This window comes from Thalia democratica, chromosome 8 (genome assembly GCF_965202585.1).
Source record: "Thalia democratica chromosome 8, ktThaDemo2.hap1.1, whole genome shotgun sequence".
Lineage (NCBI taxonomy): Eukaryota > Metazoa > Chordata > Thaliacea > Salpida > Salpidae > Thalia > Thalia democratica.
The window spans coordinates 27,730,087-27,874,265 of record NC_139172.1 but is presented as its reverse complement, the minus strand read 5'-3'; the positions used below and the strand labels follow the sequence as shown (position 1 = coordinate 27,874,265).

General features: G+C 26.2%; 5 protein-coding genes and 1 long non-coding RNA gene across 6 annotated transcripts; all 6 read right to left on the bottom strand.

Moving 5' to 3' along the window:
* Nucleotides 1–4,509: 4,509 nt before the first annotated feature.
* LOC145842126 (phosphatidylcholine transfer protein-like) lies at nt 4,510–9,867 on the bottom strand. Its single transcript, XM_082949513.1, has 10 exons — nt 9,734–9,867; nt 8,828–8,936; nt 8,561–8,609; nt 7,984–8,107; nt 7,703–7,846; nt 7,151–7,268; nt 6,791–6,876; nt 6,260–6,431; nt 5,744–5,811; nt 4,510–5,239 (listed from the first exon to the last, which is right to left on the bottom strand). Exons 1-10 carry the CDS (start codon nt 9,746–9,748, stop codon nt 5,147–5,149), a joined length of 978 nt encoding a protein of 325 aa, XP_082805639.1. The 5' UTR covers nt 9,749–9,867; the 3' UTR covers nt 4,510–5,146.
* A 6,950-nt stretch (nt 9,868–16,817) lies between these two features.
* Nucleotides 16,818–33,160, bottom strand: LOC145842169 (cullin-3-like). Its single transcript, XM_082949568.1, has 18 exons — nt 33,057–33,160; nt 30,436–30,633; nt 29,221–29,399; nt 28,744–28,839; nt 28,348–28,462; nt 27,992–28,124; nt 27,462–27,557; nt 26,958–27,100; nt 25,900–26,076; nt 25,255–25,425; nt 24,029–24,136; nt 23,391–23,512; nt 22,895–22,992; nt 22,518–22,639; nt 21,981–22,118; nt 21,766–21,861; nt 21,384–21,476; nt 16,818–17,606 (listed from the first exon to the last, which is right to left on the bottom strand). Exons 1-18 carry the CDS (start codon nt 33,126–33,128, stop codon nt 17,475–17,477), a joined length of 2,289 nt encoding a protein of 762 aa, XP_082805694.1. The 5' UTR covers nt 33,129–33,160; the 3' UTR covers nt 16,818–17,474.
* Nucleotides 33,161–55,090: 21,930 nt separating this feature from the next.
* LOC145843357 (uncharacterized) lies at nt 55,091–56,257 on the bottom strand. Its single transcript, XR_014370229.1, has 3 exons — nt 56,161–56,257; nt 55,689–55,832; nt 55,091–55,245 (listed from the first exon to the last, which is right to left on the bottom strand). It is a non-coding gene; the product is annotated as an uncharacterized LOC145843357 (long non-coding RNA).
* Nucleotides 56,258–56,395: 138 nt separating this feature from the next.
* Nucleotides 56,396–57,262, bottom strand: LOC145843097 (uncharacterized). The gene is made up of 4 exons (XM_082950560.1): nt 57,160–57,262; nt 57,004–57,103; nt 56,577–56,700; nt 56,396–56,410 (listed from the first exon to the last, which is right to left on the bottom strand). The coding sequence occupies exons 1-4, from the start codon at nt 57,242–57,244 to the stop codon at nt 56,396–56,398; spliced, it is 324 nt and encodes a 107-aa protein (XP_082806686.1). The 5' UTR covers nt 57,245–57,262.
* A 7,471-nt stretch (nt 57,263–64,733) lies between these two features.
* Nucleotides 64,734–67,239, bottom strand: LOC145842690 (uncharacterized). Its single transcript, XM_082950167.1, has 6 exons — nt 67,122–67,239; nt 66,966–67,065; nt 66,243–66,362; nt 65,856–65,952; nt 65,404–65,547; nt 64,734–64,938 (listed from the first exon to the last, which is right to left on the bottom strand). Exons 1-6 carry the CDS (start codon nt 67,204–67,206, stop codon nt 64,867–64,869), a joined length of 618 nt encoding a protein of 205 aa, XP_082806293.1. The 5' UTR covers nt 67,207–67,239; the 3' UTR covers nt 64,734–64,866.
* An 11,928-nt stretch (nt 67,240–79,167) lies between these two features.
* Nucleotides 79,168–87,265, bottom strand: LOC145842366 (zinc metalloproteinase nas-15-like). The gene is made up of 16 exons (XM_082949794.1): nt 87,145–87,265; nt 86,710–86,847; nt 86,391–86,489; nt 85,811–86,026; nt 84,807–84,976; nt 83,302–83,437; nt 82,769–82,926; nt 82,186–82,252; nt 81,746–81,925; nt 81,432–81,563; nt 81,123–81,236; nt 80,762–80,950; nt 80,459–80,590; nt 80,114–80,302; nt 79,712–79,843; nt 79,168–79,539 (listed from the first exon to the last, which is right to left on the bottom strand). The coding sequence occupies exons 1-16, from the start codon at nt 87,170–87,172 to the stop codon at nt 79,406–79,408; spliced, it is 2,214 nt and encodes a 737-aa protein (XP_082805920.1). The 5' UTR covers nt 87,173–87,265; the 3' UTR covers nt 79,168–79,405.
* Between the last annotated feature and the right edge of the window lie 56,914 nt (nt 87,266–144,179).

Below are 144,179 nucleotides of genomic sequence, written 5' to 3'. Positions count from 1 at the left end.
GTGACGTCATAATGCTACGTGTGATGTAACAACTACACGTCATAAATAAACAATAACAAAAAAATTGTGATCGTTTTTTATAAAACAAAGTTTATAACTAGTATCTAAAGTTTAAAAAACTTAAATCTTTACTAATAATAAATAACTAAAAACACTCTTTTTAACCGTTTAAGAAGTTTAAAATACTTTTCGAATAAATAGACTGGTTACCAAATCTGACTTAAGTAGTAATTAGTAACTTTAACGTTTTGCTATGTTTTTGAAACGAAAGTAAAATCTTAGATGTTACTAAAACTTATTGAAAATATTCTTGTTTTTTATAACAGGCTTAGTATGATAACAATCGTTTTCTCGTGTAACAAACAGATTAAAATAACGATTTTCCTTCATATAAAATTATATACAAAGTCAAACTACATAATTAACCTATATTCTGTATAAAAACTGTTCTCGCTCTGCTTGAGACTACAAAGACAAAACATACACGCAAATTTAAATTTAGAAAAACAAAATATTATGCAAAAAAAAGTTTTTATTTTACAATAAAGTTATACAAACAATGCAAGGAAACGACCATCGGCGTTGAAGGCCATAATAAAAAATGAATAAACTTTTGTTTTTGATCATAATATCAAAACGTTTGTTTTTGTTGAACAAATTTTAACAATTTGTTCAATGTAAATACTTCGGTCATATTTATTTACAAAGCTTTTAACTTTAAGAGTATTTTTGACTTGAATTTAAAATAAACAGCTGTAAAGTACTTGCTTAGAAACACTTTTTGCAGAAACACGTTGAAAAATATTATTCAGTTGTTCTAAGTATAACTTTGATTTATCAAATATCATAATTTATAAAAATTGCAAAACTTTGCTTATACTTCTAAATTCTTAGTTATTTTATGGGCTGATATCTTATTGAACAAAACTAATATGTTACAAAAAACGGTCTATTTTCTTGTGCAAACTACTAAAGGGAATAGAAAATCTAAAACTATTTTCTAAATACAAATTTTATATTTACATTTGGTATATAATCAATGAGTTTGGATGTTTTTGTTTTAGTTGAAGATAACTTGCCAAACCTTTTAGTGATCAGATATAATAATTTTTTTTTTTAATTTTTCTAAAATCCTGTTATCATTCCGTTATTAAGCTGACGCGAATAGCTTAAGAACTTTAGTATATCTAGGATTGACAAAAATTGTCATTTTTTTAATTTTAAATGTTTATTTGTATAAAAAATTGACCGGCAAACTGCTTTTAAATATTAAATGAATTGCAAAAGATAAAACTTTGGCCCGTGAGCCTATAAATCTGGCCTATTAAGCAAAAATTTGTAATTTAAACTATATAATCAAGGAGTTAAAATGAAAAGCAAAAAAAGTCTCAGGCAAAATTTACGGAAGATTTAAAATATACACTATATATGGCAAAAAAAATCACATATAAATTGAGTTTTGTAGAAATGAACTGGATTATTGAGTAATTTTCGTGAAATTAATGCTCCGACAATCCGCAAAGAACCAGTTTTTCAACATCTAGCACGCCTTCTAAAAAGGGTCCACCCTTATTCGGATGGCTTCAGATTTCCTTTACTAATTTTGAGTAGCTTGAAAATCATGCAAATCATTTTGCACATTTGCTAAATCAGCAAAAAAAATTGAAGCTTTTTTTTCAATTTATTTTTTTATTTATACCCTTATCCCTAACCCACCTTACCCAAACATAAAAAAATAAATCAAAAAAAAAATTATTAAGGTTAAAAAGAATATGAAAAAACAGTTTTTTTTTTTGCTGACTCATCAAATATGGATTGTTACTTTTATGCTGATGACTTGCATGATTTTCAAGCTGTTTAAAAAAAGTAGTGGAAATTTGAAGCCACCCCCTTATTCTATTAAAATAAATTACACAAAATTAGTCGTGGAAGAAATAAAATTAAAAACAATTTGTTTTGCTTAGATTTTAGAATCATATTTTTCAAAACGTTATAAAATGGTTCTATGACGCAGTTTCTATTAAAAAGAAAGAATAAAAATGCCAGCGTCCCAACTTTTAACTTTACAACTTTTAAAATGGTTCAAATCAGGCTGTTAGTTTTGTTGTTGATAATTACTTTCAAAGTATACTTCTCATCCGGCGAAGATCACAACCAAAGGGTCGACAGAAGCAGCAACAACATTTGCATGAACAAAATTCAGCTGCCGGACAACTCGGACGAGGAAAACTTCGAAAGCTTCTACTGCGCCGACGTCGGCTTCTGCTGCGAGCTGCAAGAGTGGCGGCCCGTCCAACAGTACTGCCACATCTGCACCGACAACACCTACTGCTGCCCGCAGATCTACTGCTGCCACGAGGGAGACCCCGAAGACTTGACGAGGGTCACCACCGCGGATCCCAAAAAGGACTCGCTCGGGGACACCAACCGCATCGGCAGCTACTACGTGTACCTGGTCCTGGGCATCGGCGTCGTCCTGGTCATCATAATCTGCATCAACGAGTGGGTGATCGCGAAGAAGCGGCAGAGGAGGAGGATCCACGCGGAGAACGTCGTGGTGGAAACTTTCGAGAGCGAGGGGGAGGTGCCGAGGCTCGAAAGGATGCACCCGCTACCCGGCTTTCTGTCAACTAACCCCAATGGAGACTATTTGGCGGGAGATTTCGGGAACGGTGTGGCGGGAAACTTTGGAAACAGTTCTGCGGGAAATTTTCAGGAAAGGAGGGCCCTGACGCCCCCGCCGCCGTACAGCCCGTGAAAAAGTCTTTTTTTTCGGAGATTATTTTGTTTGTGATCGCAGAAATGTCGTAAGAGTGTTTCTGAACTTTCTAAGATAAAAAATATTATAAAAGTGGAGAAAAACCAACGTAGCTAAATAAAATATTGAGTTATTTTTTCGTGTAAATTTCATATAAGAAAAAAAAGTGCTTGCTAATTACTAATCTGGAAAAAGCTTAGTGAGCCATAACTACTTTGTATTTTTTAATTTTGTTCTAATATTTTTAGTTAAATAAAACTTATTATTAGCTTAGATTAAATCTTTATACAATATTTCAGTATCAAAAATTCTTATCGAAAATTTGAAATAAAAAACTAAAAATAAACAGTATTAAGGTACATTTTTTAATTTAGATATGTAAGTTTGTTGTTGTACATTAAGTCAAAATCTTAAGTATTAAAAACAAGGTTTTGTATTAAAATCTAAACTCTATACTGTTAAATTTTGTTTTGTCTGCTATTAAAGAACATTTAAATAGTTCAAAATAAGTATAGAGAGCCGTAAAAGACGGAGTCGAAAACAAATTCTAAACTCAATATTTCAGACAGCTTGTACCTGATAATTTATTTTTGTTAATATTTTAGAGCTTTAAACCAAGCTATCTAAATAAGGGTACAGTAGTATTTTAGGAGGCGCGAGCCAATTTTCTTGGAAAATTTGCTCGCGGGTATTATTGTATAAAAAATCTTTTGTTTTGCGCAGTTATTTTATAACTATTGTTGTAATGTATACCAAACTATTTTTTTAAACAAGATGTGTTAAAAAATAAGCAATAGTATAGCACTTGTAAATGGTAGTTATTAGATTAAAGCCTAATTGTTGCTTTTACCACAAAGAACTTCTTTTAATTTCAAAAGTTTGTTTTAGTTTACAAGTAACTCGCGGTCTTTTAACTATTTTTGATGTAAATATTTAGTTAGTGTATTACCTAATATAGCATCTACTTTGACTAATTTAAGCAAGCCTTTTAATTTTCTACTAAACACTAATTAACCTAAGAAAATTTACTTTTTAGTACAATAAAACTTTATAAAAGTTTAATTATCGTAGTTGAAAATATTCGTCTTTAAACGATGTTTTTATTTAACTAAGTTTTATCCATACGTTAGGCAAAGCATATATTTAAAATTTTCGTAAAAAAAATACTTTTTAACAAAACCTTCTTAAAAAGAATCTTGTAAAACATATAAAACTTACTTTAAAAGTTTACTAACTTAACCCTTTTTTTTGCTAAAGCCAGTCTTATATGTACTAAATATTTTTTTACTACCATTTCTTATTTAAAGTACATAATCAAAACTTTTTCATACTACTAGTAGTACTTTCTATTTAGTACAGATTGAAATTTTGTACAACTAAGTAAAATTGAATAGTTTTTACAAAAAATATTGATTTCAATAAAATTTTCAAAAAACGTAGCTGTCACTTAATTTAAATAATTTATTTCGATGTACCTCTGCATACGCAACACGAATTAAATTTTGATTTTATTTAAATGAAGAAAAACAACACTATGATAAATTCACAAAATTTTTCATGTTATTTAACATTTATTTTAAATATCTATACCAGTATCTTGCGCAAATAAAAGTTTTGTTCTGCTTAAAAATAAAATTATTTTTACCTGAAAACAAACTAAATAGTTAAAAAAAAACAATTCAAGAAACTCAAATAGTTACGTGTGATTTCAGTTTACTATATTTTTTCTATAAAATCAAATAAAGGCAGTTATACAAGTAAGGTTTAGTTTAGCAACTCGTCTGTAAGGTTTTTTCAACGATCAGTTTATAAATAACAATTTTATTTTCAACTTAGTTTGTTTTCAGCAACTATGCGTGCTTAACTTTATAACAGATTCAGAAAATGTTTCTGAACAATAAATACCAGATCACAAAAGTGAGCTCATACTTTAAAAGTTTATTTTGACTAGCTAGTAACCAGAAACGAGGTAAAATACAGTAAAAATAAAACAAATGAAACTGCACGTACAAAAACGTTTACAAAATTATTTAAGTAGGAACAAAAATTTAAATACTAATTACAAATTCAAAATATTTAGCTGCTCAAGAAACATGTAAACAGCTTGAAAAGTCAAAAACATCTTGAAAATACAAAAGTAAATTATTGAATTACTTCAAATAAAAAATATTCATTGCACGTCATGATTGGCAGCAGAGAGAAAAAAGTTCAAATCAGTTTAAGTTGCACTGTGAACAGAGTTTAAGAATTAAAACAACAAATAAACAAACATAAACACAATGATAAAATAGAATTTTAAAAAGTTTACGCTAAAGTTTATAATTATATTGGATAAACGGTCTAATATATGTACATTTTTTACATTATTTTAAGTTTTTTATTTTATAACTAGAATTTTTGCGTGGTTGGGTGCTTCTTTCTGTAGGCCGGTAATCCGTTGCATGCTCTTTGCAAATCTTTTAAGAACGCTGGAACCCCTGTCTGTTGATTAAATAGAAAAATCTAAGTTTTATATTTAACTTTTTTTTACTAATTAGAAGTTTCTTCGTCTGAATTTTATAGCCTTTCTAATTAGTGATAAATAAAATTACAAGGTAAACAACTAACTTTAGAAAAACTTACTTTTAAAATTATTTTACCATAAACACTTTATTGACTTTCTGTTTTTTTATAAAACAAGTAAAGTGCTTTTAAAATGTAGGTGATATAATATAAAATTGTGTAATATCTATATCAGTTGTTTAGTTAGCTAGAAACAGTTTTGTTTCATATAAAGATATTTTAATTGGTATGTGTGAATAATCCTACTAGAAATAGCATTGCTCTACTTAAGAAAAATTAATTGTACACATTAAAAGCTTATACCTGTTGTTTCATATAATATAAGTGTATGATAAATTTTAAGTGATTATAGTAAAAGTTTGTATAGAAAAAGATTTTTATGTACCTGTGTTCTTAGGTTTAGTCATTTATTAAAAAACTCACTTTAGCTGCCCAGTTAACCAGCCAGGACGGTATAGACCCCTTCGGATTGTCGTAGTACTGGATAAAAGCTGTAAAAAATTATATTTTCAAAAACATTTCACAATTTTTATTTTTAAACCAAAAAAAAAAAAAACTAACTACGAAGTTAAAAACATGTTGCAAAATTATCAAACCTATGCAAAACTGTAAGCGAACTATTTTTATCTGTTTTCACTTAAAACTTATTATAGTAAACGTGAATCACAAAAACTACAAAAATGTACAAATTAGATCTTTTTTCTTTATTTACATTAATTACTTATATTAAATGCAATTAAAACCTGAAACATATCTACCTTGAGCTCCGTGGTAAAACAGCATTATTTTTAAATAAATTTAAAAAAAACTTTGAAAAGAAAATTATTACTACTAGGCACTAATTTATTTTATAAGAATAATTAACATTTATTTTTCTTCTAACACCTTAATAACCTTTGTAAAATGTAGTTGTTATTTTTTTCAAAAAAAAAATTCTACCTTTAGTTCCGTGGTCGCCGACCTTCTTCATGGCCAGGGACTGGTGGTAGTCGTCCACCCTGATGGCGCTCTTCTTCTCGGGGACGTTGTGGCTGAGGACGGAGTGCATGACGATCACGATGAGGTCCTCGTCGTTGTGTGGAATGTGGCGCGTCTCTCGAGCGTACACGTACTAAAAAGTGGTTTGGTAGGATTAAGCTTAAGTTGTGAGATTTTTTCATACCAAGAATCTATTTAAAACTATTTAAAATCTATAAGGTTATTCCAGTTTATGTTGCATCGTTTTAAACTTATTATATTTGTTTTAAAAAAGTATATTTTTTGCATAGCCTTTGTTTTTTTCAACTTTTTTTTATTTAAATTGCTTGTTTAGAGTTTTAGAAGTAATAAACGTTTTAAACTGTAAGCTTTTATGCTTTTTAAAAAAAATCGCTTTTTTTTAGCTAAATTAGTTAATTCAAACTGTAAACAATTTGTAGTATTTAATTTACTTGAAAATATCTATTGGCAACAAAAACAAAACAAACTCACATCTCTGTTAGCCAGGGGAAAGGGAAAGTCTACGTTGAAGTAAATAACATCCGGGCCCTTTTCGTTTTTCTGTACTACACTCAACTCTGTTTAAATTGAAACCTTGCGTAACAAACTTTGATAAAACTTTTGAACCAAACTTTAAATACAAGTGTAGTAAACTAAGTAGATTTACTGTAAGTTTGAACAACAAACTATGTTAAGAGCTTTGAGCCAAGTTAAAAGTATTAAAATGTGTATTATGATTATGCACTATGTTGCATGTATATATATATATTATTATTCAATTCTAAGCTTTCAACAAAAATCGCTCACAAAAAATAGTTTTGGTAATAAACAATTAACTTTAATCAGTAAAACCTGTAACATATTCGTCCCAGTAGACTCTGTACTTGTTGTCAAGAAAAACTTCTGAAATTTGATTTGGGGGCGCATCGGGTAGGTAAGCGTACAATTTGTATTCGAACAACCCTGCATTCTGTTAAATTCATAATACTAAGTCTAATTTTAAAACCGTTTATATAGTTTATCTGTCTCTATAGAATACATTTTAATATACAGTGTTAAGATTGAATGGTCTTCTTTAGGTTCAAGTTGTTTCAAACGAAAGTGCCAAAGTTTTTTAACCAAGTGAAAATAACTTGCTTATAACTAGGAAGGCTTTTTTATAAATACATAAAGTATAATGCTATTTAAATTTATAAACTACATATTATAAATTTCCATAAAACTTGTTTGGTTTTGTGTTTTTAAGTACAAAAGTTAACTTTTTTTCAATTTTTCAAACTTCAAATTTTATACTTTATGTATTAAATGTTTATATGCTTATTACCATTTTCTAATTAATAATGTTGTAGTTTATCGGTATAAAATAAGTCATTCGGTATTTGTTTATAGTAAAATAAATCAAACCCCACGAGGAGTTCTGAATATTGTGACGTTTTGTGAAGAGGCCAGAAACTCGTAATTTTTTCCCGGTTCCTTCCAGTGGTCTAATTGGTCGACCATGTTTTGAAAACTGTCGTCCCCGTACAATTCCATCGGTATCTTTAATTCCTGAAAAAATTATATAAACAATAAGCTTTATGTTTGAAAACATTATTTTTAGATTGTTTTGTAAGCCAAAAAAACACATTAATTTTTATTAGTTTTGAGTTTACTTTCTAATTTTCAAAATGTTGTTTAAACTAAACCTTTTGTTTAACTTTTTCCTTCTTTTCATTTGAAGCAAAACCGACAACTGCTTTTCCTGATGCCACGGCTTCGTTTAACTTTTTGTCGTGGTAGTCAAAATACTCGTCTATAGATAAGTCATTACTGTTTTGTTTAAAAATTTTTAATATATTGTAAAGGTTTTATTCAATAACAAAGTTTTTGGCATAACTTAAAACGTCACATAAAAAACACAAAAAACACAAAACTCTATTTGTTTAATATTTTAATGAAACTTTTTTAAATCTTTTCAAGTAAATAAAGTAACAAAGTATGTTTTGTCTGAATAAATTAGTATGTTTTAGAACTTAAATTTTGTATGTGTTCCATGTGATAGTTTTGAGAATTAACTTACAGGAAAAAGAAAAGCTTAAGTACGAAAAATGCTGTTTGCGGTAGAAGCACACAACATAAAAAAAATGACTAATTTTAAACGAGCTACATACTTTTTCTCACAGATGCATTTTTAAACTAAATATTATAATTTTTTCCAATTAAAAGTTTTCAAATTTAGTACAATACAAAGCATTTAAATAAACTTTAAATAAAACAGCTAACCGATCTTTAATTTCAGATGAAAAAGCTATACTTTGTTGGCTTAGGAAATCTGCAAAAAATCATTTTTAATTTAATTTAACTATAAATGTCAAACATATTTTTTTAAGTAAACACATAAATAAATTTGCTTTAAAATATTTTCATTTATAATGAATAATAGAGTAAATAAAAAATTGTAAACTGACTTTTATCGCTTTAACTTACTTTACTTTTAAAAAGCATTTATAAAGCATATAAACTTTACAAAACTAAAAAGCAAAAACCAACTGGATGGACAGTACACCATGACCCAAGTCAATGCGAACAGGAGTGAAAGAACACACATGATTACTATACTGAGCTTCATGATTGTAAATATTCCCATATACCGTAAGACCTGTTGTTTTTCTCCTTTAGTTTTAACGACAATGTAAATATATTTTACTAAAAACCAAGCTAAAAAAATCATTAGTCAATTTTTCGTTTAAGATGTTTCTCTACTTTTGTGTTTCACTGTTCTCAGCAATATATGTTGGTCTAATTGTAAGCTACTAACTCTAGCTACCAAAATGTCAATTAACAACAAAATAAACCACATGTCTGCTGCATTTTTAATTTGCATGTTAACACTTGTAATCATAGTTTGTATTGAATGTAAAAAAGGTTATACATTATTGTTTATTTGCTTTTATGTAACTTTTAAAAAAATACGTTGCAAACTTATACAAACTTTAACTGCAAACCAACAAATTTAAATAGAATATGCAAATTAGATAGATTACCGAAAAATTTGTATAAATGATATAATTTTGTATATATACAAAATTACCTTATACCTAAAATTACAATACTAATGAGCTGGCTATTTGCAAAAAAATCATAAGTCTAGTTAATGTTTAGCCTAATTTTTCACTGATAAAACAACAAATTACATATTCTCTCTCCCTTTGATTGAAAACAAATAGTCTAGCACTAAAGTTAGCATTAAAACGGTGTCAGCATGAAAATTTACTGATACTTTAAAGCTAAAAAGTGTTCAAATAAATAGTAAATGCTTAAAATAAATTTCAAGCTAAACTCAGACTCTATTTGTTAATTCTATACTAGTTTATTTTTAAAAAAGTACAAAAAACTTGATATGCAATAAAACAAATGTTAAAATTATGCAACAAAGCACAACGAACATACACGAACCTGTAGTTTTAGCATCAGACTTAATTGTTTATATTTTATCGTCCTATAATTTTTTCGAATACACTTTATCTTCTAGACAACTGAAAAACAACTTTTCGAAAACACTGCTTTCAATGCAATAACAAGCACGTGAGATGTGACCGCTTTGAGGCAAGTGAACGAGAGCGCATTTGTTGAGAAGGAAGAAAAAAGATTTGTTTATCGCAACGCATGCACTATGCTCACATTGCCTTATTCACAACAACGATTGTTTTAAATTCCACGATTAAGTTGTAGTAAACCCTAAATTCAAAGCTTTTTAAAATACTTCCATGTACTTTTTTTTTTTAATAAACTATTTTGGACTTGGTTTTTTTTACATGTTTGTTTAGACTTGTTGCTTACAAGAGTATAACTTTGCAATTGCAGTTTTGGTTTTTGTTAATCACCGATGGAATTTTTTTAACTTACAAGCGTTGTTTTTAATTAACGAAAAATATTTGCAACATTTTTAGTTCTTATCGACAGGAAAAATATTTGTTGTTTTTTTACTTGCTACTGTTCTAATGTTTTACTTTACGTTAATAACGCATTAACTTAAAAAGTTTTAGAAAGGTACAGAATTTGCCGTTCTTAGCCTTTTTATATAAAAATTTAGTTAATAAATTAAAAATAAATAAACAATATCTAACTAAACTGATTAAAAAATTTATATTGCTGACTAATCAAACAGTTTGATAAATTATCAAAAAACTAGCTTTTTAAAGTAACTACTCATTAGCACAATGTTAACCACAATACCAGGTGATTGAACTTTAAGCCAAGTTCAGTTTGCTGATTATGTCTCTTGTTTGTAAATAATTACAAATAATTTTATGTGTCTGCACAAACATACAAGTTAATGGTTAAAAATGTTAAAACTTAGTTAAACTTAAGTTAATTTAAATTAATTCAATCAAACTTTTTTTAAGTTTGGTTCTTATGAACTTTATTGATGGAACTTTATGCTCTTAAAATTAACTTTAAATTTTATTATACATTTATAAAAGTTTTGTTTTTTTTTAAGTACAAGTTTTGTAGCAAATTTAATAATTTTTAGTATTATAATTAATTAAAAACTAAGTAAAAATTTAATTAAAAATTTTGGTACGTTTCTATTATTCGAGTTTTTTGGTACCTCGAAATCTAACTGGTACCTCATAATGTTTTGTGTATTCTATGTGCATAAAAATTGATTACAACAATAATTTTTAACTAAAACTCTACAAACTTTTAATTATCTTACCTTAAATAATTCTACTACCAAAGATGTAAAACAAAAAGTTATGAAAAACATATAACACATTCTGCTTATAACAAAAATTTAATAACATAAGTTTTAATTTTACACCATGATTCAAACCAAAGGTTAGATTTTTATCTTAAACTTAAGCTTAAAATACATTAGTTTTAGTTATAAAATATTTATAGCTTAAGTTTATTTGTTTAAGTTGTTTGAAACACTATGAGTATCATCTTAAATAATTTAAGTTTTATACAATAAGTTTAACACGTTTATCACCTTAAAACACTAAAACTACCATTGTAATTTATCCCTACTCGGATTTTTTTTTTTTACTAGTTACAATTCTACAAGAAGACCTTTTCATTGCTTTGATAGTTTTAATGCTTAAAAATTGACCCCTGAATTGACCTTTAAAACTTTTAGAATATGTGTGTTTTTGTTCTAGTTTCTAGATAGCTTTAGATTGACCAACATGGCTCTTTTTGCAATAAAATTTAGATGCATACAACTATTAAGATTTTCTACAGACTATAATGAAAAAATAAATTAGAAGAATTATTATGATTCTAGTTTTAGTACCTAAGAAAAAAAAATTATACAAAATAGTTAAGAATTGAATTACTTTAAATTAGCAATTTTTTTTTTGTATTTATTTTGTTAAATTTAGCCCATACGAACCATAAGGTTTCATTTAAAGCTGAAATAAGCTTTCATTTAAAGTCACTGCATATTGTTCAAAAACAGTCTTGGTTATTTTTCATTATTTTAAATTTTTTGAAATTTTAATTTCTTTTGTTTTTAAGCTTTAATTTTAATTTGATTATTTTTTTTTAGTTTTCCATTGCATAATTTAAACTCTGAATATCAGAAAGCTTAATATTATTATCTAAATAATTTTCATTTGTTCTAATGGATCATTTAAGGCATTGCTTTACTAATAGTCTGCAAAAAGTAATAATAAACAGATTTAATTAGTAAACTTAAGTGAATATTCATTTGTTATTTAAAATATCTAGTTATCAATTTTGTTTTTGCGGTACTCAAAATAGATTAAGTAAACTATAAATGCTTACCCAATGCTGCATATATTTTTGAATAGATTAAAGTTTTTAAACTTTCAATTTTAACGGTTTAAAGCTTTAACTTGCGATTTTTAATTATACTTCTTGTTGTTACATAGCATTTTTCATATTTTAGTTAATATTATAGCTAACATCTATTAAAATTGTGCTCCTAAATTTAATTATGGTAGCATAAAATAAAAAAAAATTAAACTTTTAATAATACACGTTTTTAAGTTTTTACGTTTCTACAATAGTCCGCCGTTAATTTTTTTATACTTTTCGTAATAGTTTAAGAATACATCAGTATAGTTCATTACAGTATGTAAAGAAAAAAATATTTTATTTTGTATTTTAATAAATTATTCTAAATGTTTTACACACTAACTAATGTAATGTTACTTAACTATGTATCATTTAAAGATTACAAGTTTAGCATTAGTAAAATAACTTAATAAAACCTAGTTAAAATATTAAAGAAAAAACTTAACTTTAAGGTACAAGCCAACAATGAAAAGCGGTTTAGATTTGATTTTTATAATAACTGTCATTAAATTCTAGTTTTATTAAGTCAGACAAAACTTAAATACAGTTTGAAATCGCTAATAGAACAAAAAATTTTAGTACTTGTAAAATATCTTTAACTTTTTTATAATAATTTTCTACTGTCGCACTTACATACATAATGTATAATTTTAAAATTTGTAGAAATTTTTGTTATTCAAGTTACACTTAAACATCTTTTTATTAAAGTTTAACACCTTGAATGCATTTTTAATTAATTCCGGTTTTTCTTGAAATAATTTGCATTCTTAATAGTCGCATTATCTCTTTCTTCTGAGATTTTGTATAATTTCTTAGTTATTAAGTATCTGAATATCATTTTTTTAATGTTTTTGATTTGTTTTTTATAGTAGCGGTTTTACAGCATTTTACTACATAGATGCTAAATGTAAAACACTTGTATTGTTATATTAGTTATGTCAGTTATTTGTAGAATTATGGTACAAAAGCATAACAACTACTTAAAACTTTTTTTCAAATCAAAAGTTTATGAAAAGTTTAGGTAAGTTATTTATAAACTTTTATTTTCATAACAAAATAAAATTTTATTTACTAAAGTAAAGCTGTAACAAAAACAGTTTAACTAAAGTTTTTTTTTGTTATGGTTACTATGTATCTCTTTCATGGTTCATAAAAACTTTTTATAATAACAAAATTTTTGTTTGAACAACATATTTGACTCAAATTTTATAAATTTGTTTTAAGTATTCTTTAGTGAACAAAATTCAAGAAAACAAAAACTGAAGTATTACCTTTTAGTAGGAAAAACAAAAAAGTTAATTATTTAAAATAATTCGAAACTCCAAGTATTAAAATTACTTTAATTAATCTTTTTTTTTCTGAAATACAAGTGTTACACTTAACTTTTATTTTCTCTAATTTAGTTAAATCCTTGTTGGATTTTCCTTAAAGTTGTAAATTAAAAACAGTTTAGTTTAGCGATTAGATGTTTTGCTCAAACATACTTACACACTTTTACAGTATAAACATAATGAAGTTTTTAATACTCATTATCGTAACGTTTTATAAATTGTATGATATATAGAGAAAAGAAAAAATAAAACTTAAAGCTAATAAATATTTTAGTTGTAAAGTTACTGAAAGTTAATCAATAATTTTACGTTTACCCTGAATAAAATGATGCAAAAAGTTAGAGAAAAACTTAAGTTGTGGTGTTTGAAAATAAAGTAGTGACATTTAACAATCTATGGCTCAAAACTCAGGGTTACGAAAAAATCTAGAATCCTTGAAAAACCCGGAGTTTGAAAAATTTTGAAAAAAAACCTAGAATTTTGAACAAATGTCACAAAAAAAAACTAGAAAAACTTCGAACTTTAGTCAGTATGTATTAAAAACAAAACTTCAGTACGAAATAAAAAATCTATCATAACGATAAAAAACTAATGTACCATTGAAATAGTTTTCATTTAAAAACATATTTAAAGTAGCTTTACAGTAACTTTTCAATTTTGTATACTATTGAATTTAATTTTTTCAATTTAAAATTAATTTCATATTAGAAATGGGCTAAAAAATTGTATTTTAAAAACCTAGAAGAATTTCAGAAAACCTGGAAGAAAGTTTATAAAACCTTTGGCAATCCTGAAAACTGCAAAACTAATAAATGACATTACATTCCATTGTTTTAAAATAACCCAAACTGATTTTAAAATTTTGCAGTAAAGGTTTTTTCTTTTAATAGAGGCTGTTTTTAAATAAACTACTCACTACAAACATACACTCTTAGGTTTAAAGACTAAAAGTTATTAAACAACTATGTTAACTAAAATTATAGACGGTTTATATGTAAACGTTTTTCCCTTTCATACATGGAAAGAATACCTAATTTCTAACTACAATTTTACTTTTGAAAATATTTTATCAAATTTAATACCTTCTGTCAGTACCTTATTTTTATGTAATTTAAGTTTTGTATTATCTTTACTGTGAATTTTTATTTTAAATGAGAAAGTTCTAACCACATTATTACTTTTTTAATAACCAGTTTTTACAAATTACTTCTTGATTTGTTGAAGGGTTAGTGCATGTGTTAACAACAGGTTGAAAACTACTAAAGTTATGTGATCAAAACTTACAACATTTCACATTTTGTAAACAAATACAATTTTGACTATAAAAAATTATACTTAAACCTAATTTACATATTGTAATTCATGGTCACTAAAACAGATTAGCCATTAAAATAAGATTAATACATCGATAAAACTAGTTATGAACTTAAACAGTAATATAAAACATAATTTTCGGTGAAATAAATTAAAGGTTTGAGGTATCTTGTAATAAATTTTAATTTTAATGTTTTATTTTACCTGTTTAAAATATTCTATTACTTCAGAAAAAACTATATGAGATTTATGAAAGGATCAAAAATAGATAATAAAAAATGATGTAAGTGTTGAAAAAATTTATAATACAATAGTTTGTTAGGTACTAGCTATTGGAATGCTTTTTATTAGCAGATGTTAAAGTTAAAAATATATGTTGTTTTATTGATTATATTAGTTACTTGTAAAATTTAACTCAAATAAAAAATTGAAGCAGTAGTTCTTAAACTTCTCATTAAAAACAAAAAGTCCATATAAGACTTAAGTAAAGAAAAACTTACATCACTTACAGTAAAATTGAAACAAAAAGATAAATATTTTTATTTAAAATTGTTAACACATTTTTCTCATGGTTTGTAAGTTCTAAGGAAAACGAGAAGTTATATTATTTAGAGTTTCAAATAGCTATATAAACCTTTTTAAAGATTAAAACTATTTACATACATCTTATCTATATAAAAAAAATTTACTGATGTTGCTTGCGTAGCATTATATCTAGTTGTTAACTTGAATATTTTTAATTAAAAAATAATGTTAAGAGTATTTTTTAAAACAAATACTTTTTGTATATTAACAGACTTAAGATATCTAAAATACTAAAGTTTATTTTAATATACATGTTCTAATTTTTACACATCAGATAAACTAGTAGAGTATTTTTTTCTTTGTGAATAATCAAAGGCTGTTTATTTAGATGTCAAGAAGAAAATAACAATTAGTGTGATCTGGAGGAGTTGAGACCGTTTTTGTAAAAAACATCTAAAGTTTATTTATTTTAATTAAAAATGGTATACTCAGGTATTTTATCTTTAAATTTAGTATAAATATTGAACTAATACCACTCAAATTATTTCAAAACTTATGAATTTATTTTGAGTTTAAAAATTATTTTATATGCGTTTTAGTTTTTATTTTATGTTTAAATTAAACTCAACTTCATTCTGAAGTAACTAACAGTATTTATAGCACGAACGCAATGGAGCTAAAAAATTTAATTTTTCTTCAATTGAATATAAGAATAGATGTTTCTGGAATATATTAATGATAGGGAGTAAACAAATAGTTTTATATTAAGCTTGGTTAAAATAAGCTCACACAAGTCGAATAAATTCCTTAGAAACCTTGTATACTAAAAATATAGTACAAAAGTAATTTTAAAATTTGAGCTTCTAGTAATTACCAAGAAAATGGTAAATAAAGAGGTTTTTATTTTAGTCAAAATGAGTGATAAAATCTAGAAAACATGACAAAACTAAGAGGTCATATTTTAATAAGTACTATAAATTAGAAGAAAATAAAAAGCAATTAATAGTGTTAGAATAAGAACATGGTAGTATAAAAAATCTCAATAAATTATTTGTTATAAGATAATACCTTAAAATTACTAAAAATTTTGCAAAAGAAGATAATAACAGTCTGTAGGTAATTAAGTTACACACGTTTTAATTTTTTTCAAATATTTAATTCTTTAAGATATGGCCTCTTTAAAATTTTAATTATCCGAATTTGAATAGTCATGCTCCTCAAGTTCTAAACTGTACCCGTTTTACTCAGTTACCAGATTAGAATCATAGATTAATTACAGAAAATAATTGATTTTTTCTTCGAAATTATGATCATTTGAAGATAAAATTTGACGTAACATTTTCAGGAATCTAGATAATTAGAATACTTATCTCAATGTTTCTTGGTTGAGAGGCTTAATAGCTCCTTACTTTTACAACTTACTTCTAAACAATTTCGGTTTGTTTTTTAACACAATTTTGATTCATGTCAAATTTCATCTTTGGTAGTACTTAAGCAAAATCCAAATTTATTTGAATTATCAATTATCAAGGTAAAAAAAAAACTATCAGCAATGAAATTTATTCTATAAATCAGCAATTACTAAAAGCAAATACAAAGATAACTGTTGCTGAAGCAGCTGTAAATAAATAGCCGTTTAACTTAATCTTACTTATTATGAACCGTTTTGTATTAAGCAATTAAATTTTTTTTTTCAAGTAAATTGTCTTTTTTTTCATTTTACTTCAATCTGGGAGTCTAATATAGTTCAATAAAAAATAGTGAACACAAATTTTCAAAAACGAAAGAGACAAAAAAATATAAAAAGTCATTAAGTAAATTATAAAAACAGCTTACTGTTCTAAATGACATAACCACGTTACAAATATTATTTTCTTTAATAAGAAAAATGGAACAAATACAAAAATCTTTTTTTTTTTATTTTTAATGGGCAGAAGAGTTTCATGTATTAAAACTTTATAAAAAAAAACTTATAGCAAAATCATATTTCAAAGAACCATTCCAAAAATTTTTACTCCAAATCAAAACGCCTCATAAGTCGATGATGATTCTCAAAATCTACATGAAAAATACATTTGTCGGGCGCGCGCAGGTACACAACTAAAAACACTTTCAATATAAAAACAAGCGATGGACGCGCGCGAGCCGCAGAGAAAAAGATAAATAAGTTTTAGTTTTAACGTTGTATTGGTTGTATTTATTCAGGCGAGATAGATGTACTTGTTGCGCTGGTTGGTGTCCCTGGCCATGTAGTCCCTCTCTATCAGGCACTCGATCCGTCTCTTGATGGTGTTCGGGTTGGGTCGGAACCTGCCGCTTAACTGCTCCACCACCTAAAGAACATTTAAGTTGATGCAACATAATGCTTAATTACCTTAATTTTCTTTTATTTTGTAAACTCAAGAGGCTTTAGTTTTTGCTAGTTAAAAAAGGAAATGATTAAATGAAGTTAAATTTTAATCTACAACGAAGCAGGGTCTTTTTACCCACAATAATTACTTGAAATTAAAATTGAACACCACAATTTTTTAAAGTCGCAATATATTTTAATAATTTTTAAAATAAATGCACTACGTTACAGATGCATCTTTTTTAAAGATTAGCTAGTTTGAATATCATAATATATCTTATAAAGATCCTCATCAAATAAATAAACGTCTACTTAGTGAAGGAACAGGTCAAATATGCACGAAAGGACACTTTTGAACGAGAGTAAAAAAAATTAAAAAAAAACAAAAAAAAAGTTACTGACCGAGGGTAAGGAGTAACAGTGATAGTAAAATTAATGATTAAAAAAATTACTCATCATAAAAACTACTATTAAAAAAACAATAAAAACAAATCAATATAAATAAATTATTGAAAACAAAATTATTGGCCGAGGGTAAGGGTAACAGTGATAGTAAAAATATAAAAAGAAAAGCAAAAAATAACTAATAGAAATTATTAATAATAATAAAAAAAAAAACAAATAATAACAAAATTAATTTAAGTAAACAATTAGAAAAAAAATTCACCAACCGAGGGTAAGGGTAACAGTGTTAGTAAAAATAAAAATAATTTAACTTTAAATCAGGGTTTCCCAAAGTGGGCGATATCGCCCCCCTGGGGGCGATTTTAGTAAGTCGGGGGGCGATAATTAGTAAGGGGGCGAAAGGGTGGGCGATAACTAGTAAGGGGGCGAAAAGGGGGCGATTTCAAAATTTTGGGCTGTCATAAAATTTTTACTTTTTATACTGCTATGTTACTAATTTTAGCTTGCTATTAAATATTTGACCCTGAGGTAAAACTTAAATAAAAAAGTTTGTTTTGTTTAGGTAAAATATAGAGAAAAAAATCAAGTACTTATGACTCGTACTTTCAAGTAAATTACATATTTTCATTTATATGTTTTCTTATTTGACAATTACTTAGATCATAGACGATCGGAATCCCTCTCACCATTTTATAACCTGACATACATGTTATTTGGAATCATAAATGGTTTGTAAAAATCTACTTTACCTATTATCAACTATCACCTTATGATATTTTCACATGTTTTTTGAAAAGTCATTAAGTTAGACTAAGAAACAAAACTATACAGTGTTGCCAATTTACCTAGAAACCTGGAATTTGACAATTTAGGCAAGAAAAAAAACCTAAAAAATTTTGAATTTTTAAAAATTTCAACATATTAAGTAGTAACATTTTGATTTGACACAAAAAAGCTATCATAAAAATATGGATCCTTTCGAGGCAGATCTTTTTGAAGTAAACGACTTACAGGAAACCTTCTCAAACTTACAAACTGACCTTGAGTTTAAAGTAAATTTTTCCAAAGAACGATATGAAAGCTTTTGGACTCAACAAAAATAAGAAAAAAGTATCCAATCATTTGAGAGGAATTGAGATTGTTGTTTATAGTTTATCCTTCTAGCTATGTTGTTGAGAAATCTTTAAATTCATTATCAACATCTTGAGCAAAAGATATAATCTAGATATTTGTAAAGGAGGCTTTATTTTACTGATTAAGAATCAAATTAGAAAAACTTGCAAGCAGTCATGAACCTCATCCTTCACATTATAATAGACTTCAGTAGCAGACATTATTTTATGAAAGTTTATTTTATATTATTTAGTCTTTTAAAATACTTCTTATTTAACCTGGTTTGTATTGTATTTAAGTAGTCTTTTTATAACAACTTTTTTTAAGGTTATTTATTCTACATCAGGTTTGCATAATTCCAATTAAATATCAATTACGGTAGACTTCCTCTTAAGTTCGCACATTTTACCCAAAAAAAAGTGCAAATTTATGTTTGCTTGAATTTAACTTAAATAAAGTCTATCACTAACTAAGTATTAATAAAAAAACATACATAATATTTAATATCTTATATAGATCTACTTTTTTTTAATGAATGTTTGTTTTATGTTTTAGTTGATTTCATGTTTATTCATGATGTTATTGCATATAAAATATTTAAATTAATCATTTTGTAAAAAAAATGAAAATAATTTTTGAGTTTGCACTTTTTGATTTTGTTCAAAGTGCGATTTCAAGCGGAAGTCTACTGTATTTATTAAATGGTTCATGTTTTAAATCTGTTAATAGTTTTATTTTGACCTAGTCAATTTTGTGGTTTATATTTGTCGTTTTACATTACACTAAAAGTTTTTATAGCGTAGTGATTAAAGTATTTGTTTGAAAAAAATTTATTTGAAAATTTTTTGTTATTATTTGTTTAATCTGTATAAATAAAAAAAATCTTGATAATCATTAAAGTTTTTATTTAATTTTTTTTTTGGTTTTAATAGAGTATAAATTTGAAGTCTCTATTTGAAATGACTTCAAATTTTTCATTCAAAAGATTCTTAAACTCAATTTTATTTTCTAACTATTATATTATTGATTTATTAATGATATAACTATTGATTTATTATTGTTAAAAAATCTATACATTAAGCAGTTTTAAACTATTAATTCAACAGTTTTTTGTTTTATCTGAATTTTTAATATATTAGCAATTAGAATGTGTTGTTTATTTTAATAGTTCAACACTAGCTTTTAGTTTTTCACTATTTTCTTCTGGTAAATTATTATAGGCTAATAACTAACGGATTAAATAAGTTACTTAGTATTAACTTCTAAATGTCCGAAATTCGTTATTTAAGAGATTATTATAATGTCAGGTTAAGATTTTCTGTTTCAGTTAAAATTTCAGGTGGGTAACGTACGGTTAAAATCCAGTTAAATTTTGACTCGTTAAATAACTTGAAAACAACTGTGCAAAATAAACAAAATTTAGTTTTTTGTTACTTAATATTTTGAAATACACTTTCAACTTGGATTTCAGTTCACAATAGTATTTTCTAGATCACAATAATACTAAATCATTTTACTACAATTTTGCTCGAGTTTTTTGATTTTCTTATGTGTTATTTTATTAAATTATGCAGCCCGCAATTACATTTTTTTAACGAGTTGAAACTAGAAATTTTTTTTAGTAAATATAAATTGCTGACTACAAAATTTGTCCACCTTTACCCTAAAAGTTTCATTAGTTTCAAAACAATTAATATTTAATCAGGATTGAATACAGATTACACAAGGCTTTTTAATGATTAAGTATTTTAATACACTTTACCGGGCTTATAAAAAAACAACTGTAACTTATTTTCTCAAGCCCTATAAACTACTTTGAACACAGCCCAAAAGTGCGTGCATAAGAAATACAAGACTAAATTACATTTCAAACACAAATTTCTTGGCTCAAAAGTTTGTACTCAAGAGAAAAACTACTTTGTAAAATCGTGGGGGGCGATTATTTTTCAAACTTTTAAAAAGGGGGCGATTTAGTAAATGAGTTTGGGAAACCCTGCTTTAAATTAATAATAAAACAAAATACATACGAAACAAATTTGAAAAAAAATTCAACCGTACAAAAATGACCCTAAAGTGTATTTACTGACTTTTTAAACTAAGAAGACTTAAATAAAAGCGGCAAGTATATTATTTTCAGATACAGCCAATTTTTAAATACTTGAAACTTTAGTAATGGTGCATTTAAAAACTTGCATAATGTAATAAGTATAAAAACACATAATACAAAAAAAAGATAAACAACCTCGACAATAAGGTTGTTGTGGATCATTTCTTTTCTACTCTTCATTATTCTAACTAATGCAGCTTCTATTTCATGACGCCTGTCTTCGTTTACCTGTTTCATAAATTTCTAAGAAAATATACTTACATTATTTAGTGTCACAATATGCAAGGTTTGCTTTTCAAGATAAACAAATTTTTGTATACACTTATAAAAAATCTGTATGTGACTTTATTCTAATGAAAGTGGTAAAAACTAAAATTTAAGTCGAATAAATTGTGTTTGTCAGCATGGTATATGTGATAGTCATAAGTTTTTAGAGAAGTGTTGATAAAATGTAAATGTAAGAAGATTGATTTACTTTAAAATCTGACAAAACGAAAATAGTTTATACCAAGTTTACCTTTTTAGCGGTTAAACTCCTTTGGGCAGGATCTTCCTTTTGTGCCACCGTTTGAATCTTGACTCTATGGAGCTTAGACGAGAAGTTATCGTTTACCTGAATTTAAAACTCATTAAATCAGCTATTTTTGAAATATTAAATAATAAATTTGAGTTTAACATAAGAAAACCACATATTTAATACATTTTATATTGAATTAATTTTAAAAAACTAACTTGGAAGAGATCACTTGAGCTTATTTCTTTGCCTTTAGGCGTTTTTAGAAGCACTCTCTGACTAGACTTTCCGCATGCAAGCGACTGTAAAGCCCTCGTAACATCTTTTTGAGGAACTTTGGTTTCTTCCAATATTTCCTGTACATTTAATTCATTACATATTTCCTGTGTGTATAAACAATATTGAAAAAAATAATTAAAATCCGACCAATTAATGTCGAAATTAGGTTAAGGCAATAATTTTATTTTCAAGTGTACTAGATACAAACCATTTGAGTTTGTTCTATGTTTACACAATTATCCTATTGATGACATGGTAGTCAGAAATTAATAAAAAGCTCTAATAAGCTATAACAATTAAACCATATATTTCAATGGAAAAACGCGCTAAACTTTTTCAAACATTATCACAACTTTACAGTAAAAATTAAGTTATAGGATAAAACTATTCAGACTGGATTACAAGTTATGTCACGGGATTTTTGGTTAGAATTTATTCAGTTTTACAGTGAACATTCCATTGAATTTGAAACGAACCTGCATGGTCCAGGTGGTCTTGGTGTTGAAAACCATGAGGATCGTCATCTGGAAAGTGTTCACCTGGAGCATGTGCCTCCTCACAGCTGGCGACGAAGAGGAAGGCCCGTCCGCTCCTTCGCCTATGATACATGTTTGATGTGAATTAGGTTTACTGAACTTGTTAAGATCTTAAAACTAAAGATCGTTTGTTGTAAATTTTTTTAACTCGGCAAAACTAATGAAACAAGAAACAGGTTCCTGGTGTATTCAAAACTATCACATAAAAATGTATCAAAACTTTGTTTAAACTTAGTTTATTTAAAAACCACACAACTTAATTGAATTGAAAGGAACATTAAAAAGCAGGTGTTATGCTGTCAGTGGTGTAAACTAACCGATTGTTTTTGGCGGGTAGAAGTAAGCGTTAAGATCGGCCTGACCCCTGTTGTGTTGCAAGTTAAGCTGCCTACCGCTGTGTTTTTCAATGTAAAACCTGTTTGAAAACACAAATTCGAATTTATTAATTTTTAAACTATAATATTTAAGTAAATGGTTACATTATGAATAACAATCTTTTTTCTGCAAAATCTTGTTTTTAACATTTATATAGACTCTTAAATATTACCACCAAAACTAAACATTATTAACCATCTACAAAAATTGCTTATTTAATTATTTTTTTACTCAGTTTATATCACCTTTTTCCAAATAAAAACTAATTTTGTTTTATAAATATGTAAGATTAAAAACTGTTTGGAATTATAAAAAATCTCTTTTTCAGCAAACAAACAGACGTTTTGAGTACGTTAGAGACGTGTTAGTAAACTCCATGCTGTTATCAACAAATAATGAGTAACAAAAACAAACATGTTAACAACTTTACAAACGTACGTTTTGAATATGTTGAAGGCGTGCGTGGGAAGAGAGGGGAGGTTGCAGATGGGGTTGGTGGACTGCGAGGGCCAAGTACCGGTTGTGAGAACTTGCACTGTGATGTCCAGCGGCGTCTCCACCTATTCCATATTTTATTATGAAAGAGATACTAGTCAAAATTCAAAGTTACATTGTGTTTTTTATGGAATTAGTGTATTTGGTTGGTTAGTCAATTATTCTAAAGATTGTGTTATCTTTATAAATTTCGCATATTTAGTAGCCTCTTAGAACTAACAATTTAAGCTAATAAGCTTGAAAGTTATCATCACTAAAATCTTAGCAAGCAAGCACCAACAATCTACTTAATATCATCAGATTACTCAGTTAAAAGAGGTAATACAGTATTGTAATTAAAATGTTACTTCAAAAGCTTTTTTTTATTTATGATATTATTTCAAATTTTATTAAATATAACTTTTTGTGCTTCAACTTTTATCATAGGTAAAACTTAATTCAAAAAATTTTTAGCAATGAATTACTATTTTAACAATTTTATATTTATGTTGCTACTTATCAAACACTTCAAGCTAAATGGTATTTAGAATTTTTGAATACATTTTTAGACCACAAAACTAAAGCATCATTTGGCAACTCACGTTTTTGTCAAGAACGTATTTTTTGTACTCTTCGTTGGTGGATGCTGAAATTTGCATGTCTTTGAACATTCCTTCCAGCTTCGATGTGAACTGACATCCGCATTCGTTCTAATGTTTGTTACAAATTGTTAAAAATGTTTTATTAATTGTAGTCGAACTTTATAAAACAGTTTGTGTTTATTATTTACCAAGTTGCATAACTCAATTGATCGATAAGTTTTGAAACAGACTAATATTTCTATGTTTTTAGTGTGTTGTGCATATTTTTATTCAAGTACTTCAGTGCTTTGAGGTTTTGTTAGTAATACGTGCATCCTGGTTAGAAGTGTTTACACACTATAACTTAATTTTTTTCATAAAATGGTTTCAGTGGTTTAATAACTTGTTATGCATAAAAACGAGTTTGGTTAAATTTTTTAATTAAGTAAACATAAAACTAGTTTTCTCAACTGTTAAAGTTTAGCTTTATGATAGCTCAACACTTATTTTAGAACAAAAATACAACGCTTTTTACAAAAAATATTGTCATTTCTAATAAAGAACTTTTCAATTACCTGTTTATTTTGCTAAGAAGCATTTCACAAAAGTCTAACAATACAAAGAAAAACAAGTCATTCACAACTTATTAAGACTTGCATTTATAAAATATACATTTATTCATTACATACTTTAAAATTTAATTCAAAACGTTTCAAGAATCTTAAATTTAGTTATAAACTTATAAAAACATTTAAAAAATCACAAAAGAATTTGAATTTCTCTTATGCTTTTGAGTATATATTTGCATAAAATAACTACTTTACATAAAATCAACTTCAACTTTTAATTTTAATTTTCATTTACTTTATTACAATTTCAAAAAATTCAAATTAATTCTGTGTAAAGCAGTTAGTTGCTTAATATTTGTATTAAGACTAAGTTTAAGTAAAAAGTTTATTACATACTTAAGCATTTAAATATTCAGATTTTTTTTTTAATTTTCATTTCTTTACTTTATGAAAGTACAACTTTAAATATTAAATCAATTAAATGTTAACTTAACAACCTCAAATAAAAAAACAATAAACAAGTTTATTTAGAACTATATTGTTTTAAATACAATTTTTCACAAATTAAAACTAACTAAACTTTCCTATAATTAAGGCCAAATAGCTAAACCAAACACATAATTACCCATTTAAATAAAATTAATTTCAAGAAAATTACAATAAAAACTCATAAATTACTTTCAGTTTGGCGATCATGCTTTTCTCGAGGTCGTCCGAAACGCTCTTGTTGTTCAACAGCCTCCTGGCGAGGTGCTGCTTGTAGTACCTCTCGAATATGTCCTTGTCCTGCAAGAACCTGAACAAGGCCATGCACTTCTCCAGCACTTGCTCGATTTCACTGTCGCTGTACTGTTGTTATGATTGTGGTTTTAATTGCTTTTGTGAATAAATAAGAAAAAGATTGAATTTTTTTTTTTAAGAATAGTTAAGTATAAAATTTGTGTAAAAAAATAAAAAATTTTGGACTCTTATTCAAATCGAGATAAAACTGCATCAGGAAAACAAAATGCTAGAATATTTTGATTGGTATGCTAATACTATAGCTGATTAACTAATTTTGTTACTAAAACTAATTTAACTAAATAACAAATATATTAGTTTTTAATGTACAATAAAATTTTATTATAATAATTGAATTTTAATCATTTTCAGTAAAGATTTTATTTTTCAAAATTTAACTTATTTCAGGTATATAATCAATTACTTTTATTAGTTAGTGTAAGAAATATTAATTATAAATACTGTACCATTTAAAGTTTTAAAACTCAAATAAGCTTTTAAGCTTACAATTATTCACAATAAGTACCCGTTAGATCAACCAACCATTTTAGATCCTTTCTTCAATTTGTCGTCGATGAAAAGGGAAAGGAATTCTGGTGATTTCTGGTCGAGGTTAACAAAGTACTCAAAATCAGAACACATCATCTTCTTGAAGAGCTGGTCTTTTTGGAAGGATTTTTCCAAAAAGTCGTCCATTCTGTCTTTCAGCGCCAACAAGTTCTGCAATTTTATAATACATAGTCAACTGCTTTTTATATGATAGCGGTTCTTATCGACATTACATAAATTAGCCATATTTTATTTTTATATATTCTTATTATAGTTTTACAAATTTAACTTTTAAAGTATCATCATAGCTCTCAACTTTATAGTTTAACAGTTTGTTGTGTTTAACACTTACAGCCTTAAACCACTTAAGCCTGAACTGAAAGTTATCTTTACTTGCTCAATATTTGATTATGTAAAATTTTTAAGTAATGGTGTTTAAAGAAAGCATTTAGAATTGAAAAACGTGACTTTAAGTTTTATCTTTTATTATAGGTAACATTTAAAAACTTTCAGTAACAAATTAGTCACCATTATAAATATTCAAATAAAAAAAACATTCAATCTATCAGCTTGATCATAATTCTGCTGCATCAATTGAAAAATTATCAAACTTTCAGCTGGTTAAAAACTACATAGTTTCAATATAAACTATGCAAGTTTTGTTATACAAGCAATATTCTGTTTTCAAACTATAAGCAATTTTTTAGTTCATATAGTAAATAGAAGATTAATACTTTTATCTTTAGTACTTTAAGAATATGAATCATTTTTAAAAGCAACATTGACTTTTAAGAAGACTTGAATTTAAGCAACTTTTTTACCAGGTCTTTGAACTAATTTGGCAAGTACTAAAACATATAAGAGCTCAACAATCATAAATATATACTAGTAAAAAAAAATTTTAAATATATATTTTTTCACGAAGAAATAGTCGGATTGAAGTTAGTGCTTAACAACAAAATGCAACTCTAACTTTGAATAGTTTAAAGTAGTAACCGATTATATTATTCTAACTAATCATTTTACGCAACATTATTTCACAACAAACTTACATTTATGTATTCTACTGGGGATTTCTGATTCTTGTCTTCCACCAGCGCCTTGCCCTGTTCCCTCAGGTACGCAGACACGCACTTCTTCAGCGTCTCAAGACCCTCCGCTACCCTCATGAATAGCTTGTACATGCACAAAAGATCTGCAATTGAAAGTTTTGCAGTTTAATAAGAACGTACATACACAAAGTTCATGTATAAAAACATTTAGTTTATCTAGATTCAAGATGGACTATGTTTTACTGGTATAAACGTAGAACTTGGTTTATTAATGAGAATTGGTAAAATTGATTTTTTTTTTATCAAAGGCTTTGTTAGAATAAACCTAAAAATCTTAAGTTCGATAGTTTTATTGTGATTTTGATTTTTTTGTTTTGAATCAAAATAAATAAATACAACTAATGTATCGTTAAGGGTAATAAATAAAATTTTAAAACTGATACTGTTATTAAACAGAATATGAAAAAACAAAACTTAAGATAGATTTAAAAAAAAAGTACAAACCTTCTTTTTTATCATTTTTTAACATATGAACTGCTCCGCTATTTTCCATGTTTACAATTGTATTCATGTGCTTTTCAATTAGTTCTTCTTCCAATACTGTAGTAAATATTTACATGTTATAAAAACCAACTTAATTTAAAAATTTTCGAAATTTTTAGATATAAAAAAATAGACTTGAGTAAGAAAGGAGAGACAAACAAAATGATACTTTAGATTTGAAACAGTTCTTTGAGACTTCTTACAACAATCCGTTAAAATGATACAATAAGTAAGAATTTAAAATATTAGCTTTTATTGTTTTAAATGAAAATCAGCTTTTTAATTAGGAGATAACTTAAAAACATAGTAATTAATAACCAAAACATTAGTTATAGTGTTTTACGATATATCATACAAAATTTATACTTATCATTCTGTTTTCCTAGCTAAAGCTTAGTGTACAAACTATTTTTCTATAGGACATAACAATTTGATCAAAAACTACAAATAAATTATGCTTTGATTTTTAATAAATTTTTAAATCAACCAACCTCTGACAATTTCAGGTTCAGACATTGGATCGAGGTAGTGACGAGCTCTTTCTACTTCTTCTTCTATCCTGGCATCAACTTTGTTGATGTACACAGATGTTGAATTATCTGCCAGAAACTTCTGCGATTCCATCTGTTTAATTGAAGAGTTGGCTAACTACAAAAGGCAGTAAAAATGATTATGTTAATTATTTTGATATTTTTTTACTTAAGTTTTTAACGTTTGATATATATAATAAACTCAAACTGTATGTAAGTATTTGTACATAACTAAAAATTCAAGTTTAAAACCTCAACAAATCATGTATTTATTGTAACAAAATAAACATACAGAATATATTTGTATCAAAACAAACCCTGTAGAAATCGGCAGATTGTTGGAGAAAAGGCACTTCGAAATGCTCCTCGTAAACTTCTCTTCCCTGCAAGCTTACCGTAGTGAGCATAGTGCATGCAGATTTTATCGATCCTCTGTAAGCATACATTTTATAAAACTATATATTTCAACTTATGTGTTTAACATCTTATTTGTACTTAAGAAAAGAATAATATCTAAAGGGTAAAACTATGTATCATACTTTCCTATAACTAATTAAGGTAAAATACTGCAATAGAAACTTTGATGATTTATGAAACTAATTTTATGCTTAAACAAAAAAAAAATGAAAACAAAATTTTAAATAGTTGGGATATTACAATTATTTTTATATAAAAAATAACAATTAGCAGAATTTTTTTCAATAAACACTAACCTGTCCACTACTTCGCCTCTCCTTTCCTTTGCGACCAAATCGAGTAGTATTTCCTGCAAGTGTTGGCAAATTTCCCGTGGCAAGATAACTTCGTCTCTGTAAAATTTACATAATTATTTTAATTATAAAGTAATGAATAATTTTCGCAGAATAAACAAGATAATAGAAAGCCTTTAAATTATAACAAAGTAATACTTTGTTATGCTGCTTAAAATGTTGTTTGTTGCATAGCACTGATGTTTAAAGCTTTTCAATCGACTACAACATTGAAATCAATTAAGATCAAATTTAAAATTATAATAATTTTTATAAACATATATATTAAAGACCTTGTTGTTACTTGATTGTTAGAAAGTCAGTTACAAATAAAAAAGGTTCACATTTAAATTCATCAACATATTCTAGCTTCAATTTCAGCAAATGTTGCAAAAACTTTACCTCAACATTCTTTAAAAATTCAAAACAACTCAAATTAACCTGAATATTTTAAGTCCGAGGTGGTACACGTTGTCGGTGTTGCACTGGGACACGTAGACGCGGTCCATGTACATCAGTATGTCCCTGATCATGACCATGCTCGTCTGGTGGTCCTCCCATGCCGAGTTCAAAGTGGACAGGAAGTTGTTGTTCAGCGAATTCAACACGTCGGGACGAACCTGGAATGGTTGGATTTAACTTTAGTAAAGTTTATTTTTCATTCAATTTTTATAAAAGTTTATTTTATACTTTACTTGAACTAAACCTTTCTTTTGCAACTATAAATTATTAAACATGTGAATATCTCGAAAGAAAAGAAAAAAGACAAAGCAACAATACGCAGATGAACAAGATAAAGAAATTTTAAAGCTGTAAAATTGACTTGTTTATTGTTTTACAAACCTTGTGCACAAATATACAAACCGTTTAATTATGCACTGGTATAACAACCAAGCATCAAGTAAAAATTTCTTGTTGGAATTACGTGACCTTTTTAAAGAATAGCATAAGCTAAACTTCAATAAAACAAATGATTGATCTTTTTCCTATGAATTCTAACATTTAAAATATTGAAATAGAAACGAGTAACTAGCTTAAACGTAAGGTATATCGATTTTGATCAAAGTTAAGCTTATAACAACTTGAAAAGGAAAACTTTATTAAACTTTATCATTTCATTTAACTAACAAAAAACGCAAAACAATAGTATTTATAAGTTGAACTTTAATAAATGTAGTCTATTTTTATATCTGACAACTATATATGCGTGATAACGAACTTGATAGTCATCTATAACTATTATTAAAGTTACACGTATCATGTTCGAACTTACGTGTAATGCATCGTCATAGTGCTTGCTTGAACTTTTAAAACAAACTTGCAGTTAACATATACAAAGCAAAGAATTTTTTTTAGAGGATTAAATGTAAATCGTTTATCTTAAGATTTTAAATGTGCAGTTTATTTTTAACCTTATATTAAAAGTAGTCAAGTCATAACTTATACCTATCAAATATCAACGACTAAGCTTGTTTAAAATATAGAAAACAAAACTTTTAGTTTTAAAAATTGATATTTAACATGAACCACAATGAATTTAAACCAAACTTTTAAGAGTTTTTAACCTACTTTGTTTAAAAAGTTAGTTGACATTCCATTTCTAATTTTAAAAATTTAACTTTTTTTTTATTGCTCCTGCTACAAAATAAAACGAACCTTATTGCGCATGTGCTCGATCACGACGTCCTTCAAGCCCTGGTACAGCTTGTCCCCGTGCTTGTGCAGCACCATGGTGTACGCGTTCCTGTACAGCTCCTCGAACGACAACCCGCCGTTGTTCTTCTTCTGTATTTCCTGAATGGCCTTCTTCAGCAGCGCCCAGATGTTCGACACGTACTTGTCGTCCATCGTCATCTGTTGTGTGGCGTAACAGTGATAAGTTTTGTGCTTTTTTACGAATGAAAGTTGCAGTGGTTTGACGTGAATGATACGTTTTATTTACACAGCCTTAAATTTTAAACGAAATGACAAAAATTCGATGAAAATATATTCTTAATATATATACAATAACTTTCTTATCTTTATCTTTTAATAGGATCAAATTAGTTTGAAACAAGCTTCAACTAAAGCGGCTCGATAGCTAACAAAAAAAAATGAAACTTATTTTCCTTTGTAACTGCAAACTATTCGAAGAATTTAAACTGCTTTATTGCAAATTTGACAGGTTTTATACTGATTATTAACTAATATAATTTATATTCATAACTTTATAGGTTATGTCAACTAATGATGTCTAACAAAATATCTCAACTTGGTTAACTGATAAATAAATAGTTTATAGTTTTATAGTTTTATAAATATAGTTGTTTTGAAAACACTAGCAAAACAATACTTATACTCCTATACTTCGGTTTCATATAACTACAAAAGTTAGACTTAGAGTAAGAGAGTAAGAACACCACTTATCTAAAACTAAAGTAAAGCCTTACTTTTAGCTTAAGTTTTTATAATTTCTAATGAAAAACTCACTTTCAAATTCAACTGCATTTTGACAACAAAATAGCGACTAGTATAAAGTCACCAAACACAAATATAGTCTACCATATAACTAAAACTCCATTTGTTTATGCTCATTGAATAAACTACAAAAAATTAAATTTTTCTTGCAAATGGCAAAAGTTACTGCAAAAAATTGTTCAATTATTTACAAGTAAAATATCTATAATTATATATGACGTAATAACTAAAAATAGCTGGTATTTTAGTTTAAAAACTTCGTCTAAATCATTTAAAGTTTGTGTTTGATTTGAATGTTCTCACCAGATTTCGAATGTTTTAGACGGATTAAAAAAAATAATCAAATAATTTAGACGTAATTATAGCAACTAACTTGGTATTTCATTCTAGGTATCGAAAATCTTTTCATCTTTTTATTTTACTGATAAATTTTAAAACTAAACAAAGTTTAAAAAAATATTTAGCAACTTGTATTTAAGTACATACAAAAATTAGTTTTACAACGTTACAGTAGACTTGTAACTAAAAACGAGTTTTAACTTAAGCATTCTTTTTATAATAACAAAGAACACTGTTTCTAAAGTTAATGAATAAGATAATAAGTTATTATAACTACTTAAAGATTTAAACTAGATTAATTAACTAATTGTTTTACATAAACTTTTAAAATCACTTTATTTTGTTACTGAAATTGAGATTAAAATTATTCAGTTAATGTTTAGCGATTAATCAAGTAATTACTAACACAACATAGTTGACAAGCAGCATTATGTACATTTTATAACTTATAAATACATGTTTGTAAATACACATTTGAAGTTGTCTACTACTTTTTATAATGTTTATTATTTCATTATAGAATAAAAAGTATATGTAGTAAGTAGTCAGCTGTTTTTCAATTTGATAGTTTGTATTAACTTATTAAAAATATTCTGTTCAGATAAGTATGATTTATAATGTTTATACAGATAATCGAAATTTATCTCAGAAATTTTTGGTGTATAGAACAAATACAGTTTTTTTAATGGCTTTATATAAGGTGCTTATTATCATTGTAAATACACACTTATGTAGCTTTAAGTTTAGGTTGTACTGTAAAAATTGGAAGTAGAAAACATGTTTTTTTTTTCTCTTTCGTGAAAACAATAAATTAAATTTAAAATAATTTAAGTTAAAAGTCAGTTCAAAACTAATGGATTATCAGATATTTTAGAAAAACTTTGTTGATAACTTTTATTTAAACTAACTCATTTTGAAAGAATTAATGAATAAAGTGAAGCATAAAATTTAAATAAACTATGTAACTTTTTGTTAAGAAAACAGTCAAAAAATAAACCAATTAAATCATAATGACACAAGAGCTTGCAACAACTAATACTCTACTTAAATTATAAAAGCTTATATTTAATCTTGGATAATAAAAGCTTAAGTTTATAATTGAAATGTTGTACAGGATTTGTTTACTAAATTAAGTTTTAAACTAGAGTAAAAGATACTATAAATTGAAATATATCATTTTACCAAGTACAGTTAGTAACAATGCCATATTATAGAGATTATATAACTTTTAAACACTTTTGAAACTTTAAACATGATGAAAAAATTGAGTATTTTTTTAGCTTGTAGCTTTAGTCAAACTGTCAACAAATCACGAATTTATAATATATTTAATTTACAATAAAGCAAAGTAAAACATCTATTGTATGTGAACATTTTAAATAGATGGTATTACTTAGTTTTATTTTTAAGTTAAATCAAAATTTATAAGATTATCACCCTGAAATAGATTGTAACTCATATGTAAAACTTTTTAAACTTACAGGAAATGCTCTGATTCGCATTTTTGTGTCTTTTTTTGTAGCCGTATTTCTCCCATGCATCATATTGCTCATATTGCTGTAGCTTTATATACAAAATTTTACACCTAAAATAAATCAATATAATAAAATGAATTGTAATTGCATTGCCAACATCAAGTTTATTTAAACTGCACAGTGATGTAAAAATACTATTTTTTGAGTATAATAAAAAGTGTAGCAGAGTATTTTTTATTGCATTTACTACTGTCTTAAACATAAATAAACTCTTTTTTTAATAATTTCTTTTTTTACTGTTTAAAGTTAATATATCACCTTGATGATGTTGAGTAATAACAAAATAAAATTATTGGTACTTTTTTTGTTTAATTTTGTAGCTTAAACTTATGTGCATATTGAATCAGTGATTATAACATTTTACCTTATTTAACATTCAAGTTTTTTTCTAGACCATTTTCTTTTAAAAGTACTCACCTTAAAAAGTAACAAATAAAACACTATTTTTGCATTAGAGGATAGTTTGGTGAAAGAAACTAGAAATATTCAAGTTAATTGATATTTTAAGTTGAACCTTGTTATAACTTAAATACTTTTCTCCAAGAGTATTAAGTAGTGCAAAAACAATATTTATCAGTTTTATTACCCGCATTTATTTTTCTATACTTAGAAAATACTTCTTTAAAATAAAACGACCTTTAAGAAGTTATAAAATTATTTTTGCCAAACAAATCAATATACTAGATTTTTGAGAAATTATTATGAATAAAAAAACTTATTAAAATTTAAAAACTTTTTATAAATTTGTACTTTATAAAAATACAGTAAAAAACAACATCAATACAAATATTGAAATTTAAAAGAATAACTCTGTTTAACAAAGAGCAGAGTTAATGCTCATCATTACTTAATACTTTAGTTCTATAAACAGTATTATCTTAAATATTTTCTTATTTAAACCAAATGTAATCATAGAAATTGATTAGGAACATAAATTTATATATACAATACACTTAATATAAAAAATTAAAAAGACTTAAGCATAAAATAAATAAAGATTATTTTTATTTTGACTAAAAACATCAAAAAAACAAATTTGATATATAGTGGATGTGTCTATCCTACTTGATTATAAACTAAAAATAAAACAATACAAACTCTGTTTTGAAATAAGATAATTACATGAAAATTATCTAGCAACATTCAAGTATACCATTGTAACAGTTTTAGATATAACTGGTGTAGTTTAATTTAATTTATATTTGTAACACTAACATTTTCAATTTAGGATGAAATTTTTTTTAAATAAATGCTGTTAAAATCAGTCTGTATAAAACAATTAATTCTATTTTATTTACAAAATATTTAACTTTTGTTTCTACAGGGTTGCCACTTTTTGAGTCACAAAAACTATCCTGTGTGACCAAAAGCAGTTTTGTGTTGCAAATCCTTCAAAAACTATTTATTTTAAAAATAGATACAAACCAAGTTATTCAACAAGTTGATTATAAAATAACCAAACAAAAAAATAATTGAAACCAAATCCACTAAAGCTCATTTAAAATCTAGAAAAAACAGGCATGAGATTTAAAAAAATCTTACAACTATCCTGAGTCATCCCAAGTTTTTTTTTTTTTTCAAATTAGCAGAAGTTATCCTAGGATTTTCAAAAAATTCAAACTGTGAGTTATCCCGAGTATACCGAGTGTGTGGCTACCCTGTATTTAACTACAAACTAAAAGATGAAACACTTATTGGTTAAAATTAAAACAAATTGAATACTAAAGTTAGTATCAAGTGGTGTTTGGCAGGGAGTAATGTTTTTTTTTGTAAGAAATTTTGTCTTTACAACATGTTTAAAATAAATAAACTTATTTATTAGCTTTTTATTTCTTAGTAAAACAGTTGTCAATAATAAACAAACTAGACAAATTTTTCTTTATTACTTATTAAGCTTATCTAGCCAATAACACTGTGTTATAAGATTAACTTCCTATTACAAACATAAAACTTTTAAGGATTTCAAACACATACTTTTTATTTTAGTTTTATTATAACTAAAAATATAATAGAACATTTTATTTCTAGGTACCTTTGTTAAATAACTATATAAAACTAATTAGGATCGAAACTATTTGAAACAAAAATTTATTACCAAAAGAATTTAACTTTATAATCAGAATACTTATTAAAACTGCATACAGAACAAACATGGTTGAACTTTACAATAATAAGTCTCATTTGGTTTTAATACTAAACAAACTTTTACTTGAGATACAATTTTTTTATAAAAGTTAGTCTGACTTTTTACAACAGTATTCAAGCTAATAATTACTTTTACTGTTTCAAGAAAATAAGTAACTTTTAATATTTAGTGATCAAAATTAGAGTTTAATAGTTTTCATATGGAAGAATAAAATTAAAAAATCAAAATACTGTTTCATTTAAAATCAACTATTACAATTTGGAGAAAATGTTTTTTTAATTTTTTCAGTCTTATCTTTAATAGATAACAAACAACATGTAGTAAAACGTTTTTTTAATTTTATTCATTTTTCAGAAGTATACAATTTTCTTTTTTCATAAATTATATTTCTTTTATTGAAAATATTTATCCTACAAATTGTTTTGTAATGTTGCAAATAACATTTTCTAAAATTTTAAGCAAAAACATATAACTTTAATGGCTTTATATGAGGGATTATAATTAAGAACATTATTATAATAAAAAAACTTTTGGTAAAATTATAATTTAATAATTTTATCTTTTAATAAAAACAAAGTTATAATTTCAATTAAGTCATTAATTTTTTACATGATGGCAACTTTTTAGGCAAAATAACTAGTTAAGTCACTAGGAACTAGAATATCAATATACCAAAACAAATTATATGCTCTCTCGAAGGACACAACTTACTGCTGCAATCATTTTAATAAGCATTTGACTATCAATATACGCTTTAAGCTATAAAACATAGTTTTGTAAAATTCAAAATAAAACCTTGGAAGTTGAAAACATTGAAGATTTATAAAAGTGTACCAGCTGAGTTTGGATTAAGGCCATAGGGGGGGGGGGGGGGGTAGGCCATGTTTTTTACAAGTTGATCTTATCTTATAGACTTTTTACTAAGCTTCAAGTTGCTTTTTACCGTTTTTAAAAATTCGAATTAGTTTTTGAGATATGACCGGCCAAAGTCGGGCCGCATAACAGGTTCCTTATGGGGAAGGAAAAACTAAAACGGCAAAAAAAGACTAATGCATTCAAAATCTATCTCCTCCTTCATTTTTTAAGCAATCTTCTTCAAACTTTCACAGTCTATTCTTTATACAATAACAAAAAAACGTTATTTGTGACTTTAAAAAATTTCAAGTAAAAATACCCTTTTTTTGAAAAAAAAAAAAATTTTTGATAAAAAATCACTTTTTTTTTTTTTTGTCATAAAATTTTTATTTTTTTTAATTATTAAAATTCACAAATAACGTTTTTTTCTCATAATGTAAGGAACATTTCCTGAAAATTTGAAGAAGATTGCTTGAAAAATGAAGGAGAAGATAGATTTTAAAGCCCGTTTTTAAAAACTCAAGAAAAACGGCTTTAAAGTTACCCTTTATAAAGACAACCCTTTATATAACCGGTCATAAAAAAAAAGTTACTTAATATTTTTAAAATCTAAAAAAAGCATCTGAAAGATTATCAAATTTACTATAATATAAGTCTATATGTTTTTTTTTGTCAAAAAATGGCTTCTACCCCCCCCTATGGCCTTAAATATTTTATTTTAACATTCTTACAACACTACTCAATTTCAAAATACCTTATAAAAACTTCTATCTTATTGATAACATTTTAAGCTTGTTCATTAATATTTTTACTTACGTTTAATTAGAGTTTAGTAGCTACTGTTTTCTTGTAACAATAATTTCAATTTTTAATCTAAGTATCTTTAACATCATCATCATCATCATAAACTTTTTTTTTATGTTAATAAATTATTCCAATTAGTTAATAGCAGAGAAAGGTAGAAAATTATGTCTAATAATAGAAACCAATACTTTAAAATTTACATGAATTAAACCATAGAACTTAATTTATTGACAAATTAAGAAAGTATTGCCAACAGAGTGAATTCAATTTCAAGGAAAAATCTAACTTGAGTTTATCAGAACGATTTTTTAAACTAGTCTGAATTAAAGTAATTGATAGCATGAATTAATCCAAAAACCCACTTACAAGCAATAAAACTAGCCTTAGGCTAGTCACTTTAAAAATATAAACTAACCTGGGTCAACCTTAGTATTTAAATTAACTATAAACAAGTTGGTCAATCAAGCATAACTTTCTTTTTTCTTGGACTTATAAATTATCAAACTTAGTTTTAAAATCAATAGAACGTGACTAAATATGTGCTCATACTTTAGTTTTTAAAAATGATATTTTTTTTTAATTTGAAAAGATGTAAGAATTTATAAAAAGAAACTAAAAGTTTTTAAGAGAATATGTAGGTATACTTGGAGTAAGCAAATGGTACGTCTTTGGGCTTCAACTTTGTTAGGTAAAGTTTAAGCTGCAACACAGTTGAAAACGGAGTCTAGCAGCAATTGAATAAAGAAAAATAATTTTAGGGAACATAAATAAAACAAGGTTTCTTTTATGCTTATGTATTTCAGAATTCTCAAATGCATCAAGTTTGAAACTTTTTAGTTTAAAAATGACTAGAAATTTTGCAATAATATAATTCTTGTCAATAAGTAACTTACAAAAACTACTCTAAAATGCCTGAAGTACTTAATTATATTAATTGTTTTACCATTTTCCTTAACTATGGTAAATTGTTTATCAAAGTTAAGATTAGTTGTTTAAAAACTAAAAAAATTTCACTATTGTTTTTTTATAATCATAAATATCCTTGAAACCATTGCTTACAAAAAGTTTTGATTCCTAAATTCAAAATTTAATTATTGTAAAAAAAAATATATTTTTGTGTGTTCTTATCATATGTGTTCTAGCATTAAAAAGATTGTTAGAGGTTTCTTGAGGTATTTGACTCTAGTATTCACAAAATATTCGTAAAAACCAACTTTAAATTAAAAAAAAAAGCAATTTTACAAACAAAAAAATCATAATAAATAATGAGAACAATACTCTATCGAAAAAAAATGATTAAAAATATAGAAATGAGTATTTGATGTATATATGTGTAGTTGTTGCAAGCCTTAGTTTTATCATAAAATTAATATTGTTTTTTAATATTGTTTTGAACAGAAAATAAGAAAAAATTGGCCTCATTTAAACTTACATAATTTTTTAAATATTTTAAGCAGAAAAAATAAGACCAGTTTTGAAGAGAAGAAACCATTTTTTTCAAAATTGTAAATCTCTTAGTTTAATTTTCTAACCACTAAAACAGTAAATTACCACTTACCAGGCCACTTTGTGTTGTAAATTTAAAAATACATAGACATACCAAAATTAAGTAGTAATATGAAGACATAGTTATTACATAAGAGTGGGAAACAAGTTTACTTATAAAACAAACCATTGTATAAAAATTAAAATAACAAATAGTACAGCACAAAAACAACAAAAACCTAGTCAAGTTTAGAAAAAAAAAAGTTTGAGTCTCTCAAAGTAATATTAAATTTGCCAGTGTAAGAAGGAATTTTTCAAAAACTTTCAAGTAGCTTGAGTGTGTGGTAAACTGCTATAAAAACATCAGCTTTTCAGAGATAAAGCTCTTCAAGGTCAACTTTTATCTTGTCACAATGACATTAGAATATAATTGGGGTTCATTCCTAAATATTCAAATGTTTTAGTGGGGTATCATAAATACTCAGGTCAACTTAAAAATAATATAAACTGTGTTCAGGTCATTTTTAGACATATACAAATTTTTATAGATATTCAATTGAGTTACTTAGAAATAATTGTTGAATTGAGTTTTTAGAATTTTCTTTTCCGAAAAAGTGAACTGTTGTAACAGGATATCAAATTGCACTGGATAACTGTTTAAATTTTATGAAAAGTTTTGAGATAAAACCCTTGTTCATCCAAGCGTTTTAGAGAAAGCTCTCAAGGTCAAGTGTTATACTGATGCAACTTAAGATAAGTAAAAATTAAGAGCAGATAAGAAAGTCCTGATGTAATGTTGAACAAAGTTAAGAACATTGTTATATAAACCAGCCACAGAGAGTGGTGGGGCATTCTAGCCACAGCCTGCTGCAGTAAACCTGTCATTTGAGAAAAGACACTTAAATTGTTTTGTTGATTTGTGTAAAGTTTTTATTTAACAATGTTTTCTTCTCATAAATATTTTTATAACTTTATTTTCAAGCAGTTAGTTCTCATTTTAATTTAAACATTCTCAAAGTATAGTTACTGTTTACATTAAATTGTTGTGTAAAGTTTTCACCACATTTAAAGCATTTTCTAAATTTGATGTTCTTTACATATTTGTTAATGCTTGCAATTGTCCTTAAATACAACATATTCATTCACTTTCATACCTAGTTTTAGGAGAAGCCTCAAGTATTATAAGCTTTTAGTATAAGTAAGTTTACATTTAATTATTGTTGTTAGTTTGGTTGTAAATTACATTAGAACCCTACACTGTAAAAATATGCTAACTACATTCTAAAACAAAGTATATGTTTAAGTCTCTAATAAATTGGTTTGAGTTAATCAAAAGTATACATATTTGAAAAAATATGAACATTTACAACTATGGTCGATAAATTGGTGTGGAGAAAGTAAACCAGGCATGTAAAAAACACAATAAAGAAAATAATGAAATATTTAATGTAAAGCATTATTAAACTAAGCTAGAAGAAAAACTAAAGAAAATAAAGTAAAGCTTTGTGTTTATAAAACTTGAGAATGCATGTACTAATAAATATTTTAAGTTTTATTAAGTTTAAAAACAACTTAGACAGTCATAACATATGTAAATATATTATTCTTTGCTAATCGGCTTTGAAAAGAAAACAACAACAACTTGTGCTATAAAGTAACTTTTATTTAAGAGGGAAAAGATAAAAATTAAGATGTTGTATGTCACTAATAATTTTAGTTGTCTAATATATTGATGTCTCTTTTAGCGTTTTTTAGACTTTTGCAAGCAAGTAAATATCATTTAAATAGTTATAAATTAAATCCATAACATGTTACTTTGGAAGCTCATATGTATTAGTTGAAACTAAAGATATAAACTTTTTAAAGTTAAAAATACAGTAATTACCTAGGATGATGTTGCACCAGTATCAAACTGAAATTATATTGTATTTGATGTGTTTTCTAACCAGAATTCTAGGCAACAAAACAATGTTTTAAGCCTACTAAGTTTAATCTGAAAAGATACTTTGTTTTAAATAAAATATATAAATACATAATAAAATTAAATTTATTTATTATAAACTAAAATACTCAATTAATTTTAATTTACAATATCGTAATCAATATAAACTGTTGCATTAATGTAATTGCTTTATATTGTAAAATAATAGCAATAAAACATTTAAGTTTTATTAGTTTTTTATGATAAAAAAGTTTAATTTTATTTATGTATTTATGGATTATAAATTTTTAGTTTGAAGTTATGGCTAAAAAAGACATCAAATATGATATAATTTCAGCTTGATATTGGTGCAACATCATCCTAGGTAATTACTAAAAATACATCATTTAGGACATAAATAAATTTAAACAGATAAAAATTTAGATATCAAATTAAACAACATATCTGCAAATTTTATCAAGAGTTGTATGAAATAAAAGTTAAAAAGTACTAGCCTATATTTTTAAAATTCAACTAAACATACTTTTCAAATAAGTTCAAGAAGTTGTAAATTGAAAGTAGAGGAGTTGAAACCTTAAAAAAAAGTAATTTAGGATTTAACATTGAACAATATGTATGAAATTTTTAATGGTTGTGTAAAAAAACTGTACTAAAGTTACATACACAGTAGTTTAAAAAATTTGAGCTCAAGAATAGAGAGCTCTAAGATATAAAATCATTATAACATTGTTTTACATCTTGATTTATATTCCTGATCACTACTGTAAATAAGGTAACTTTATTGATCTAAGAAAAATCCCCTAGAAAGACCAATAAAAAACACCATTAAAAATGTGTAATTTAAAAGTTGTTTAAAAAAGTTAGTTCTTAACTGTAAACAATTATATCAGGAGTAAAAGAACTGGTGCTGAGGTATAGTTTAGCTCAGTGTAAATTTTATGTAAAATACATTGTTAAGGTTTTTAAATATTTGAAAAAAGATTAAAAATTCATTTCATATTGCTTCAAGAAATAGTGATTTACAAAGATTTGTGTTAAAGAAAAAAAGTAGTTTATGAAGTAGGAAAAATTGTTTTTGAATGGAATTTTGATAGTGAATTTTGGTATCCTGAAGTAATATAGATCAATTAAGTCATGAATAAAAATAGAGATTTATACAACGTTTTCGCCCATTGTAAATATGTAAATTTATAAAAACAATCAAATAAACTAATTAACTATTTGTTAATAATCTATATTTTATATAAGTTTGCTAAAGCTTTATCATCTTTTAATTTAGCTTATTATGATAACATTTAATTTGTTTAATTTGACTATTTTTTTAACTGTAAAAGAAGTTATAAAATTTATAATTTAGTAAAAACTTTTAAAAATAACGCAACTTGTAAGCAGAGAAAATACAAAAAATTAAACATAAAACCTTAATTACAAGTTAATGGCAAAATTGAATAGTATTTAAAAACAGGTTTAACATAATTTAAAATATAAAAAATTTCGAAATTTGAATATACGTTTTTTTTAAGGTCATGCTCAAGTAGTTATGTAGGGATTTGCTCTTAAAAATATTCTAATTATGTTTCAAAGTTAAGTGAAAACATAAATTCCTCAACACATAAATGTTAACAAAAAATTAAAGTTAACTCTAAGCTGAATAAAATCAAAATAAAGAACAACTCTGCTTGGAAAATCAGTTTAAAAAAATCAAAAACAAATCCAAAGTAGTTTGTTTATGGCTTACAGGCGTGCTGTGCTGTTTTAATTTATAACTTTTGACAAAATTAATTTAAGCTTAAACGTAAGTTAAAACAAACAAATGTTAAAATCCAAACTCATTTCTAGCCTTTTTTGGCCAGTGTTGAATATAATTATGTTCTTGTTTTTATTAAAGTTTTCACATTAAAAAATTTATTTAATGTGTTTCACCGACTAAATATACTTAATCTAAACCAAGCTTTAATAATTTAGATAAGTTTTTTTTACGGAGTGAAGCTGTGTGTGTACTTTAATTTGCATATAATTTGTTTACTGTGCACAGAAAAAATTACAAGAAGAAAAAATATTTTTCAACGTTTGGTCTTTTTCTGTATTAAAGTGCACAATAAAATCTATAACTAATGTCAAGTTTTTTATGACAATCGAACAAACCATAAAAATCACTGTGTTATGAATATTAAGTACTGATCTTTAAAATCTAGTGTGCACAGATTTTAACAGGCTTAAGACTACTACTGAGCTAGACAAAAAATATGTTTTTATAATACTTTTTTGCATTACACTAGCTTGTAATTGGTACTTAAACTTGTGTTATTGAAGGGTTATTTCAAAAAAGTTAACTAGTTCTATGCACGCATTTTAATAAAAAAACTATCAATTAGTGTAAACTACGTCTTAAATCTTAATCAAACGCGCCTAACTTTTAAACAAAATGTACGATAACAAATTTTGAAGACTTTAGAGAGAGTTACTTCGATAGCAAAGCTAAAACGTTTTAGCTTTCTATTTAGATCTGGGAATATATTCCTATACATACCCACTTCATACGCCGTGCCTGGTTAACGTATGATAATCAATAACTATTTTACATTATGTTCAATTCATTTAGCTGAATTATCAAAACCATAAGAAAAAAATAATTTATTAAACTCTATCTTTGAAAAAAATTGATAATATTTTTGTTATTATTAATTTATTTAATAACAAAAAAGACGCTCAAAGTATTTGATTACCTTTCGGTTATGATGTAACACACCTCTTGGATACCTTGTTTTACGTCTTGGTCCAGGACGTCTTGTTAACATTGTAGTGTTAAAAAAAATCGCATATTATCTAAAAATACATAGCTTTGATATTATCATTAAACATTTATTTAACCAACAGGCAAAAAACTATTGTGCTTTTTCCTTAAAAGAACAATGGTATCATTTTTTAAAGTTTTTATAAGAGTTACTTTTATTCAGATATAATTCTAAAAGCTTATTATTTTTCTTTTTATAATTTTAATCTACTCGAGTTTTATATTTGTTTTTCGCTATTTTTTTAGTTCAAGTTTTGATTTTTTTAAAACACTAGTATCACGTTCACGATAAAACATTAACAACTACATAAATGTTAATGAGAATAATTAAAATAATATACTCTATTTTAATGTTTTATATGTAAAAACTTATGATTTAGTAGTACAATAAAAGATACTTTGTTTTATTTATTTGTCAATTAATAAGCACTTAAATGGTAAACACTAGTAATTGAAAAGTATCACAAAGTTATATAACTGTAATAAAGATGAGGTATTTAAAGGATAATTAAATTTAAATTTAAGTTTAGCAAATTAAAACCTATTCTGATAACGGCTTAATAAAAAAAAACCACCTTCAGATAAGTCAAATCATTATTAAGAACTTAAATAATCTTTATAGATTTGATATATTTTCACTGTTTGCACTTTTCACAAAGCTCGTTGTAAAAATACAGTTCTATATTAGGTGATAAATAAAGTATTAATTTTATATTATATTTCATGAACTGTTATAACTAAGTAAAATTATTAAATTAGTGAAACTACGTTTTCTTAGAACGTAGTTTCAGTTAATAAAATAGATTTAAGGTTAAGTAATTAAAAAAATAGAGGAGTTGCAAAGTGCGTTGATTTATATTAGCAATTTTTATAAAGGTTCATTACAACTGATACTATAATGAACCTCTTGTTTATAAAATACATATGATAGACAAGTATTGATGAATCAAGAATTTTGGCTAAAAATGGTTTGTAAGCACTAAGTATTAGCAAATCGAAAACTCTAGAACTCCAAAAAATCCATATTTCTGTTCTTAATATATTTTTATGTTTATAACAAAAATTTACCATTCAAGATTAGAGGATGCAACAGTATCTAAGATTAAATTTCCAAAACGAATCAGTATTTTTTTCATTTTGTTAAATTCTAACAACTTTATTCACTTAGTTTTTAAATTTTATTTTTTTATAAAGCAGCTTACCAGATATTAAAATTCACTTACATCCGGGTATTATAAATTTAAGTCAGAAAACAGAATATAACTAACTAATCATGTCATACAACTAAAACTTTACATAATTCTTAAGTAATCAAAATAAATACAACCTTTAAGTAGTATAAAAAGTTTATTGAAATTAATTTAAAGAAACAAAATATTAAGACGGTATCTGCATAAACCAAAATAGTATTTAAAAAATTATAAATTAAGCATTCAAACACGATAAAAAGAATAATCGTTATCATAACTTTCAGTAATACGATGAAAATTTTTTAATGAATTTTAAACGTTGAATTAAAACACACAAGTTAAAGCCAATTACAAATTTTACAGTTTATATAAATTTGGAATGAAAACTTTCAATGAAAGAAAAAAAATCGAACCTCGGAATTTTATCAAATGTGGCATTGTGAACTTCGCATTTGTGCATTAATTTTTGCTCCATTCTTTGATAAATCTCGCACTGGTGTCCGCCATCTTTGATCTTCCAAAAGAAGGCGTGAACAAGGCAGCAGGTGTTCGTGCTCATGCAGCTCATGTAGGTACATTTCCCACTCCCACATACCTTCTCTGCTCTGCGCTTCATCGGAAATTTAAAAGGAGAACGAGTTAAATTAGTTTTGCGAATTGAAGCTGGTTTTTTAAAAGGGGAACTTGTGGTTTCAGGCCAGTATTTGGCCAAGCTCATTTCCACCTGGCCGTTATTTCTACTGAACTGCACGCCTTCCAAGACCAGATCGTCTCTGATGTGCTGGAAAAATTTCATAACTAACGGCAACTCACAGTCCATTAGTGGTAGTGTTTTACCTTTCCGATACATTTTTAAAATTTCGCCTATTGCTCTTACTTCATCTAAAAAGTCGGACAAATCAAAGCATTGATCGTGCTCAAATGAAATTCTTGGCTTTGTTGCCGGCACTGGATACAGCCGGTTGGTTTTGTCATAACTTTGAAGCTCGTTTTCAGCTGTCAAACTGTGAGATTCATCTTCGTTGCTAGGTTGCACTTTATGCTCTACATTGGTGCTCTCAGACAAGTTTTCTGCGTTGGGGCCTAAAAATTTTAGTGGCATTTACTTAAAAATTGTATTGCATTTATTTTTTTAAGTTGACTAACTCAAAGATAAGTCATTTAACAAAAAACAAAATAATATTGAATTTATTTGTACTTAGCTAAAACTTATTGTTAAAACTTAAGTTTCCTATCAGACCTGGTTATATTTTGTTACTATTGCAAAAAAACTTTTGGAGTGTAAACAATTGAAAAAATAAAATAAAGTTAGTAAATTACACAAAATTGATATTGTTTTTGATTTATACTTATTACTGTGTAGTATATTAATTTAATATTTATAACTACTATAATACTTTATCTAACCTGGCATTGTTCATATGGAATAAAAACTTCACAATTATAATGTAAGTTTCGAATGGTTTTTTACAATAACGTAAAAGTTACTTGTATAGGTTCTTATACCGTTATAGCTTATAAAAGTTATAATTAAGAAACACGTTTTTTAATACTATTAACATAAATATCTGTATAGTTATCAAAGTTTTATTTACTTAGTGTGAAAAATTGGGTTTTTTACTATTTATGAAAAAATATCATCGACTGAAAACTACATGAAAACAGATTGTTAATAAAATTTGATAATAAAATTAAAGTTTTTAAAAAAAAATCTTAATAAGTTTAAACTTTTTGTTTTGAGGGCAACAGTTAGCTGATCGTTGCTTTGGTACAAATAGAAATAAAAATAATTTAAGATATAACTTTAAAGTATATGTTTATTATTATTTTTCGTCAAAGATACACTTTGAAATTACAAGATTTTTCTCAGACTTAGTTTTTTGAAGTTTACTAAAATCTGCAAAAATAAAACAAGATATTTTTGGGTGTTGAACGATAAATAAGACAAGAAATTTTTAAAGCCGGTTTAATTTTTAAAGTAGGTACCGTTTGAATATTATAAACGAAGTAGAGTTTGTCTAGAAGTTTCATATAACTTATAGCTTCTACTAAAAGTTTCTGTTTAAGTCAAAAGTTAAATTTTAGTTAAATTTGTTGTTTCAAGTTTTTTATTGCTTAATATGTAAAGTATTTCAACTAAGTATGTGAACAAAACAATGTATTAGCTTGTAAAACTTGTTTTTTTAGTTTTGAGTGTATTAATTGTATAGGTTAATCTTTAAAAACTAAATCAAAACTATTGCAAAGTTTTAGGTGAAGTCTTTACTATAAAAACAAGTCATAAAACTTCTCACATACATATCCAATACTAATAAAGTCAAAAAAAATAGTTTTACAAAAAAGTTAAAACTATCAATAATTTTTTCATATGATAAGATGTCAAGTCACTTATTATAAACGGTTTACTATCATTTCTAACTCGCTATCATTTCTAACCCGATCATTTCTAACCCGATCACTTCTAACCCGATCATTTCTAACCCGATCATTTCTAACCCGATCATTTCTAACACGATCACTTCTAACCCGATCATTTCTAACCCGATCACTTCTAACCCGATCATTTCTAACACGATCACTTCTAACCCGATCACTTCTAACTCGATCACTTCTAACCCGATCACTTCTAACCCGATCACTTCTAACCTGATCACTTCTAACCCGATCACTTCTAACCCGATCACTTCTAACCCGATCACTTCTAACCCGATCATTTCTAACCCGATTACTTCTAACCCGTTAATTTCTAACCCGATTACTTCTAACCCGATCATTTCTAACCCGATCACTTCTAACCCGATCACTTCTAACCTGATTTAACCCTATCATTTCTAACCCGATCATTTCTAACCCGATCATATCTAACCCGATCATTTCTAACTTGATCGTTTCTAACCCGACGATTATCAATTCTATCTGTATTAATATGTTTATGTATTATTGTAAGAAATGAAGATTTGTTAAAAAAAATAATAATTTCAACAAAGTTGTTTTATTTTATCAAATTTAGTTTATTTTGTTTAAAGTAAAACTTTATGTTTAGATAGCTTTAATAAAATTCGATTTTTGATGTTTATTGTTATTGGAAGTTTTTTTTTTCTCTACGCTATACCCACACATAAAAATCTGGGCAGCTTAAACTAAATAGCACATAACAAAGAGACTAAAATTTATATATCTTAAAATCAATAACTACAGTTTTGTCTATCTTTTTAGGTTAACAGCAAAAAAAAATCAACACTTAGTATAACTCTAATTAACTTATTTATGATTCGAAGGAGAAATTTCCAACAAATTTAGTTTTAATTTTATAATAAGCAACTTAAATATCAACTCTTTCAACGATCAGTAAGTTCCAATAAAACAAAACACAGCTGCACAATCTTTTATTTTAGATTTAACTTCAAATTCTTTTCAACAAACAACCTTCTCTGCAAAATTCAGCAATACATATTGAGACAATTTAGTAAATTTTTTCTATGATTTTAGTTCAGCAATCAGCAAAATGGTCTGAATCACGCACTTCTACATTAAAATAAGGTTCAGTATTACTTTTATGAATTTCATTTAAAATGTACTACAGTGTCAGAATTCAAAGAAACTACAAAAACTTGTGAATAAAACTTCTTCTTTTTTATACATCTACCAGATTTTCACATTTTAACATTTAGAGTTAGGTTCTGCACATTTGTGCAACCGTTTGGTATTTCATTTTTTTTTATCATTTTTTTTTATAGCTTTGCCAAAGCATAATCAAAAAATTTAAATACATTGACTAACCACTAAGCTTAAAACCTTAAGTCCAAAGCACATTAATTATACAAGTCAAATAAATATTTATCGGAAACATTAAAAAATTATTTATTATTTACATAGGAAAGGCAATTATAAAAAAATCAATCTATAGAATAAACAAAATCCTACATATTAAATCAGTGGTTCATAAGTATAAAATTTGTTAAATTACTGATAGTTTCTAATATAAACTATCTTATCTTAATCAAGTAAGCTTTAATCAAATTTGTTCAACTTTATGTAAAGATTAGTTTTGTTTAAAAGCTAACTCCACATTTAAACTGAAAGATATTTATGACTACATGCATTTTTCGATTTATTTTCGTGGTAATTAATTATTTTGTTAGGGTTAAAAAATTAATTATAAATTAACTGTAGTTTTTAGTTTTAAAAGCATTAGGAAAAGTATAAGTCTTCTGAATTCTAAAGATTAAATAATAAGTTTTGATAGTCGTCAATGTAAGAAATATAATGAGCATTGCAGCGGTTAAAGACTATTCTTTACTTTTTCTTGAAGAGATTCTATATGGTTAGTATAAATTTGAAGTATGGAGACCAGATTGGCAAGTTGCATTCAAATTTAGGGCAAATTTAAACAAAATACCATTTTTTAAGAGTATTAGTATGAGTATATATGAAACTTAAAATAATACAGTTAATAAAATTTAGTAATCGTAATTAGTATGGTAATTTAATTTAAAATTATCATCATTAAATCATAAGTTCTTAAAACGAAAGTGTATACTATTTAACACAAAGTAAAAAGTAAAGGTAAACGTTTATTTTTTTTATAAATAGACTTTGTCATTTACTAGAACTTAAATTAGATTATCTTTCTTTTAGCCAATGGTGAATTATATCTAAAGATTAAATAAGAAATGTTATATAATAAACTTAAATATAAAAGTTAAGTGTCGAAAACTTACTATTTTGATTTTTTCATATTTCCTTAAAAGTATGTTGTATATAGAACAAAAAAAAATTTACATCTTTAATAAAAATTTAAAAGTTTTAAAATTTTAAAATTGCAAAAATAATTTTACACGATTAATAGTAACTTCTTTAGTATTTTCTTGATATCTTTTAAAAGTTATTATTTTACAGATTTCCGAAAACAAAAAGACTTTAGATTATTTAGGGATTATTATATAAGAATTATAAATATAAGTTAATAGATTTGTTTATACAGCTCAAAAAATGAGGTAAACAAAATAAATTAATATTATGTCAAGTTAAAACTAAAATAAAAAATTATACAAAAACTATTTTTAAGATAACACATTAAATCATTATGTTTTAAAAAAATTAACAATTGAAATTATTTAATTAGTTTAATTACTTTATTTAGATTTGTTGGTTTTTGCATTAAGTTCTTAAAACAAATAAATGTAAATAAACAAGTAAAAAAGGTTAGAAACGATCGGACTAGAAACGATCAGGATAGAAGTGATCAGGTCAGAAGTGATCGGGTTAGAAGTGATCGGGTTAGAAATGATCGGGTTAGAAATGATCGGGCTAAACTTGGTTAGAAATAATTGGGTTAGAAGTGATCTTGATAGAAACGATCGGCTTAGAAGTGATCGGGTTAGAAATGATTGGGTTAGAAATGATCGTGTTAGAAGTGATCGGGTTAGAAATGATCGGGTTAGAAGTGATCGGGTTAGAAGTGATCGGGTTAGAAATGATCGGGTTAGAAATGATCGTGTTAGAAGTGATCGGGTTAGAATTGATCGGGTTAGAAGTGATCGGGTTAGAAGTGATCGGGTTAGAAATGATCGGGTTTTAAGTGATCGTGTTAGAAGTGATCGGGTTAGAAGTGATCGGGTTAGAAGTCATCGGGTTAGAAATGATCGGGTTAGAAGTGATCGGGTTAGAAATGATCGGGTTAGAAGTGATCGGGTCAGAAATGATAGCGGGTTAGAAATGATCGGCTCCCATTATAAACAGTTTAATCGAATTTCAGTATACTAATTGTCATACTAATGATTTGCAACAAACATTTTTTAAAGAAACTACTGCTAGATAATTAAATATTTGAAATTCAAAAAAGATATTTATACATATGTTTTACTGAGTAGACAATGTATTAAATTTAGCTGTCGCAAATTTAAAAAAAGCACAACAGTTATTTGAAACCGTGAAACTAAAACAAATGCTTCTTACCACTTTTAAAACTTACCTGGTGTATTTAGAATTTTTAAAGCTTGCGAAGTTTTTAAAAGCTAAGGTTCTCTAGAACAGCTACAAATTAATAAATAAAAACTTGATTTCTACACTACTTTAAATTTATAATATTTGCTTGGTAAATTATATAAAAAACTTAAATAAGTGTTCCCGAAGCAAGTTATCAGACTTTTGAACTTTAAAGATCGGAGTTGGTCATTTGAAAAAGCTTATCAAAATACTTAATAACTTTTACACCAGTTTAACGCATGTTTTTACTGACTGCCGTGTTGACAATCTACATACTTTTTATTTTAATTGCTTTTACACTTAAAATAGCCTTTAATGTATTTTCATTGAGAAACAAAATTTAAACACTTGAATGAATGCTAAAAAAGTTACTACAAATTTTATCACAAAATTTAAAGAACTAACAAGATTAAAGAAACTTTTTTAAATTAACAGTTAGCTTTTAAATAACTTGGTACAAATTTGTATATCTTTTTCTGAATAATCAAGGTTCAATTTTATGTCAGACTTATTCCTTAAATACCTTGACTTAACTTATGTAAGGAAACTGTTTTTTTTTTGACCAAGAAAAACTTGCTCATGTACTTTAAAAAAAAAGCGGAGTTTAACTACAGATTTAAATGTATTTTTGTTTGTTATATGACGGAAAAAAGACAAAATTTTGAGCAATTTAATGAACCATATTTTTGTTGATAAGCTTAAACAGTACAATATGTAGTTATAGCTAGTGGTATAGTTTAAAAGTGTATCTTTAAATGGTATATGCCCATAAGTATGATAATAGACATAAAACATATTGTTAACAAAAACATTACATTTTTTATCATTTCATTGTTTTAAGAATTGATTGGATTAAATAGCGTATACAGAATAAAAACTATTATCTTATATATACTTTCTATCTAACATAAATACAAACGACTAAACGAAATATATTATAGACTTACATAATGTTTTCAATTATTAAATATTTCGACCAGTACTTATTAAAGATAACATACAATTTTTACTTTAGTAAAACATTAAGTTATACAAAAAAATGAAAGATATATTAAGTCTAGAAATTATCAATTGTTTTCCGGTAAATTAAATACTTAATAGTCAGTGTCAGAGTTGGTAAAATGCTAATAGTTACTATGGTAATTCAGCAATGAAGCGTATTAACTTTGGTTTGTTTTAAGTTAGTAATTTCACGCTCGAGTAAACAAAGCAGAGCTTTTTAACATGTCTGGTCAGTGTTTATTGAAAAAAAATTAATAAATTTTATAATTTTTTAAAGTAATTTTGCTTATCGGTTTACTTACTAAATGAGTACAGTTTTTTAAACGAGCAAACAATTATAGCCATTTAACTTTTAAAACTTTATTTTAGTTTATCTGCCTAAGTAAAGGGTCGGCAGGAATGTGGTGATTACGGGCCAAATTTAGAAAATAAAAATTATAGGCTACAATTGTATTTTTAGAATTAGTTTCTACTCTTCCTAACAGAATCGAAAAATCTGGTATTTCAAATTCCCTGTGAACCCGGTCCACATCTAAGACCTTTTATTTTCTTTTTGCTCTTCGTTTAAAATTGAAGAATATTTAGTTTAAGTTTCAAAATTTTATTTTTCAGGCCACATTTGCATGATTAAGGGCCGCAGTTTGCCGAACCCTGTCTTGCACAATGCCTTTAGTTTGTACCAAAGTAGTTCTATATAAATTAGACGATAATTATAAATTTAAGATAATTATTAAAATTTCGCAGTATGACGTGAAAGCTAACGTTAGAGACGATAGTGACTGTTGTATCTTATAACTGTATATCTTGTTTCATCTAAAAGTTTAATTTTTTTAGTTATTAAAATAAAAAACATATACATAAACTAGCTTGATAATAAAAGTCTACAGTATCTTTTTTAAACATGTTAAACATATTTAAAAGCAACACAAACATTTTATATACTTCATTAATAAAAAAACATAGTAGCACAATTTAAAGTACAAAAATTAAACTTGTTTTAGGTTTTTATCTAAGTTTCGATTAAAGCATCATTTAAAGATGAAAAATTATAAAACATTAAATTTGTTTGTATAAGTATAATAGTGTTTATTTTTTGTAAGTTTACATTAAAAAAAAGTATTGAAAATTTGAAAAACTAGAATTTTTTTTCATCGCTTACTCAAACTTTTTAAACAAGTTAAATTTATTTTTACTGAATTAGCTAAATCTTAAGTAAACTGCGTTAACGTACTTTTAACGTAACAATTGTAAGTATTTACTTAGTATCAAAAAAATCCATAAAAGTTTAAACTTTGTTAAAAGTACAGGTGTTTATTAATAAACAATAAAACACGTATTTCTTAATTATAGACCTTGATAGTAAGGAAATGTTTAATTAGTTATATAAGTAACTTTTACACCACTGTTAAAGGCCATTCAATACATCTATTTTTACTAAAGAATCTTTCAATTCAGTGGAATAATGGCAGGTTAGATAAAACAGTATGTTAGCTGCATATAATGTAGAGTAAGTAGTATAAATCAAATGTTTAAAGTAACCTGATTTTTACGATAAACTTAAAGTTTAAACTAACTAATTTTTCTGATTCAAACTCTAAAATACTCAAAAAAAAGTTTGTTACAAAAGAATTTTCTAAAAAATATTAATGATTAACATACTCCATACAACAGTGTTTTATACAAGCTTATGTAGGTGTATTAATCATTGACTGAATGTTTCCACTTTAACTTTTGATTTGATAATCTATATTTGCATAGACAAAGTCTCCTTAAAATAAACCTACATACGTTCGATTGTAATCGTAATTTAACTAAATTTTTTCAGACTTCAAAGCAGAAAACTTTTCTGAGAGCTTCAATCCAACAGATAAAGTTCAATCTTACAATGGAGCTAAATCTCTTTATTTGACATCTGAAAACGAACTCCCAGATTATGAAGATATCAACAGACTGTATCCAATGCCAGCTCAAAAGCCAAAAATTTCAAAAAAACATAAAAAATGTTTTAGCTTGGCCAATTTTCTAGATGAAGTAAAAGATGTTGGTGAAATTTTAAGCAAAAGTACCGAAGGTATTAACATAGTTTTACAAGAATGGGAATTCCCCTCTATTGCGAAATTCTTCCAACATATCGTAGACGATCTGGTCTTGGAAGGCGTGCAGTTCAGAAGAAATAACGGCCAGGTGGAAATGAGCGCGTTTGAACGGTTGCCAGAAACCACAATAAGGTCCTCTTCTCAAAAACTAACTCTCCCTGAAATGCATCAAACTAAATCAATTCGTGCTCCTTTGAAATTTCCGATGAAGCGCAGAGCAGAGAAGGTTTGTGGGAGTGGGAAATGTACCTACATGAGCTGCATGAGCACGAACACCTGCTGCCTTGTTCACGCCTTCTTTTGGAAGATCAGAGATGAAGGACACCAGTGCGAGATTTATCAGAGAATGGAGCAAAAATTAATACACAAATGCGAAGTTCACAATGCCACATTTGATAAAATTCCGAGATTTAGCTCTTTTTCGTTCTTTGAAAATTTACATTCAAGTTTTGTTTAATACGTAAAATGTGTATGTAACTTAAATTGTATGTATTTGATTGTTAAAAGTTTAATTTATATTTGTGACACCGTAACGGTTTTATTGTGAATTTACTTTTCTATTTGTTTGAAGATTCTATAATTCTTGTAGTGTTAAAAAAATACCTCGTTTTATGTTTCTATCGTTTCGTAGATTAAGTTATTGATATTAATTTGAAAATAAAAAACTATTAACAAGTTCTCAGTTGTTACATTTGTACTACTTATGTAAGGTTTAGGAAAAATTAAGAATTAGAATTGGTGTATATGCTGGAGTTAAGTTTAAAAGTATATTCTTTTCATCGGTTTGTTTGCCATTTATTATTTAGTAAAACATTATGTTTTAAATTTAAGACCTTTTGTATAATTACGAAAAATAAGTAAATAAAAATGGTAAATCTCTACAAAAATCCGGTAATCAATTTAAAATTAAATGCGAATTGGCATCTGTTTATTTGGTGTTTAACTTGAGATATAAACAAGGTTTTAAATATAACAATCTAAATTAAAACGTACTTGTATTAATTTGTTTTAAATTCCTAGTCTCAATAATAGTATTTATACAACGCTTAATTTTCTTATAGATTTTTTATATAAACTAGATTTCAATGCAATATCTATGCTCCGCATTGTAAGACTTTTAAACAAAAAAGGAGTGAAATATTTTTGCTATTTTATTTCTTTTCGGTTTAGTTAACAAAAGCAATATTCTCTGGCCTGTACTGTTACGTAATCTTTTATAAAAGTATTAAGATGTGGTGGCCTAAATTTCAAACTATATCTGTGTTAAGTCACCTGCGAAACTTGAACATAGTGAAACCAAATTTATGAACACAACATATTGCACGTCATTGTAACTAGTTCGTTTCAACTGTTTATAAATTAAGCTTTTATAATATTTTTAATGTAATTACTTAACTTATAATTTCATTCGATTTTGAACTACTAGTATTTGTGTACCAGAGAATTTAATATGTCATTAGAAATAGAATATATAACTTGTAAGCAACGTAACATTTATCCACTTTAACTAGTTTAAGTTCTAACACTAGTTTAGTTTAGCAACTTTATAGCTTAAAACAACAAAACAACATTTTTATAAAAGTATACGATTAATACCAATATCAACTTTATTTTAGTTTAATTAGCATAGAAAACAGTAATGAAAATTAAAATGGCAATTAAAAGATCGAAGGTTTATACATGACTAAAAAAAGTCCATTCAAAATCAATAAAACAAAATTGTAAGGTTTTCACATTGGTATAAACATTAACTATCATTAGTTATCCGAGAATTTCGTTTAAATTTTTTTCATCCAATAACTTCTGAACTTCCGGTTTAACTATAGCACAAATCTGTTAATTTGAAGTATAATAATAAGTATTTAAGTTAAAATGAAAATTATTTTTTGTTTTATTTTAAATTTAGTTAATTTAAAACCTTTATACAATGCATTCTATATCAAGTAAATTCAAATAAAGATAGTTTACTAAACAAAATGAAACCTTAAGTTTTACAATTTAAAATAACGTGTACAAAACAATGAAAAACTGTAAAGTAAATAATTACTCTTTTAAAACTTGCTTTAGGCTAATATGAAACACAGTGACTGTAAAGTGAAACTTGTTACTTTATAGTAGTTCACTTTAAACAAATAGTTTTTTGTTTAAATAACTTTTGTTTCAGCTTTATTAAAGTTGCATCGATCTATATAAAAATAAAAGTTAACTAGCTTTAAAGTTTTTTGAAAAATTATAGTTTTTTAAATAGTAAAATATTTTTTTTATTAATAACAAACTTCTGTTTGTGACAAACGGTTAGCTATTGCTTCGTAGTATTGATCGAAGAAATGTGTGAGAAAATTTTGTAAACCAGAATCTCCTTCTAGTTTTACACTCAAAAGATAATCTTCAATAACCACATTGCATGTAGTTACTTCAGCCTAGTTAAAGCATGTTTAATATATAAAGAATAAACAGAATGAAATTTTTTTTTAGGTATTTCTATGTCCATGTGCTATAAGTATTACAAAAAGTTTTTTTTAATTAACTGTAGATTCAGATAACTAAAAAAAATCATCTGAATAGATAATTGTTATACAGTGTTTTTTATAAGAATTTAAAATTCAAACAAAAAGCATATATGATCAACCTTCGTATCATTACTAAAAGTTTTTATCCTATATTAATAGTTTTACTGCATATAAAGCATTGTAATTTTAAAAGGTAGCAGACTTAACAGACAGTTTATAAAAAATAAACTCAACTAACTTTGGTCTGACCGTCAACTTTTTTAATGGTTACGTCATAATTTGAAACTTTTAAACTGTTTATTTTGCCTACTGTATGCGCAGATGCTTCTTTTAAACTGTATTTTAATTGTTTTTTATTTAGTTATTATACTTAACATTTTAAAATGATAAAATAAAATTATTATTTTAAATCGTAAAATAAACAACAGACTTATTTAGCTGTTTTTTTTACAGTTGTAACTTGTTGTAGTTCATTAAAAAGTTGTTATCTTGAAATTTTGTTAAAATAACTTAATTTAATTGTAGTTATAAATGTTTTTTTGTTATAAAAACAATAAATTTAAAACTAAAACTTAAATCATTACACGCTTTTTAATAAATATTACACTTATAATTTACGTTGTTTATCAAGTTAATACAAATATATAAAATAACAAGCTTCTGTTTAGCAGTTGCATCCGCTTCAATAATTCCATTTACGCCACCTAGTCGCACTTTATAACCTCCATTAACATTGAGCAGCTTCATAGAATCAACATTGAATTTAGCAACTTTTATGCTGATTTTAAATAATTTTCACTCTTATGTGTTTAAAATAATAAAAATACATATTATATTAGTGTTATAGTTCATTAATATTTCTTTAAATCTTGTTTAAAGGTTATATGCATTGAGTAGTTTCAAAACATATTAAATTTTTTTTTTTAATTTTACTACTATTTTATGTTGACGTTAGATATTAAGAAAATATTTTATTTTCTTTTAGAAAATAAGTAATTGTTTCTGTTCTATACTGTTTAAAGTGCTTTATTATTCAAAGCTCTTAAATACAAAATCTTTATTAATAAAACAACTAACTAACTTTTCAAACGATAATTTATAATCTCCAGCTTCTTGTTGTATATCAGTGAGTTTCAAGTTCTCAACAACATTTGATATTTCATTTGCAGCATCATCAGTCACTATTTGATATAACAGTTAGTATTTAATCAAAAGTCAAATGATTAAAAATACTTACACAAATCGACAGAATTTCCAATTGGTTTTGCATGGACATACAAAAAAAAAGAAATAAAAAATAGATTTTTAAGTGAGTACTTCATTATGGAGTGCTAGCTACGATACTTAGATTTAATACTTTTTATTAATCTACCAGTTTATATACAACCTTACTTCAAAAGTAAAATTTTGTAGCCAAAGGGCTTTAAGTTTATGCGTTTAAATTAGTATGTTATTGTGGTTACATATGTATGTAATTACCAATGAGAAAAAGTTTTGTTATAGTCATTACGATGAAAAAACATTTTTGAAGTAATAATATAGCCCAATTTTCAATATGATTAAATTTTTTACATGATTGAAAATTGGTAAAAAATACGCCGCCTAAAGCTGTTTGCCTTATACTGTTTCACGACTAAAGATAATTTAAACGGTTTTCGGATATTATTTTTGCTTAAATTTAGTTTTCTAGCTTTTCTTAATTTAATTCTTGTTTTAATTTAGCTAGCGATATAAAAATAATTCAAGTTTTTTATGTTGATAATGTACTCTGAATTTTAATAAAAGTAATATAATTTTACAACTACCATAAAACTAAATGATCAACAGCAATTGGTTTTATTGCATACTTCTTTTTTTGATAATAAAAATTTCAAAAACCTTGTTACTTTGAAATATTATTTTAATTGTTCATTAGAAAGCTTTTTTGACATTAACATGTTTTAAAACTAATTACGGGTAAAGTTAGTCAATTTATTATCTATACACAACTAAATAACTTTCTAGCAAAACATTTTAGCGCTTAATTTTATATAAAAAGCTTAAATACTTTATGTTTCTCAGTAACAGTTTTCTCAATTGTTGTTTTTACTTAACTTAAACAGATAGTAACTTTATTTTTAGCTATTTTGATCGTCGTGATGAAATATTTCTTGTGATATTAACTCATGACCTAAACGTGATACTTTTAAGATAACCATTGAAAGGTTTACTGTTTTAACTTATTTGAACTACAACAACTTTATAAATAATATTTAACTTTAAAACAGTAATATTTTCTTAACAATATAATCGTAATAATTAGCTTTAGACTTTTCAGTTAAATTTAAAGTTCGAAGTTTTAAAAGTAGTGTTTTTAAACAAAAAAGGATAAATGCTCTAAAAACATTATTTTTATTTAAAAAAAGTAGGTTTGGTGGATGATCAATATTTACATCTAAACTGTGTTTAAAGTCGCATTTAATATATCCTTCTACTCAATCTGTAAAACATTATAAGGGTAATTTCAGAAACATAAAGTATCTGAAAATTTGGTTTAGTCTTTCTAATACTATACGGATAAATATTCATTTTCATTACTACATAATATACCATTTTTAACTTGAGCTACTTTGTTGATAACCATAATCATTAAGAAATATTCAAAATGCGCTTGTAATATCTATAAGATACTGAACATAATATGTGTAAAACTTATCATAACACCCATTTTCTTATTTTTCTCATATTTACTTATTTTTTGACCTAACGACTGCTTCACGTTTTGTTAAATTGTTTTTAAACGTCAAAAAAGTGCTCAAAGAGTCAATTATAAGAACCCGATGTATAAAAAACCCTTTTGGTTATTGAGTAATACACTACTGGTACATTAAAATATACAGTAACCTCTCGCTTATTTACGCACATTGTGTCCACAGAAAAAGTGCGTAATGAAAAGAGAGATCGTAAAGAAACGAGAGGTACCAAATTAACTCACTATAATGGCTGTTTTTTAATATTGCTTCTATTTAAAAGCAGACTGGGCACTTTCCAACTTTTAAATATTTGTTTACTTTATTTATAAATATGAAAATTAACAGATAAAACTACAGATATATTAAAAAAAGGATTTGAATTTCTATAAAATAATAATACGAGTAGAAATAATTTTCCTATTTTAATAACAAGTAGAAAATATCTTTATCTTTATTTGTATGTGACATTTATAATCTATTCTACTTAGCAAATTCAATTTATAATTAAGCATTTCTTTACAATCATAAAATGGTGTTTATTAATATATAGGGCAAGACTGCTGTATTATTTCTTTGTGTTTTAAACTCTCATTATTTCATTATACTTTCATTATTAAACACAGTCATGTTTATTTCAGAATTTTATTTTAATCTTTTATTATTAACAAAATTTCTGATATACTGAGGTATGACTAAATGTTTATCAATTAGTCAAGGAACATAAATTTACAAAGTCTAAAGATATAGAGAGGTGTGTTAGCATTAAAAAACATATTTTAATCAAAAAATATACATTAAACCTAGTTTGCGCAATATTAAAAAAAACTATAAATTTTATTTTCTGAATTTTATAGAATTCTGAAATGCGTAACTAAACGAGAGTGCGTAACGTCACGAGTGCGTAAAGATCCGAGAGGTTACTGTATATACTTTAAACCTATGTCTTGCATAAGGTTTTAGATTTGTAATTTGAAGATAATGCCTTGTCTAGGGAAATACATATAAAACACTTATTATCATACTAAGGGTTTACTTTTACTTACGTAGTAAAAAATAGTTTATTTATAACAAAGCTAGCTTGGTTTGAAAAGTCTGCGCTATAACATTGTATACATTTATATTAAATTATTTTAGAATCAATAACAGATGTTGTATATAATTCATAACTTAAAACATAAAAATTAAAGTTCGTTTAGAGTTCTATTAAGTTTTCGTAAATAAATCTTAGTTTCAATAAATACAATAGTAATTAGTTTTTAATAAACGTATTGGCATTTATTCTCCTAGACTTTTATAAGAGTTTATAAGAAAAACTATAGCGACTTAAATTCTTAAACTAACTATATTTTATCTAATCTTAATTTAAAGTTTATTTTTTAAGTTTTCTTAAATTAATTTAAGTAATAAAGGTATTAAAATTTTTGTATATTATAAACAACGCTATACATGTAACTTCAGTACTAAATATTTACTAAAACTTTGTAACCTACTTAAACATTTTAATTTGTGTTATACAGATTTTTGAAATTTAGTTATTTTTATAGAAAAATTATACAATACAATATGATAGTAGAACATTATAAAAAAAAACCGTTATATCTTATTACAGAAAACTTTTTTGGGAGCCCTAATGTGAGTGATGAAGTTCAGTCCTAAACGAAGCTAAATCACTTTATTTGAAATTTGAAAACGAATTTCCAGATTATGATGAAATAATCAGAATGTGCCCAGTACCAGCTCCAAAGCAAAAACTTTCATTTGAAAATGATCAATGTTTTGATATGGCCGATTTTCTAGATGAAGTGAAAGCAATTGGCGAAATTTTAAACAGGCATCGAAAGGCACAAGACTAACACTAATGGAATGCGAGTTGCCGTTAGTTATGGAATTTTTCCAGCACATCAGAGACGATCTGGTCTTGGAAGGCGTGCAGTTCAGAAGAAATAACGACCAGGTGAAAATAAGTATGTTTGAACTTTGGCACGAAAATCCTAAAATTCTTTTTCAAAATATACTTTCAAACCGGACTTCGAAAGGTGACGGTTAAAAGAATAAAATGAGCGCATTCGAAGATTCTTAGTCTACGAAAAAGTTTCCAATTCTAAAACTAGCTGTAAATACGTCCTCACATTATAAGCTATCGCGGAAGAGGAAGCGGAAACAGAGAAGGTTCATGTACTGATAAATGGGTTGCATGAAAATGTGTAACAAACCCAGCCTGGTTAGGGTTGTTACCTTCAGGGGTGATAGCTTTGCTTCTTTTTTTAGCAATACGTTATGAGCGGTTAACTCTAAAACTATCTGAATGACTCATAACAACTTTTATTACAAATTACTAGTAGTTATTAATGCTAAAGTTAAATACCAAATTCTAACAATCTGTGATCAAGTGTTTTGTTAAACCAAAAGCAATATACAACATACAGTAACTCAACTTATAACAATTGATAACACAAACCAAAGCAAACATAAATAATCTTTAGCGCCAAATTACAAATTAGTGTTGTAAGAACTAAAATCAAAAATAACAAAGGACAACTCGTTACAAATGGACACATGCTGCTTTTGTTTTAGAGACTCCGAAATGGACAATTGTGCGACTAGAGCTAAAACTTATCCATAGAAACGAAGTTCACGAATAAGTTCCGAAGTTTAGGATTATTCATAAAGTAATGAATCGATGGTCGGAAAACAGGGGTCCCCGAGCATGTTTATCTGGCCCTTTAAACCAGAAATTGTCAAAACTTACACTTGGTAATCTTGAGTTTGAATAAAGAGTTAGGAAAAATTTTCAGGAATGAATAAGTTGGAGACTTGAAACTTACACTAGAAAATTTTGAGTTGTAAAAAAAAGGTTACGTGTGATAAAAACTACATTTGCAACCCGCGAATACTTTTGGTTTTGGAAATTTTCAAGCGATCACTAAATGCCTGCCTACCCTGTTATAAAGTATGTTTTTTTCTCACATTAATTTACGTTAAACAATAAACTTCCACCGATTTTTAAAGCAGTTAAACAGTTTACTAAAATTAAATTTCCCTAAAAGTACTTGATACAGAAATCAATACAAGTTTAAACTTACACAATGCATTTGATTCGTACCAAAATAATTCTATCTAAATAGAACAAAATTAAGAATAATTTATGTCAATTAATAAAGTATTGTACCATGACGTCACACTACAGACGTAGTAGGTGATGTGAAAGACATAATTAACGTTAAAATAGACTCTTTTACAGTAATTTTATCGATGAAAGTTTGTTTCAACTTAAGTCGTAAAAAAAAGTATATAGCTAAACTATCTTGATATTTAAAGTCTGGCGCAATATTTTTTTGAACATACTAAACGTATAAAAAGTAAACCAGGTATTTAATAGAGTTTATAACAGAAAAAAAAACATTGTAACAAAATAAATTATTGAAAGAAAAATGTATTTTTCAGGTTTTCATCTAAGTTTGATTAAAAACATCACTTAAAGTTATAAATAAAATAGTAGTTTTTTAATAATGTATTAATGTTTATATGCCTTAACTTACATAATTTCTTATGAAATTTTTAAATAACTAAAAAAATTAAAACAACTACTATTTCATCTTTTACTCAGAAGTTTTTTTAAGCTTATCATTTTACTTATTAAATATGTTATTAAAACAACTTAAACTTTATGACTAGATTTTTAAAATAAATTGCGTTAGCTCATTATCGTAGTTTTAGATCGTAGGTATATTTTCCTAGACGGTACAAAATCCATAAAAGACAAAAGTTTGAATAAAATATAGAAACTATATAATTAGTAATAAAACACGTGTTTCTTAATTTAAAACTGTGATACTCTGTACCTGTATAACGAGTTATATAACCAGCTCTTACACTATTGTTTAAGACCATTCAATACGTCTAATTCTACGTTAAAAGTTATCGAATTCAGTATAAGGATGTCAGGTAAGATACTTTTTTAGTTACATATATTCAATTGCTATAAGTATAAGTCAAACTTTATACTAAGTTTTAGTTTAAACTAAATTGTTTTACTGCTTTAAACCTAAAAATTTTGAAATAAAACTGTTATAAAACAAGTTTACTTTCAATTGTAACAGAAAAATTTTATAATTATTAGTTATTATATTTCAGATATCAGAAAATTAAACAAATCTGTGTAGGTTTATTACGAATTAATCTTTGAATAAAGCTATTTTGAAACTATTATACATTAGATAGATCGTTATTGTAAACCTCAACTAGTTTTTTTAGACTTAAAAGCAAAAAAAAATCCTGAGAGCTTTTAAATAAATTGTGAAGCTTAATCTTAAAACGAAGTTAATTCGCTAGTCTGAAAATAAACTTCAAGAATATGAAGTAAAACAGAAACTATATATATTATTAGTTCTCAAACAAAGACTTTCATCTGAACATTAAGAATGTTTCAATTTGGTCGATTTTATGAATGAAGTAATAGCAATTGGCAAAAAATTTAAAAGGAGTCCAAAAGATACAAAGGTAGTGTTACAAGACTGGGAATTTCCCTTTAATGCGAAAATTTTCCAACATATCATAGACGATCTGGTCTTGGAAATTCAGTAGAAATTAAGACCAAGTGGAAATGAGCACAACTGAATGTTGGCAAAAAACCACAACAAGGTCACCTTCTCAAAAACTAGCTGTAAATCGCCAAACTAAATCAAATCGTGCTCCTTTAAAAATTCCGATGAAGCGAAAAGCAGAGAAGGTTTGTGCGAGTGGGAAATGTACCTACATGAGCTGCATGAGAACGAACACCTGCTGCCTTGTTCACGCCTTTTTTAGAAGATCAGTGATGACAGACGCCAGTGCGAGATTTATCAAAGAATGGAGCAAAAATTAATACACAAATGCGAGATTTAACGCTTTTTAATTCACTGAAAACTTATAAACTAGTTTTCTATGAGTTCTGGACGATCAGTAAAGTGTGTAAAAGCTTTATTTGTATGAGTTGAAACGTGAAAAATTTAGAGTTTATTTTTGATTCCATATCTGCATTGTTTCAGTAGTGATTTTGCTTTTAAATGTATTTGAACAACCTAGCATTCTTTATAGTGTTAAAGAATTCCTTGTCATATGCTGCTATCGTTTTGTAGTTCCATTCATTGACATTAATTTAAGAATAAAAACTATAGAGAAGTTCTCAGTTGTTACATTTAGACTACTTATGTAAGGTTTAAACTTTGTTCTAATTAAATGACAAAGAATAAAAGTTTTTCTTAGCTAGTTAGACTCCGTATAAAAAGTTTAAAATATTTATAAATTTCACATCTTATTATTTTTAATTTTAGTATGATAAAAAAAGGTTTTAAATAAATAAAACTAAAAACGAATCGTCACAAGTACGTTTCACTATAGTATTAAATAATTAAGTACCTTAGTTACAGTGTTTTGAAAATAATTCAAGAAACTTATCAAGCTTTAATACTAGATCTTTATTTTAAATTGCATAATTGTTGCAATACCTGCGCTACGCATGGTATAAGTTCTTATAAATCAAGGTTTTTTGGAAAAAGGAGTGAACGATTATTCTATTAACTAAGTTTTATTAATAAAAAAGCAGCTTTTTAAAGAATGTATTGTTATGAAATAATGCTATTTTCAAACTATATTTATGTATTTTATGATATGTTTGTGATGAGACATCTGAATATTTTTAAATACAACATAAACAATTGTATTATTAATTATAGTTAGACATGACCACTACTGTATATGTACTTGGTATAGTCGTTTTAACTAGTGTTAATTTAACTAGTATGTCTTTTTTAAATTTTAATGAAAAATAAAAGCTATAAAAACTAGTTTGTTTTTAAAGTTTTAGTCTTAGTGTATTAAAAAGTTAAACATGGCATTAGTTTTGTTTATAAGACAATTAAATTATCGTTTATAAGAAACGTAACTTTTATGAATTTATATGATTTCTAACTTTTAAGTTATAACACTACCTTAATTTAGCAACTTTATAACTTAAAACAATAAAATTTTTGTTATCTATAAATTCATTTATACAAATGCAAACAGAGTTATAAAAACATTTATTTAATTAAAGTTTAAAAACAATAATGAAAAGGCATCAATATTAAAACATCAAATATTCTATATTAGTATTAAAAGTTTTTTTTCAATTCAAAATCAATAAAACAAAATTGTAAGTTTTTCACATTTTTATAAACATTAACTATCATTAGTTATCCGAGAATTTCGTTTAGATTTTTTTCGTCCAATAATTTCTGGATTTCTGGTTTTACGATAGCACAAATCTGTTATAAAATAAAAAAATTATAATAAGTTTGTCAAGTTGAAATGAAAATTATTTTTTGTTTTATTTCAAAGTTATTTCATTTAATAAAATTATAAAATGCATTTATATGTCTTACTAAATTCAAATAAAGATTGTTTACTTGCAAAAATAAAAATAAAAATTAAAGTTTTGCTAGTTAAATAAAACGTTTACAGTACAATGAAAAACTGTAAAGTAAATAATTACTCTTTTAAAACTTGCTTTAGGCTAGTATGAAACGCAGTAACTATAAAGTAAAACTCATTGTATCTTTTAAAATAATTAATAATTCACTTAAAACAAATATTCCTTTTCAAAACTATTCTGTGTTTTAGTTTATATAAAATCACATAGATCTATATAAAATAAAAATTTAATAGCTTAAAAGTTTTCTAAAAGTTTATAGTTTTGTAAATAATAAAATGTTTTTGTTTCAAAAACAAACTTCTGTTTGTGACAAACGGTTAGCTATTGCTTCGTAGTATTGATCGAAGAAGTTTGTGAGAAAGTTTTGTAATCCAGAATCTCCTTCTAGTTTTACACTCAAAAGATAATCTTCAATAACCACATTGCATGTAGTTACTTCAGCCTGGTTAAAACATGTTTTATATATAAAGAATAAATAGAAAGAAATGTTACTCAAATATTTTTACGTCCATGTGCTAAAAGTGTTACAAAAATGATTTTTTCAATAAACTGTAGATTAAAATAACTAAAAAGATTCATCTGAATATACTATATGTTACGTATAAGAATTTAAAAGTCAAAAAAAGTGCATAATATGATCAACCTTCGTATCATTGCTAAAAGTGTTTGATTATAACTTTTAAAGTTTTAATGTATAAAAAGCTATGTAAAAACTTAACAAGCAGTTTATGAAGAATATACTCAACTCACTCTAATCTGACCGTCAACTTTTTTCATTGTTACGTCAAAATTAGAAACTTTTAAACTGTTTATTTTGCCTACTGTTTGAGCTGAGGCTTCTTTTGAACTTAAATTTAATTGTTTTTGTTTAGTTATTATATTAAACATTTCGAACTAATTATTTAAAAGCCGAAAATGAATAACCGACTTATTTGTTTGTTTTTTTACGATCATTAAAAAGTTGTTATCTTATTTTTTGATAAAACAACTTAACTACATTGTAGTTATAAAATTAATATCATTATAAAAACAAGAACTTTCAAACTAAAAGTTGAGTTATAGTACCTTTTTTAGTAAGCATTACAACTATAATTTACGTTGTTTATCAAGTTAATACAATTATATAAAATAACAAACTTCTGTTTAGCAGTTGCATCAGCTTCAATAATTCCATTTACGCCACCTAGTTGCACTTTATAAGCTCCATTAACATTGAGCAATTTCATCGAATCAACATTGAATTTAGCAACTTTTATGCTGGTTTTAAATAATTTTTAATGTTATACGTTTGAAATTCATATATACATATATTTGGGTAAATAAAGTTGCACAAAAATAAACTTCTCTTTGAACAACTGTTCCTGCATTCAACACACATATATATATATATAAACAAAATATAATACTTACGCTATTTAAAATTAATAAATTTTATTTGAAACGTCATAATGTTTTTTTTTTGTAATTCTTTTAAAAATTTTGCTATATGCTTTATATTGTTCTGCTGAAACTTTTTAACGGTGAAACTATAGTAAAAAATATTTTATATTATAAATAAATAAATAGATATATATATATGTATATACGTATATAAATAAACATATATATCATCATAGTGCTAAAAATTATATAACTTATATTCATTTAAATCATGAATAAAGGTTCTATGCATCGAGTAGTTTCAAAGTATATTAAAAAATTAGTTCAAGTTTTACTACTATTTCAAGTTGACGCTAGTTATTAAAAATATATTTTATGTTTTTTTGAGAAACTAAGTAATTGTTTCTGTTTTATACCTTTTTAGTTGCTTTTTTTTATCTCTTAAATACATTAACACTATCAATAAAACAACAAACTAACTTTTCAAACGATAATTTATAATCTCCAACTTCTTGTTTTATATCAGTAAGCTTCATATTTTCGACAACATTTGATATTTTCTTTGCGGCATCATCAGTCACTGATTAATATAAAAGTTAGTATTTAGTAAAAAACAAAACATTTAAAAAAACTTACATAAATCGACAGAGGTTCCAATTGGTTTTGCATGGACATACAAAAAACAAGAAATGAAAACAAGAGTTTCAACTAAATACTTCATTTTGGGATGCTAGCTACTATACTTTGATTTAATACTTTAGATAAATCTACATGTTTATATACAACTTTACTTCAAAAGTAAAATTTTGTAGCTTAAGGGCTTTAAGTTTTATGCGTTTAAATTAGTATGTAATTTTGTTTTCAATTGCCAATGAGAAAACGTTTTTTACAGTCATTAGGTGGTAAAACAAGCATTTTTGAAGTTATAATACGACCTAATTTCCAGTATGGTAAAAATTTGTACATAATTTGTAATTGATAAAATTACGCCGCCTAAAGCTATTTGCCTTATACTGTTTTACAACTGAAGATATTTTAAACGATTTTTGGACAATATCTTTTGCTTAAATTTAGCTTTCGAGTTTTTCTTAATTCTTGTTTTAAATTTAGCAACCAATATAAAAAAAATGTCAAAGTTTTTAATATTAATAATGTATTTCAAAGTTTAATAAAAAAAAATTTGACATTTACCGTAAAACTAAATGATCAACAGTAATTAGTTTAAATGCTATTAGATGCAGTCTTTTTTGATAAATAAAACTTTAATTTTTTTTCTTTAAAACATGTTTAGTTCTTTAAGAGAAAGCTTTTACGACATCAACATGTTTTAAAACTAATTACGGGTAAAGTATGTGAATTTACTATCTGATTTAATTTGTTAACTTTCTGGCAAAACGTTTTAGCGCTTATTTTTATATAAAAAGCTTAAAAACTTAATGTTTCTCAATAATAGTTTTCTCAATTGTTGTTTTTACTTAACTTAAACAGATAGTAACTTTATTTTTAGCTTTTTTGCTTGCCGTGCTAATATTTCTTGTGATATTAACTCATGACCTTATCGTGATACTTTTTACATATCCATTGATATGTTTACTGTTCTAACTAATTTGAACTACAACCACTTTGTAAAGAACGTTTTACTTAAAAACAACCCTATTCTCCTAAGAATAATCAAAATAACCATCCTTTTATTTTAGTTAAACTTAAAGTTCGAAGTGTTAAAAAAAAGTGTTTTAAAAAAAGAAAGAACAAAAACTGTGAAAACATTACTTTTTAGTTGTAAAAAGATGTATAGTTTACGTAACGAAACATTGTTGTATAAACGTATAAAGTTTTTTTTTCTATACAGCTAATAAATGTAGTTTGATTAATTCATAATCTTTATTTGTTAGTAAATTGTTTTTTTTTTTTATATTAAGCTTCGTTTCTTAAACCACTAAATTCCATTCAACAATTTCTAAGTATCATACTAAAATCACTAAACGTTTTTATGTTAGCTAACTCTTGTTAGTTTTATGTATGTAAATTGCGACGTAGAAGCAATTTTTATTACAGTAGCTGCCAAATACAAATCAATTAAGGCAGAACACATATTGTTGACGCGTTAATCTATTTTGCAAATTGAAAAAGTTGGTTTTATTATAGTTCCTTTCTTTTTGGTATCAGGAAAGTTTAACACTTTGGTTTTTTGTAAAAAATAAATTAAATTTTAGCAATTTAACTTATTGAATGTTCACCGTTTAAAATCTGTTTTCGTAGTAAAATATCATTACAAAAGTTTTTAAGAAACAAAAGCAAATAGTCTTATGTTGCATCTGTTTTTTACATTCAGCTTAACGAAGAACATGTTTTTTTATCATGCAATTTCAAAAAATTTCTACTACTGTTTAAATGTTATATGCTTAGTTAACTTATTTTCCCACAAACAGTACACACTTTACGTGTTTGTTTTTTTAAATCACTTGAGTTGTAAATAATTTAATGTTGCATTTTTTCAAGTACAAGCTACTATATTTTATTTTACGTGCCAATCACAAACAAGTGTGTTTTAAACGTAATTGAAAACGACATTAAATAAGTTTAAACATATATTTACTACATCCAACAGTAAAAGTCAGTTTTCAGTTCTCTGACAGACGATGGACAGTTCTTCTCCGCAATGAGTCAGGACTATGTCTGATCCAGTCCACTTGAGGCAGCCCACAAAACCACCGCAACCAGCATCCCTCTTAACCCAAAAAGCACCGTTTTGCTCGACTGTGGCCTCCAATGGTTTTATTGCTTTACTGTAACATTAAATTATTTTTTCAAAGCATGTTGTTTTAGACTTTAACTTGCGATTGTTTCCTGGTAGTTGCAGGTAATAAAAACAAAGTTATGTTTTGGTAATTTTTTTTAGGTATTTTATAAAGTTTATATTTAAAAATATTAATAATGTAACACTAAAAAAAGTTATCTAGCGGAAGATTTCAGTTATTTATTTCTAATTTAATTCTATAAAGCATTTTGCTGTACAAAATAGTTATAAAAACTTAAAAACTTTTTCAACAAACTTACCGCACGCTTTCAACTGACAAATAATAATTATGGTCTTTTATAATAGTTTGTTCCTTTATGGTCAAATCTTTGTTAAACGCTGCCACTCCCCAGTCTTTTCCATATTTTGAACACAATTGTTCAGCCTTCCAGTAAGGCAAACCATAGTTGTAAAAATTGAAACTTAGAGTTGACATCTTCGGGCCTTTGAGTGGAATTCTAGTAACGAAATTCCATCTATAGCCTAAACAGTTGAATTAGTTAAACTTTACAATTTAAACTATTTTTTTAAAGCTTTAATAGCTCCTTAGAATTTAAAACTTTAATGTCTATACATTGTTCTATGCTAAGAATTAGTAAAATTATTTTTAAACTTTCATTTTCATACAAACCAGTATAGTTCTTAAACGTTTTCGTATCTGTGGCCAGTAAATCACCAAACAAATCTGTGCAGACTAGGTAATTAAATGAAAAAAGTTTATAATGCAAACTTGGATCATTTTTTTTATTAAGAAATTCATAGAAAAATAAAAAAACTTTTATTACTACTCACCTATGCACCAGTCCCAGCTGTAACCGTCGTAATTGCACCAGGGCCACCTAGCGGTATGATCAGTTAATGTATCGTAAAAACCCCTAGCATAGTCAATTTCCTTGTAAGCTCTGGTGCACGACCAGCGCGTCGACGGGACCATTCCGAAAAGACCCCAGTGCCATTGGCTGAAGTCGCAATGGTGTCCGCTCTCGGTTGAGACGAGCAAGTTTCGAACTTCTGTGTTGTGAGGATTGTTAGTTATTTTCATTACAAAATTGAATAACTTTTGTTGTAAACTCATTGGTTACAGAATCAGAAAGTCTAGTTTGTTTTAGTATACAAGTAAATAGTTTTTAGTAAAAATTGTACTTGTACAAGCTAAAAGTATTCAACAAAACTTCATTAAAACTACTAATATTCCTATTATATAACACTCGACAAAAAGTGTTGCAATATTTAAAAACATATGATTATTATTTCATGACTTTTGTCTTGACAAATTAACATAGCTATTAAAAATATTGACGGTTGTTTTTAATAAAAAATGATAAATAAGAGTTGTGTTTTGGTTCAACAAAATAAATGTTAGGAGTACCTCCATCAATTGTAGGTTTTTTGTCAGTTGCTGCACCACCACCGATTAAAATACCGATAAGAAGCTGAAACATTTAACTTGTTTAAAAAAGTTTTAAATACAGTTTTAAATAAATTTGAAAACAGTATTTTACGAGTTATAACTATTAGATTGTCTACCAAACTAGATAAAAGAGCCAATTTCAATCAGTTTGATTAATTATTCCATAAGAAAGTTTAAATTATAAATGCATTCAGCAAATAAATGTTGTTGATATTTTATTGTGCAACTTTAACAAATAATCTACTGGATACTTTTTGATTTATAAAAAAAAAAAAAACCTTATTTAGAATACAGACTTTTTTTTTCTGTTAAATTAGTTTAAGAAATAGAAGTTAAATTTAACTCACAAGTAATGATGTTATAAACATGTTGTATTTCTAAATAACTTGGTATTTATTTATCTGTAAATAAACAAAACAAGTTAGACTGTAGTAACTTTAAAAATTGTTTATTGTAAATGTTTTCGAAAGTTACGTTTAGTTTTGTAACAGAAGCTTTAAATGTTTTTATTGTTGTTTTTTCATATTTTTAAATTTATTTAATTAGATAAGACTTATGTCGTAAAAATTAGTAAAGTATGTTTTACAAAGCTTAACATTAACTAAAATATTTACAAATTACATATACAAATTTATAGAAAAGTTATTTTCTTGTATGTAAATAGTTTTGTTAGATTTAAAAAAAATCAAAACTTAGTGCTTATGCAGACCTTGTAAAAAAACTAAAACGTTGTAGGTATAACTGATAGTTGTTCTAATATATCTCTAAAATCAAGTTAAGGTTTCATTTCACCGTACTAAGCAATTTTTCATACATAAATCATTGATTATTGGTGTGTTAAACGAAACATAACTAAACTAAGTTTAAAATTTACAATTTATACGTTTTAAAATGTTCCAAAATACTTTTGTTTCAATCAATTATCAGAAATATAGCTAATCAAAACGACTAGGTAGTATACATTGACTATATAATGTATGTACTACTTAATTGTTTCAATACAGTTATATTTGTCTTGATATGAGTATATTTAGAACCATACTTATGAAAAACATACTTTATTCCTTATACATACAACAAACAACCAGTTAATACTTTTATTTTTCTATTAAAACAACTAACACGCTTTGTTTATATACTTTTAGTTTTATTTACTAACAAATTAAATTGTCAAAGTTTTGTTTTGAGTGTATGCACTTTAATTAATTTACATAATAAAAGTTGTTTTGTTTCCGCTTATATTTGTTTAAGCAGTTAAGTTATTAGCTTTCAATGTAATAAAAAGCTTCACTTATGATTATTACATAACATATATTTTAACTGAACTTATTTCTTAAAATTTGAAACGCTAAAAACTTTTGAAATTAAAATTAATTCTACAACTTATACTTGTAAAACTAAAAAATTCCAATTCAATCAATGTTACAAAAAATACTTATTTCAATTTTTTTTAAATTATGGATCGTTATTTAAACTGCCCTGCAACGTTGAACAAAGTATTTAGATTTTATTAATTTTTAGCTCTAATTATAAAGAGAGTCGTATTTCTGTAAAAAGTAATAATATATGGTATGAATAAAACATGTATACTTGACATAACTTTCGTAAAGTAATTAGTATAGTTCTACATTCTAGAAGAAAAAATCAGAAATAAATGTTCAGACAAACATGATGCTTATTAAAGTTTTTATCAAATATTTTCCTTTATTTGTTGCTTTTACAAGTTGTTAACTACGACAACTCACAAAAATATCAAGCTAAGTTAAAAAAGAGTGTTCGTATTTTACTACTTTGCTAACAAGTAAATATATTTCATTTAAAACGCTTGCTGCCTCACACAATATTCGATAAAAATAAAACAACATTTTTAAAATCTATCTTTTTCTAAGAATAAAGTTTAAAAAAAAACTGAAATTATTTTAAACAGTATTTTTACGTCAGTAAATTTTTCTGTAAAACTTTTAGAACAACAATTTTAGAAAAATAATTATAAAGTTTATTAATTGCAAGCGTTTCAGCTGTCCAGAAATTTTGGACGCGGTAGACCAATAGCTAAAACTCTAAACTAAAGTACAGTAACCTCTCGCACCTTTACGCACTCGTGACGTTACGCACTCTCGTTTAGTTACGCATTTTAGAATTCTTAAAAAATCAAAAATGAAATTTTAAATTTTTTTTCAATATTGCACAAATTAGGTTTATTGTATATTTTTAATTTAAAATATGTTTTTAAATGCCAATTCACTTCTCTCTATCTTTAGACTTTGTAAAATTATGTTCCTTGACTACTAATTGATAAACATTTAGTTATACCTCAGTGTATCAGAAATTTTGTTAACAAAAAGAGATTAAATTAAGATTCTGAAAAAAATATGACTTTTAAAAAATAAAAGTATAATGAAATAACGAGAGTTTAAAACACAAATAAACAATACAGCACTCTTGCCCTATATATGAATAAACATCTAAAAAAAGAAATCTAATGAAATCATAAGAAATCCTAACAAAAAGTAGCAGTGGTTTTTGTTCAAAAAAAGAAAAATCCATTACAGCAACAAATGCATATTTTTGTAAAAGGCTATAGAAACAAATTTTAATATAGACACCACATCATTTCTTAGTTGTAAACAAATGCTTAATTATAAATTGAATTTGCTAAGTAGAATAGAATATAAATGTTAAGTATCAAATAAGTTATATATAAATAAAGACAATGTCTACCTATTATAAAAGTTAGTAAAATTTTTCTATAAGTATTATTATTCTATATAGATTTAAGTTCTTTTTTTTTTTCAATATATGCATAGTTTTATCTTTTGTTTTCATATTTACATAAAGTAAACAAATTGTTAAAAGTGGGAAAGTCCCCAGTCTGCTATTGACTAGAGCGATATCAAAAACCTGCCATTATAGTAAGTATATCTGGTACCTCTCGCATCTTTACGATCTCTCGTATTTTTACGCACTTTTTCTGTGGACACAATGTGCGTAAATAAGCGAGAAGTTACTGTAACTATTGTTTATAACTACTGAACTAATCTTTAGTGTTATGTTTTATAAAAGTTTATCGTGTACTAATTATAATGTTGAAAATTTTTTAAAACTTGTATAATATTAAGCTACTATTTTAAACTTGAAGTCTTAAAGTTTTACAGAAAAATTTACAGACGTAAAAATACTGTTTAAAACAATTTCAAAGTCATTATAATTTTTCGACACAAAACAACAAGTTATTTCAGTGTTTTAAGTGAGTTCATTGAACGGAAACACAAAATACTTTGCTTTATCCTCTTTAAATTTATAATTTAGCTTATTATTTATAATTAAAACGAATTTAATTTTCATAGTTTTGCAGAGGTTATGAGATTTTTAATTTTTAGTTATTTGTTCAGTTTAATTAAAAGTATTAAAAGTTTATGTTGGCTAAACCGCTAATAATAATTAGTTTTGCAGAAATACGTTATTAATTCTAACGATGTTTCGATAAAAGTTTTTATTGAGTTGACGAGTTTTTAACAATTTTATCAACTATTATTAAGATTTTCGAATACTTGTTTGTAGTATGTTTGTACTACCAGGAAGAAATATATTTATTACCTTTTTTATATATTTGTCATCTTTAGAAATATAGTCGCAAGCCGGATTTTACCTGCAGGCCGTATGTTTTCTTTCGAACCTTATTCTTTAATAAAGTTAAACATTAGTAAACTAAGTTTATTTCTAAGATTAAACACAAATGTTACATAATTTTTTAGTCTTTTGCAGCATAACTTAAATTTATGACGAAAGCAACACAACGTTTCACAACGAATGTTTTAAAGTTTTTCGTAAAGATTAGTTTTAAAGAAGTATAACTTTTTGGTCATAAAACTGTTTTATCTAACAATAGCATGTCAAACTAAGACCATCCTTAAACTTTGAACTCCTGTATAAACATTGAATAAATATCATAAAAATTGAAAAGTTATAGGAAATTCTTCTCTTTTTATTTCTTATGGTTAAAGCAAATATAAAACATTATCTACAAAAATTTTTTTTTTAATTTTCTGTTTTACACACAACTTTTTTTAAAGGTTTTTGTTAGCAAGCCTTTAAAAATAATTACTTTTTTTTTTGGGTAAAATGCAATTTTGAAATAAAAAAGTTCTAAAGTTTTTTATTTTCTAACAACTATCTTGTTTTTTGACCACAAACTCTTTATAAACGTATGAACACAAGCTTTCAATATCCTCAGTCTACCGTGAGCTTGTGGTTTGATGATCCAAGCTGTATGTTGAAAACTTTAATTTGAAAGTTTATATGAAATTTAGCTAAATAATTTATGTTGCTCATGTTTATTAAACATGAATACTTACTTGTAATGAACTAAACTGAGTTTAGTAAAGATTAGTTGTACAAACGTATTACAAAACATACTCGAAATTAAACAAAATTTCTTAGACACTTCGACAGCCCATAGAAGTAAAAGTACAAGTGCATAACAAATTCTATTTTAAGATCTGCCTAATTTTATGTAAACAAATATAATTGTTTAAATTAAAACCTTTAAAATTAATATAAGTACATTATGTTTGCACAACGAACATTGTTTTTTATAATATTTAACTCTTGTGAATTATTTTTACTACTCTAAAAATTTTTTTGATCTTTTTATTTTGCAACAAAATATGCACATTGCACGGGTGTATCATTTTAAAGCACTTACTCAAAGTATAGTACTAATTTCAATAAAATGTAAACTCACTATGTTAGAAATAATTTAATGTTGTATATATTTTCAATACAAGCTGATATCTTTTATTTAAAGCACCAATTACAAACAAATATGTTTAAACGTGAAAGGATAAATAATATAGCGAATAAAAAGTACTTAAACAGATATTTACAGCAACCAATTATATGAATCAGTTCTGAGTTTTCTTTGACAGACTACCGACAGTTCTTCTCCGCAATGAGTCAGGACAATGTCTGATCCGGTCCACTTGAGGCAGCTAACAAAACCATAACAACCAACGTCTTTCTTGACCCAAAAAGCACCGTTTTGCTCAACTGTGGCCTCCAATGGCGCTATTGCTTTACTGTAACATTAAAATTATTTTTTTGGTTCTTGTAGGTTAGAGAAACAATATTTAGTTTTATAAGCAAAAATTTTGTAAAAATAGTGTCCTTTTGGATTAAAGTTTAGATTTTTTTTTTGTTTGTTTTCTTGTTGTAGATATATTAAGTATTAAAATAAAATACAAATATTAAAAATATCTAGAGGTAGTATTTTTAGTTATTGATTGATAATTTATTTTTGTGAGTTTTTAAACAATAAAATTTAAAACAAAATACTGTAACAAATTCTCCTTAATATCTTTAATTTATTTCTAAAACTTCAAAATCATTTAAGAAACTTACCGCACGCTTTCAACCGACAAATAATAGTTATGGTCTTTTATAATATGTTGTTTCTTTATGGTCAAATCTGTGTTAAACTCTGCCACTCCCCAGTCTTTTCCATATTTCAAACACATTTTTTCAGCCTTCCAGTAAGGCAACCCGTAGTTGTTGTAATCGAACCTAAAGTCTGAAATCTTTGGACCCTTGAGTGGAAGTCTGGTAGCGAAATACCATCTATAACCTAAATAGAGCGAGAAAGTAAAATCTTTTGTCACTAAAACTTTTTTTTTTTAAACAGGTTAAGAAATATTACTGAAATGCTGCTTTTAATTTGGTATACTTTATACTGAAAATAATTAAATTTGTTCTAGTTTTTTAAATGTATTTCTTTTTCAATACTAGTAACCTATACACCAGTCCCAATTGTGACCGTCGTAATTGCACCAAGGCCACCTGGCGACGTGATTGGTTGTCGTCGTGCCCACAAAAATAACTTGATGTTTCTTGTAAGCTCTGGTGCACGAACTGATGGTTGACGGGGTCACATCTACTTGCCAGTGGTTGAAGTCGCAATGATGTCCGCTCTCAGTTGACACACGTAAGTTTCGAACTCCTGTGTTGTTAAAAAATGGGTTATTTGTTTAAAGAACAACCATCATAATTAAATCAAATCATCAGCTGTAGTACTAAAAAGTCTAACTTGTTTTACTTAAACAAAGTACAATTTTTTAGTTACCAAACTTTACGAATACACAAACAAGATCAAAATATTGCGTACAAATAACCTAAGCGCGACTTTTTTTCTTTGATACTTGACAAAATATTTTACAATCTTTTATAACATTTTTTAATCCTTTATTAATAAACATAAGTTAAAAACGATTAAACAAAAAAACGATAAACAAGAACTGTGTGGGAACAAATATTTCAATATTAAATTTACCTCCGTCAATTATAGGTCTTCTGTCAATCGCTGCACTACAACCGAAAAAAATACCGATAAGAAGCTGAAACTTTTAAATTGTTTAAAGAATTTATAAACAATAAGGAAATCTTAATATGGTTATGTTTAGCTTAACAAAATTGTGTTGAAATTTAATTTTGCGACTTTAATAAATAAACTTCTTGATTCGCCTTGTATAGAACTAATTTAAAATAATTTGTTAGAAAAATTATTTTTTGATGGTTTTAATTAATATATAAATTTATATAAATCAAATTTAACTCACACATATAGATGTTGATAGCATTCTGTATATATAAGTAACTTAGAATTTGTGTATCTGTAAATAAAGAAAAAAAGAAAGTTTTATCTAAATAAATTTAAAAAAAATGCTAACAGTCAAGCTGTTAATACTTCTAAAATTACTTTTAGTTTTGATATCGAAGAATTTGATTACTTTTATTAAAACTATTTAAAATTTTAAGTTTATTTCATAAAAAAAGGCCTTATACCATAAAAATTACTAAATACACTATTTATTAGTTTTAAACTTGTAAATTCATACATAAATTGTTATACTGTTTCAATAAATATAATTAAACTAAAAAAACTCTAAAATTTATTATTCTTATGCAGACAATGCAAAAACAAGTAAGCACGAGTGATTATTGTTTTAACATATATCTAAAACTAATATAATTTTTCATTCAAGGTACTAAGCGATTTTTTATATAAAAATCGCTTTTAAAGAGTTTATTAAACGAAACCTAATAAAACTAAGTTTCGAAATAACGGTTCATCCGTTTTAATAACTTAACAAGTAATTCAATATTTAGTACAATGACTAAATAATGCATGTTCTACCTTCACAGTTTTATTACAGCTATATTTATTTTGATTTACCGCTAATGAACATGTTTATGAGCAGCATACTTTATTTGTTATACAATAAAAAAGAAAAATATATTTTCCTTCTTTTAGTTACACTACTAAGTTTCGTTATATTTATATGTTTTTAAGTTTGTTTACAAACAAATTAAGTTGTTAATGTTTTGTTTTGAGTCTATGCACTTTAATTAATTTACATAATAAAAGTTGTTTTGTTTCCGTTTATACTTGTTTAAGCATTAAAATTATTAGCTTATAATGTAATAAAAAGCTTTACTTATGATTATTACTTATTATTTTTAAATAGTCTTGCTTAGTTTTTTAAACGATGCTGAAAGTAAAGCTATGTCTGTGTTTTTTTAAGAAAAGCTTTCAAAATAAGATACATTTTAAGTTACTGTAACAACCGAAATCTTTTTTATAAAAGTTTTTGTATTTTAAAGTAAAAAGGTTTTGTTAAAAAGTTTTCCTTAAACTTTTAATACAATAAAATATAAAAATAATACCTGGTATTTAGCTTTTAGATCTAGCTAAAAAGACACACTTCTAACAAATTAAACTTAAAGTTGTAGAACATAAAATGTGAATCCAATCAATGTCTCAAAAGTAAGTATTTTTATAGATCTTGTGCAAGTGTTACACAAATACACTTATCTTTATTTTTATTTAAACATATACTTGTGCTTGTTTTTAACTGCTCTACAAACTGAACAAAGACGTAATTTAGTTTCGATTTTATGTTTGGCTCTAGTTTTTATGGGTGCAGAGGTTTTTTCTTTTAAATTTGAAACAGTAAATGTTGTAATATTGAAGTATTTATACTGAGTCCAGTTATATATTTTAGTAATAATTTTATTTTTCAAGAAACGTTTAAACAAACATACTCTTATTTAAAGTTAAAAAAATGTTTCAATACCATCACATGTTATATGCGACTTTAAAAACCAACTACAAAATCAAACTAAGTTTAAAAAAAGTTGTTTTTATAACACAACAACTAAGTTTATTTCATAAAAAAGGTTTGCTGCCATATACAACAAGAGAGTTTCAACGTTTTAATAAATTTTGATTTTTATCGTGCAGCTTTAAAAATATAGTTTTTCCCGAGTTTTGTTATGTTTATTAACCTCGGAATATTAAATTAAATAACTAACTAAAAATTACTCTGATAGGAAACTATAGAGTACCTTCGCAAGGTTTACAATACTTTACAGCCAAATATTTCTTTTAATTTTCATGTATGTTTATTTTATAGTTAAAAACGATAGTATTTTTATTGTTATACATATATAGAAAAGTAAAAGCGTTTTAGACAAAAGTTAGCAAAAAATTACTTAAAATCAAACAAACTTAAAAAAAAAAGATTTAAAGTTTTTAAATCAGTAGCAGTGAATATAGCAGTGAATAAATACAAAAAATTTAAAAGGAATTAATTATTTTAAAACATTAAGACCGAACAACTCAAAGAAAAGAAAAAAACACAAACATTTATCTTGTTACTAACTGCAAGCACTGCAGCTCTTGCTGCAATTTTCTCCCATGAAGTCGGCGTACAGTTGGGTGCAGTAACCGAAGTTCTTCCACTTCTCACACTGCACATCGTTCTGCTTGTTCCCGCACACACTGCTGGCATCTGTATAATTTATTAATCAGGTCTATTATTTTAAAATACTTTTGTGTATACGATTTTTAGTGCTAGCGTTTTTAATAAATAGTTTCTTTGTAAACTTCAAGAGTTTTGTATTTCAATTACTAGTTAACATTTAATAATACTTTTTATTAAATATTTTCAATTAGTTTCAAACCTTCGCTGCAAGTTCCGCACGTTTTGGCGCAATTCCGGTGCATAAAAGTGACAAACGAGTGCTGACAGTATCCCAGGCTCAGCCAGTACTGACAGTCGCTGTCCGTTTCTTGGTTGTCGCAGCTCGAATCAGCTGCAAGAGAAAATAGTTTTATTTGGAATGCGACGTGTTATATTTTGAAAATGTAAAGTTGTTTTTGTTTTTTAATTTTAGTTTTTGTAGCAAGTCTAGACCTAATATATTTTTAATAAACTGTTTAAAACGATTTTAAAAATTTTTAGCCATTTTCATAGCTTGAAATATTAATTAAATATGAACGTAAAAGTATTATAACGAGCGGAACAGTAGACATAAACAAGTTTGCATCACCTTCTTGGTGTAGTAAATTAATAAAAAACTGACCTGGAACGCAGTAGAAAACGTCGACGTCGAATCCTTTTTCGCCGCAAGTGGCGCTGGTGGCTCCGCTCGGGGAATACCCGCTTGAACACTGGAAGGTGACGGTTTCGCCCAGGTCGTAGGTGGCTTTTTCGTCGACAATCTGGCCCTTTCCCGAAATGTCCGGCAGGTCCACCGTTGCGCAGTGTTGCGCTACAAAATTTATCAGGGTAAATTAACTTTTTTTTATCAAAGTGTTGAAAATTGTTTTTTCTCTTTTGTGTAACCTTTGCAGAAACAATCTTTTTAAAGATTTAATTATGTTTTTGTTCGTTAAGCTTTGGTTCAAAAAACTATTTTAACATCAACCTGAGCCGCAAAGACCGCAGCTTTTCCTGCAATTCCGGCTCATAAACCCCTGGTAAGTTTGCGTGCAGTAGCCCCTTTTCACCCAGTTAACGCAACTGCTGTCAGGCGACAAGTTCTCACAACTGTTTTGATCTGTCACGTAATTTTTTATTATATCATCGACGATCTTTTTCACTTAAAAAAGTCATTTGATTTACAAAGTTTAAAATACATACTTTGCTAACAAAGTATTTTAATCAAAGCTTTTTTTAGAACTAAAGATACTATTGAAAGCGTACTTAGTAAAATTTTAATTTAATTTACCTTTTTCGCAGGTGAAAGTCGTGACGTCGAAACCGTTTCGCCCGCAAGTCGCTGTGGAGCTTCCGGTGGGGGAATAACCCTGTTCGCAACTCAAGTTTATCACCGCACCGACGTCGTGCTTCTCCAGGTCTCCCTCCACGATCCTCCCGTTGGTGACTCCCGGCAGCTCCGACTTCCAGCAGTACTTTTCTGAAAATTAAATTTTTGCTGTTGTTTTTTTTCTAAAATCTTAACAAAAATAACTTTTTCTAACAGTTTTCAAATCCTGACTAAAAACAAATGAGCGTTGTAAAAAGTTTCAAAACTAAAATAAATAAACGTTATAAATGTTATAAAACAATAATGAATAATGTCAACATACTGCAGTTGCAAGCTTTAGCGCAGTTGTCTTGCATGTACTTCACAAACTCCTGCTCGCAATAACCTCGGTTAACATAATCTTGACACGTTTCATCGCTTATCTTGTTGACACAACCTAAAATTTATCAAAATACTAAACTTAATTTTAGTTATAGTAAACTATGTTGCTAGTTTTGTACCTGAGCACTTGATTTTATTTCAAAAAAAAACTGTTTTTGTTTTTAGAGTTTCAGGTCGAAGCTAACTTTTAAAATACAAGTTTTTGTTTATAATAGTTTGAATTTATTAACAGTACATCTAGTAGTTTTACCTTTTACGCAAAATTCGCACGATTTCTGGCAGTTGCGCTCCATGTACCCCCTGTTCTGGTGCGTCTCTGAGCAGAAACCCAGGTCTTTGTACGTCGGACATCTCGAGTTTCCATCGGTGCAGTCGTCAGAATCTAAAGTGCAACAAAATTGAGTATGGTTAAATTAATAACTTACTTATTTCACGGCTAGAAAAAAAAAGTTCAACTTAGTTTACTTCACTAAGTTTTCGTCAAAGTTTTACAATGCGGACATGTAAATGTAAAATTAAATTTTACAAAATAAAAGTTTTCGCATAATTTTATAGTTTTACCACCTTTGACGCAAGTGAAGGTGGAAGGTACGAACTGGGTGTCGGTGCACACCGATGACGTTGATCCCTCGGCGGTGTGGTCGTAGCTGCACACCAATTGGACCACTGCCCCGTTGTTGTACGTCTCGCTGACCAATGAGAGCGAGCCCTCGCCCACGATGGTCGGTCCCCCGGTGCAGACGTCTGTCAAAAGTTTTGGGTGAAATTAAAGTTTGTGTGTGTTTTGTAATGAGGGTGTTCCTTTAAAAACATTTTAAGTTTTTAACGCTTAAAACTTAGAGTACTTTAAAAAACTAAATGGAGTACCATTAGTTCGAGGTACTATTTTTTTTATATTTGATTGTGCAGTATAGATACCTAGCAATCATAAAGAATTAACTTCATGAGTTAGCTGATGCTTAAATTCTGTATAAAAAGACTGGATAAAAAATAACAGAACTAACTTGTCTGCTTTGCGCATCCGTACAAAAGATTAATTTGTTTTTTGTCTTCTTCTGTAAATTTTTTTCCCTGTTTTTATAAAAAAACAGTTAAAATATTCAAAATTATTTACAAAGTGTTATAAGAGAAAAAACGGTATTTTAAATTAGTTTTTTTTTTCCCAAAGCTATTATATATATTAAAAAAATTAAACGGATATATAGCTTTCATAAATAAAGCTTGAATGTTTTTATATTAAAATTGTTTTAAAGCTAGTATGTTTGCAAAATAGTTTGTTTTGTTGTTTTGAATATATTCAATAAACAGTTTTCTAATAATCTAATTCTTAAAATTCTAAATTTTATTGTTACGAGTAAACTTACTTAATTAAACATTAAAAAAATTACATTTATTTGTTTTAAGTGATCTTCAAAAGTGATCACGGGTACAAAAAGGACTTAGTTAATGCAACAAATCCTTAGTTTACTTCTAAACCATTTTCACCATACTTAATTGCTACAAACAAACACTTAACAATGTACATGTAAACGTGTACAACTTTTTACAGTTTAAATATCAGTTCTGTTCTGCTCAATACAAACTAACGGCTTGTATGGGGGTGTTGGTGCCCTTGTACACGATGGTCGGCTCGTTGTTCTTGGAGAAGGCGTACGCGGTGTAGTGCATGAGCGAATCGAAGTCGTACGGGGAGCCGAACGAGTTGATCGTGCCCTGGTCGTACTTTTGAAAGTTGTTCTCCGTTCCTGTGAAAATATTAGTCATTTAAAAACTATCTTGTGGTACTATACGAATAGTTGGTTTAGAGTGCGTAATAGTTAGTTTAGTTTTTTGATAGATTATGATTGTTTGTACTTCTAAGCTTTATCAATCTTATTACTATCCTTATAAAAGTTAGGTTTATTTTTCTTACTGTTTTGAAATGCATATTAAATCGATTAATCAGACTGTTTTTCATAAAATCTAAATTTAAGTAAAATTATTATAACAATGTTCAAAAAAATCGTGTTGTGTAGTATAATTTAAGCTATACTAAACTTTCCTTTAAAACTAATTGGCACTTTTTACTGAAAACCTTCAAATACTCAGTAATAGTATAAATTTTGTAAAAAGCAACTCACCGGATATGACGTTTTCCAACAGAATCGTGACGAAATCGTCCCTGTCCGGGCGAGATTGTTCGTGAAAGAAGCCCAAGGCGTGCATAACTTCGTGGACCACGGTGGCTGTGTACTCGCACCCGTTTCCTATCGATATCTGAAACAACTAGCTTGTAGAACAAGTTTGTAAATAGTCACTTGGTAAGAAAAATGCATCAGTAAGTTGTTGTATCTTGCTATGTCAGCAGTTTAAGTGTAGTTACTTTGACTCATTAATGTATGCTTGGTAGTCATGATTTTTTTTTTATTTTACTATAAATTGTACACACTGTAATAATACTACATCAGGCCAGGGCTTAAATATATCAAAATAGTTTTTAGTTGTTAAGTACGGTCGTAATAAGATAAAATGGTTTAAATGTACCTAAATTAAGAGTTGACAAATTTTAAGATTGTCTGTTTGATTTAACTTACTTATAAGTTATAAAGCACTTAGAACACATTTAAACGACACATTTTATGTTTTATAAATTTGTTTTCAATTAGGATTATTTAATTTTTTTTTATAAATTTGATTTTTATTTTGCTATAATAATGTGTTACTATCAATAATTATGTATAATATCTCATTTAATAATGAAGTTGGTAGTTTGAAAAATTATTTTAGTTTAATTAAGCACACTTAAAAGTTTATATCATTAAATATGTTTGTAAAAAATAAAGAAAACATTTTTAGATTGCTACTTATCTTTTTAATAATCACTGAATAAAAATTATTAGCATCTGAAACATTAAAGTTTTATTTTGAAAAAACTGCCATCATAATATAAAATGCAGCTGCAAAAGACTTTTACTGATTATTTAATATTTAGTCTAGATTATTAGAAAACAATTTGTTACACGGTTTTAGTTAGGAAATAAAATGAAAACTTATGTGTTTACAAACTTTGGTTGTAAAATAAATATTTTACTTTATTGTGTTAATTAAAATTTATATTACATACAATTTTTAGTTTAATAATTACTTATAAACACTTTATTATAAGTACACAAAATAGCACTTTCTGTCTTTTTTTTACAAAGCTTACAATATTATTATAGCGTCACTTCCGGTAATTTCAAAAACGTGGAAAATAATTTATCAGACAATAGATTATAGAGCTTCAAATTTAGCTTATATCGTTGTGCAAACTCAGTTTATGAAGTAACATTTATCAATTTACTACCTTGTTTCAAGTTTCCTATTTAAAAAAGCCATTTTTTGACAAGCTAACACAAAAAACACAATTGATTTAATTACAGATTTATAAATTTAGAAACAAAAACAAACAATTCAAATTAAAAGTAAACAGCTTGAATATTTGTTCAGTTTACATTTTGCGGGGTGGAAAATTATCGAGTAAAAACCTCTTGCTTTAAAAACGTAAAACAAAATAGTTTTAAGAGAACATCACATATATTATTCTTAACGGTCGTGCGTTTACTTTAGTATAAACTAAAAAAAACTATTCAAGTAATCAATTAACTGTTTGTGAGGCTCCTCCAGTCCTGCCAATGTAAGACCAGCATCCGTCCCTGACCTCGAAATTGACGTAGGGGTCGTTCTGGTTGCTCTGGTCACGTGGTTTCAACCTGATGCAGGTTGATGCTTGGAACGCAAGCGCAGCGTTCGCGATCGCCTGCCTTCCTTGCTGGTCTGTGAGTTGAGTATTTTTTAATAGGGAATGAGTAGTTCTAGGAATTGATAGTGAACAGATTAAATGTTCACTATCAATTCCTGATTCACGACTCGATACACGAAAGGTTCCTTTGTACACCAGGTCCTTAGACCAAACTTTTTGAGCAATTTTTTTATAGTTGAATAAACAATATATATATATATATGTATATCACAGATGTTCTTGTGCTAAAACTTTATTTCAACTAACGGCGTTTCACTGCTCTCAAATAAATTTAAGAACAGATCTACGGAGTCTCAAAAAGCTCTAAGAATAGGCTTTTTGAGACTCCGTAGATCTGTTCTTAAATTTATTTGAGAGCAGTGAAACGCCGTTAGTTGAAATAAAGTTTTAGCACAAGAACATCTGTGATATACATTCCGATAAGCTTAGCTTATCAGGATCTCCAGGATTTAACGCCTTATAACGTTACATCTTATATATATATGTATATATATATATATATAAATAGCTGTTAATACTCTTTTTTGTATATAAATGAAGTTTATAAACTAGTTATAAAAAGTTAAAAACTCCCGAGACTTTTGTTAGTTGAGTTTTTTGTTAGTAATTGTATGAGTTTTTAGTGAATAAAATTGGTTATAATAGCCCTTAAATTTAAACTACGATTTTACTGTGTTTAAATGCAGTTTTCAAGCTACATGTTAGTTCCTTGGCATTAAAATGATAGTTTACAGTTTACGCTGTAGTCAGTTATTTCATTGAATAATAAAACAGTTAGACACAAAACACACTCTACACAGTTTACTTACAATTAAAACACACAGTTATGCAACCAAACAAAAACTCACTCATCTCGCTGACTATCTGGTAGGGGACGACGTAGTTTCCCCCGTCCCTCGTCACGTCCCACTTCCTCGTACCCCTCGCCGCCCCCCTCTTCACCACACTGTGCTGATCCTGCTGATCCTCGTACACTCCCGAGTAGCTGAAGTTCTTCCCGAGGATGTCCTTCATCACCTCCTCCTGCTCCTCGGTGAACTTGATGTCTCCTTCGTACAAGTCCGCTGCAAAATATTTGTTCAGAGAAAAACTTGGTTTTCATAGGAACGGAGAGGGTTTTGAAACTTATTTTGAAGTTTTACCTCAAAGAAAGAGAGTAATTTTCAAAAATTATCATTAAGTTGTCCGAAATCTAACTGAATATTTTTGTCAAAGCACAAATTTCAATACAAAATTAGTTGGTTTTAGTAAAAGTAAAATATTACAAATTCTTTTAAGGTAGAAATTTGCATCGCAAAAACTAAATAATAACGATTTTTTTAGATGAAATACAAAGGTTGTGTACTTTGACTTTGTTTTGAACTTTAATTATTTTAAGTTTTTCAAGCGCATTTAGTTAAATCAAAAGCTTAAAAACAAAACATGAACCTTTGTGATGTGTACACAAATTTACATTGACAAAATCAGGAGCTTCTGTTTCGTTATGAGCATTTAAGAAATTACATCTGTCTACAGTGGTCTTCGTTTCTGAAACAAATATTTATACTTTAGTTTATGGTTTATGTAAAATTCCAAAAAAAAAAAACAAATAAAGTTTTTACTTTAGTTAATGATCATTAACGTAAACAACAAATTATAATTTCTATAGCATGAAAATACGCAACAAATGATAAATTAATACTTAAAACAATTATACAGTCAACCAAGTTTTAACCATTTTATAGCATAAAGATAAACAGATTACTACTTGTTTCATTAATGCACGAAGCCAAGAGCGTCTCGTTACCAACATGCTGTTCACAGTTTTTAGGTACTTTTACATCGTCTTTTGCATTCAAAGTTACTAATTCTTTTGCGATTGCAAGGTGAAACAAAACCAAAACCACTGTTAAAAAGATAAAACAATTGTAGATAGAAAGTATAAGCTTTAAGAAAAACTTACATCCTTTTAGATTTAAAAACTATGTTTTCTAAAAATTTGATGAAAAAATCCTATAGTACTTATAATAGTTTTTATAATACTATATAAAAAAGTATTTATAATAGTTTTTCAGTAACTTCAAACAAAAGTTTTAACGAAACTTTAAAATCAAACAGTATAAATAATAATTAATTATCTTTGATTATGAACTATTACTTATAATATTATTAATAACAGTATAAAAGTAAATTAAAAACTAACAATTAATAAAGTAAAGTTTTTTCATCATTATTTACTGTTACAAACAAACTTTCAACTGCCAATTAAACGTATAAGCGAGTTTTGTGATTTGATTTACTTAGTAGTACGACTTTCAGCCATTACGTTTTGTCTATGATTCATCGGTCTGTTTCTAATTGGTTTAAATCGTGTTGCTCTAATCAGAATGCTAATAATTTTCTCATAATGTTTAATTGTTTTATATTACATTTTCAACAAAAAGCTATGTGCGTATTTTAATGTGCGTTGTACTTGAATCTGACGATTATAAGTGTGACGATTCTTGTGACTTAAAATATCTACTTTTATTAATCATTATTTTAAGTTTAAATTTTTTTGTTTAACAAACACCTACTTTATTTCTCATTTATAGTATAAAAATAACCTTTATATTTCCTAAAATTATTTATCGAAATGCGTTTATATTTAAAAATAAAAATGTTTTTGACAACTTTAAACACTTGTCTTAATTTTATTCCACTAAACTATGATACTGAAGAATCAATGCTTTAAATAAATACTCAAACGTTTAAAAAATATAGTTAAGGATTTTCGATATAAACTAAAGTTGAATAAGAAACTTTTAATTTTATAGTGTTAAACTTTCAAGATACCTTTCCATTAGCACTATAACATATTTTAGCTCAAATGGATACATTTAGTTCAAAACACTGATCTGAATTTAAGTAAACTTAATTTGTGACTGAAAATGTTGAAAGTTAACAATATTATATTTTTTTATCTTACAAACTTTTTAATCTACCTGTATTGTATATTTAATATAAGCTTTAAGTGTAATATCCTTTTATAAATAGTTTACGTTTTGTTGTACATTCATAAAAAAAAACTTATATGTACGATTTTTATACCATAAAAGAAAAATAAACAAACTTAAACAAACTTAAAACTTTTCCCACATATTAAATTAAAGTAATTCTTTTTTATTTTAATAATTTTTATACTTTTTTGTATGCTTAAAATTATATTAGCTTAGTTAACCAGCCTACATTATTAATGATTAAAACTAAGCAACTAAATACAACAGAATTTTTTTTTCATTTGATGTGTTTTAATGTTTCAATAAAAAAAAAAGATTAGTCTTTATATTCTAGTTAAAGTCCATTCAAGCTTATGGAAATTGTTTTGAGAATACCAAGTTAGTATGACCTCAATTTGATCAGGCAAACTAGTTTTACCACATCTTTTTAAATTAAAATAGTTACAATAACCTAATAAATAATATGAAGTTTGTTAAGGTTCAAAGTAGATTTTTAGTATTTAGTTGCAAATGAAAATTATAATTTGTAGCTATCTTTTCGTATAGGCTAACTTAAATGAAGCTTGTTATATTTAAGTGAGTTAAAAAACCGTTAACACTAAGTATTCCATTTTATAGTAGATAAATTTTTAGTTCATTTAGAACTGTCAAAAAAAACGCACAGTAAAAATTAATTTCCTATATTTAATTTACCGTTAGCGAATTAAAAAAGGTTGTACTCCAACAAGAAAAATTAAAAATATAGTAATAAACGAAAGATCTCTTAGTAAGTTTTTTTTTTAAAGAATTGATACAGCTTTTTTATATTCTTAAACTAAAATTTTATTATTTTCAAAACTATATGTATGAACTTTTAACCAGATGAAAAAAAAATCAAACTTAGTAATACACACATGATAAACTAATTAATTAAGTTCAATTTAATTTTCTAATACCTATTGAAATACAGTGAATTATAAACACTAATAGATTTAATATATTATTAATTCAACACCTTTCAGAGTAAAAACAAACAACTTATTAAAACCTTAATAATCTAAAAATTAAATTAAAAAACATGTGAGCGATTTTTCAGCTGTCTCCTGAGTATAAAAGGTAAAAAGTGAACTTTAAATAAGCAACTAATCAATTTAATTCATAAGTTTATTGCAGTAGATCAGTTATAAGAAGACTTTTGTCATTTAGATGAAAACAAAGTAATCAAGTTTTGTTTTGTTCACAGTCTTGATTTTTAAAACTTACGTCTGTAAATATGGCATTGATTTGTATTTGTGAAATTAGGTGTATTCGCTAGTAGTTATTTTGTTACAATTTTAAAACTTAAATTAGAAAGTATAGTATAAAATAATGACTAATAACTTAAAGTTAAAATAATTAGAAAAATATAAAACAATTATTAGTTAAACAAATATTGTAGAAAGCGTTTAGTTAAAAGTGATACATTGAATTGAAAAAAAAAAGTACAGAAACTGTTCTTTTTTATTTTGTGAAACGGTTCTTTAGTTATTATTATTACACTTTTAGTTCTTCAAATTTTAATTTGTTAGTTAAACTTAACAACTTCATTTATTAAAACTTAATTTGTGTCGTAAGAGTACGATATAAAACTCAAATAAAAAAATTAAACAAAGAATTTAATTTTATTCGTTAAAAAAAGATAATAAACTAGCATAACCAGTGTTTTTGAGACTTTTTTAGTTGTGTATTTATTATTCTCAGTTTTTTTTACTAAAATGATTTTTACAAAAATTTTTTTGCATATGTTTAAAATTTTGTGGATGCTTTAACCGAACTCAAAAATTAAAACTTGCTAAAAAATTTGTAAAAATATCTTTTTTAAATCGAGTTTTTTCTTTGAAGATAACACAATGTAACTCGTGTAATTTAACACATAGTTATATAGGTTTTAAATGTGTTTACAACTAACAGTTATACATGTGATTTGATTACAAATATAACATTTTTAGTAGCACTGAACAAAAATTTGCATATATAAGGTTTAGTAGTTAATTTTCATTTAGATAATCTCATAAGCAACGGTACGAATAATAAAAATACTGGCAAATCAAAACAAAATTTTTTATCAAATTGCCTATTAAATACACAATCAAATATGAGCGATTGCATTCAATTCTTCAACTCCATATTGATCATCGCAACTCTAATTGGATGCGGCTACGTAGTTTATTTACAAAGGTAAGAAAAAGAATTTATTTGCTTGGTGTAATTTAAGTAATATCCATACTTTTTGATAAAACGTTTTCTAAAAGCAGTTTTTTGTTTATTAACTGTAAAGAATGGTAAAAACATAAAATAGATAACAACGCAAATAAAACTATTTTTCTGCTTTACCAAAAATTATTATTTTAGTAGTGATGTTAATAATATGTTAGTATAACATGATTTTATCAATATATATAATTTTAAGTGATTCTTGAACAGCTTTATAAACTTTGTTTCGATAAAGTTTGCAAAGCTAAGATTCAAATTTTCACAGTTAACAAATTATATAAGTTTTATGCATACAAAATTAAGTATTTTGTTAGGTAAAGTTTTTTGTTGATTAAAAAAAAACAATACATAGCAACAAAAATACTTTAGTGCTTAATAAAGAGCTTTTATAAGTTTTGATTACCGTTTGTTTAAGAAACTCAAGTCATTTAATGAAGCTTAAATAATAGCGTGTGTTATTAAGAGTTTACAAGTTTGTTATTTTTATGTATTTGTTGTATGTAGTTCAAAAACAAAAACTTAATATTTAAAATTTTCTTTGAAATTGCAGAAAACTCTCGAAAAGGTTCGACACTTTGGCAGAAATATTGTCTGACTTGAGATTTGAACAAAACCAAGAGATTTCGAGTCAACAACGTGAAGAAAGAATAGAAAGGTATGAGGAACACTTTGAAAGATATGAGGAAAGTGAGAGATCTGAGACAAATGAGAGACATGAAGAAAATTGTGAAAGAAATGAAACGTTGCAGCTAATAGCCAATGAATAAGATATACATGAACAAACAGTTTCTACATCCATCTAGTTTAAGAAAATTCTCATTTGTATTTTATATATTGTATTTAAAGCTCATTTTTTAAAGACTTCTGAGAAGTGATGGTTAAGTACAAAGTTATTTGTATAAATTAAAAGTACTTGAAAATGTTTAAGTTATTAAAAAGAATTTAAATCATATCTAAGTCGTTCTTAATTTAAATATCATAACTTTTGACTTAAAACTATACATTTTTCCTAATAAACTAAATAAGCTATGCTTTTTTTCGGAGAATGTATAACACATAAGTTATGCTCCCAAATAAGCCGTTATATATTTGAGTTATAACAAAACGGAGAAACAGTGGTATATAAGTTTTTTATAACACTGTAAAATGATAGACTGATTATTTATTTATAAAAATCAAAACTAAATAATCTAAAACTATTTAAGTTACTAGATTTTTAAAGTTTTAAGAACTTCTCATTTCAAAAGTTTAGAAATTTAAAGGATAAATGTTTTTTTTTTAATATCATAAAAAAAATCGGTTTGATGCTAAAAACAAAATAGTACATTTAATTTCATTTTTTGTTCCTTGCTTTAAACATTATAAAAACTATAAAACTTAAATTTAAGTGTTCCATTTATATAAATTTTCAGCAACTAAACTAATTAAGTACATTTGATTAACAGAGCTTATATATTTTTTTGAAAATGTTGCTTTATTATATTTGTTGATAGTTAATTAGATAATAAGACAACTTATTTTTCTCTAAAATATCTTGAATTAATGACTTTTTTTTTATAGCAAAATGAAACTGAAACGTTGATACGAAACTTGTCAATTCTTTTGTGTAATACACTTGAAAAATTTGCTGGTTTTGATTTAGTTAGCATTTTTGATGTGTATACTCACTTTCTATTAGCTTACACAGTAAATTTTTTGGTTATGTATAAAGTACCAAATTAAAAACAAAATGTTAATTTGTCTACGGTTATATTGTGTTTTTACCGACTAACAATCACTATAAAACTCTCTTTTAAGTAAATTAAAGCGTTTGTTTTCTAAGTGTTAGCCTATATTTGTGAACAGCTATGGCGTAGCGTGGTATTTTGGTCAGCGGGTGCGCAAATTTGTTTCTCAAAGAATCCTCTAGATTAAATTTTTTGTAATTAGCTAGAAAATGATCTTTTTTTAAGTATTTTAAATGAAATAAATTTATTAAGTAAAATAAGTATGAAGTAACTGTTTCAAAAAATACTTGTTTATTACAAAATAAAAAAATAAAAAAAAAGCATAAATTTCATTAGAATTACTTATATTTGCTCAAATGTAAACTTACTAGATAAAAATTGTTTATACTACTTTTAGTAAACTTTATATCTTTAAAAATGAATATATTCAATAAAACGAAAATATCTGTTTTATTTACGAAAAACATATCAATCTCTTTAATATACAATACAACAGTGATAACAACACCTCATTCCACTTAATTCAAACAAAGTTACACAGAAGTTAAAATAGATCAACTTTGTAACTGTTAATAATAAGTTAAAACTTGGCTCAGCCTTATATTCATTCTTAGCATATAAAAAAATTTACTTGAAAATATTTCTAGTCAGACAATAACTTATACAGAGGTATTGTCTTTTAATCTACACGTCATTTGCAAGTTGCTTATTTTAGTTGCAGAAATTAAGTCTTATCGGGTAATGCAATACTAAAAAATTGTACAACAAACCTTTTTTGAATATTTAAACGCAAAGTTAAACTTTACGCCATAAAGTAAAAAAAAAGTGGTTACTGGTTCTAAGTTCAGATCAAAACTTTAAACTAAGGAAGTTAGTGTTAACAAATGTTGTAAAATTTACTGTCAAAGGAAATTTTTACATTTTTGAAAGAACATATAGGAAACAACCTGAAGGGTTTTCGATTTCTGACGACGTAGAAAAAATACGCTTCCTTACAAAATCTTGCAAGGTGATTGATAACTTTATAGTTGAAAAAAAGCAAAACGTAAATATTTTAATAGTTTAAATTTCTTTTCAATTCCATGATATTAAATACTATGTAGTGTTTTAAACTGTACTTATATAGTGAAAAAACAACGATAGTAATCCTATAGTACTATGACAGAGTTAAAAACTTATTAAAATGTTTTAGACTGTATAAACCTTATAAAAATGTGTTTAAAAATTATTTAATTTCTAAACGTTGTTTTAAATGTCTATTAAACTCTAGCATCTGCAGACTTGTTAGATTAGTTACACATTTTGTGAGTATAAAACATTTAAAATTATTTATGTATAAAATAAGCTTAAGTTGAAATAAGGTATCACACCATTTCGATCACCAGACCAAAAACCTTCGGTAGAATAAGACCAATTTAGTCTTATAAGGACTCATCTGTCAGTCTTAACCGAAAAACATTTTTCAGAGAGGTGCATAAACGATGAACTTCCGAAAATCGAAGGAGAAGGGTTCTAATAAAGTATAAAAGATATTCTTAAAAATAAAGAAGTATATTTCAAAGGCGATTAAGGATTTAAACCGGTTCGGGCTATTACTGCAGCTTTTAACAAACACACTTTATATATTAGAAAAACAGCAATTGAGCTGTGTTGTAAAGGGTTAAACTAATAAAAGTTCTTTTTTTAACATAGAAGTTACTAAACGATTTATTGGAAGATCTAGTAGTAAATGTTTAACTTACAACTTATCAGCATAGGGTTTCCTTAACAGAACTAAAAAGGCATCTTATTTGATTGATGCATAGTCATATGGCTATTTTGTTTTCATGACGCATTAACACTATTTTCCTTTACTCTTCAAAACTTTGCAATTTGTAACCTTTTATTAACTTATGTTTACATTTTTAAATTTTCTGTAGCTTATTAAATGGATCGGAACTAATACTTACTTATCTAGCGTAGTTTAATTACTAATTAACAGAAAAGTAGTAGAAAACGTTAATCGTTTGTATTTTAAAATACTTTCACGTTAGTTATTATAAAAATTTGAAGCAAAGAAACGCATCCGGCAGATCGTTATTAAAGATATAAATAAAATTAGTAATGCCTTATGCTTTCGAAATTTCTATTACTTTCTTAGTTTCGATAATGTTTAGCTTAGTTAAGATGCATGTTTAATTTTATACTTCCAAAAATTACTCTATAGCCATTAGATGCTTATCATTTTTCAATGTATACAAGTTTATAACAACAATAAAAGCATTAAACTACAGTTAACTTAGCATTTAATAACAGGTATCAGACTTAAAAAATATACAACTATGCAGAATTGTTAATTCTTTTTTTTAATCATTATAAATATATAAATACTAAATTCATTTAGCTAAATTCTTAGAATCAGTTATATAAACATTAGATTTGAGAGATGCACTGCACGATATAACCTTAATTATGTTTATTGTATGACAAGAAGGCAAAAAGAAACTAAATAAAATTGAAGTATTCTAATATAAAGTTAAACAATAAGTTTATCAGTTATTTATAAAACTACTACGCACATTTAATTCCACAAGAAGTATAAGATTTATTCCATCAGTAAACGATAAAAAGAGCTTACAAGTAAAAAGTTAAAAACAAAGCTCAGGAATCGGGTTTAAAAAACCTATGTCTAAGTATTTGGTAGCTATTATTGCAATTAGACACTAACGTAGATTTTTAAAACTTTTATGTATAATTTATGGAACGACAAATGATACGTTCAAAAAATTTTGTTTTAGGACCTGGTGCACGAATAAACCTTTCAGTTATCAAAAATACCTCTGGTATTGCAGATGGGGCAGTCGAAATACTTGCGCAACTACAGTTGGTGTGTTCATCATGTTGCTGGTCGTAACTGGAGTTGGTTTTAATTCCAGGCTAGTGGTAACAACTTGAGGCAGTGTGACGTTCATGTTACTGACAACAACTGGAGTTGGTGTGACTTTTATCTTGCTGGTAATAACTGCAGGTAGTTGAAACGGGTTGGAAAGCTGAGCTGGTTGAATATATTCAACTGGTTGGTAGAACCCGGTGTTTGGCAATCTGCCAAATATTTAATCAGTTAACAATTTAATACCATGTATATCCAAGTTCTTATTTGTGTAAAATTAAGTTTTCTAAATATTTCTGAATTTTGGCTAATTAGAGAAGTAAGAAACTAAAAAAATTTAGTTTGATATTATTAGAGTTGGTTTTATCTTTTAATGAGTATACGTATGTATAAGTTTTAAACAAGTTCAATAATGAGTTTAAACTAAATAGGTAACAATTTTAATATTATTAAATAAAAAGATATACAGGAAACAAAAACTTTAAAAATGATTTCTGTACTAAGATAAAGGACTGTCAACTTAAATTTAAAACATTTTACTAAACATTACCTATTTATATAACATTACCTATTTATATACTAATTATTATAAAAAACTATTTTATATACTAGTTTCTATAAAGTTTTAAAATACTCCCTATTAGGTAAAACAAAAGTATTGTTCATGCAACACGCAAGGTCACTAAAAAACAACCTGTTTTTCAAATCTTCCACATGTAAGAGATACCTGGGTCCCATGAAATTCCTGCTGGCAACGAAATCCGGCAAGTAATCACAAAACACAAGCGGGGAAGTACCCGCGACGTTGATAATGCTGCAACGGCTGTTGCATCCCAACGATTTCAACTGATCAATGTCGTGCTGGTTGCAGTGATTCTCCGGCATCCTTGTTAGCTCAACGTAATTTTCCTCGTATGAGTATCTGCTTTCGGAAGGCGTGAGGTATTCGTCGACAACGTTTTGCATGGTTTTTGAGTTTTTGTTCAGATTGTGGTAACTAAATGAAGTCTATGAAAAAACTAAGTTTTGTTATAAGATTTTACTAAAATTAAATAACCTTAAATTTTAAACATGTAGAAAGGTGTTATCAAAAATAAATACTTAATGTAAAACTTAAAGTATCTTAATTAGAAAAAAATAGTTCAACCTATTTAATCAAAGCTAAAAAAGTCAAGTATTTTTCAGCAGTAAACAAAAAACTTTTACTTTTGTACTTTTCAAAAAATTTAACAACGAAAATAACTCATTTAAATATTTTTTATTATAACTTGAAATATAGCTTGTATGATGACTTTAGTAGATTATTAAAGAATATGCCAAATTTGTACTTTAAACTTTTCTCTTAATCTGGAGTAGAAACAAAAGCTTGTAAGAAGTAACTTGACCACTTTATTTACTTTTTTATTTTATTTTACAAAGTTTTTTTGAATAGTTGTTTAAAAATTTAAAAACCTTGCTTCAACAAAGTTAAAAAAAATTAAATTTACAGCATTTGTTTAATTTGTGAAATTGTTAATTGAATAAAACATTGAACAAACGCAGCTATAAATCAAAAATAATTCGAACAGCCAAAAAAAACTGTAGATGTACAAAGTTAGATACACTTGCGTTTCTTATATCGTTAATATAAAAAAAAACAATAACTATAACGAACTACAACTATCATAAAATAAGATATACTTTACTCGGTTTTTTCTTAACAAGTTGTATAGAATTATTTTCTGACTATGAATTTTTGTTGTATATAAATAAATTTTCATTGTTTTTTATTTGTTATATTTGTTTTACATACTTAAAATTTGAATTGATCAAAAACAAACTAGCATTTAAAAAAGTGTTTGCTTGTTTTTATAAACGTTTAAAAGCATATATTTTCAGTAGTTTTATCATTTAGTTTTCGTATTTTACCTAATTTGTTGCCATATATAAGTCTAAATGTTTGTTAAATTTTTTTACTGTTTATAAAGTATCATTTAAGGAAGTGTTTGAAAAAAAAAAACTTTTTTTCTAGTGCTTCTTTTTATTTAAATCTTTGAAAAGCAACAAACTTTTGTATTTCGATAAGCTTAGTGAGTTGCTTATTTTTTTTTAGTCAAAATATATTGTGTCTTTTATTTAGAAAGAAAAAAATCCAAGGGTCAGAAATCATGTAAATTTTCAAAAACAAGTGAACTAAGCAGAACCTATTTTTCAAACTATTTCTATCAAGACATAGTTTTTTTTTTAATTAACCAAGTAACAATATTCTTTAAATTTTTGGCTAGACAAAACCTAGGATAAGTTTATTATAGTATAAAGATTTGAATAAATTATGATATGAGTTTTAATATGTAATTTAAGCAGTTTTAAGTATAAAAGACAAAATGATTTTAAGTTATATGTATTCAAATCAATTATATAATTAAATTCTAGTTATTTTTTCAATCAACTAAAGCATTTTTTTTAATTTTATATTAGTACTTTTAAACTATCTCTCCTTAAGATTTTCTTATGTAAAATAGCAATACAATAGCAGAATTTTTTATTGCATTCATAATTTATTGCGGAACATTTGGTGAACAGTCAGAGTTGTGTTGAAAATTTTAATTTGGAGAAATTTAAATAATCAAAAGTTGTTGTAACCTGTTTGAATTTGTCAAAATGGAAGCTAAATATATTTTTAATATAAAACCTACCATTTGTTGTATATATATTTGTATTTAATCAGCTGTAATAGTTAGTATTTTGGTTAGTTTGTGTAATTGACTTTTTATGTAGTTTATATTTGTTTATGATGGTTACTACTGTTACTATATAAGTCAAGTTTATCTTTTATTTTCTGATATGTACCCACTAATTAAAATAGTAATATATCTGGATTTTTGCTCTGAGTGTCTTTTGTATACTGTTTAAAACTATTTTCGTCTTCAAATGTTTGTATTGTTTTTACATTTGTTACGATAAATTGTTGCTTTTATTTCAATTTTCACTCTTTTATTCATAATACTTATATGTAGAGTTCATGAAATCAGTCAAAAAAAACTTAGAAAAACTAAAAACTTACTTTCAACATTCTTGCGACTTTACTTAGAATAAATTTGTACGATGTTTTGTTTTAGAGTAAGTACCATAGTACTTAGATTAAAAAGATTTCAGATACGCTCTTTTCCGAAAATAATTACTTGTTTCGTCATTGAATTTTACATCATACACAGAAAAAAACTATAAATAAGTAAAAAAAACATGTCATAGAAATATTTTTTTTCAAAAAAAAAAATCCTTAACAATTTAGCTGATGAATTACTATTAAACTCAAGGATTTCAAAACTTTTTACAACTGATAATTAACAGTATTTTTTCATTTTTTTAATGCTAGTGTTCAAATAAAAAAAAACAGAACTATAAAATTAGCAATTAAATTTATTTAATTTTTGTTTAATAATTTTTTTGATATTTTTTGTTTCAAAAAGGCTTTTATAAAAACGGTTAAACCTATGCAACATAAAATAAAAGAAACTAGTAAATAGTAAAGAAACTAACTTTAAGCATGAAAATAATCTAAAGTTAGTTTTTAAACACGAAAATGAAAAAAATAAGAATATTTGAACGTTAAAAGTTATAATAACATATTCAAAAACAAGTATGCATGAGAACAAACACATTTGTTTAGTTTCATTTTTCAATTATAAAATGAACAAAACATATTAATAAATATAAACTAACAAAATGTAGATGAAAGTAATTTTACTACAACTAATTAATTTCTATTAAATAACTTTAAATAACTAAATTTTAAGTCTATAACTGAAGATGGTGTCTTAGTGAAAAATAGTCATAGATTTTTCATCTTATGAAGTAAAAGCGCCGATCGAAGTGACTAGAAGCCAGCCTGAGGTTTATCAGTTAACTAAAATAAAAATAAAAACAATATATTAGTTGAAAATTAAACAAAATGTTAAAAACATCAAAAATATTTGAAAAATACAACACTAAAAAAAGGGTCTTAAGTTTAAAAATTTTCAAAGATTAAAGAAAGATATGAAATTATTTTCATGTTTTATTGTTGACTGTACATATATTTTTTCAACTAATAGCTTTTAAAGGTGCCACGTAAAAGTTTATCGTTTTTTTTGCACAAATAGAAGTTCATAAATTACTTTTCAAATGACTTAGTCCTTTTTCAAGTTTTTATTCGTGTAAGAAAGAAATGTTATTGAAATAACGATTTTAAAAAGTAGTTAAATTAAAACTTATGTTATAAAAGTAACACAAATTCTTACACTAATAATTTATGATTTTTGTTTCAATTGAATAATTTGTTTGTGTTTTAGTTAAAAATTCGTGACTTGCATTTTATATTAGCTTTTTAATTTTAATTTTTTCTATTTAACATTAGTTGTTTAAAAAGTTTAACTTACTTTAACCTCATTTTTTAGAAAAAAACAAGCTGTTTAAGTTTTTCTTATATATGTATAAAATATTCAACTTCATATACATAGTACGTTTTTCTCTTATTTGGTTATTACAATTTCGATGGTAAACTAAATAATAGTATTTTTAAAATGCGTAAATTTTCAGTTAGTAGTAAATTAATATAACAACACAAGAGTTTTTTAATTATTTTGAATAAAAGTTTTTAAGATAAAAAAATTATCAGAGCTAAAAAACTAAAACTAAAATAAAACAAAAAAAAAAACATAAATTTAAAAAATAATAACATAAGTTGTGTTTTAAAAGCGAACTATTTAAAATTGATTTGATACCACAACAAGTTGAGCTTAATACAGTAAATGTATTTAATGTTATTGATGAAGTTTTTTATTTTAATTAACGACAGTAGTTACTACCTTCTAAAGAAGTATTTGCAGTGTGTTGAAAGTAGAGTATAACTAGAAATTTGATAAAATTTTAAAAACTTCTGAGTTTTGAGTTTTAAACATTATTGAGTTATACAATTAAAAAGGCGATAGTCGAAATTTAAATTATAGATGTAGAGTTATATATAGAGTTAATTTTTACATGTGTCATAATATTTACGTGCAATATTTACTTTATTCTAATGGAACTTGAATATTATACTTTAATTTTTATGTGGATTAGAGCATGCCTTTAAGACACAATTTGTGTCCAATTTATCTGTTATGTCAGTCCTTGACAAGACTCTATCGTGGAGTATGACTTGATAACCGATAGATTTCTTCGTACACTACGCCCGAGACCAAACATTTAGAGCGCTTTCTACGTTGAATAAACAATAACTTTTTATTACAAAATATTTTTATTTAGCCTGTACATAAACTTTTGAACAGGTTAGGTTAGACTTTTTGCAATTTTAGTTGATTTTTGCTACTTAAAAGTTTAGAAACTAGGTTTAAAATTATTTAATACTATTATTATATGTTAATATTTTTAATCACAATCTTTTAACTAAGACATAACTTTGCACTATAGAATTAAATATATATTAAGTTTAAATGTTTTTTTAAGTTACTTTAAAATTTTGCTTTAGTATTTTAACTGAACAAATAATTACACTAAAGTCTACAGCTGTTTTAAAACTTTATATATGTGAAACGTGTACAAACGTTTTTTGTAAAAAATTTTTTATCAAACTAAGAAATGTATATATAAAAAAAATTACAATTAATTTGTAGCTACATAAGCTTAATTAAACTTTATTTGTTTTATTTCGTTGACAAATGTAAACATACTTATTTTAAGTATACCCGTGATTGTGACAATTGCATATTTTTTAATTTTTGTAGAGTTAATATCAAATTCTGATAAAACTTTAGCCAAATGATTTATTATGTGATAAGATCAATTCAATACTCTGGTTTTGATGTTACAGTAATACTAAAGAAAACTTATCCTTGGTTTACAAACTTAAATTTATAAAAAATACTTAGCAGCTTTTTTAGATTTGTAACTACACCAAGCTTATTTGAATTTGTTTACCTTACAAAATTCTACTGACATATTTAAAGTTTAAAACTATTACTAAAAATATGAATTCAACTGCAGTAATTAGGGTTTTAGAATTTTTCTAATTTATAAGATTATAAAAATGAGGTAAAGTGATAATAAAGGAGTGTATTAAGGACATTTATACTCTAAAACTAGTACACCTTACCAAAATGTATAAAAGTAGACCAAAAAAGGTTTTATAATAGGATTTCCCACCCAAAGGGTTGTGAGGCAGTATCTTGGGGGTGTGAGAAAGCTTTTCTACTTTTTTTGATGAATAAGGTAATTTTTTTTTGAGCAATTGCCAGCCAAAATTTATTTTACTGAAAAATTTATAACTATAGACTTTTAAAGCTAACAAGCAATTCAAATCATTTAAAATGGAGTTCTAAATGAGAAGTGCGGTGTCTTAAGTGTTTTCAAAAATTATTTTAAAATTTACCTTAGTAGTTATGTATTTTACATGTGCTGCAAGGGGTGTGAGAAGAAATTAAAATATTTTAGAGGTAGGGAAGTCAGAAAGGTTTGGAACTACTGTTTCAAAAAGTAAAGCATAAAATCAAAATAAGAATAATATTAGCTAATCAAAAGCGCCTTTGATTTGCAAAAATAATTACTGCTTGAAAATATTAAAAGTGTATAAAATTTTGGATGATGTTTAAAAGAAGTGGGTAATGTAATAAACTTTATAGGAACAAGAACCTTTCTAGTCAATTAACAATTTTGCTTAATAAAAAAAATTACAGTATTTTTACATGAATACTATTATTTCTTCTAATTTGTTGTAGTAATATGTGTTATATTTTGTATAGTTGCTATGTAAATAAATCAAAAAAAAAAGATAAGTAAAAAATCAAACCTAAAAGAGCTAGTTTTATGGTTTAGTTTATTAAAAAGTTTTATTGTAAATAAATAAGTTGTTTTTAAGTAGTTTTATCAGGGACATAGATTGATACAAAAATATTTCCTTTAAATATATAGTACTTTTTTTTAGTCAAAGTAATTTTGTTTTTTCTATATATAAAACAAGAACATTAAAAAAAAACAGTTAATGTTATTTTAAGGGAATTGAAGTGCTGCATATTTGTGTCAAGAATGTCCCTGCTACTTATGGTGGTTTATGGAAGTATAACTTTTGAATAAAATAAAATACTTCCAATTTTTTTTCATATCACTTCTGTTATTTAACTAAATTTAACCTTTTTTTACAGATTTAAACAGCATTTTAGTTTCAACTAAAAGTAAGTAACAAAAAAACAGGTCAAAGTGCAGTATGGCAAAAATAATGACAGATGATAGTAAGTTTAATAACATAGCATAAAATAACTAGTAAAAATCTATACTACTTAGATTCTTTTGTTTCTAATTTTAAACACAAAAGTTTTACCAATGATGATAGTAAAGCTTTTGCTGCAATAAAAAGATCATTAATTTTTTTATTTAAAATTTAAATACAATTTTGATTAGTTATTTATTTGATGATAGTGTAAAAAGTCATAAAGCATGCTGACTGTTATGTTGACTGATTTTAGAAAAGCGTTTTATAGCATAGTTTGACAAAAAAAAAGCGCTCAGAATATTTGGTTCTAGTACCTGGTGCACAAAAAAACAACCCTTTTGGTTAGAGTCCCACACCACGGTTAATTTTAACTTCTTGTCTAGGACAATGCATACTTTACTTATATATAATAAGTTGTTAAGTTTTTATAGTAGAACTTATAACTTTTTTATAACAGTGGTTTAGTAAGCACTGTTTTATTTGAAAGTATAGTTAATATAAACACTTAATCAGTTTCATTGCAAAATAGATTTCAAAATTATCAGTATGCAATAAAAATGTTTTATTAAACAGACAAGTTATGCAAAAAAACAGAAATATATTAAAAAAAAACTGTTGTATAAATTTCAATATTTTATAATGGCTAATTAGGTTATTGCTCGAAAAAAAAAGTAGATGAAGTAAAGTTAAAATTTATGAAAAAAAGAAACATATTTATTTGCATTATGTTTAAAATTTGATTTGTTATTATTAAAAAAGTATTGTATTGCATTATGTAGGATTGAATGGTTATAAATGAAAAAGGCTTTTCAAAAATCAGTGTGGTATTTTAAATATGCACATTTTTTTTAATAAAAAATAATAATAATAGAAATACAGTAGAAGTTAGCACTAATAAAATGAAACAAAAAAATCTAAAAAGTTTAAATGAAGTTTTTTTGAAATAAATTGTTTTATTAGAGTTAAAATATATGGAATTGAATCATTATATATTATTCAGATTTATACAACATGTTTTTTTTTAACTATATTTTCACATTTTATCAATTTTTACATAGTTTGTCGTTTTTACAATTTTTTTATTACAGTAAAACAGTTTGAAAATCGGCTTTGCAGTGAAACAAGTTAATAATTATCTTCAAATTACCTATATTTTCAACATATGAATCTTTAATTTGTTCTGAATTGTTTCCTGTGTTAAAGCTGTTTAAAACAAATATTTAAGCACTGCTTTATATCTATATTGAATTTTTTTACTTAAACATGTCAAACATGCATAGCTGTTTTTTTGATGTGTTTTCTCTAATTGTTAGATTTAAAAAATGGACATCTTTTTTTATTTGTTAGTTTTTTTATATTTAAACAAACACAAGCTCCATCAATTCCAGCCTGACCCTCTATAGCTAAAACAAAAAAAAACTTCTTACTTAAGTTTGTTAACTATTTTAAAATTTATACAATAGACGTCTGTAAAGATAATAAGAAATTATGAGATACAACACAATAAGCAACATAACTCTAAATCCTTCATTAAAAAAGTATCTTTTAAAACGGAATTAGACTTTAGAGTAATAAGCTTTGGTGGGTAAATGACTCATACCTTTCATTTTTTTTTTCATTTGGTGAGAAATTTTTCTGTCATCTGCAGCAAATTGAACCAACAATTTTTTGCCATAAATCATCTTTTGACCCATTCCCTCCATTATATCTACTGCATCGTTGGTATGTTCTAAGATTACAGCTTATACAGTTTATACTTATACAGCTTATCAGCCTTTCCCCCCTAGTGATGCTTAAAACCCAGAATTATTTAATATAACATAATTTACAAAATCAGTAATGTTATCTTGATAATACTAAGGCTTTTGAAAGCTCAATGCATATAAATACTTATTGAAATAACAGTAAAATATTGAAATTAGATAACTAATAATAAAATTTATTCAACTTATTTTACTATATTAACAATTTTTCACTGTTTTTAGCAGCTCATCACGATATATGCAAAAATCAAAATAGGTTGTAAGATAAAATAAAACCTAACTTTAACCTAAGAACTGAGTTTTATGCTAAGATTTCCTGGCTTATAAAGCTAAAAACTTTAAATTTACTAAAGATTTCTGAAGTAGTCAAAATATATTGAAATTTTTTTTTTTAGATGATACAAAAGTTTTTAACTAAATCTCTTAATTTTTTATTTGTTAAGCAATTTTAATTTAATTAACTAGAAATATTTTGTGTTATGTTAGATAGAAAGCTAACGTAGAATAAGTTAGAAACTAGTCTCAGTCTATAGCTTGTTTTTAATTGTTTTCAATATCAGTAAGAAAAAGAAATGTTTCTACAATTATAAATTAATCTAAGTAATATTTGAAAATTTCAATAGTAAGTATATAAAGTTTATAAATACATAATGAATTGTTTACGTAAAAATAATTGTACAGAGTTTAACATCGATTTCCAGAGATTTGTAGCAGTTCATTATTGCTTGAGGTGAGTTGAATCTATATAATGTTTAGTTTTACAAAATTTTGTATTTAATTCGATGTTTATTTTATGTTTATGGTACTTATTTTTTGTTGAAAGTTAAGACATTTTTGAATTTTGTGAGAAATACTTATACGGTTAAATGTAATATAAAGTGACAAAACAAATCTAAAACAAAAGTTAAGACTAGTTGTTAAACTAAAGTTTAAAGTAGGAGTTACAAGTCACTATATATAATATTTAAAATGTTATTGTTTTCAGTACACCATAGGCAACGACTTTAAAAAAAAAAACTAAAATTTCACTATAATTCTGCCTTTTGTTGTTGTTGTTCTTTAAGCTAGAGAGTTTAATTAACCAGGAAGCTTTTTTAAAACACTTTTCAAATGTTTAGTTTAGTTTAAGGATTAAATTCAATTTTACAAACCTTTTTCTTAAGTTTCGCATCTGAGTTTTTGTACATGTTACAAAAAAGAAATTGCATTTTTTAAGATGTGTAAAAAGTTTTATACTTAAAAAGCAAATTTAAAGTATCTCCTTTATAACTTATAGTATTATATTACATACTTTAAGCTAAAAGACTAAGCTTATAAAAAAATTACTACATTTAATATAAAATAAGTTGTTCAAACAACAAGTCAATTTTTCAGTTATGTGGTGAACAATGTCAAAGATGGGATAGTTACAAATATGAAGCAATTAGTTAAACAGTTATCTAAAAAAATATATAATGAAAGAGATAAAAGGTATGTTTTGTTTACACAATACTTTTAGATTTAGCTTTGCTAAAAACTAGTTTAATAATAAATTGTTAAACTGCTGACTTGACTTTTTATATTGTAAATATTTTTTCAATGTGGTATTAACATTGCCTTAAATTAAAAAAAAATAACTATAATAAAGCAACTTAGATAAAACGTAAACGTTTATCACAAATACTACACTGAATCCCTCCTGATTTATCCGTAATAATCACTGATAACAGCAATTAAAGGTTGATCAGTTAGTACTCAGGCTTATCAGCATCTTGATCTTTAGCAACAAGCACAATAAAGTCATTTGTTGAAAAAAGATATACAGTAAGATAAAATTTAATATTATTTATCTGACAGAGTATTTTACTTTCAAGATCCACTAGTGCATTGCCTAATTGGTGATTAGATATTCCTTGTCATTTGATTGTCAATTTTCTTGGTAATTTATTAGTTTTATAAAAACGTTTTTTTCGAGCTAAAGACATAAAACTTTAAAAAAAGTGTTCCTTAAATTGTTTAGAAAAAGCTATCAGAATGAATATTGATAATTTATTAATTAATGATCAGAAAGTAAAAACATTCATTCTTTGTTTTATTTTTAAATTAAAAAACAGTAAAACTTTAAAACTTATTACTGACAGATTTTTTAATTTTGAAAAAATAAGACTAAGAAATTTGAATTAATTTTATTTTTAAAATAATATTTGTTTTGCTTTAGAAATTTAATAGTTTTTAAGAAGCATATGAAACTCTCAAAGTTTGAATTCCTTTGAAAAAAATACATACTTTTAAAAAAGTGGTAAAAAAAAACTGGTCGGTTAGTTACATAAAAAGTAAAGTTAAAAGATCTCCCCTTTCACACTATGCCTTAAAGCAGCTGTTTATTTGATACTTAAACTGAAGTGATATACATCTGAAGTGATATAAAATTCTATATAGTCTTTATGGGTCATTTTCTTTGCAAGTATTTTTTTTGTGGATTTCAAGATGTTTTTACATTTACAAGGAAAGACTTGGCAACTTATTTTTACCAGGTATTTTCTACAAACCTAAATCTATGTATCTAAAAATATGTCAACGCAGTTCCGTTTGCACTAATAAATACAGAGAGTTTGTGCTTTCATACCATTATGTAATTACAGTAAGGACATCTCTAAGGTACGCATCCTGCACTAAATCTCAAGAACAAGTGGAATCAAATTATTAGAAAAAATATCTATTAAACAAATGTAAGCTAACAAACAACAACATTACTTTAATATAATAAATACAAAAGTAACACAAACATTAAAATAAAAAAAAGCAAAGTCTAATGGATTTATTGTAAATTTGGACACATTAGCTCAGGTTTGACTAACTGTTGCCCACAAGCATGTTATTTTGAAATTTCACTAGATATTCTGGAGTATGGCATAGGAATAAACTGTGGCCTGCAAATTTTTTAATGTTGTTCAGCCACCTCCAACTGCCTGTTGATCCTGGTATAATTTATTATTTTGTGCAAAATGTTGAAAACCTTTCAAGTCTGTAAGGTCTGCACTTTTTCCTGGATTCATACCTTATGACAGTGGTATTCAAAGTGTGCTCAAAAATTATTTTGGGGTGCGTAAATTCTATTTTGAAAAATTGTCCTAATTTTTAAAATTTAAACTTCATGTTTTAGAGTTTGTTATGAACAACAAAAATGAAAAGGTATCAGGTGTACTAAATGCTATTTTTGAAAAATCACTAGATATTACAGACAAATTTTAAATTTGTACTAGATATTCTGAAGTTTCTGATGAAGAAAACCTTGTGGTGCACAGAATTTTTATTTTGTAATTTAGATTGCACAGATTTTGGTTAGTTTTAAGACCACTGCTACATGATATCCTTACTGTTCAGCTAAACTAAGCTTATTTTTAATATTTTTGTATTTGACTATTTATTAAACATTTAATACTATCTACTTCATAATTTTTCTTATGTTTACCTAAATTGTAAAAGTTTGATATTTAAAAACAGAGTTAAAAATAAATGGGAAAATAATGCAATACAATTTTTCAACCAATTTGCAAGTCAAAAATACAAAAATAAGAAAAATAGTCAAGAAAATATAGATAAAGATTATACATTGGAAGATATTAGAAATATCGAAGACTTTCCAAAGCTACTGCATTCTTACAATAATGGTACAGAAGATGGACTCCAGCTTCTAAAAGTTATTTAGTTTAACTTAGTTAAAACATTTAAGCTTCAAAGCACGTAGATTACAAAAATTTCAGTCTATACGTTAACTTTGATAATACCATGAATAAATTTTGAAAAAGAAGCATAGGTATTACCTTTTAAAAGGGGGCCTTTCGTTTCCATAAGTAAATAAAAGTAAGAATTAACCCTACTAAAACTTTTCATACTATATTTGTTCATAACCAGTTTTTGATTATTAAAGAGGAACTTAGTAAAAAAAAAGATAAGTTTTTTTATAGGTTTTATATTAATAGCTTTTTTAAAGTTAAGTTTAAATATGTTTATAAGTTCTAGAAACTTTGTTAAAAAATATATCTTATAACAAAAGTTCAAATCTTTAGTGCATCATGATTCTGTTGGTGAATTACAAACTTAGCTGTTTATGATAATTTGAAAATTTTAAAAAAGTAGATGTAAAATAATTTTTGTTTCTCATAACATTTTAAATTAATTCTTTAAACTTTTACACAAATCTATGAACCTTATTTTTTTGTTTTCAAGTTGTAAAGTATTATTTTTTACTTGATTAATCATAGAACACAAAAAAGAGTACTAAAGTTTTTTAAATTTATTATTTTAAGATTATTAAAGTTACAATCTACTATTAGTTGCAATTTTAACTCTCAATTTTTTGTTGTTTTCATTGTTGGTTTTCAAAGTTTTCTTACAATCAATCTATTGTTGAAGTTAAAAAAATTTCAAAAAAAAACAGGTTTACCTAAACCCACAATTCGAAAATGAATATGAAAAAGCTGTACAAGGCCAAATTGAAGACTTTAATTTATTGAAAATGAAAAAGACCTTTTTAGAACTTGATGCTCACAGTGTTTTAAGCTTTGCTAAATTTTGTAATAATGCAAATGATTTACTGGATGATTATTCTGCAAATAGACTAATAAAAGTTTGTTGAGCTATAAAATAACTCATAATTGTATAACATTACTTGAAGAAGTAAAATACCTGCTTATGTCTGAAACTATCATAAGTTTATTTTGTTAGGTTTTTCAACTATTTATCAAAAACTTGCCTACCTAACCCTATAACTTTTCAAAGAGAGCTTTTACCGTTATTTTTTATTTAAACTGTAAACCAATATTAACTTAGTCTATTTAGTTTAAAATTCTGGTTTGTTATAATTTCAAACTGTGATTTTCGCAGGTAAGAAATTTGGTTGCCCATTATTTAGTGAGCAACCTCATGGACGACAATTTATTTCGGTATTGCATGAAACAGATCAGAGATGCAGTTGTGAAAAAAAATATTCAAGTTCCATTCAGAAAAGAATTGGATAAGGTTTAAGTTTTTGTGCTACTTATCATTTTTATTTACTTTTCAGTAAAAATTGTTTATATGCTAAACATTTGTTTAATGTTAATTTAAAACTTTGAATGATTAAGTTATAGATTACTTCTCAGTCTTCTATATATGTACTAATCTCGTAGTTTAGAATCTAATCTTTAGATGACTAAATTTCTGCAGGTTGTTACGGACAGACAACTTAATTTAGAAAGAGTAGCCAAAACACTTTACTTAGAAGCGACAAAGTCAGCTGGAAGCTACAAAGAATTGCTGATGCACGTTTTCAGAAGCTACGGCAACAAAAGCTTCGTTCAAAGCGACAATTTGCTTGACGCAAGCTTGGAAATAATGCAAGCGTCTCGCAACCTGCTGGACAAGCAGAAAAAAGATGTACTGGAGGAACAGTACAAGAACAGTTTTGAAGAAGTTTGGAAGCTGCATTCTCATTTGGTTGGAAATTTGAAGATCTGCATTGAGTTGGTGGTCAATAAGACGAAGAAAACAATCAGGGAAAGTTTTTCAACCGTCTCCCCACAAGAGCATCCAAAAATTTATAAGAGCAACACTAAAGTAGCCATCATGGCAATAAAAGCTCTTTCTGAAAAACAGCTTCAAAGAACTAAAAAGATGAGTTTTAAAGGTACTTCTACACTGGTTTTACTTTTTATTAGGTTTTCAAAAAATATTAAGTTCGTATATTTACTAAAACATTATAACATATTTCATTGATAAACTGACTCTTAATTAGCTAATCAGTTGAAGTGTGTTAATCCGTTAACACACAAAACATATGTAATAAAAGAAGGATATTGTATAATTTGTTATCATCATATATTCCAGTGAACTTCTTTCATTAGGACCTTTTGTTAACAAACACTTAAATTTATATTTTGAATAGTTATTAATAAATAGTAATTTATTTTTTTGAAAAAAGTGTGTTTTAATCCTTGTTTAGTCTTTGTTATGCTTTTATGCAAAACTTTCATTAAGTTATATTTTGTTTACACTTTTATGCAAAAACAGTTAATGTCTAAACTTACTATACAAACTTTTTTCTGTGTTATCACTGTAAAATAAAGATTTTTAAATATTTGTACATATTGTAAAACAGTTGAATTTTATTGTGTGCAGAGTTAAAAGCATTGTGCAAAGGTGCAATAATCGATCCTACTGCTGTTAGTAGAAAGAAAAAGGGGCAAAAAAAGCAAAACAAAAACACCCAAGTCAGTTATTTTTTGCAAAACTAAATATATAAATAACAAATTTTATTTTAGTCCAGATGTTGCAATAAGTGTCAAAAATTGGGAACGTCCAGTGCTGAAACATAAGTCATTTTACGCTTGGGTACGATTTCACGTGAGTACGCACTTTTGAACGAACAAACTCAGTGTTCAAAGTGCGTACCCTACTAAACCATACATTGTTAGGTAAAACTCTAAGAGTTAAAGGCGGAGCTATTCAATTTTATTTAATTAATGAAAACTACTCATATATCCGATTCATCTTGAAAGTTTAGCAAATCTATGTGACCTTTTTTACTAGTTTTAATATAAGTTTCAAATCTCCCGTAAATGGTACCATGACATTAATTTTGCTCTTTGTTTCAAACTCCAGAGTAGGTTAATTTTATAAATTTGGTTTGTTTTACTGGCCAGATTTACATATTTCCGGGCCGGAGTCCACAAAAATAACTAAAAATTAGCGAGCTGGTTATTTTCACTTCAGAGGCACTCAATTTTTGAAAACTCGAGTAATAGTTATATACTACGAAAATATTTTCTTGCAAATAAGAAAAGTAAAGGAAAATTTTTAATTTCTGTAAAAAACACTTTTAGACCCTCTTACGGCTTTAAGTTTTATAAAAAATATTGTTTTATTGAAATACTCTTTTTATTGCTTTTAAGTTTCACATTTTATAAAGAAACTACTACGTTTTTCAAACTTTATCTGTTGTTTAATTTTAAAAACGATAAAAACTAACCTAAAACTCATTTGGAAACCTTAAAAAAAATGAATTTTTTTTTATGTGCTTCAACTTTAATTTTACTTTTGTTTGTTTAGTTTAGATTTATTTTATTGAGCCTATTTTTAGTAGCACTTTTTTAACAAACTAGAAAACAACGTTTTTTCATGAAACATTTAGATTAAATAAATTTACAGAAGCAGCAAACAAAAAATAAAGAACAACAAGCCGAACCAAATGCTTTAGTTGGAAATAAAAATACAAACACGCAGCGGCTACGAAATATTTTACAGTCGGTTCAAGCAAAGATAGATATTGCTAATAGATACAATGTGACCAGAGTGGTGGGGCCGGCCGTTCAGTTGAAAATTTACGAGATGGTCAAAGACAAATTCCCTGACCATGTAGACCACGACACAATAAAACAAAGTATGGATAACATCTCTTTTGATAGATATTTCGAAAGTTTTAGTACGGTCTATGAAGTTAGTTTTTTAGTCAATTTATTTAATTTTTTCATAGGTTTGTGTTATCATGATTATCTGTTAACCAAGCTACCATTATTAAGAACTTTTTTAATTTATAGAAATCGATCTTAAAATTATCTGGAAACTTTCACAAAATAAGGCCGACTGAGGCTAACAAAATATCTTTTTCTTATACAAGCTTAGTTATAGTTCAACTTTTAAAGCTCAAGCTAGTTTTTCTACTTTTAAAACTCAAGATAGTTTTAGTTTTTTAATTAATGAATGAAATTCGGTCAGTCTTAAATTAAATTTAAATTTTGTTTTTAATTTGTAAATTAGCTTAAATAAAATATGCTATTTGGCTTTTTTATTTACTTAATCTTAACTATAGTTTTAGTTTCTCACAATGTTAACCTATACTTAATGATAAACTTTTGGCATGGTTATAACTGAAATGTTTAAATTTACCTTTTTATATTGCAAAAAACATTTTCTGAAAATTTATGGCCAGCTTCTTTAAAAATTGGAGAAAATAGGTGTTTAGTGACTCATTTAAATTACTATAAAACTGACGATGAATAATCGAGGTCCAAACGTTTGTATCTGAAATTTATTATAAAGCTTACTATTTATCATAAATTAATTTTGTGTAATTTGGATGAGCTTTTAAAAATTGATTGTAGTTAGAAAGCATAAATTTTAGGTCCAGTACTTTTTTAATAACTCCTACCTCCTTATACTCTTAAATGTGTGGTTTACTCAAATAATGATATATACTTTACTAAGCTACAGCCTTATCTTTAATTTCAAGTTGACAGAAGTTAAAACTATCAAACACAGTGTTAAGTAGTCAGGCTCGTATGTTATAAAGTAACATTTCAATAGCATATACGTCGTAAAACAGAGTTTACTATATTTTAGAACTTATCAGCTACCTCTTTGATTGAAAATCGAATTGTAAGAAATTCCAATGAATCTTTTCAAAATTTCCTTGACTGCGTTGAAAGTTCTACAGATTTCCAGATGATAACGTCTATAGTTGAATCTGCAATACTCCTATTATTTTCTTCAACAGAAGAAGGAGAAAACGTTTCACAACTTTTGTTTATTGATACTATTTATAAATTTTTGGATAAAGTACTGGGACTAGAAACTGAAGTTATTAGAAAAATTCAACTAAAACTGGTTAGTTGTAGCTATAAATTTTGTATCGAGTTTTAGGTTGCTTGCTCAAAAATTCAACAAATACTGTTTGAACGAACATGTATATATATTGAGTAGCATCTATAATTTTTCCTTTGATAATTTGTTGATAATTAACTGTTTTCTACTAAAAATTTAACCATCTTTAATATACTTGATTGGCCTTTAAAAATTGATCATGAAATTTTTGGCAAGGTTGTATGAAAGAATAAGGTCTTCGAACTTCATTCAAAATTAGTTTAAATTATATTTTAAACTCGATAAATTTGTTACATTATCTTTGCATAACTCTGTTGAAACGTGAAAACGCATCAATTAATAACAAATAAAAGGTACAGTACATTGCAAATCAAGTCAAACTTTTCTTCTTTAAAATTTATCGCTTAACAAAACTATTTATGAACTTTTATGCCTACACTAATTTAAAATTTCAAGTTTAATCTAGCAACTTTACAACTGTTTGTATCTTCTTAGAAAATTTTGACTTTTATTGTAAAGGTATGAGTTTTTTTTTTTCCTTTCTATAAAACTTAACTTTAAAATTTTAGAAAATAGTTTTATTTTTTGTTGTTAATAATTCTTATTATAATTTTTAAATGTTACTTGATTATGTACTTAAAACTAGCAAAATATTAATTTCTTATATCAAATTTCGCCAACATTAAAAAATCTTCATCATTCTGTTTAGTCGTTTTTTGTTTTCAACTAATATTTAAAACTTGTACTGTCAGCACTACAGAGAATTGGTGACGGAAGCAGTGGAACACGCCAGCAAATGCGTGTACGATGCCTACGAGGACAGAAAAAATGTTCATAAAATGCTTGCGAATAAAAGCAGAAAGAAGCAATTTATTTCAGACTTGAAGCATTACTTGACTGCTCCCGATAAGAAAGCAACATTGCCCGGTTTGGAAACGGATAGTGTTACGGTGCTCAACTTCGTCAACGGCGTTTTGAACAACCTTGAAGAGAAAGGCACTGTAAGTTTTTAAATTTTTTGTTTCAGTTTTTTGAAATGCAAAACTGAACAAAAAATTTTTAACAATTTACAGGTTTACTTTAAATCAGTAATATCCGTAAATCTAATCTTGTTTATTTTTTAAATTTTTATTTTAAAGTATATTTTTAGTCTGGTAGTTTTTAGTAACGTCTGTGTGAAATAATTTCCCTTTTAATTAAGATTGAATATTTGAAAGTACATTGTAGTACAATTTTAGTTCAGTATAGTTTTACAGAACATATTTAGTATGATAAAATTTAAGTTTAAAAAAAAAAAAACTTTGTATGAAAAGAAACCAAACTAACTTTTTTTTTACAAAAAAACATTTGTTTTTTTTTAAAAGCTAAAAGTTTAAAATACAAGCCAGTTTTTAAAGAGTATAAAAGTTCTAAATTTAGTGAAATAAACTTTTTTATCGTTTATATTTTGTGCCTTCTGTAAGGAGCCTATCGAGGTTACCGACTTTGATCGCTGATATCTAAAGCGTTACTTCGAATTACGTTAAGCTGTTAAAATTTCTGATAGCTCTAGATTAAACTCTACAAAATATGATCAACTTCTAAAAATCAAAGTGCAGTCCCCTATGGCCTTAATATAGAACATTCTATAGAATTAAAAAAGCAAAACCGGATAGAATAGTTTTATAGTTGTTTAGAAGTTTTTATTAATTTTTTTAATCAATAAGAACTGTGAGTTTTGATTTTTTTTTTGAATCAAATCTTTTAGACTTGAATGGCAACCTTACCAACCTTTGATCAACTAGTAATTATTTCGGCCATCATCAAAAAAGTTAAGATGTTTCGCGCCATCAATAATAAACATTGAAGTTCATCCCACGATCGTAAACAACAGTATCCGAGACAACCTACGACCGGTTTAATCCTTATTATGACTCATCAGGCAGGATTTGAAACCGGTCGCGTGTTGTCTTGGATGGTGTTGTTGATGGTTGTGTGGTGAAGTTCATTATTTATAATATTAAATAAACTAAAGTTTTTGATTAAAATATTTTTGCATCTGAATTTGATCAACAACAAAACAGACTGTTTATTTTGAGTGATTAATATCCGAGCAAGCCGTAAAATACGGGATCAAAGAACAAATTCCAATTTTCAATATTTAAGTTAATCTTTCAGTTTAGATCAGTTTTACCTGATACTATTGAGTTTTCAAAAATGCCTATGAGCCTTAAAACCAACCGCTAGATTAAGCATACCAAACGATGAAAATCTTTCGTTTTTTCAGCTCGTCCATCTCGAGCTGGCGTCTTTTTTCAAACGCGAGAGCCTCAAGTTCTACGAGCAGGTGAAGAAGAATAGTGCAGAAGTGGAGAAAGATGGCTTTGATTACTTCGTGGGAAACAGCTTTTCGTTTTGGATGGAAAATGTAACAGCTGATGATGGGCTCAGATTGGCAAAAGTTAGTACTATTTTTGTGTTTATGTTTAAAAATTTAGTCTTAGTTTTTACAATAGCAGCTAGACTATTAGTTATTCTAAAATGTTTTTAAAACTAAATCATTTATAAACAAAGGTTTTTAAGTTTTCTTATGGCTGACGCAATGTAAAAAGACAAAATAAAAAGACTATTTTACTAAAAATTTATCTCCTCTAAAAAATTTTAAGCAACCAGTCTAAATTTAAGTACACTATGGACAACCTAACCTGTAGCATACAATATTTTAATTTTTACTAAAAATATTTTTATTTAAAAGCAGACAAAAGATTTATTTTTTCATTCTGTATCACAAAATTTAAAAGCTATTTTTTCTAATAGTTCGTTTTCTACAAATGGTTTGAAATATTAAAAATAAATCCTGAAAACACCAAATAACTTACACCAGATATTAAGGAGTAGATAGGTTTTTAGTATTTTCTTGAACTGGCAATGAAAATTTATATTTTCACGTTTGTAATAAAAATACTTTTCATTATTCTTTTTCATTTATCATTCATAGTATTCTAAAATAATTACCAATTAATTAGTTTTTTGTTCATAATTTTTTTCGATGACAACTTGAATAAAACTAATAAAAATATGCATGTGTTTGTAAACTAAATGCGATTTCATAATTTTAATACATCTTTTCAGTGTTTTTGAAAACTGAGAATTTTGTCTTATTAAAAATAAACAATCACTAGGGTTCGCACTGCCCTGAACAATCGCAATTAAAAAAAACAGTGGGTTTCTCTGGGTTTTATTATATTTGCCTCGTGCTAGAAAAAATTTTAATAGATACAACTGTTTATAAAAAAGTTGTCTGTTTTGTAATAACGTAAGCTAATGTTAAGGTTTTTTGTTTAAAATAAAAAAGAGTTATAGTTATGTACTCTATTAAACTTGAGGATATACTTTCCGAGATTTGTTTTTTTTTAACAATTTAATATGATACCAAGTTTCACTTAAAGGGATCAATAATTATTGGCTATCTTGTAAGAAGAAAAATCTAAATTTATATTACTTCTCAAAGAGTTTGAATTTATTAACAAAAAATTTATTTACAAAATTTACCAATTCAAGCTATGAAATGGAATGCCAGTTACACTGCTGTTCCATATAGTTATTTAGTTGGGGTAGCTGTCAAAATTGCACGAAGACTAATTTGCACGAGGGTACAAAATTGCACAAAGATGAAACTGCACGAAGATACTTTTGCACGAAGGGTCATTTTTGCACGAGCAGACAATTTTGCACGGAGACATGTTTGCACGGGTTAATTTCTTTTTTGTAGTTTCTGTAGTAATTTTATTTATTTTTTTTAATTATCACTATTACCCCTAACCCTTACCCTCGGTCGGTAAGTTGTTATTTTTTATTATTTTTTTTTAATTTTAATTTTTTACTATCACTGTTACCCCTAATCCTTACCCTCGGTCGGTAACTTTTTTTATTATTTTAAATTTTTTTTTTTTTTTACATAAATTTTCATTGGTTATTTTATTTTTTTTATTTTTACTATCATGTAACCCCTAAACCTTACCCTCGGTCAGTAACTTTTTTAAGATTTTTTTATTTTAATTTTTAATTCATGTCCGTTTATTTTTAATTTTTCTTTGTTTTTTTACTCACGTGCAAAAATGTAACTCTTGCAGAATTGACCGTTAGTGCAAAATCCTCTTCGTAAAATTTTGTACCCTCGTGCTATTTTGTGCCCTCGTGCAGTTTAGTAACCTCGTACAAATTTGTCTTCGTGCAATTTAGGCCTGTTCCCATTTAGTTGAATGCTGAATGATATAGAAGAAAGTTTAAGTTAGGAGAAAATTAGTCTGATAAAATATTTCTTAGGCTATGTTGAGCTGTATGTATACTGAGTTAGGGCAGTGACGTTCATTCTAGACCACCTTGCTGCTGCTAAAATGTTGTTGAAATAGACGTATTTTATGTTGTTTGATGTAAAATTATTTTATAAGCTATGTTATATTTTAGAATCAGTTTTTTGATTTATCTTATAAGTACCTAAATGTGTTATTATTTTATACATTTCTTAACGTATATTGTGTTAAATTCATTGGGTTTAAAGGTTTTAACTCCATTTATTTAAAGAATCCTAAAATAATAGAGTTTTTTTAATTATTATTAATGTTAGTGCCGATATTGTTCTATACAGTATGTTCATTCATTGTCATGCCTAGTTTTTTTAGAATAGCTCTAAGTATTATTTAGTATCACTATTAGTTAAATAAATGTTCTTATTTATGGGTTAAAGTGTAAGTTTAAAGTACACTTTAACCATACTATTTAATGATTAAAGTAATATCCTTTTTATGTGGGTTACAGCTTTTTTAATTAACTTTTCAATATGAAATTAAATCTCATTTAAATAACAACACCGTGTCCAACAGTTTTTTATTTTGTTATTCATTATAATGGAAAACTTAATTTAGACACTATAGACAAATATATTCACCAGCTTGATGTAAATGACGATTTTGAACACGATTGCTACATGGAAGAGCATCGTCTGTTTGCCATGTACTTTCACTGCGTCATACAGTTCGAACACTTCAAGCAGAAAAGCTACAAGTACAAAATCGGCCAAGCAGGCACGTTTGTCGCTTTTCAGAGGTACTGCACGGCAAATAAGAATGTGGATATTTACAAAATGCTAAACTTCCAGTGCAACGACGAGTTTGGCAACTACGGAACTGGGAATGATTCTTTGGTGAGTTTTAATTTCAACAAGTTGTTTCATTGCGAACGTGCACGAGTTATTCTTAGCTGTAATCGCCTTTTTCAGCTCAAACGTTGCATGACAGAACGTGCAAATGCAGAAAAATATTACAATGAAATCGAGAGTAAAAATATTGTCAAAAATGATCAGGTTAGTATTTAGTTTTTAGTAGGCTAGTTTTTTTCACATGAAGTTCTTAAGTTTTGAAGATAGCTTTTAGCTTACCTGCTTGACTTGAAAGTGCATCATTTTTATTGTTTCATATAGAAGTAATTTTATTTTAGTTAATGTATTACAATGAAAAAATGTTTTATATAATACCTTTATTTGTTTTTGATAATAATAAAACTAGAATTAATGAAATCAAGCTTTTTATAATAAAAGCAAACTTTAGGAATACTTTTTATTTAAGAATACAAAATGTAGAAATGTTTTGTTTTTTGATGTGAAAGTATTTTATAAGCCTAAGATATCACATATGATATTTGTTATATTTTAACCGAGTAAAAAACAGTCCTCTTTTTTTCTTACAGATCCAAATTCATCTAAATATTTTATTTGAAACCCTTTTATACTTAATATATTTATAAACTACCTGAAAATTAATTTGAAATGAAAATACAAAAGTTTTACAATCGTTTTTATCTAGATAAAAATGGCTGTGACGGCCGATAGGATGAAAAAGTTGAAAGAGTTTTTAAGCGACGATCTTTTTAAGATCAGTTTATCAGGGAGTTTTGACGAAGTTGTCAGGAATTGCGTTTTGAACTTTGAAACGATCAATAACGAGCACAGATTAATCGCAGCTGAAGAGAATTGTTTCGAAGCAGCCAGAGCCGAATGTGCCAATATAGTTTTTAAATTCGTTAAATTTGAAGTTAGTTTGAAAAGCTAATGAATTTTTAAGTTTATGTTACTGTTGTATCAATAATTGTACTACAAGCCAGGGTTGCCATAGTTTAAGAACGTTTTTATGTTTAAAAGTTGTAAAATACGCAAACTTTTGTTAGTTTTGACTTAAACTGTAATTTTAGAGTAACTGTGTGGCGACACAATCATAGCTAATCTGGCAACTATCGTTCTAACGATTGTAAACAGCTGGGAAGTTTTTAATTGCATTGTAATTTAATTCAAATATTTAGTTAGTTTTATATATTTTATATAAAAGTAGGGTTTATTTTGTACTAAAGACGAAGCTGTATAAGTAAATTATATTTAAAAAAAGCTAGATTTTTTACATAAACAGCAAAAATGTTCTATATAAAGGCTTACAACAAACGTAATTTATTAAGTTAAGTTTGAATGTATGTAGTCAGTTTAGTAAAAACATTTTTTGTATGCTAATGAACAGGATTGTCAAAGACCTCGAGTCCATGAAAACCTAGAATTTGACAATTTTGGAAAACAGACCTTGAGTTTTAAAGAAATTTTTGCATGTATAGAAACGAAATTTTGATTAGATTCGAAAATTTATCTCATAGAAAAAAAACCTTAAAACTAAAATTTAATAAATAAGATTTAAAATTAGCTTTAAAGTATCCTGTAAATGTTCTTATACTATTAATTTTTTTTTTAACTTAAGTTTAGTTTTTTACTAAACATGGAAAATTTTTGACCTGGAAATAATTCTGAAAACTTTAAAGAATTTTACAAAAAATCTTTGGCAACCCAGTATAAAAGATTATTTAAAACCCAATCAGTTATAGTAAACGATAAAATAATAGTTTTTATAAAGTATTTTGTATTTAAATGATTTGAAGTAAAATATTAGTTTGTAAAGCATATAATTTGATTTAAGATCTATTAAATCCAAGTTCTTGCGCATACTTGAAGTTTTAAAATAATTAAAAGAAAAGTGTTAAGCATATGAATAATTTGTTATAATTGTTGTAATTCGTATGTTATGCTTTCAACTGAATTTTCACAATTACTTGTGTTTTTAGAGCGAGTTCACGTCAATAGTCAAAAACTGGCTGAGTTTTTTCGCAACGACTAAAAGAGACTTTATGTGCGACTCGAGCAAAATGAAATCAAAAGAGTACCGTAAAAGATTTAAAATTCTGTGTCGGGTCGTCGCAAAATACGCCGTTTTGAAGTTGGTGAGCAGCGAAAGTGAATCTATTAAAGTCAAGCAACACGTAGATCTGATCGTTAACACGTTTCCTTGTAATAATAATGTTAGCCAGAAGGATTTGTACAAGGTAGGCTTTTTGTTCCAAAGTAATTAACAAAGGCTTGATGCCAAGTAATTAAACTTTGCATGATATTTTATTTAACAACGTCAAAGTTAGATGTAGAATTACAAACTTTTATATTATATATATATCCGGGTATACTCACAATTTCCACCCGAGATCCTTTCCCACCTAATCAAATCGCACCCGCGCACAACTCCCACCTATTTTTGTTCGGTTGGGAAATGATCGCGGGTTAGAAGTGAGCGGTCCCCATATATCAAGTATACAGAACACAAGCTATTTACGATTTAAATTTATGCTGTTATCAACACTTTTGTATTGTTGATATTGTAATTCTTGTAGTATGTTTTCATTTTTGAATATAAAAGTACTTTTCTAAGGTACTTGAAAATTTTCAACCATTTACATTCTTTAACTTTTCAATTTTCTTTGATAGCGTAAATTTTAATAAGTTTTTCTAATATATCTAATTAAGTTTTTCTAATGCTGAATACATTTAGTTGTATAGCTAAAAAGAGAAGCAACGTACCTTATAATAAGAGCAAAAAATTCAAAAATTGTGCGTTATGCGGAAAACACAGTAATTATAAAGACATGATTGATGAGAACAACTACATAAAAACAGAATGATAAACATAAAACCAAAATTAAACTGTAAAAGTTACGGGATATATTCTACTCAGTGTACAATATGCAAGGAAATCTATGTAGGACAGACTAAAAACGGTTTTAACGTAAGATGGAATGCACACAGAAACAACTGGAAAAAGTTCCAAAGAAATTTTAACTTGGTATGTAAAGGAGACGAATAATCTGCATTATTTAAACACTACTTTGAGAATCATCATAATGATATTGAGAGTATGGGATTGGACAATGCCTACAAGATGGGAGCCAATCATTTCTAACCCGCATCATTTCTAACCCGTTCACTTCTAACCCGATCACTTCTAACCCGATCATTTCTAACCCGATCATTTCTAACCCGATCATTTCTAACCCGATAATTTCTAACCCGATCATTTCTAACCCAATTATTTCTAACCCGATCACTTCTTACCCGATCACTTCTAACCCGATCATTTCTAACCCGATCACTTCTAACACGATCACTTCTAACTCGATTACTTCTAACCCGATCAGTTCTAACCCGATCAGTTCTTACCCGATCAGTTCTAACCTGATCATTTCTAACCCGATCACTTCTAACCCGATCACTTCTAACGCGATCATTTCAAACAAGATCATTTCTAACCCAATTTAGCCCAATCATTTTTAACCCGATTATTTCTAAACTAATCATTTCTAACCCGATCACTTCTAACCTGATCATTTCTAACCCATTTTACTTGTTTATTTTATTTTTTAATCTAGATTTCATTCAAAAACAAACTAGTCTTAATAAAATTATTTAAGTATTTTGTTATTATTTTTTTAAAACATTATGATTTTAATGTGTTACGTAAAAAACATTGTTAGTATAAACTTCAATTTTAGTATTAGTTTAACATAGGTTTAATTAACATAACAATCAAACAGACATGTTTATTTGTATAACAAGTCTGAGGTTAATCAAATCTCGCCGAGGTAATCTTCTTTAAAACCTTCACTTAAATATATATAATAAAAGAAATGCTTTAATTAAGACTTTAATTAGTACTTTAGTTGACAAAAATTTCTTCAAAATTTACTCTGTTATGAACAGTTGAATTAACGTAAGTAAAAACGAAATAAGTACTGAAAAAACATTTTTAAAAAGAGTAATAAATTAATTATAATCATATTAACTATAACTAGGAGCAGAAGTTTATAAAAACTACATCAAGTTTTTTGTTTCCTTTAATCAACTATTTATTCAGACAATTATTACACACAATATATTTACATATATTTTTATTCATAACAGTAAAGCTAGCTTGAAATCTATTGACTTTATTCTCGGTGTTTTTTTGCACCTCTAAATTTCTATAAAAGTCATGAGTTTTTCTTCATTAGAAATTAAAGCCTATATTACAGTTTCACAACACAAAGCAATCTTATTATTTTATTATAAATTTTAAAAATACATAAATTAATCAAGTGACTTATGCCTATGTTTCATATTTAATTATCGCTAAATAATCTTAAGTTTTTGTGTTTTTGGAAACCTGTGAAACAATAACTTTTAAAAGATATCAAGAAATTTTTTAAAGAAGTTTCTATTATTAAGCGTGAGAAACTGTTGACTCAATTTTAAATTTTGAAAACTTTTAAAGTTTCATGATTAATGTAAATTTGTTTTGCTCTATATACAGCATATTTTGAGAAAAAAAAAAACAAAATAATAAGTTTCCGACACTTTATAGTTATAACATTTAGTATATAACATTTTATAGTTAAGTTTATTATATAATATGTCTTATTTAATCTTTAAATATAATTTACCAATGGCTAAAAGAAAGAAAATTAAATTTAAGTTCTAGTAAATGATGGATTCTAAATGTTGAAAAATGTCTACCTCTACTTTTGACTTATTAAACAGTATACATTTTCGTTTTAAGAACTTAAAATTTTACAATTATAATTTTAAATGAAACCACCATACTAAACACGATTGCTAAATTTTATTAAGTGTATTATTTCAAGCTCCACAGATACTGATATTATTATTCTTAAAAATGTATATTTCATATAGATTCGCCCTAAATTTGAATGCAACATGCCAATTTGGTCTCAATACTTAAAAAATGTGTATTAACTATAAAGAATATCTTTAAAAAAAAGTAGAGAATAATCTTTAAATGCTGCAATACTCATTATATTTCTTACACTGACGACTATCAAACTTAATATTTAATCTTTAGAATACAAAAGACTTATACATTTCCTTATTCCTTTTTAAAACTAATTAACTGCAGTTAATTTATAATCCATTTTTAAACTTTATTAAAATAATTAATTACCACGAAAATAAACCATTGATTCATAAACCTAACGAAAATAAACCATTATAAACCATTGATATAATATGTAGAATTTGGTTCATTCTATAGTTTGATTTTAATAGCAGCGCCTTTTCTCTGTAAATAATAAAAGGTTTTTCAATATTTTCGATAGATATTTATTTAGCCTGTATTCCTAATGTGCTTTGGACTTTAAATTTAGTGGTTAGTCAATGCACTTAATTTTTTTATTTTTTTTTTACAATTTTCTGTACCTTAATTTCAATAATGTTTATTTAAATTGAATCGATTATGCTTTGGCAAAGCAAAAAATAATAGATAAAAAATCAATGAAATACCAAACGGTTGCACAAATGTACAGAACCTAACTTTAAAAGTCAGGGTGTGTATACCCGGTTGATGTTTGAACAAGAATACATATTTTTCATGAACTTTTGTAGTTTGTTTGAATTCTGACATTATAGTATGTTCTGAAAGAATTTTATAAAAGTATCTATGTAGCTTCTTTTATTGAAGAAGTGCGTAATATAGACTATTTTGCTGATTGCTGCAATAAAATCATTGAAACAATTTACTAAATCGTCTCAATATGTGTTGCTGAATTTCTAAGAGAAAGTTTTTTGTTGAAAATGATCGGAAGTTAATTCTAAATTTAAAGATTGTGCAACTGTGTTTGGTTTTATTGTAACTCACTGATCGATAAAAAAATTGAAGTTAAACTTGCTTATTATGGAGTTAAAACAAAATGTTTTAAAAACCTGTTCCTTCAAATCATAAATAAGTCAACTAGTATTACACTAAAGTATAAATCTTTTTTGCTGTTAATCTATAAATATTAGATAAAACTATAGTTTTTGATTTTAAGGTATATAAATTTGCGTCTCTTTGTTAAGTGTCATTCAGTTTAAGTGGCTTAGCTTTTGATGCCTAGGTCAAGCGTAGAATAAAAAACTTCCAACAGCAATGAATATCAAAAATTAAATTTAACAAAAGCTATCTGAACATTAAAATTAAATTTATACAAAAATAACTAAATTTCATTAAAAAACAACTTTGTTGAGATTAATTTGTTTTTAAAACAAACCCAAATTTAAACAATAATAAACAAACGTATTGATACAGATCGAGTTAATAATTTTCGGGTTAGATCGGGTTAGAAGTGATCGGGTTAGATATGATCAGGTTAGAAATGATTGGGTTAGATATGATCGGGTTAGAAATAATCGGGTTAGAAATGATCTGGTTAAGTCGGGTTAGAAATGATCTGGTTAGAAATGATCTTGTTAGAAATGATCGGGTTAGAAGTGATCGGGTTAGAAGTGATCGGGTTAGAAGTGATCGGGTTAGAAGTAATCGAGTTAGAAGTGATTGGGTTAGAATTGATCGGGTTAGAAGTGATCGGGTTAGAAATGATCGGTTTAAAAATGATCGGGTTAGAAATGATCGGGTTAGAAGTGATCGGGTTAGAAGTGATCAGGTTAGAAGTGATCGGGTTAGAAATGATCGGGTTAGAAGTGATCGGGTTAGAAATGATCGGGTTAGAAATGATAGCGAGTTAGAAATGATAGTAAACCCTACAAGATAATGTTTTTAGAACAACCATAATTTAAAAATTTAGACTACAAAGAAAGTTTATGGATAAAAAGTTTAAATGCAAAAATTAACTTAAATAAAACAGTTTATGAAGATTTAATATTTTAGAACTTGTTGTTTTAGGATTTTTAAGAAAAGAGCATTTTTGTACATTGTGTTTTGGCTTGTTTACTTGTATGCATTTATGAGTTGTTAGTTAATAGAATCTTAGTTTTTTAAAAAACTTTTGTATGATAATTAATTATTTGATAATATAAAATATTAATAAATTTATATAGCCTAAAAATTTAAGTTTTAACTTTTATTTAATTTTGTTTTCTTTAGAAATTAGTTACTATTAATTGTGTTTTATATTTTCAGCCGTTTATCGCTTGATAATGTTTTAATAAACGAAAGTACTAGTGAATTAAAAGCGTGTTATTTGTTCATTTTTAAGACAGTAGAAGCAGTATTGTACTTTTTACAATAATTTTGTTATACCTATAAATTATTATCTACTGTCTGAACAAAGGAGTTCTCATTTTCTTGGACACTGGAAAAAATAAAAACGGTTTAAAATGTTTCTAATATACGTTAAAATGGTTTTAGAATCAAAATGTTAAGTTTCCTCACTATTTTTCCTTTTTTAAGAAACTCCTTTATAATCTATAATCAACTTGTAATTTAACTTTATAATAATAGTTAGTTTTCAAAAAATCCCAAGCTATAATTTACAGTTTCAACTAGTTCGCAAAAATTAAACAGAAACCCTGTCCTTACTGAAACAGACATAATGTTTACTTTAAAATAATTTGACATTCATAAATAAGAATAATATGATTTTCATGTACCGATTACAATACAATATTTTTTTTATAAGTTTTTTTTTTTACAATATTTTTTTTATAAGGTTTTTTTTTACAATAAGTTTATACATATCTAAAAATTAATGTATCAAACTCTTAAGTCTTTTAAAACTTATAAGGTCTTTATTTTAATAAATTTCACAAATATATCTTCTTAAGATTTTGATCTTAATTACTTTTTTTTTAATTTTGAAGGACTTCTGCGTAGCCTGCTACGGTTGCTTTCACTTTTGGATGTCGAACCCGAGCTTTCTTAAAAAATTTGTAGCTTTTTATGAAAATATTGAAGAGTTGTTCACGGAAGCCATCTTGTTCACTGGAGAAGTCGATGAAGCACAAATCGTAAACATTAAATTTGATTTACAGGTTGCTTTTGACACAAGTTTTTCGAATAAATTTCTAAGCTTAATATTTTTACTAGTACCTACAAGATCGCATTTATGTTTTGAAAATAATGAAAAACACATTATATTTACTTCAGGCAGCTTCTACATAAGTAACAACTACGAATTAGTTTCATTATTTCATGAAAATGGTTTCAAAGTATAATTTGAAAAGAGTTTACACCCAAACAATTAACACTCAACACAGGATAGAGTTTTTCAAAATAAAAAGGCCGATGAGGTCATTGCTGACGTCAAGGCGTACTACGAAGCGAGCTCCCGCTTCAAACATCTCGTTGAAGGTGTCGATGAGATGTTCAAAGGATGGTACGAAAGAAGAAGAAGAAGAAGTAATGAAGATACTGCTAAAAAGGAGGAAGGTAACCAACATTGCTTACTGGAAAGGTTGCTGGGTGTAAGTTTGTTTGTAGTTATTAGTTTTTTGTTGTTATCTCGATATGAAGTCTTCAATAGTTTTTGGCAGAAGTAAGTTTTAATGTTTTCGCAGAATTAGTTGAAACTTATTAAAGACATGATAAAAAGTTTATTTAGCCTACCGATACGATATTAAAGTTCAGCAGTGTAATGTTTTTCCCAAGCACTACATTTTTAGTTATTGCCTCATTGAAATGAGTAGATTATATAGCATGCATAATTGATATTAAGTTCTAACGTGTTAAACCATTTAAATTTATCAAAGTGGCGAAATTTTTAATCGTTGCAATGAAGCAATAAATATAGAAAATAGGGTGATAAGTATTATACAGGCTGCTTGAAAAATTATTGATTTTAGTTTTACAATAATTAATACATATAATCTGTATAAATTTACTTAACAACTCTGTTCTGCAAATCATCTGAAAATATTTACTGTTTGCTTGCCTTTTTAACTGGTTTTACTATTCGCAGGGCGGAGGGAATTTCAAGGAAAGAGAAGAATCTTTCATTGACGGTCTTTTAGATGAAAGATTTAAAAAATATTTGACCAGCGATCAATTTGAAGGCATCGAAAGTGCAGTGGAAAATCATTGCTATGATGAAAATGTTGAACCGGAAAACGAATTTCTGAATCAACTGTGTTTGAGGCGAAAGTGTGCGGATTTGTATGATCAGGTCATCCATGGTGTTGAGTCGTCGGTTTGGCCGGCAGTGAATGTGAGCACGTTGTTATAAAGTGGTTAAATGTTGCTTTTTTATGTTTAGTAACAAAATTACTGTAGTGGTGGTATATAAAGACTCATTTAGTATTAGTAGACGTTGGCAAAAAGTTGATTTTGTACATCAAGTTAACAGTAATATTTTTTTTACATTAAGTGTTTCATACTTTAAATGATATTTTGATAGATTTATTTTTATTAGCTTTATCAATGTTAAAATTCAAACTTTATTTTTTCCCAAATATGCCTTTTTAAATATCATTTAATAACATGTATTTTTTACAGATCACAAACCAAAAAGAAAAAAAAGTTTTCTTTAGCTTGATCTCCATGCTTGATATTTTCAAAAAAGAAAATTATAAACCTGCACAAAACGCGCTCTACGGTATAAGTTTCAATATTTCTAATGGTGAAAATATTGTAGAAATTTTCAATCAACAAGTTTTAAAAAGTTTCGACGAATTCAAACTCAAAAACTGTTTGCTGAGTCTTTCTGAGCTAAATAAAAGTAAAACTGATATAGATAAACTAGTTTCAAAGAAATTGAAAACGATAGCAAATGATGAGTATGTTAAAGAAAAAGTAAGCAATAACATCAAATTTAAAAAAAACCCTAAAAAGAAAAAAAAATCCAAAAATGAAGGCATAAATAGCGACAAAGACAAAACAAACAAAACAGCCTATTCCACTGAAAACGCTAAAAAAGCCAGTTCCAAAAAGAGAAAAGGTGGCAACGACGTTGCCTCGCCTGAAAACAAAATAATGAAAACAAAAAGCTCGCATTCGACTGCAGAGGAGAAATATTCAAAGGATGAGCAGGAAAAAGTCGATGCGACGAAAGCGAACGAAGTCGAAGTTAAAGACAGCGACGAAAGTCTGCAACCGAAAACAAAAGAGAGCTTGCAGCTGGACGAATGTTTGAAAGGTTTCAAAGTAAGAAGCAAAAAAATCAACACCGACCTCATTTCCAATTTCAGCGAAAAATTGCAAACGTACACAAAATTTGTTGAGAAAGCGGAATCGGTTTTAAAAAACATGAAAAAAAATCTCGAAAATGTTCAGGTATATAAGAAAAAGTTAGAAAGCGGCCGAGGTATGGTGCAAAAGAATTTGCACCGGGGTATTTTGAATGAGTTGTGTGAGTTTTATTGGAATCACGTCGATGACTCAACAACCAAACATGAGAACTATGACAAAGTGTTATCAAGTTTGTCGACGAAATTAGCACAAATTTTGCAACTGCCCGATTTTTCAAGCTAGTAACAGTTTATTAGTTTAACGCTTTTCTGTGTTATGTGTAACGAAATAATCTGTGGAAGCAGCATAAACATTTGTTTTTAAAGGTTTTATTTGTTCAATTAAAGTATACAGCATTGTATATAAATGTTGTGTTTAAAAACAAACATTTCTCAAAAGTTAGTTTATTTAACTTTGTTTACGTTAAGTTTTACTAAAAATTTTGTATTGACAGTATAATTTTTTGTTCTTTACTTTATTAAACTTGAATGTTTTTAAAGTTTAGATATCTGATCATTCGTATAATTTTTAATTTTCCTGAAGTATGGCCAAAATGAAAATAATATAATAATTAAAATAATAATTAATTGATTTCTTACCGTTTAAGGCAAGTAAAATATATTATTATTTTTATTTTTTTAAAGACAAACTTTACAATCATAAACATTTAGTGTTACAAATATTTGTATAATAATTTTATTTGCAAAATATAATATGCAAAAAATATATGATTAATTTGTATAAAAATACGAAACATTTCTACAATGCTTAAGTGAACTTAATACAGTTTTTTATAAGTATTCTTTTGAAATAAATTTCACCACAGCAAATTGTTATCACTATTTTCTCTTTTCTTTAAACAAATTAAAAGTAGATGTAAGTGATAACATTGTTGTAATTAACATTTATCAGCATCCTAGCCGGAAAAATAGTAAACAAAAATATGTTGTACTTAAATCTATTCGAAAATAGTTCGAAGTCATTTCACTGTATTTAAAAAATAAGTGTTTTATGCTAAATTTTCGAAATAACGCTATCATAATTTATACAAATAATTTATTTACTATCAAAATTTTATTTAAACACTTAATTTTTTATGTTCTTATGTGCATTAAAGTTTTGTTTTGCTAGAAGCTATATACAATTTTTAGTTTTAAAACCACTGGACTACAGAGTATTTTGTATTGTAAATCCACATTTTTTAAAATGCAACTTTGACCAGTTGGACATCTTTAGTTTATCTAAAACAAAAGTCGGTAGGAATTTCGTGGTCGCGGGAGAAACTTCGAAAATAAAAATATTCGCGGGTCGCAGTTTTATCAGTGTTGATTTTTAATAGCAAACCCTAAAATATCTTGTGTAAGTCTCGAACTTCCCGTAAACTTTACTTAAGGCCTTAACTTGATTATTATTTTTTGCTTTTTATTTCAAACCTCAATATACTTACTGTAAGTTTTATAAATAATCTTTTGTGAGCCGAACTTGCATGCTTGCGGGCTGCAGGTTAAACCCTTCATGGGCCGCGAGTCGACCCTTTATCTAGATGAGTGTACAGAAGTAGCATTTTATAAAACTAAAAGAGATCTAAAGTAATTTTACCTAGAAAGAAAAATTACAATTCTTAATATTTTCCGAAACATTGACAACGCTTCTTAAAAATATTAAGTTTAAGCAAACTTATTGCTGAACGAAATCATATAAAAGTATAGGTATGATACAAAGATTAATGAAGTATAAGTTTATTCGTTAAAATTTATTTCATACGATTGAAAAAGAACTTGCTCTCGTATAAACACAATTTAATATCTGGGATTCGGTGTGTTGAAAAGTGTGATATTTGCATCCTTAAACTTGGTCTTCATCACATCGTCCAGATCTTTGCATTCAGCATTGAACTTTTCTGCTTATCCATCTCCTCCGTTGCACAGTGTCCCATTGTTGATTGGTCTGAAGTAATAAAAATAATTGATTTTTCTTAACAAAAATTTTATGATAAAAGTTATGTACTAGGGATAGTATACCTGAATATAAGTGGTTTTCAAGAATGCGAAGTATAGTTTGAAAATATTTTTGAGATTCATAGATTTAATTAAGTTTTAATATTAAATTTCTTTTTAATTTTAATCATTAAACAGTCTTAAAGTAAACGGTAAAGCAAAAATCAAAGAATAATAATTACATTACCTTATAGTATTTGCATATTTAAATAGTTTAAAAAATGCGCTGTTTGAATTTAATCAGAAATTTATCTATGAAAAAGTTAGCTTTAAATACAAAAAAGTTTATGTTTCATCACCTTAAAATAAATAACTACTGAGAAGAAAAAAATGGAGTTTAAGTTTATATTTGTACAAGGAAGCCAGACTGTTGACCATCTCTTTTTTATTACTTAGTATACTAACAAACATTATAACATTATCAAGAAATTCTAAACCTTAAAATGTATCTTTCTTTAATTTAAAATATTAACTTTATTTCAAATCGAAATTTAATCTGTTAATAAATTGTGATTTATTACTGAGTTCAACACATTTGTTTAAATTTTTAATTTATAAGCTAAGTAAAGTTACATACCTTTTGTAAACAAATAAAAAGCAATTAGTTTTTGTAATTTTTCAACAACCATTTATCCCGTAAAAAAAAATTATATGTAATGGAAAGCGACACTTCTTTTTTTAGTCATTTATTTTTTAGTAGTACAAGTTCTTAATCTTAAAAGTTCGTAACCTTTAGTTTTAAACATGGTTTATAACTTTTATTTATACTAAATTATCTAAGATCATCTATTTAGCAATTAGGTTTGTACTTAAAGATAGTTTTAAGTGAAGAAAGAAGTTAATTATAACACTTAAAGTAAACGTTGTTGTTAGTAATTATAATAACTATATATGCTAGTTTGCAGTTGTAAAAACTTGGAAAACTTGTGTTGAAGTGAAAACAAATGAATGTATTTACATTATTTGTATAGCAAAACTAGTTTTGTTACCTCATCAAACCGAACTGTTTATTAAAAAGCTTCTAATCCAACAAAGCTTCTATTGATAGTTTGAAAGTTAAAACAGTAATGCGTTTAATGATAACCTTTCAAACATTTTAAGTAACTGTGTAATCTTAGAAAAAAATAATTTATAGTTAATGACTTAGTTATCTAATACTACTCGAATTTTGATGATTTACTATTGTTGCAGTTAGTAGAATTTTTAATTAGCAGCCATTTTTTGTCAAACCAGTACTAGAACTTTAAAATAAGTTAAACAATGAAATTAAAGATAACATAAACTGTAAACCTTTAAAAAAAATTTCGGTAAAAAAAGGGTTGAAAAAAAAAAGCGGCGGCTTTTCGGGGGCTTTTTTGCGTTATTTTTCTTCTCGTTTCAACCCTTTTTTTTACCGAAAATTTTTTAAAGGCTTTCGTCGATAGACGAAAGTCTTTTTTTTTTACAAATTTTTTTCGATAAAGACTGATAAAGGTTTTAAAAGATTCTAACATAAGTGTCAACAGCTTCATAAAAAAAGTTTTTTACTTTTTAAATAAAATAATATATAAATAGTATAATAACATTATAAATTAAAATGATAGTAAAAATTGAAAATAATCCTTTTACCAAACCTTATTTTTATTTATTTGTTATTATTTTAAATATGTTTATGTTAATTTTTTGGTTAACAATACTTAACTTATTTCTAGTAATAAATTTTTTAAGATTAATGTTTATCAATGTTGTCAATGCATGTGGTATAACTTATATGGTTATTTTACTTATATAATCATTCATATTTATTAATTATATGATTTGAAAAAGCATTTAAAATAAGTATGTTGTTGCTTAGAAAATTAATACCTTTTAAATTAAGTTATGATAAATCTATATGTCTAAAAAATCAAGTTAAATGTTAGTAATTGTTAGTAATGAAAATTGGAATAATTATAAAGGTTTTTAACACTTAATTTTTTAATTAATAACAATTAGCTCAGTAAACAAGTTCATTAAAAAATATATTACAACATTTCTTTTTATTAACATTTTACTTTGAAGAATGGCAAGTTGTTTTAATTTTACTATATTTATTAAATAAATAAAAATTCTATGGTAAGATTACTATTGTATTTTTAAATATTTAAACATTCACTAAGTAAAATCGCAACGCAAAACTAAAGTTTTAAATTAAGTTTTAGAAGCAATATCTATCGTTAAAGAAGTAAAACTAAGAGATTAATACGAATTCATAAACATAATGTTTTTTTCTCATATTACATAGTTACAAATTCAATAGTGAGTTAGATGATTGTATTTCTTAAAATAAAATCTTTATTTACAAACTAAATCTCATCACAAAACATTTTTTAAACATTATGAATTAATTTCTAAAACCTCAAGTAATCATCAAAACTAAGAAGTTAACACAATTTGTGTTCTAATAAAAAAAAGTTAAACTATATACTGTAATACTTGAACTTGCTGTTGTAAAAGTGTGCTGTTATAAACTTTTAGATAATTATTGACACCACTTAATATCTTCTTGTATACTTTTTATAGTTTGTTAAAAGTACAATAAACTTTAAATCTACTTATTTGTCAACATTAGTAATTTGTACAACTAATAATACTATAGTAATAACATGTTCTAGTCAAATGTACACTTAATTATATAAAAATAAATTAGCTTCTTACAAACGCTATTTTATTTTGTTTTATTAATAGTTCTGTTTTATTATCATTATAATACATGCACATTATGCGCATAAATTAGTTAAGAGTAACGTCGCAATAAAGAGGTTGCTTACGGGTAAGTTGATTGGGATTAGTATGGGTATATATAAGAATAAATAATGTGATAAACCATTGTCTTATTTCTTGATAATGCTGATGAGTTATATTTACACACAAAATAAAGCAAGTGAACAAGAATTTATAAGTAGCAAGCTAGATCAAAGCTGCAATTGATAACAGACATTACAAATGAAAAACAATTAAAGTAAGAACTTTAGACAGAACAGTCACATCCTTTAGTCCGAATATATTTACATATTTAACTGTCACCATTTCTTACTGCGCGAAAATGTAAGTAAATACTGTTTTACAGGCATTGAAAAGAACGTTATTCTTTGTAATAAAATTGTTTGATTTATAACATATATGTTTACAAAAACTTCAGAGAGTGTGTTTTTTTCCTTAAAACTTGAAAATCTTTACTTATTTGTTGTACTATTTTTAGCACATTTGCGTATCTTTAACACTTATGAAATATTTTTCGTTTCTGCGGTACAGCAATAGTTTAAAAAAAATTTAACTAAAATTTGCGAAAGTAACAAGAAATTAAACTTTTCAATGTATTTGTTTAAGTGCTTTCAAATGTATATAGTTTTGAACAACTTTTAGTTAAACATGTTCAAGCTTCTTTTTGACTTATAAAATATTCTATCAAAAGCATGAATTAAACACAATATTTATATTATCCCAGGTGTCTTTAAGCTGCTAAACGTAATTGACACATTATAATATAATGGAATCAAGAGATTTGGCATCTTAAACACAAAAGTGGTATACGACTTAATTACCATCTCAAGAAAATGTCTACTCAACAAACTTTAACTTACAAGAAATATTTGTTCAACTTAAGTTATTTTAGAAATATCTAGTACCTTTTTTAATGTGCACCTGAACGCAGTATTATGTATTAAAAGCTATTTTTACTGGGCACAAAAAATTTCACACTGGTACGGTATATATATTTATAATAAAATAATTCAACTTATCAATTTTGGTTCATATTATCCAATTCAGTTAGTAAGTCTATTTCAACATATACTAGTGTTAATTTACATTTTTTTAGAATAGCAATTACAGTCACCTCACGCGAACCTACGCACATTGTGTCCACAACGAAAGTGCGTAACTAAACGATGGATAGCGAAATACCTAACAAATTGGCTGTTTACCTGTTTAATGAATTTGATTAAAAACAATTCATTGACTTTCCCTTTTTTTTTTTTGGTTACAAAAATTGTTTTCGTTAGAGTTGTACATTTATGCGAAAAGTATTTTAATAGAAATTGTTTATACGTATACTAAGTTTTTTTCTACTTTGTTCCTTGACCACCTAAGATTAAATTTGTCTTACATGGTATTTAAAAAACACCTTTTAGTTCATTCAATCATTAGAACTTAGCTAAAAATAAGAAATTTGTTGAGTTGAAATGAAACTTTATGTCATAAATATTGTGAGAAATTGAACAGTGTACCGTATTTGATTTAAAGGCAATAATGGGGGCTAAGACACCTAAAATAGTAAGAAAGCAATAGAATTCAATAGTTTACTTCTATAAGGCACAACTTTTAAATGCACTCAATTTTATTAAAAGTTTACATAAACAAATATAGATTTAAGTTAGCATTTAAAACTAAAAAGATATTATATATTGTAAACTGAATATATACAATAAATTTACAAGGTTAGAAATATTTTAAAATATAACTTTTTGTATTTTTGAAAGCAGCCAACTTTCAAGGGATTGGAATAAGTTTAAAAAAGACAAATATAAGACATTAGTTTCTAGTTTTGCCTTGTTTAGTAGCCCCGAACCTGTAGCTTACCGAAACCTAAGTTGTAAGTGCAAACAACTTAACTTATTGGATAGAACCTCATTGAACTGGTTAATGTCTAAATTGGTTAAAGCCTAAATAACGACCTCTACCAACTTAAATTATGGGAAGAGCGTATACGTAGCTAGATAAAAATGAAATGTGAATAATTAAATCACTTAAAATTAAAAGCACAAACAAAACAAAAAGCCTTGGTTATTGTTTAAGATGTGGATACAAGGTGATGACATATCTTATGCTAGATAGGCTGAAAAGATAAAATCAGGTGTCCGTTACTATGTGGCTAACTATAAAAACGACCAAGATTCGATTATTACAGCTAAGGAATGGCAACTGGTTAACCACATTATTCTACTGCTCCAACCTTTTTTTTTGCAACAAAGGAGTGTAGTAAAAACAATGCATAGCTCTCAAGCGTGATCCCGCATGCAAGATAACTGACGAAGTTTGTTAGGAAATATCTTGCTGCACTATCATCTTCTGTGTATTTTGAAAGATTATTTTATTAAGATGGTAATTAGTACAATAAAAAGCGTAATTGATTGCTTCCAAATACCGGCGAAAAAACTTTATTTCTCCACCACAACTTGAAAAAATAAGAGTGGTCTTTTGTAGTATAAAAAAGAGATGTTTTGCAATTTAGTTTGTTTTATATTTTCAAAAAGTTGCTAAGGTTAATCTATATTTCTTTTTTGTTATGGTAAAAAAGTAATCCTAAGTGAAATTTAAAAACTTTTTATTACAATTGTAATTCCTATTCTTTCTTATGCCTTTACTAGAGTTGGTTATGTATTTCAATTTATTACGGCTCCTTGTTATTTTCAATTGCACTTTATTTTATAAATATGAACACTTGCAAAAGTTTATGTTCTAAATCGTTTATAGTCACAATAAAAACTAACTCTTAAGTTGAACGTAAAATATTTTAACTTTGTTTGTGATTAGTTTTCTGCTTTAAGCATTTATTAAAGTCTATGATTTATTTATTTTGCAGAATAAAATTACAAGTTAATTGTTAATGTTGCTAGCATGGATATCAAAATATTGAAACTAAGTTCTTGTGTAAGTAGCTTGATTTTTTTTTCGGCAAAACATTTTTTTTCGCTTTCAAAATTAACTATTCTTAAAAAAAACGTATTTACCTAAAAAAACGTTAAGAATATTGTTTAAACCTAATTTACTAAATAAGTTATGATATAATGAATACTTATCATTTATAACTTGTATTGTATTTACATTACAAGCAGCTTAAATCTTAAGAATTCCAATTATCAAAACATTGGAATTCGGATTCGGTTGAATCTTGATTTGAAAATAAGACTTGGATTCGGATCTGGCCAAATCCAAAATTTTCTAATTCGGTAGATCACTAGTTTATACCATGGTATAAGAAAGAAACCTTTTGACGTTGACAATAATAGTAGTATAATACATTAAAGTGTAATATAAGAAGTTAGAAAAGAATATTAAAAACGTAATTCTATTTTTAATTGATTTAGTTCTGGCTTTGTTTTTTACATGCTTATAAGTGGCCTGCCACATATAGTAAAGAGTCTTCAATCATACATTTTTGTAATTTTCTTTCTACTAAAACTATGTATGAGAGTATATATATATGTATATATATTGGTTATTAATATCAAAAGTTAATTTTGTAATAATTTTTACCAATTAAAAAAATAAATATAGTGGAAAATATCGCAAACTTTAGGTAAGTTAAGTAAACTAGTGGGCAATAGTAAAAGGCAACAAGTAATTTTTATCACATATTCGTGGAATGAACAGTAAAAGAAGGTCTAAATACAAATGACTTTAGAACCTTACTAGATATTATAGGGTGATAAAAAAATGTAAGAAAATAACTGATTTCAGTTAACCGCCAGTCACATGGAAAATGTGCGGTTATTTTTACAAAAATTGAATATATTTTAAACAAATTAAAAACTGACCATATCACTATCGAACAGCTTGGAAAGGCGTTTTATGAGATAGAAGATCACGTTGAAAATAAATTGCAGTTGCTGTCATTGATACGAAGAAATTATACAAAATGTCAGCGCCAGTCCTGTGCGAAGACAGTTCTTCATTGATAGTCTTACCGACAATCCTTGGCACTTCTGTAATTTGTAAATAAGTATATAAAATAAAAGTCAAAAATGTAATTTATTGGCGAAAAAAGTACAGATAACGGTTTTCAAAAGTTTATGCTTTTATTTTTGAGTAATTTCAGTAAGTTGGTGAGTAACATCTAGTAAAGACTGTAAAAACAATTTTTTTTTATTAAATATACTTAGTCTTAATACAATATATTAGATGTTTAAACAAATTTGACCCTGAAAGTGCAAATCAAAAACGCATAACTTAAACTTTTTATAACTACTAAATCACAACACAAACAACAATAAAATTAATGTTCATTTTTAGCTCTCGTATGAATCGAAAGATTTGAAAAAGAATTCGATTAGAGAAATATTACTTTTTGGAGCGAATTAGTATACAAATGTACAAAACTTTAAGATTAATATGACGTAATAATGTTTAGCTGTAGTTTTATTGTAAATTTTAAATTTGAAGACTTATGTTGGTTTTTTAATAAAACCTGATTGAAAATAACACTTAAAAAGAATAATTCTTGAACAACCCATTTAAAATATACATAGTAAATGGCAAATCACAAATTTACAAGTAAAGTAGACGTTTAAATAACCATTAAACACCACAAAGACAAATAAAACAGAATATAGATTGTTATATCAAATCATCTTCTTCAACTACAAACATTTATCAAATGAAACAAACTTATCTATAAAGTCTGTTTCTATTTTAATCAATGGGAAAATACTAACAACCAAATTATCTGGTCTAAAAGCTATTAATTCAAACCAAGACATAGTAAAACTTTGACTCAGCATTGCCAAAAATACCTTAATCGAAGCATTAGATTTCACAAAAAAAATTCCTACTTTTACTAGACAAAGGTCCTAATTATAATTTACTTTGGTGCAAATCTATTTTAGTTGATAATAACCAGACCTAAAATAAACTGAATCAAATAACGTTTTAACATGAGCATTGAATCATACAGTAACAACGAAATATCTTATTATATTGGACTACTATTAATCAAATAAGTAAAAAGTTTTTTTTTAAGAATAAGGTCGTTGGCCTTTATAGGAATGACGGCTTAACATTTTTAAAGAGAAAACTTCCAGGGTGTGCCGAAGTAAGAACAATTAAGATAAATGGTACGTTCAAAGAACCAATTTTAACACTACAATTGAATCCGGACTAACTCACACATACTTTTATAAGTAATCTCTATACCATCTTTACAAGGCTACTAAAGCGTTAAAAACTATTTGAGATTAATAATTTACTATTTTCCAAAGTTACGATTACATAACAATTCAAATTCGAACAACTCAATATCGGACTTTTCAAATTCTTGAAAAAATATTTAAACACTATGTCTCAAAAAGTATTATAAATTTTAAAAAATTAATAAAGCATATGTATATCTTATGTATCTTAAAAAATATATTATGTTTTGCAAAAATATAAATATGGCTTGTAGATATTAATAGGACCTACATATGTATTTTTTATATTTGACAAATATGCATTACTTTTTTAGTTGTGGTTCTTTCAAATTTTTTATGAGAATTTGAATTATCCGAATTTGAATAGTTGTGCACCCTAAAGTTACAGGTATTAAACTGATGTTTTAAAATTTGTTAATGTATGTAAACATGAAACTTACTAAAAAAATTTTGACTACATAGTTTAGTTCAAATAGTTAACTCATATTACGAAAGAAACAGTATCGTACTACAAAATCAAGTAAAGTTGTATCTCTTAATATTAGAAATATAAAATATCGTATTTAAGGAAGGTATTTCAAAAATTAAGTATAAAATTTAGTTCTAACTTTAATACAAACAAAGAACTTTCATTATTACATAGAATATAAAGATAACAGTTATTATATTAATACAGCTGTGAGAACTGTTGTGCTAATTTAATTGTAACTTATAGTATTATTGTTGAAATTATAATTCTACAATTTTACTATAATACTGCCTGTTCTGCTATAATGTTTTATTAAACGTTAAGCGCTTTATGACATCATAATCGAGAGTGTTCCAACTTTCGTAAAATATTTTTGTTTCATTTTGCAGTGAAAACTAACAAGTAGTACAAAATCAAATTATAAATTTTTAGCAAACAGGTTACCTACCTAACAGTAAATATTTTTGCAAATTGGTGGTTTTTGGCATAAATAAGCTTGAAAAAAGAAAAAATTACGCTAAGTTTAGAAAGATTATAAAAGATTTAAAGTGTAAAAAACGAATGATATTTATAAGTACACGTAAAAAACAACATGCATTAGTCCTAAGATAAAATATAAGAAAGACAACTTTTGATGTGACAATAACAGTAGTATAAAACATTAAAGTGCAATATAAACAGTTAGAAAAGAATATTGAAAACGTAATTCTTTTTTTAATTGATTTAGTTCTGGTTTTGTTTTTTACATGCTTATAAAAAGGCTTGCCACATGTAGTAAAGAGTATTAAATTATACATAAAGTCTTAATTTTTGTAGTTTCCATCTACTAAAATTATGTATATATATATATATATATATATATATTGGATTTTAGTATTAATAGTATGTTTTGTAATAATTTTAAAATAAATAAATATAATATCGCAAATTTTAGGTAAGTCCAATAAACTAGTGGGCAATAGTAAAAGGCAACAAGTAATTTTTATCACATATTCGTGGAATGAACAGTAAAAGAAGGTCTAAATACAAATGACTTTAGAACCTTACTAGATATTATAGGGTGATAAAAAAATGTAAGAAAATAACTGATTTCAGTTAACCGCCAGTCACATGGAAAATGTGCGGTTATTTTTACAAAAATTGAATATATTTTAAACAAATTAAAAACTGACCATATCACTATCGAACAGCTTGGAAAGGCGTTTTATGAGATAGAAGATCACGTTGAAAATAAATTGCAGTTGCTGTCATTGATACGAAGAAATTATACAAAATGTCAGCGCCAGTCCTGTGCGAAGACAGTTCTTCATTGATAGTCTTACCGACAATCCTTGGCACTTCTGTAATTTGTAAATAAGTATATAAAATAAAAGTCAAAAATGTAATTTATTGGCGAAAAAAGTACAGATAACGGTTTTCAAAAGTTTATGCTTTTATTTTTGAGTAATTTCAGTAAGTTGGTGGGTAACATCTAGTAAAGACTGTAAAAACAATTTTTTTTTATTAAATATAATTAGTCTTAATACAATATATTAGATGTTTAAACAAATTTGACCCTGAAAGTGCAAATGAAAAACGCATAACTTAAATTTTTTATAACTACTAAATCACAACACAAACAACAATAAAATTAATGTTTATTTTTAGCTCTCGTATGAATCGAAAGATTTGAAAAAGAATTCGATTAGAGAAATATTACTTTTTGGAGCGAATTAGTATACAAATGTACAAAACTTTAAGATTAATATGACGTAACAATGTTTAGCTGTAGTTTTATTGTAAATTTTAAATTTGAAGACTTATGTTGGTTTTTTAATAAAACCTGATTGAAAATAACACTTAAAAAGAATAATTATTGAACAACCCATTTAAAATATACATAGTAAATGGCAAATCACAAATTTACAAGTAAAGTAGACGTTTAAATAACCATTAAACACCACAAAGACAAATAAAACAGAATATAGATTGTTATATCAAATCATCTTCTTCAACTACAAACATTTATCAAATGAAACAAACTTATCTATAAAGTCTGTTTCTATTTTAATCAATGGGAAAATACTAACAACCAAATTATCTGGTCTAAAAGCTATTAATTCAAACCAAGACATAGTAAAACTTCGACTCAGCATTGCCAAAAATACCTTAATCGAAGCATTAGATTTCACAAAAAAATCCTACTTTTACTAGACAAAGGTCCTAATTATAACTTACTTTGGTGCAAATCTATTTTAGTTGATAATAACCAGACCTAAAATAAACTGAATGAAATAACTTTTTAACATGAGCATTGATTCATACAGTAGCAACGAAATATCTTATTATATTGGACTACTATTAATCAAATAAGTAAAAAGTTTTTTTTAAAGAATAAGGTCGTTGGCCTTTATAGGAATGACGGCTTAACATTTTTAAAGAGAAAACTTCCAGGGTGTGCCGAAGTAAGAACAATTAAGATAAATGGTACGTTCAAATAACCAATTTTAACACTACAATTGAATCCGGACTAACTCACACATACTTTTATAAGTAATCTCTATACCATCTTTACAAGGCTACTAAAGCGTTAAAAACTATTTGAGATTAATAATATACTATTTTCCAAAGTTACGGTTACATAACAATTTAAATTCGAACAACTCAATATCGGTTATTTCAAATTCTTGAAAAAATATTTAAACACTATGTCTCAAAAAGTATTATAAATTTTAAAAAATTAATAAAGCATATGTATATCTTATGTATCTTAAAAAATATATTATGTTTTGCAAAAATATAAATATGGCTTGTAGATATTAATAGGACCTACATATGTATTTTTTATATTTGACAAATATGCATTACTTTTTTAGTTGTGGTTCTTTCAAATTTTTTATGAGAATTTGAATTATCCGAATTTGAATAGTCGTGCACCCTAAAGTTACAGGTATCAAACTGATGTTTTTAAATTTGTTAATGTATGTAAACATGAAACTTACTAAAAAAATTTTGACTACATAGTTTAGTTCAAATAGTTAACTCATATTACGAAAGAAACAGTATCGTACTACAAAATCAAGTAAAGTTGTATCTCTTAATATTAGAAATATAAAATATCGTATTTAAGGAAGGTATTTCAAAAATTAAGTATAAAATTTAGTTCTAACTTTAATACAAACAAACAACTTTCATTATTACATAGAATATAAAGATAACAGTTATTATATTAATACAGCTGTGAGAACTGTTGTGCTAATTTAATTGTAACTTATAGTATTATTGTTGAAATTATAATTCTACAATTTTACTATAATACTGCCTGTTCTGCTATAATGTTTTATCAAACGTTAAGCGCTTTATGACATCATAATCGAGAGTGTTCCAACTTTCGTAAAATATTTTTGTTTCATTTTGCAGTGAAAACTAACATGTAGTACAAAATCAAATTATAAATTTTTAGCAAACAGGTTACCTACCTAACAGTAAATATTTTTGCAAATTGGTGGTTTTTGGCATAAATAAGCTTGAAAAAAGAAGAAAAATACGCTAAGTTTAGAAAGCTTATTTGAGTGTTAAAAACGAATGCTACTTATAAATACACGTAATAAACAACATGCATTAGTGCTATGATAATATAATCGGTCGATATATCAGAGTTTATGAAAAAAATATTTTTTGAACTACAGAAAAGCTACAGAAAAAAACCAAATAAAATAGTATACTTGTTTCTTAAAACAAAAACAAAAAATGGTTAGAACCATCAAAAAAATCAGTCTCTTCTACATTAGATGTTCACTAAACTTATATGCTGTTTTCGAAGACAACACTATTCTAAAATCATTTTTTGTTTTTTTTATTGAAACAGGTATTTATAAGTTATTACAAACAACTTTATCTCTGAATTAAAGATGTATAAAACCATATAGTTTTATTAAACTGTATGTGTACTTAAAACTAAATATTAGAAACTTATAATGCATACTTAAATTTTTATAACTCTCAACTGTTTCTGCTAAATATGAACTCAAATAATAATAAATATCAATTTCAAGTTTAAAACAAAAATTAAAATGTTATTTCAAAGAATAGTGGAGTCGCAAAGCTTAAAATTTTTAAACTAGCATTCTAAGTTATTGGTTATATTAAATAAAAAAAATACTGAAACTGAATCAAGTAAATCTTATTCTAGATCTAGAAAAAAAACATATCTCGAGATTTTTTATTAACTTAAAACTATCCTGAGATTTTATAAAAAATCAGAAATGCCCTGAGTTATCCTGAATTTAAAAAAAAAGTCAAAAAATCTTAATTTATTCCGAGTTACCTTTGAGTGTGTGGCAATCCTGTATAAATTTTTCATTGTTGATTTCTCTGATTTTTTTAGTTACTATAAATATATATCCTTCTATGTTTTATCACTAACTTATTTCCAATTTTCAGGAAATGCTCTTTTTAATTTTACATACAACTTATAAAATACAGTTTAAAAAAAGACCAATGTTAAATAAATCTGTTTTTGTTTATCTTTTATATAAAAAAGTTATTTTTTCAACTAAAGAATAAGTTTTATGCAAGTTGTTCAAAATATTATTAGATAGTAATGTGAAAAAGGTTTTAAACAATTGTTAAAAAACTGAAAAATACAGATTTCAAGTCAAGCAGTCTACTTTTGAATTTTTCTTTTGAATATTCTATTGAGAACCCGTTCAACTCTTTAATTTTGATCGTTACTATCTTAAAAAGTACTGCTAATTCTGCAGTAGAAAGTTATATGTGAAATAATAATGCAACACTTAAAAATTCACTATTCTGATTAATTGCAATACCCTTAATTAAAATTTATTGTTATACTAATACATCTAAGAGATAACTTTAACAAACTTTATTTTGTTAAATGTATTCAAAAACTTGCGGTTAACAACATTTTTAAGCTACCTTAACGAGATACAATAATATATTTCTCTTAATTTTATGTACAAAAATATTAGAGGTGATTTTAATCTTTTATAGTTTTTATTTAAACTAACTTATAATGAAAAGATTACCGTTGAAACTTCCAGCTACAGCAAAATAACATTTCACAACTTCTAGAATCACATTTGCAAGCTGTGAAAGAAAACAACTAGTTTACAATGAAAAAATATAATTATAGATTGTAAACTAATGTATCAAGTTTTTAAATTTATCATCAGATCTAATATGTAAGAGAAAACAATTAGAATTTAAATTATATAACTTTCAGTGGAGATATACTTCTTTTCAGAATGTAATTTAAATTTAATTTTATTTATCCAAACTTTAGTTTAAAGTAGTGTTTAAATAGAAAAAAAAAGAATATTCCAACTTTTTTATCAATTTGTTAAATCGAGAGGTATAATAAGAAAGGGGTCAAAGAGGGGATAGCTATCAAATTTACGTACGAAATTGCATGAGTGCATAAAAATGCAAGAAGATACTTTTGAACGAAGGCACTTTTGCACGGGTTGATTTTTTTTTAGTCAAAATTTTTTTATTTAAATAATCACTGTACCCCTAACCGTTACCTTCGGTTAGTAACTTTTCTTTTTTAATTAATTTTTTTTTTTTTCAATAATAATTTTTATAAGTTAATTTTTATTTTTACTATCACTGTTACCCCTAACCCTTACCCTCACTAAGTAACTTTCTTTTATCTTGTTGTTTTTTTATTAATTTATCTTTAAGTTTTTTTTTTTATCAATTTCTGTTTCTGTTTACTCTTAAGCAAAATTGACCCTTGGTGCAAAATTGTCTTTGCGTAACTTAGTTGTTCCCTTTTGCAATTTAGTAACCTCGTGCAATTCCCTCAAAGAGGTTGGTAAAAACATTGTTTAAATATCATTTCAAAATCAAATTATTAAAAAAATGCTTAAACGACATACTTTATATTGTAGAATTGTTATACTTTGTAATGTACTAAAAAGTTGTATGCAACACAAATTAGTTTATTTGAAAAACAACCTTTTTCATTAGTGCTAAAATTCATAATTAATTTACAAAAATCATTGGTAATTACCTAGCATGATCGCACCAATATCAAACTGAAATTATATTTTATTCTTGGTCTATTATAACCATAATTTT

Excerpts from the sequence above, each read along its gene's own strand:
- LOC145842126 (XM_082949513.1), bottom strand. Across the intron at positions 8,610-8,827 it reads CATGGTGTACTGTCCATCCA|ATTTCCTAAGCCAACAAAGT; the intron begins GTTGGTTTTTGC and ends GATTTTTTGCAG. Across the intron at positions 8,108-8,560 it reads TCATCTGAAATTAAAGATCG|TAATGACTTATCTATAGACG; the intron begins GTTAGCTGTTTT and ends TAAACAAAACAG.
- LOC145842169 (XM_082949568.1), bottom strand. The coding sequence starts at position 33,128 with ATGAGCAATATGATGCATGGGAGAAATACGGCTACAAAAAAAGACACA. Across the intron at positions 30,634-33,056 it reads TGCGAATCAGAGCATTTCCT|ATGACGATGGACGACAAGTA; the intron begins GTAAGTTTAAAA and ends GCCACACAACAG. Across the intron at positions 25,426-25,899 it reads TGAAGAAAGGATCTAAAATG|TACAGCGACAGTGAAATCGA; the intron begins GTTGGTTGATCT and ends TCATAACAACAG.
- LOC145843097 (XM_082950560.1), bottom strand. The coding sequence starts at position 57,244 with ATGAAGTACTCACTTAAAAATCTATTTTTTATTTCTTTTTTTTTGTAT. Across the intron at positions 57,104-57,159 it reads TGGAAATTCTGTCGATTTGT|TGACTGATGATGCTGCAAAT; the intron begins GTAAGTATTTTT and ends TATATCAAATAG. Across the intron at positions 56,701-57,003 it reads TATAAATTATCGTTTGAAAA|CATAAAAGTTGCTAAATTCA; the intron begins GTTAGTTAGTTG and ends ATTTAAAATCAG.
- LOC145842690 (XM_082950167.1), bottom strand. The coding sequence starts at position 67,206 with ATGAAGTATTTAGTTGAAACTCTTGTTTTCATTTCTTGTTTTTTGTAT. Across the intron at positions 66,363-66,965 it reads TATAAATTATCGTTTGAAAA|CATAAAAGTTGCTAAATTCA; the intron begins GTTAGTTTGTTG and ends ATTTAAAACCAG. Across the intron at positions 65,953-66,242 it reads GATGCAACTGCTAAACAGAA|TTCAAAAGAAGCCTCAGCTC; the intron begins GTTTGTTATTTT and ends ATTAAATTTAAG.
- LOC145842366 (XM_082949794.1), bottom strand. The coding sequence starts at position 87,172 with ATGATGAAAAAACTTTACTTTATTAATT. Across the intron at positions 82,253-82,768 it reads CCAACACCCCCATACAAGCC|GGAAAAAAATTTACAGAAGA; the intron begins GTTAGTTTGTAT and ends TTATAAAAACAG. Across the intron at positions 79,540-79,711 it reads GTGCGGAACTTGCAGCGAAG|ATGCCAGCAGTGTGTGCGGG; the intron begins GTTTGAAACTAA and ends TAAATTATACAG.